This window comes from Euleptes europaea, chromosome 9 (assembly GCF_029931775.1).
Source record: "Euleptes europaea isolate rEulEur1 chromosome 9, rEulEur1.hap1, whole genome shotgun sequence".
NCBI lineage: Eukaryota > Metazoa > Chordata > Lepidosauria > Squamata > Sphaerodactylidae > Euleptes > Euleptes europaea.
The window spans coordinates 30,456,625-30,580,123 of record NC_079320.1 but is presented as its reverse complement, the minus strand read 5'-3'; the positions used below and the strand labels follow the sequence as shown (position 1 = coordinate 30,580,123).

Genomic DNA, 123,499 nt, shown 5'->3' with positions numbered 1-123,499 from the left:
CCTCAGAAATATCAAAATCCTGATGAAAACAATTAAATCTATCGTTCTTTGTTAAAGCTAGAGTATTCTCCTATGGAAGAGTCACCCCCAACATTTAAACATCTAAGACTGGTGCTAAACATAGAATGTTTCCATGCAATATTTATAGCTTCCTAGAATTATGCACTGTTTAATTAGGTAATATTACGTGGGTTTTACTTTGAGAAAAAAGCCATTATACGAACTGATTCAATGTTGTTTTCGAAGTCTGTAAAATGAAGGGAAGACTCCTAAGCAGTTATAAAGGTGACATTCAAGGCATCATTTAACTTTGCAATACCATCCTGGCTTGGAGTAGAGCTTTTTTCACTGGCCTCGGGTTTCCAGCACTTTCTGACATTCACAAATGCTAGGCTTTTTGTTGTTCGCTTCTCTGAAGTGCAGGTAAGTTCATTTCAATACGAGTGTGAATTTAACATAGCATGTAAAACCACATAATAAAAGCTGTCATCTAGTGAAATCTTTATACTCTGAATAAGCTTAAGGTACATTCTTCATGGTCTGTTTCATGACAAAAAAAAGTATATTTTGATGAGTTCTCTACTACATGCACCATTTATAAACTTATTTTATCCATGTTTATTTTAATTGGCTTTACAGCTAGGTAACTACAGTTACTACTGCATTTGGTTGCTTGGTTTGCTGACCTTAGCAAGTGTCAAATCAGACTGTAGGCATAGATTAGCTATTCCACAGTATTTTACAACTCATTTTTATAAACTGAGGGAAGACTTCAGCCCATCAGAAAATTTAGGATTATACCAGATTAACAATAAACTTTCCTGTCCAAGTACTTGTTACCACCCTCTGGTGGACAGATGGTAATTATACAATCCATCTCTAGAAGCTAAAACCAGCTCTCACATGTGTGCCGCCCACTGCAAGCCCACCCTTTGCATGATGCCAGGCACTTGCTTTCTCCCTGCTAGTTCCGTTGCCTCATTTGGAAAGCCAACAGGATCCTTGATTGAGTTTCCTGAAATGGAGTATAAGTTCAGGCACATAGCTACAGTTCGTGTTCAGTACAGCATTAGACAAGAAAGTTCAAGGGGTTTGAGCCAGCTTTTTCATTTTAGTATGCTAGTCTCATCTGTAAAAAAAATGTGGACTCCTAGTACAGCCAGGATCTGCATCTTCTGCTGGTTTCACTCATTCCTTGAAAATGTCTATACACCTTTGTACTTCATATTCGTAGCACAAGAAACAATTAAAATCAGCAAAAATGAGTTTTAATGCACTAATCTCATACCCCTTGCAGTTTTCTATCAAGTTCCATAAAAAGTACAGATGTGAGCAGACTTGCTATACTATTCAGTCCAACTGCCCTTTTAATAACCCCAGCAGCTCTTATATTAAGATACAAACAAAAAGCTGAATAAAAAAATATTTTATTTGCATTTCAATATACAAAGCTCATGGCACAAATTACATACAAATACAGCAACCCTAAAGGTCAACTTTATGCCCCATCTACCCCATAAGATAAGAGCTCACAGTAACTAAGTGACTAAGCAAGAGTTCACACACACAAATTAAATTTTAGCTACTTAGAAGCTGTAATTAGCTGCAACATTTACTGATATCAAAGCAGGAATACTTATGGCTTCAGATATGTTGGCAGTTAACACTAGGACAAGGATTCCCTGGTAACAGCAAACATTTCTAGTGGTCAGTGAAGACTGAACAGATTCACATCTACCCTATGACATACATACATGTTGACACATTAAATCTTCAGCATCCATCTTCAAATGCAGAGCTGCAGTCATATCAACCTTGCAAAAGAAAACAGAACATTAAGTTCAGGTTCCACAAGTTTCAGCGCTGAAACTCATGGATTTAGTTCCCCATAATCAGAGGAGTACCCAGCTTACTGGGGGTAAAGGGAAGATGACTGGGGAAGGCACTGGCAAACCACCCCACAAAAAAAGTCTGCCTTGGAAACGTCCGGATGTGACATCACCCCATGGATCAGGATTGACCCAGTGCAAAGGAAAAGTTTTTGGCTTAAGTGACATCCTGATTTAGAAACAGTGGAGCTATTCAAATGAACTGTGGTATTTTTCTGCAAGCAGAATTAATAACACTGACTTTCAAGGACAATATACTGTTTAACAACCATTTGAAACGCAGCCATCTACATTTGCTGGTTGCAAAGGTGAGTTTTTAGGTTGTTTGAACAAAATGTTATGAAATTATCCCCCCAAAACTGACTCAGTTTAGAGATGCCCAGTTCAGCTTTCACTCATGGAAAATAAGGCTCTGACATAGTGAAAGAGTAATGACTGTACAGTGCAACAACATTAATAAGCCATTTGTAGACCACATGGTTTACTCTCAAAGATGTGTCCTATACTGAGATTTTCCAAGATCCTCATATTGTTGCTCATTACAAAAGGCAGTATATGTGTGAAGCACTTAGCCAAAAGACACTATAATTTTTTTTGTATTATTTGAAGCCTTTTACTTCACTTTTCCTCCAAAGAGCTTAGGGAAGTATCCATAGATCTTTCTTCCATTTTATCTTCAATACCCCTGTGATGTAGGTTAGGCTGAACAAGAGTAACTGGTTTCAGCTCACCAAGTTACTAGTCAAGAGGGGATCTGAGCACAAGATTCCAAGGTCCTATTCATACACTCAGTAATATACCACTAATAGTCCAGCCACTTTCTTAGCTAAATCTCAGAAAATGCAAAGACGACATATGTGACAATGCAAGGAGTATACCAGATGTTTTTGCACCCAGTTTCAAATCCTCACACTATCAAGTCAACCTAATCTTCTGCAAGAGGCATGAGAAGAAACACCCAGCACCACTCTGAACTCCTTGAAGGAAAGCCAAGAACCCCCCCTCCAGTGCAACATACAGGTTACTTACTCATAACCCCCCCAACACACACTCATTTGCTTTGCCAATGCATCTGTCACTTGCCCCAGTCAGAGACTCGCCCCAATTGAATGGTGGGAGCTTTGCCAAAAGGCAAGACAACGGTTGCTCTACCATGAGTAGGAAGGGATGCTACCACGCTGGCAGGTCCCATGGAAGCATGGAGATGGGCGACACCCCCCCCCAAGCCACGTGCCCAAACCGATCATTTTGCGCCCCCCTGCTCAATTTTCTATCCGGTTCCTACCTGCGGTCGTGTTTAGCTCATCCCAGTGTTGCTGCTTCCTGTAAGGGGGGAAAAAACCCTGAATTATAGCACGTTGCCATAGCAGGCTACCATATGCGGCCTTTTCCTGGCACACTTTCACCGTTCATGCATGGGAGGTTTCGCCTTGGGTTGGCCGCTCTCTAGCTGCACATTTGCTGTCAAGTCGCAGCTGACTTATGGCAACCCCTTTTTTGGGGTTTTCAAGGCAAGAGACTAGCAGAGGTGGTTTGCCAGTGCCTTCCTCTGCACAGCAACCCTGGACTTCCTTGGTGGTCTCCCATCCAAATACTAACCAGGGCTGACCCTGCTTAGCTTCTGAGGTCTGATAAGATCAGGCCAGCCTGGGCCATGCAGGTCAGGGTAGCTGCACATGGACCCCATCCGAATTCCCAAAACCCAACAATCAGCCCCCAGGCAAAAGTTTTGAGAACTCAGGTGGGGAAGCGGCGCAGCCAGAGCGCGGCCAGCCCAAGGCGCAGCCTCCCGCGCACAAGTTGCCGTCTGCAAAACCGAAACGGCGGAAGCCCTTGCAGCGCCGCCCTCCCTGCCGGAGATGACGAGCACTGGGCTCGCTTTGCAACAACAGGCCTGCGCCTGTGCAAAGGGCCGCCGAGTCGCAGCCGACTCATGGCAGGTTTTGCCTTGGATTCGCCACTCTTTAGACGCCCTTTCCCCCCCCATCCCTATTCTCAAAACTCAACACTAAGCCGCCGTGCAGAGCTTTGAGAATTCAGGTGGGGGAAACGTGCATCTATGGAGCGGCAAAGCCAATGCAAAACCTTCCATGAATAAATGGCGAGGTTTTCAAGGCAAGAGTCGTTCGGGTCATTGATGCATGGGTTGTTGTTGTTTTTTTTTGCCCTGGCTTTGCCGCGCTCTAGATGCCCATTTCCCCCCCACTCCCAATTTTCACAACACTGCCCGGGGGCTGATTGTTGAGTTTGCAGAATTCGGGGGGGGGGGAGAGGCAAACCCTCCCGTGCGTAAACGGCCTCGGAGGTGGCTCGCCGTTGCCCGCCTCTGCCTAGCGACCCCGCTGTTGTTGTTTTTCTTGGCGGTGTCCCATCCCAAAACCGGCCAGGGCCCCCTGCTCCGCTTCCCAGATCGAGCAAGCCTGTCCCTTGCAGGCCAGCGCAGACCTAGGGCTGCGTCCTTCGCCAAAAAGGCGCTTTTCCCGGGAAACGACCCCCACCTCCCCCGACGGATACGGAGACGCGCGGCTATTCCTCCCGCAACTCGCAACGAACGCGGATTATTCACAAACGGAGCAACGCACCACACTCACCAGCCCCGTTGGGAAAGAAGGAACGGGGGACCTCGTGCGCGCTTTTATAGGGAAGGGCAGGCCCCGCCCCTTGGTGCGTCACGCCGTGGAGGAGGCGCGCGCGCTCCTTTCTCTGCGGGGCGGGGAGGCTCGCGCGGGTCATTGAAGCTTCTTCCCGGCTAGTGGTCGTTCGTCGCGTTTGTAGAGCGCTTCGAATAGCTTTACAAATCTCTGGTGCGACCACACTTGGACTACTGTGCGCCGTTCTGGTCACCGCACCTACCAAGGGATGTTGCAGAGCTGGAGAAGGCGCAGAAAAGGGCCACCAAAATGATTAGGGGACTGGAGCAGCGGTCTTATGGGGAGCGGTTAGGACGCTTAGGGCTGTTTAGCTTGGAAAGAAGGCGGCTGAGGGGAGACATGATAGAGGTCTATAAAATGATGCATGGTTTGGAGAGAGTGGACAGGGAGAGGTTTTTCTCCCTCTCCCATAATACTAGAACGCGGGGTCATCTGCTGAAGCTGGAGGGTGAGAGGTTCAAAACAGATAAAAGGAAGTATTTTTTCACACAATGCATAGTTAAATTGTGGAACTCCCTGCCCCAGGATGTGGTGATGGCTGCCAGCTTGGAGGGCTTTAAGAGGGGAGTGGACATATTCATGGAGGAAAGGGGTATCCATGGCTACTAGTCAAAACAAATACTAGTCATGCTGCACACCTATTCTCTCCAGTATCAGAGGCGCATGCCTGTTATCTTAGGTGCTGTGGAACACAGGCAGGATGGTGCTGCTGCAGTCGTCTTGTTTGTGGGCTTCCTAGAGGCCCGTGGTTGGCCACTGTGTGAACCGACTGCTGGACTTGATGGGCCTTGGTCTGATCCAGCAGGGCCTTTCTTATGTTCTTATGTTTACTTATACTCACAAGACCCCTGTTAAAGTAGTTCTAGCTGCCCATGGGGCTTACTTCCAAGTAGACCTGCTTAGGGTTGCTCTCAAAGCGTTGTGCGGATGCCTACGTAGGGAAGTTTTGTTAGGAGCGGGCGGGTTTTCTGGCAGCTATATACCAGCGTAGTGATATCAGTCGGTTATTAGGATGGCCACTTCTACACATGGAGCCAGCTGGGTGACCTCAGGCTAGCGGTCACACTCAGCCTCACCTATGTCTATTATGGGGAAGGGAAGGTGATTGTAAGCCAGTTTGAGTCTCCCTTAAGTGGTAGAGAAAGTCGGCATATAAAAACCAACTACTCTTCTTATGGGAAGGTGTGCCCAGAAGGTAAGAGAAAAGGACATTTACTCTGTTCAAATCTGGCTGCAGGGACCCCTCTAAATAACAGAGGTGCTGAAGGAAGGAACTTGTTAAGAACATCAACAAAGGCAAGCTTAGCGGGAGCAAAACTGTGTAGTTTCACTGTTGGTTTACAACACAAGCATTTTATTTGCATTACAGTCTGTAAGAAACGCAAGGTAAAGTGATCTAAGTAAATGGAAGGATTTGTTTAATCAACACGAGGTTTCACTGAAGATTACTGAGCCCCGAATCTCAGTGATGTGGAGTATAAGGAAGACAAAGGGGAGGGGCTGTGGCTCAGTGGTAGAGCATCTGCTTGGCATGCAGAAGGTCCCAGGTTCAATCCCCGGCATCTCCAGTTAAAGGGACTAGGCAAACAGGTGATGCGAGAGACCCCTGCCGGAGACCCTGGAGAGCCGCTGCCAGTCTGAGCAGACAGTACTGACTTTGATTGACCAAGCGTTTGATTCAGTAAAGGCAGTTTCATGTGACTCTTGGCTATGAAAGGCAATGAGATTGGTTTAGCCAGTTACTGCACATTCTCCATGAACAACCAGGTGTGATCCAGAGAAGAGATGGAAGTACTGTTGGTTGACATTTGCAGTTTGGGGTACACTGGAATGCCACACTGCCTTGTATCCTTACCAGCTGCCCTGGCCTAGGCATTGTAAAATATTCTTTGGTAAAATCCAGACTAGACTGCTGTATGATAGTCTGTATGGGCAGCCTGTGAAGATGGTTTAGTCACTAGAGCCCTGAAGGAGTCATTGGCTTGAACACATTAGATCAATGTTTTTCCAGCCTTAGTTGGTTTCTGGGCCCAGTTAATTTGTGCTGGTGTTGATCCTTAAAGTCTGAAACGACATGGATTATTCAGGTTTTTAACCTGAAAATTACCCCCATTATCCTCTTTGGTGTTGCCATCTGGATAACATTCATCAATGAATCTATAGATCGTCCATTGCTTCAGTTCTTATGAAAACTCCTAAATGCCCCTCGATGTGTTGCTGGTGTTACTCTTCGTTCCGAGTTTGGCCAAATGTCACTTGAAGTTAGGGCGTGGTTGGCCGCCTTTAAACTACACCTTAAACTGTGCTTTAGCACTGAGGGATTCCTAGCTTCTCTGAAGCATGACCCTTTTAAATCCTCATGGCAAAAAATCTTAGATGAGAAACTGTCGTTGTTAGGCTTCTCGCAGGATATGTTATTAGATCTTGGGAAAACTGAAGCTTTTACCAAAATTAAAAAGCGCATTAAAGAGCTCGATTATAACAGCACTACTTTTCGTGCTCGCCGCGTTTGTTCATCCCAGTTCTTCGGAATACCCCCTCCACGTGGTCTGCCTGCCTATACATATTATCTGACAACTCCTCGTCTTTGTAGAGCTTTTTGCTTGGCTAGATTGAATGCTAACCCTTCTATGGTAATGCAGGGCAGAATTCTGAATATACCATACTCAGACAGGATCTGCCCTTGCTCTTCTGGCTCTATTGACTCATTAGCCCATGCCCTTTTGGAATGCCGCTTTTACGAGGAACTTCGATCACACTATATTTTCCCCCTTTTAACATACAAATCCAATGCCTCTGTGACTGACATAATGCCTTTTTTACTAAGCGATAGGGACCCCAAGGCTACATTGTCAGTGGCAAGATTTGTTTCAGTCCTTATATCCCTCCAACACTAGATATATGCTGCTCAAGATCAATTGATCAAGGAGCTTCTAAGGGATAAAAGGAAAGGAAATGACATGGATCCTCCCATGTGATTAATTATGACAAATATGAATGTATTTTAGCACGATACAAATGTATTTCCAAAACAACGCAATTTTTAAAACTTCATACATTAGAGAATTTACTAAGAAAATAGCAAATGGAAAGCTTTATGCGTTCAATACATACCAGCAAGTGGGTTTCATATGGTCAGGGGACAGATTCTACATTCAATAGGCGCTGAGAGAATTTACTGAGAAAATTAATTTTCATGGAAGTTATTAGAATAAATAATGAAGAGATTTTCAAATAAATTATCTTTGTATTAGGTCTATTACAAATTGTCAGAAATAGACTTCTTAAGAACAAATTATGCAGAATAACTCAGATGCCTTCCTGTTCAAAGGATCCAGTAATATCCAGCGAATCAGGACAAAATCTGGTCAATTTTTGTTTATTTGGAAAATTTTAATTGCACAATGTGCATAAATTTATATGTGAGGAGATAATAAGGCCCATAGAACTGTGTCAGCAAACACACACTAAACTTAAAAAAAACCTATGCCTTCAGCATATTGTAGATAAATAATAGTGAATGTTCCCCACCAGTTCAGTGTAGTGTTCTCAAACAGTAGTAAGCATTGCTAATGACAAATTAGTCTGACCACTTGGTGGCACTTTTGATTCATAACTTTGATATTTAGGGAAAATGTTATATTTGGTTCAATAATGCAATCCTTAGTTGTGTACAGAACACTATGGTGACATACTTACTTGCTTTTAATTGCTACCCTAAAATAGCTTCGCATGTGGGCTCATAAGTGATTGAACTCTATAAACATAGTCTTCTGTAGTATACTTAATGCGTTGAAGTTATTTCTTTATAGTATTTATCCCCCAACCTAATCATTGGCATCAAGGCAGCTTACAGCAATTTTGTCAGTATCCAACTCTGATCCTAATTGACTCACAATCTCAGTATTAAGGCTGGATAGTTCAGAGAAGTGAAGGCGGGTAAACTACACACACACACACACACACATACTGCAGGGGTCCCCATACACACACACACACACTGTGCAGGGGTCCCCAACTCGATGCCCATGGTTGCCATGGCACCTGTCAACACCTTTCCTGGTGCCTGCTGAATATTTTTAGAGAGTGGGCAAGGCCAGGTGGGGCTTCTGCCAGGCAAGGCTTCTGATTGATCATTGGAGATTTGATCGACTGCAGATTTTCAGAAATGTTGCTTTGACAGGAGCTGCCCCCACAGCATAAAGATCTTCTCTGTGTGACTGAAGGTAAACTACAGCAGTCATTTTTTGGCTGGCTCCACCTCATGCAGCAGCCATTTTGTGACAGCTGTTTTGTGGGTGCGCCCACCATGCTGTGTCAGAATTTCAAAGGTGTCCGCAGGCTCAAAAGAGTTGTGCTAATGTTTTCTTGGCACCAGTATTCCCAAATTAAACTGCACCATATACTTCTGTCATCTCAAATGCAGAACTAAAAGGGGGGATCAACATCAACAAAATCAATGACTCTGTACCATCCCATTTCCTTCATATATGGACCTCAAAGCAATGTATAAAATCCAGCAAAAATTGAACAAATTAGCAGCACACGCAGAAGTGGTGGCCAGATGTTTCAGCTGCCTAGTTCTCAAGGCCTTCCTGTCACTTCTAGCTGTTATTCTTCCTTCAGGCTGTGGTGCATAGTGATGAGTAAAAATACTTTCTGTTAAGAAACAGGTCGCCAAGCTTACATTCAGCACCAAGATATCATCAATATCTGTGAATAATTTGCCCAGGAGGGAGCTAAATCTCGATTGAGTAGCCGCAGCAGGTGAAGATGGTGGTGATGTGTCCACCTGCTCGGCAGAGAAAATGCTCTAAAAAAGTGATGTGTAAATCAATTAACTATATATGAGATTCCCTCTCCCCCCCTCCCCAAACTCCACATATGTACATGGGTCATTTCCAGATTGCAGGACTGTGGCAGGGCTCTTTTATTAAAGAAATACTCAAGAGGCTCTTTGAAAAATTGTTGGGTAAGAAAGACAATTTGAACTTCCATTACATCTAAATACTTGATGCTCTGCATTTTAGCTATGGAAGCATTTTAAAGGGTATAGGTCCTCCCCTGCAACTATAATCTCAGGGATTATTTGTACATGAAAAATTAAAATGAAGGAGAGGAGAACCATATAAGGTGTTTTGGGTTTCTATTGTGGGTAAAGGCTGAGTGTTAATGAAATAAATAAGGAAAAATGCAGAATTGGATACTTCTGTTCTTCCATCATGGACCTCAAGGGGGCTCACAGGAGTCGCCTAAAGGTCCCCCTCCAAGCACTGACTAGACCTGGAAGTACTAAGTTTTGGTAAGGTTATTATTAATCTTCAAATTTGTATTTAATGTGGTACAATCCATGTATCATACAAAGTCTCTATTATATTTGGAACAAGTCCATTGTAACTCTCGATAAGCCACTATAGAGATCCATTGAGACATTCTGCTGTCTCTGGGACTAGCGGTACTGAAGGCTAGGGATGGAATGAGCTCCTAACTGTTGGGATGGCAGTTTTAACAGGGATTTGAAATGACAGGGAATATATTGGCACCTCTTCCTCTAGTGGTTCAACATACTCTTGAATTATCCAGTGGAATAGTTCTGCTCATTAACCTTAGCTGATGTAGCTTGATCCTTAGCAATATTTGGGTTTCTGTGCCATTCAGTCTCCAATACAGGTTATGGGTTACAGACTTATGTTAAAATGAGAAAGTAAGAAAGAAATTCTGTCCTTTTAAAGCTCAGAATATGTGACACATGCTTAAAACAGTAGTGGCTGGAGCTAATAAAACCTATATTGGCCAGAAGATTCAAAGGCAATTTAAATGTCACATATAAAAACACTTCAAGAGGTGCTTGAAAATATTTTTGTCTATCACCTATTTCTAGACTGTTGTCTTCCATCTGAGCAGTCCCTCTTCTACCACCCTTCAAAGCAGCATCCCTTCTTGAAACCCAAACCCTAAACTGCCTTTGATTGGGACTATTTAGAATTGTCTGGTACTTCTCTTAAGACAGTACCTGTACAAGCTCCATTTAATCTACACCCTATTCATCTATCTCTTCATTTTCCTTCTCTCTGCCCATCCCACAGCAAGCAGAGGAGCAGAACAGATGAAGGAGCCATCGGCACAATATGTACTCATTGCAAAGCACCAGGATGTGCATGTGGGAAGATTTTAAGAATGTAATAGGAAGACCATCAATTCCTGAGCTAAAACTCACTAGAATATTCTCGACACTGGCTCTGTGCTGGTGCAAATTCCATCCCTTCTAAGGAAGGTGACTTCTAAAGAGAACAATTAGGTAAGGGGCACAACAACAAAAAGGGATAGCTCAATTTTATTTGTTTGTCTAATTTCTGAAAAGTTTCAAATATATGGGGAAAATCCTGAGCAAAGTAATAGTCCAGAATTTTCATTTCAAAAGATGTTACCTTAGATAACTATTCTATATCCAATGAAGTGAAAAAAGGCATTGAACTGGTGGTGGGATGTGAGGTCGGATTTTCCAACATTTGCAGTAAGCATTTTGTGCCTCCGTATTTTAAATTTTGGAAAGCTTGAACCATAAAACTCGTGCAGACAGCCCCAAACTAGCTGAACTGCTGACTTTGACAAGACCAAACTAACAATAATAATGAAAAGGACAAGGTACAGACAGCAGTGGCCCAGAAGTAAGGACAATGCAAAAGGATAAGTTCCAAGAAGTCTGCTGACTGAAGAGGGCAGGGGCACAGCCAGTCTGAAAAAAGGATCTTTAGCATATGGCCAAGCAAAACCACTGAAAAGAGGCAATTAAATCTTGAATGTATAAAGATTCTACATAACTTTGGACTAACCAGAGAATCCATATAGGAAGGAAGATTACCCTTAGATAACAGGCCCAGGTTAACCCTTTTTACTGGAGATGCTGGGGATTGAGTCTAGGGCCTGCAGCTTATGACCCCTCTCACATCACATCATGTTTCTTAGTTACTGAAAGGGAAAGAAGAGGAAAAGCTGCAGGGATATTGTTTTTTGTGTGTGAAACAAAAACCCTTATTTGTAATAGCTAGTTATGACTTAAAATTGTAACTAGAAATGGAGCCTGCTATATGCAAAGAATGATCTCTACTACTACAACCACTGAACTATGGCTCAGACCCACATTATGCAGTTTAAACAGTTTCCATTCAGCCAGCACAAGGCTGTTAGATCTCTCACTTTTGACAGTGTAAAGTTCTAGGCTTTTTTTCTGTGTAGTGTATGACTGTTCAAAGTAATTTCTGTAAGTTTCGCTGCTGCTCTTCTTTATCGCAACAGTATGGAACTGTTATTGCAGCGCACGTGAAAAATGCTGGCACCTAAGATAAAAAGGTAAATGACAAGGCTATAAAAGAAGCAGCCACCCAGAATAATGTAATTCACATGGAAACAGCAGGCAGCTTTGTATTTTTTAACAAAGAAAAACCTCTCAGGCAGTTGTTTCTGTAGAGCATTATCTTGATGTCAAGATTCCATAAATGCTGAAAAAATAGTGAAAATCTGCGATAGAATAAAGTCACTACCAAGTGGCAAAGTCGTTTTCTTATTAGTTTATTGTCGCACAGCAGAAATCATGCCACTATCAGAAGAATGTCTAGTTTCATTTTATTAAAAAATTTCAGAAAAAATTTCCAGCAATTTTCATTCAATGTGAATGAGAATAATATTACATCTATAAACACTGAAATATCTGTTTTGTACTTCCTGAGGAAGCTTCACATTTTTAAAGCAATAATAAAGTATAATCTGTACAATATATTCTGGAAATTAGTTTAATTCCTCATCATTTGGGCAAATGCTGCAGCCCATGTGTTTTGTTGAATGACTTCCAATTGTTTGCCTCCATTTAGTGTTTATTCCCTTTCAGTGCTTAGTCCTGCAAACAATCATAACACTGATTTTTACTTTAACAGTTACTTGGGACAACCAGCATTCACAGTTATATCCATGAGTTTTCACAAGAAATATGTTAACAGTGAGCCTGTAAAGGAACGGTTTGGTAGAACATTTTGTGTTGTCTAAGCAGATAATGTACTACTAAATATCTATGTGAATGTCTGGATGCTTTAAAGGTTCGATCTTCAAACTTTCTATCTTTGGGGAATTAATCTTTCTCCTATTAACTTGGAACCCCTAGGTTTGTCATAGAACCCTTGTGCATTGCAAAGGGTCCAGGGGCACATTCTAGGGTACACTCATATGAGCACATGAATCTGCCTTTGTAGTGAATCAGACCATTGGCCTGCCTAGCTTAGTGCTATTTATTCTTAGCTGTCATAGTCTCTTTGAGGTCTTGGACACAGAAAAGTTCAGCAACTGCAAGTCTTCAACTAGAGGTGCCAACTGTATTGTACTCTTGACAGCCATGGTCCTCTTTAACCTCCATTTATGTGGGCAGAGGCCAGGCCTGTTGGGTCTCGCCACTGGCCCACATGGATTGAGAGCTTGGCCTAGAAGACAGCCAGTATTTCTCTGTGTCTACCTTTTCAGTGTGTTTCAACTTACGTTTCAAGGATGCACTGTTACCATTTCCTCAGGCTTCTCCAGAACACCGTTTCCAGACCTTCAAAGGAAGCTATATCAGCTCTGTTTGGTAGAATATTGGACAAAGTGACCACATTGCTGCACGGAATCCTTCTTCATAGATGAAAATGATATAGTGAAGCTAAGCAGGGTCAAGCCTGGCTAGTATTTGGATGGGAGACCTCCAAGGAATATCAGGGTCGTGATGCGGAGGCAGGCAATGGCAAACCACCTACCTCTGAACATCTCTTGCCTTGAACACCTCAGCAGGAGCCACCATAAGTCAGCTGTAACTTGACGGCAAAAAAATGTCATATCCAATTTTACATTTGTAATAAAGCAACATTATCAGGGATATGATAAGAATTCTTGGAAAAATACTGGGGGGGGGGTTCCTTCTTGAAGAAAGGGCTAGTTTTCACAAATTCCTGTCACCCATCCATGGGTGTTTTTTATTTTGTCATCAAGTCACTGCTAATTTATGATAACCCTGTAGGGTTTTCAAGGCAAAAGATTTTCAGAGGTTGTTTGCCAATTGCCTGCCTCCGCGTACTTCATAAATGGGGCACAATCTGGCCAATTCTGTATGCTGAGTTACTAGGAGATAGAAGCATGCACATACTTTTCCCAATGAAATAATGGGAACTAAAAATTGTGTCGCTGGATCATGTGTTATACCTACAGAGAACTGTACTGAAAAGGTACATAATAGTTGTCTTAATTCTAGTAGCTTGGTGTATCGTTAGTGATTTAGCCATATAATTCTGACTCAAATATCAGTATATTTGATTTGTAATATTAACTAGCATTTCCTACAAGTTTCATTGTTCTAGTCCTTCAAAATATCACTGTAATCAATTCCAAACATTTTCAAAAATTTTGTTGGCAACTTCTCAACTTAATTTTTTGTGCACAGTTGTTTTTTTGCCAACAGCCTGTGTTCTTTTCTTATATTAATTTTGTATCAGTTTGGTTTTTTAAATATAATATACAATGTCTTTCCTGGAATGGTGAACAAGTTTCAGTCTGCACATATTAAAGACCATAAAACAAATCTGATTTGATGGTGTCTTAGCAATCAGCAGCACTGATTCAGGCATGGAGAACATGCCTGAACAACCTGGCAGCTCATATTTCAGCCTAGTATCTTTATCACCATCTTATGGCTGTGGAATCTTTTCCAGGTTCAGATGACTGAAAAAAACCCAATAATTCTTCTAATGGCAAAATTAGCTACAGAAATTACAGCTATTGTACTGATATGATGCTTTCACAGTCCCACAAATATGATACTTTTATAGATTTGGATTGCATCTCCCATCCCTAATGTTTTGCCTCATAAACATACTGGTTTAAACAATTTCCATGTGCATTAGATATTTTCTGTTTAATCAAGTCTCCTTGAAAACCATTGACCTTGTGGAAATGAAGTGCTAGTGGAAGAGAAAGTATGCTCCCGCCAGGGGATATCTAGCATGTACAAGACTTGTTCACAGGATCCAAGTCATCAAGCCTACTTGGTTCCTTTGCACATGTTCTTGTTTGTTGTATGCAAATTAATGTAGTAAAATCGTGTTCCTGCCTGGATTTTGCAGCAGTCAAAGGCCCTGATCCAACAGAGGGTAAATGGAATGAACAAGAAAATGTGCTTAAAGGGAGTCCTCTGAAGCTAGCAATCCTTACTGCATGCATAGTTCTGGCCCTGATCCTTGAGCGCAAGAGAGCGACATGTACTGAAGTCATGAGGGCAGGGGGGAATCAGCTATGACAACCCTCTCCCTCTTCCAATGGTCATCTGTTAAAGCAGAAGACACAATGCCTACAACCACCCTCAGATAGCTAACAAACAATAAACCCTAATTCGGTCCATAATGTAACTTCTTTTCAACTGTGTTTCTTACTGATTTAGCTCATGGTACAATTTCTCATTAGTTGTGTACTCCTAAATAACATATGGTTTCAGTCCTGACTATATGACTTCTTTAAATGTCTAATTCCACATTTTGAATCAGTTTGCATCTATCTGGCATTTTGTGCTACATGTTTTCTCATTTCCCCCCTTAAAAAAAAAAAAAGACATATCATTGTACTCAAACAATCTGAAAACTGAACAGGCAAGCAGTGGGCTACAAAATCAACATATGTCACAATATTCTTAAACTGATATGTATATAATATATAAATCTGTAAATATTACTATGATGTTGGACAGTTGCGTAGCTTTCCTTCTGTAGTCTGGACCAATTACCTCTCCCTGTGTGTGAACAGCAGTCTCAGTCCACTCAAAGTTCTCCTTTGCTAGCCCCACAGAAATGAATGGAAGTAAAACAAGATCTCTTCTCCCTGGTAGATTATGCCCTCGCTCTGTTTTCAGAAATGCAAGAATTGTTAGGAAATACCGTGGGCCTCCAGATCGGTGACACTCAAGCACACACATTTTCACAGTTCGCTTGCCAGGATATGGCAGAAACTGAATTCTTTTGTTCTCTTTTGAAGAGATATATTTCCCAACAGCTTTCTAGCAGCTACTGGAGACGGTAGGTCTGGTGACGAATCAAGTGAGGAGAAGCTCTCTCGACAAGCTTTCTTTCAGTGCTATCTCACTTTCTGCAGCTCCTGTCTCAACCACGATGGCAGGGGTTGTCCCAATTTGTGTAGGAGCTTTGACAGTTCCACATTGTGATCTCTGTAGTAGCTTGACAAAAAAGCCCTGCACTGATGGGATACAAAAACTGATATTGTTATTTGGTAAAAGGCTACAGTGCTATTTCGATGGTGCTTTTGTCTTTCCATTTACTTTAGCTTGGTCTCAGATACGGCTTTTTTTCCATTTTGCAAAACACATGTAGAACTGAGCCTTGGCTGATGGGGAATCCTCCTCCTCAATCCAGCTCAGTAACTCTGTAGGTGCATGGAAGCAGGCTCCTGGTGTTTATCCCAAACTTGACAGTGTTTGCATGATCAACCAGGTCCTTTCCAGTCCAGCAGTCGGGATGATGTGCATGAATCCCTTTCAAAAAGATTAAGTTCTGCTGGACAAGAGGCAGCAGGAGGACAGCACTATTTCCCCCTTCCCTACAAACAGCTGATCAGTGGGATTTTGTCCTCTTTTGAAAGAGTCACAGCTGTTCTATACATGCTCCAGTGGATTTGTGGGTGAAAATGTGTCTTAAGGCCAAGGTTAAGATTGCAACTGTTTTAAGATGGAATAAATGGGCCATTATGTAGACTTAATTAGGTTAGACCGTGCTAGAGGGCCTAACAATTTTCATGTCAGAGTGGGGAGATGATATAAGCAATGTAAGATTTGTTGCTACAGAACAGCCACTGTGGTATTTCTTACATTCCCACAAAAACCAATGCACCTTTATAAACAAGAATATATAAAACTGGCAGACCAACCCCACTCAGACATGAAACATGTTGGGTAACTTTAAGCCACTCCTCTCCCTTAGTCTAACCTACTTCACGCATGATAAAATAAATGAGGAGAGAACATTAGGACAAGATAAAAATGCACCAAATGCACCAGATCAGTGGTTCTCAAACTTTATCAATCCAACAACCCCCATTCTCATTGGCAATTTTTCATGGACTCCCCAAACCCTCTCCCCTTCCTCACTGGCATTCATCACAAAGTCTCTTCAAAGCCCATGGGGCAAGCCGTGTATGTCTTGTGGAGGCTTCTGACCTCTCTTACCCGTAAAACAAAATAGTGAGACCCTTATCAGCAACACTTGAAAATAAAATTCACTGGGACAAAGGCGTCGTGACGTTTCTCCTGTTGAAAATTAAACCACTGGTAATTGCAAGGCAGACAACAGAAATAAAGAAAATTCAGTAGTCTTTACACAAGCACAGCTAGAGATTAATTGTAGATGGTACACTTAGTGAATAAGTTGGCTAGTGTTACCTAGCACTTGGAGCAACCACAAGGTAACAGTACTCAACTTTTACCATAGTCCTTTCTGAATACTATGGATATATAATCACATGGATTTTGATCCAGCCAGCTTTTTACTCCGTCTTATCCAATGTCTGTCCATAATACACAGTGGGTAGCCGTGTTAGTCTCATACCCTACCAGAAAATATTTTTGTTAGTCTTTAAGGTGCTACTGGACTCTTGCCCTTTTTGACTACTTGTCCATAATACAGATATGGCTTTTTACAGGGAAGGTCCCAGAGTAGCTTCTTTGGTCGTCAGAGCTGGCTGTATCCAATTCACTGGGTTTGAGCCAGCAAACCTAACCACTTCTAAGTCTCTTTGATTTGAATGGGAAAAACTAAACATGATTTTGAATTTTCTCCAACTGAAATTAACGGGGTTCTGAAATAGTTTATACTGGCTTGGATCTTATCCATTTTATATCTGAAGAGTAAGGATTTACCTCCGAATCCATTGCAGGGTATTTTCTGCCTTTGCTTTTCCCAAGACATTTTGTTTTTCCTTCTTCCAGGAGCTGACACCAGAATCCTTTGTGTGAATCAAACCTGAAACATGTAATGCCTTTAGACACAACTCTGGAAACGCTTTCATTTACCAAATTAAAGGGAGGGGGATAAACAAACACAAGTTTTATCTCACTGTTATCTCACCAACATTCACCAGTTCACACACTGGCCTCCTAACGATGCTTCATGTGTTGAGGCCACATGTGCAGCCAAGATACCGCAGGTGCACACTGCTGGAGCATCTCCTCCCAGTTCTCCCTTGCCCTGTGCCCGCTACAAGGAGAAGGCTGCTGACACTGCCTGCTCACTATTGTCACAGCAGTTTTGCTTTTACTTAGCAGAAGGAACAAGAAAGTCACTGTCTGATGGTTTGCCTTCTTTGTTCTCTTGGCATTAGCTGCTGTAGCCTAAAGAAGAAAAAGGAGCTGGTTTTTATACCCCGCTTTTCTATACTGTAAGGAGTCTCAAAGTGGCTTATGATCACCTTCCTTTCCCCCCTCACAACACGCACCTTGTGAGGTAGGTGGGGCTGAGAGAGTTCTGAGAGAACTGACTGGACCAAGGTCACCCAGCAGGCTTCATGTGGAGGAGCAGGGAATCAAACCTGGTTCCCCAGATTAGAATTCGCCGCTCTTAACCCCTACACCACAAAGATGGAAGGCAGAAAAAAGCAGGTAAAGGCAGACAACTCCAGAGAGAGCAAAGAAGGCAACAACTAGGTAGCGACTTTCTAATCCTTCTGTTAAATAAAAACAAGACTGTGGCAACAATAATGAGTGGACAGCATTAGTGCTATCCTGATGGGATAGGAAAGTGGGATGGAGAGTGCAAGGGAGGGCAAAAGAAAGTGTGACGGTAATATGTGCCTGTAGTGGCTGTCTGTGGTGTTAGAGGAGAGTTTTACGTTTACCATGGACTACCAAAAAGATAGGATATTTTGGAGGTCATTAATTCATGGGGTTGCCATAAGATGGAAGCAACCTGAGGGCACATAACACACACACTGTCTGTCTGAGTCAATGGCTTCTATAGCTGCACAGAGGCTTTTATGCATAATATTGCATTAACAGACTAACACATGAGCCAGCACAGAGAAACATGAATATGTTCCCATTGCTTCTGCAGGCCTTCCATTGGAAGACTGACATCTCTTTTCCATTAGCTTTGTGTCACTGGAACCACTCTGAGGAAGTTAGCTGCTGAACCATAAAGATAACATAAGAACTGCTTGCCCATGAGAAGGAGCCCATAAGGCAGCTCCTACCACCAAGAATGAAGTACTAATTTCTGTAAATAATGGCCTTTGTGTGGGAAAGGAGCTGGCAGTCCCATGGGTGCTTTCACGGGGCCTGAAACTCTTCCTATCAATGTTAGTTACTTCCACATTGCAGTGTTATCATAACGAGCCCCTGTGTTAACAGTTTATGCATGTAGAATGTGCTTTTGATTGATTTGTTTCTGTTAGTAAAAACACTAAATCTAGATGTGTTGCTATAGAAAGTGTTTGTTATATGAACATGCTTGATAAAGGGAAAACATTTATACAGGATTAATGAATTCTGTGTCTAAAGAGATAAGAACACAAGAAAAGCCATGCTGGATCAGACCAAGGCCCATCAAGTCCAGCAGTCTGTTCACACAGTGGCCAACCAGGTGCCTCCAGAAAGACCACAAACAAGGCGACTGCGGCAGCAGCTTGTGTTTCACAGCACCTATTATAATGGGCATGCTCCACTGATACTAGAGAGAACAGGTATGCATCATGACTAGTATCCATTATGACTAGTAGCCATGGATAGCTATCCTCCATGAACGTGTCCACTCGCCTCTTAAACTGGCTCTTAAAGATAAGAAATAGCCTGTTTTTCCAGCAACCAATCAACGTTTTGGAAGTTAACTGGAATAAACATGTTACATACATTGTTGCTTAAAGCCACGGGTGGCCAAGCTATATCACGCATGGTACAAACAGCAGCAGGCATTAGTGGCACTTAATGACAGGGGCACAACAGGCCCTGATTGGGGCACAGGTAGCCTACTTCCTGTCTTCCTCTCCCAGGCTGTGATTCTAATTAGTTCCCAGGCTTTGTAGACAAGAAAGAAAATCACACCAGGAGTGGCCAAAAAAGTTTGCAGACCATTAGGTTAAGCAAAAACTGGGGATGTGCTATTTCATATAACTGAATTAACCAACAACAACAAAAGACACAGGAGGCTAGTTTAATTCAGAGTATAATTTTGTTGGAGCCATATGAGAGAACTCAGAAGAATGGGTTACTTTGAACAGAAATCTTTTAAGAAATCATTGCCTACAGCCTAGGGTAGTCAGGAAAGAAAAGCATGCTCTGGAATTAGATGTAAATAGGAATAATTCACAGCTTCCAGGTCAAGGGCTATGGTGTAAAAGAGGTTTGCAAGCTCAATGGAATTACTCTAGGGGTGAATTTGGTCCATTATGTCTTTACAATGCACTTGACTTTATCTCACTGAAGATAAAGTCAGTTTTTGCCACACAGTCTACAAAAAAAGAACAGCACAATTGATGGAGAGGCGTTAAACAGGGGACTGTCTGGGAAACGAACGCCATTCTCTTCTGAGAGCGTCTTATGAAAACCGGCAATGGAGATTTCACACAAAGGAGTAGGCTAAGGTTATCAATCTCATTTTAAGGGCAAGTGAATAAATGTTTGAATGAAAATAGTTTGTGCACATGACTATTTATGACATACACAGTGGGTGCCGTTTCCCTGACACGGGCATTGTTGTGTGTTCCTGGCAAGTTTAAAGAGGAGCAGTGCCTGTCCTTCTCGCTTCTTGATGGTGAATCTTTTGCTGCTGAGCAAAGAAGTGGAAAGGCATTCCCCGCTTTCTGTTCATACAAAAGGCAGAACCAATTTCCAGAAGGAAGCCCTCGCTTTGTCTGTCTGGTGCCCATTCCAGAGCAGTTCAACATACGCATGTTGAAAGCCTGAGTCACAAGAGTAATATTTCTTCCCAGAGGCTGTGCACAGCTCACAGTGTTGTTATGAATTAGTTGGATGCCCTTTATCAGCACTGATGATGTGCCAGTTAATGTGGAAATAGAATTCCCCCCCCCATAAAAAGTAAATAGAGAGCCTTTTAAAATGGCATGTTTGATTTCTCCACATCAGAAACAGTCTTCAAATGGCTTCTTTTGACATTATTCCATTATGCGTACCGTGTTAAATAAATCAGTGAATTAACTCACGTTAGGGCTTCTGAGTAATTATAATGAGGAGTAACTCCCAGAAACTTCTGAACTTCATCCATAACGATAGCTGGGTCATTTCTCAGTTGCTGTCCATCAATAATTAGTAACTGCAAGGAAAAAAAACTCAGCCATAAATATTGTATTTAAAATTCATTATATTTCAAACTTCAAACTCATTTTTTTCACACAGCTGAAGCTCAGTCTTTAGGAAAGAAGAGAGGAGCCCCCGGGATCAGTAACAAGTCCATTCATATTTATCACCATATTTAATGATCTAGGACAGAGGTAAATGGCTCACTAATTAAATCTGAAATGATATTTAATTGGAAGCTGCTTCGGAACCCAGTGATGACAGAGAAATAAAGCTGAGGGACCTGGAGAAATTAGATACAACAGTAAAAAACGGAATGCGATTTGCCCTGAAAAATGCAATTAAATGCAGCTTGGGGGAAAAAAAGTAAACTATAAAACATATCTGTGTATTTTCTCTTATTGCTCAGTTTGGTGACAACGGATGTCAAAAGCAGAACAGAGAATCCAGTTATTCTGGGCATGAGCCATGCTTTAATTGCTTTTTATCCTCTGTGATCATCACAGGTGAACAACTCTCAGGTGAGTCAGCTGGGCAGCAGATCTCAGAGCTGAGAAAACGTAGCTTCATGTCACATCAACATTCGTTGACAGATGGTGAATCACTTACCCTTTCCATTGGGCACTATCTTAGATGAACACTGCAGAACCACAGCAAGGATACTGCTAATGACTCTTCACATAAAATCTTATCAAGCAGTCCTTGCTCAGTGTTGCTAGGACCCCAGTGGGATTTATAGGGGTGCAAGACATAAAAGATTTAAATACAAATGGAGAAGTAAAGTTACTGCAGCCTCTTAAGCTGAGGCACTGCTCAAACGTGGCTGACATTTATCAATCAATTCAGTGAGACAATGATACTGATCTTTTGGTGATGCTGAAGAAGAAGAGTGGGTTTTTATATGCTGACTTTCTCTACCACTTAAGGGAGAATCAAACTGGCTTACAATCACCTTCCCTTCCCCTCCCCACAAGAAGCATCCTGTGAGGGAGGTGGGGGTGAGAGAGCTCTCAGAGAGCTGTGACTAGCCCAACGTCACCCAGCTAGCTTAATGTGGAAGACTGGGGAATCAAACCCAGTGCTCCAGATTAGAGTCCTCCAACTCAAACCACCGCTCTTAACCACTACACCATGCTGGCTCTCCTGATGAAGCCACTGCTACCTGAGATACACCAAAAGTCCAGATGATTGTTTAGACAATGGTTTGGGATGAACAGGCTGTCTACATTCAAAAGCAATTTCATAAAGAGCAACATTCCATCGCAAAGGAGATACCAAAAACAAGTAGACTATTCAAATGGGTATGGAATATATTTCAGAGATCACTGTTATTTACCTGATAAGGTGGAAAGTAAGCGAGCCATCTTTCAATATGAGTGGCATACCATCCTGGTATGAGACATTTCTTCTGGAGAGCCTTAAGCTCTGCTGAAGCATGATGCCCAGCGGTGATGACTTGATAGAAGGTAAACCTGAGAGCAGCAGGGTCTTTGTGTGACCGCTGATGCTGGAAAAATAATATATTGAAGAAACAGAGACTGGGAAGTAGGGCGGCCAGCTTACAGACTGAAAAGATATTACTCTGCTTTTTAATGTGTCACCAAGAAAAATACTGAATTAAACCATAAGGAACAATGGCCTGGATCCTATAGACGAGTTCTTCCATGCATGCTAGAATCCTCTGCTACGGAGCACAGTTCCTCTTCATCTAGCATTTCTGTTTGCTCAAGATCAGCGCTTCTCATCAAGCCCTTGTGCAAACAGAAGTGCTAGCAAAACAAGCATGTTCCGTGGCTGTCTAGCATGCACAGAATGTGTAGCTAGGAACCAAGACAGTAGCTTTTCATTATTCAGAGATACATAATGTATGAAATGTCACATCTGTACTAAGAATTAAAAGAAAGGATCATCAAGTCTTCATAGACAGGTAGTCTTTTCTAACGTTTTGGTTTGGAAATGATTTACCAGCAAAGGCTAAATTTGAACAGTTTTATGCTTCAGACTGTAATTCAGATATATAGTGTACATGCCCTAACTGAGCGATCCTATGCAGTTACTCCAGTCTATGCCTATTGATTACAGTGGATTTGGACTGGAACAACTTTACATAGAACTGCTGTTAGAACAGCAGATCCTAATCACGTACTGCATCTAGAACCTGCATAATTTCTTAAAGCCTTTACCTGATACCAGGAGTATGCTCGATCTGATGGGTCAATGAGAGTGGTGATAATTTTTGCCTTGGGAATCAAAGAAGCTGCTCGCTTTGGGGCTTCCTCAGAATGGAAATAGTTGGCACTCTTCTCAAAGAGGAAGTCAGTAGTGACATTAGATGGCACAGGAAAGAATTCCATGTACCTACAAAAAGAATTTGTCCATTAGAATTGTTTTGAAGTCATAAGAACTGTGCAGAAGGGAAGTGATATTGAATACATTAAACATATTTTTCTGCGTAAACAACATACTTTTTACGTTTTTACATATCTGAAGTCATCGATGCCATTGTCAAAGGAAAACAGGCACACTTTTGAGTTTGTTTGCTAAACAGTGAAAGAAGTTTACAAAGGCACCTTGTCTCTCTGTTCATCTGGTCTCATCTTTGAGAGTGACTTAAGAGTAAGAAATTTTGTTTGAGCGTGCTGTCTTGTATTAGCTTGCCTTAAGGTGCCTTTGGCTCAGGCTGCAGTGGTAGAAAAGAACAACTGTCTGTTATGAACTCTGGCATCTAGCAAACCTAGTTAGGGTGAACAATGTATGCTATTGCCTGGGAATCAATACATACCCAGTTTCCAGGTCTGCTTTCACCACCGTAGACATATTGATTCACTGACAGATCTATAGGCTGTCCAGTATTAGACTTGCTAAATGTGAGAATCCATAGCAGACAGATTTGTCCTTAAAAAGAATGCCTGAGAAATCTCAGTGTATTAGATCCATGGGGCCCTTTTTTTTTGAGAGTGAAAAGAGTGACTGCTATTGATTTCCCCTATCCTACTCTAGGCTTTACACAAAACCAATAAGCAACTTTTTCCACAATTGTTCAGGGCAGTCCCCATTTGCCTCTGGTTCGGCTGAAGGGGAATACAGGTAAGACATGTAAAATATTTGTAAAGTAGTTACTCTCATGTTTGTTCTTCCTGGTTATTCACCATATGCTATAAAATGAAGGGAACAGCTGTTGTTCAGTGGTAGAGCCCATGCTTTAGTGGGCACAGAAGGTCCCAGGCTAGTTCCCGGGCACTGCCAATTGAAGGATCTCAAGCAGCAGGCACTGTGAAAGATCTTCCTCTGCCTAAGACTACTGAAAACTGTTGCAAGTCTAAGTAGACACTACTGAGTTAGCTGGACCAATGGTCTTGCAGTATCACACATTCTTTATAAAGAAACACCAACTTTTGAGGAAATTTAAGAACTACAGCAGTGTCTCTTTGCTGCATTATTAAACAAATGTCATATTGCTTAAATGGCCATCTGTAGGCTCAGAAATTTAGTTGTCTGGAAAGTGGCTGATTTCCATTCAAAGTACATTGACAGACATTTTAATGAGAGCTCTCTTTCTTTGCACAATCAGAAATGTTTCATTGTTGAAGATTTATAGGTATTTCCTGTCACCAAAAGGAGGGGGAAAGCACTCAAGCAGATATTTATTGTATTCGCATGCACTTGGTTTTTAAAGAGAAATTAAAGTCCATTTTAATCTGCATATAAACACTCACATTAGGAATGGTCATGCCATTTTTTTTGCATTGTGCACAGTATAGAAATTTTTAGATTTATACTAGTAACCCATCTTACCAATCAATCCCCCTGTGGTAGTTATTTCTATTAAAGAACTGTACCTCCTCAAAGGTTTTGGGGCTGGGGGAGTTACTAATGATGGAAGGATGCATAATCAGGAACAAATACAAAGCAGTTGTGCCTGTAAAGAGAATAAAAGTCCAGAAGTTGAAACAAGATGTACAGATTCTGTCCAATAGATCTTGATTTCACATAAGCGGAAGTAAACCCCTTGTTTTCAAACTGTGCAGCGTTATCAACCCATTTACACCAGCAGAGAACTAAAGAATAGTTCTTAGCATCATATACAAAAAAAAGCTCTCTTCAATGAAAAAAACAAGCATTGTCTGAATCAAGTTTTCTTGGGTCACCGCTGAACTGGATCTTATTTAAGCAGCAGCTGATCAGCAGTGTCTACACTGAAAAGTCACCCATTTGTGTTGCAATAAGTAGTTGCACCACTTTAGAGGAGAGCAAATGTTTCCTGTAAAATTTAGGGTACAAAAATATTGAGTTTCATCTTGTAGTCTATTATCATGGTTATGCCGAATCAGCTAAACTAATCTTTCCTTGTGCTCCCATCCCCATGCTGACTTTCAACCTTTCTGTTTTTCACACTTTGCCCTGTTACTGGGGAAGTCTTTCTTCAGTCTACGTTTCTGGTTGTTCTGAAAGTGGTCTTCCACACTAATTTATCCGACGATACTGCGTAATTGTGAATTTTTCCACTGAGATTTTAAAAAGCCATAAAGCATATAACAGAGTGCCAGGCAAGTGTCTTCACAAAAAGGCACACATGTTGGACAGGGGAAGAACACAGTACTTGCCAAGCTTGGGACAGACTTTTTGGTTTAGTATATTTGTTTAGAATTCAACAGCAAATCTAAAATAGACATATCAGGGGGTGCAAGTTCTGTGAAGTGACACAATGTTGGTTTGTGCCATATTGGTTCATTCAGTTGCAGTGCAGAAAAGTTCTTATTCACTACTGTTGCCAGACAATCTTTTCTCTACCAAGCTCCTTAAAATACAATATACTCTTACCAGTTTTCTGGGGTCCAATAACCAGGAATTTTGGTAAACGATCACAAGTTTTTTCTTTTGACCAGATATCTCTGTGTCGCTTGTCATCACAGGGATTCTAAATTGTGGAGGGGAAAATAAACCACCAACATTACAATTGTTTTTGTTCACCAGCTAAACTGTCTAGTGAGGGAAAGCACATTACTTTTATCGAAACATAAAAGCCTTTTATTGACATTTCAGCAATACAGGGAAAATAAATATTGTTATGTATTATAACATTTTATTTACTGTAATCTCAATATACATTTATCTGCTCACTACATACATGGAACAATTAAAATTTAGTATTTAAATTCAATAAGGGTGTGAATTTAAAGGTACCAGTTTGTTCCACTCTCTTTTAGAAAGAAGGGATTCAGTCATTCAGAGTGCAATCAACTTGTTTTGAATTCACATCACTCGTTTTATGAGTTTGCTTCAAAGAAAATATTACTGTTGTTATTGCACCAAACTATGTTGCGAACTGAAATCCAGGGTTGTTATGCAGAGGCAGGCAATGGCAAACCACATCTGAACGTCTCTTGCCTTGAAAACCCTATGGGATTATCCTAAATCAGCTGTGACTTTATGGCAAAAACAAACAAACAAAAAACCTCACAACAGATTTGACATGCTAACTGCAAGATTTTTTAAAATTGCCTTTCTGTAAATTATTATTTTTTGTTCTGAGTCTTAAATCTAGAATGTTGTACAATTTTGTATGTTTATTATACACATGGCTACACTGTATGAAATATCTTATTCAGTTATTAATAAACAGAGAGAAAGAAAAATATGGGGAAACAAAGGGACAGTTAAAGTTCTAGTATATTTGTACAGGTTGAGTATCCCTTATCCAAAATGCTTGGGACCAGAAGTGTTTTGGATTTCGAATCATTTCAGATTTTGTAATATTCACATATACATAATGAGATACCTTGAGGATGGGACCCAAGTCTAAACATGAAATTCATTTATGTTTTATATACACCTTATATATAAACCTTATACACATAGCCTAAAGATAATTTTATACAAAATAATAATAATTTTGTGCATTTGGGACATTGTGAGGAACCTGTTGATGGTGAAAGCGGCCTGCACACATGCTATTTTATCACCCGCTGGGGCCTTCAAAAAGTTTTAGATTTTGGATCAATTTGGATATCAGTTTTTCAGATAAGGGATACTCAAACCTGTCATATTTAATCAGCAATCTGAATATGTGTTTAACCAGACAGAGATAAATAACCCACCACTGATAATACTAGAATTTTTAAAAATCTTGATAAGGGATACTCAAACCTGTCATATTTAATCAGCAATCTGAATATGTGTTTAACCAGACAGAGATAAATAACCCACCACTGATAATACTAGAATTTTTAAAAATCTTGGTCTTATGATACCATATGCAAAATAATTTGATTGCACAGACGGTTAAGCAAATTGTCCACCAACAGGCTAAAAAAATGCAGTACTCTCTGCTATGCTCCTGTTTAGTAATCTTACCTGCCAAAGTGGGTCCCTTTGTTCAGGGAACAGCTCAAAGTACTTGTGAGCCAGCCGAACAGGAGGAAGAGTCTGCAACTTCAGGTTGGTCCAACTTTGAACAAAATTGGCCAGGTTGACAAAAGTGTACAAACCCAAGCGGTCATTCCCATAGTTGGACAAGTGAGTCATGAAGATACTGATCTTTAAAACAAAAGATAGGTGTTTTTTTTTTTTGCTTATTGTATCACTAGATGGCAGTGAAGGCACAGGAAAGATGTTATTCTACATTCTTTGTCCTTAAAAGTGATAAAGTTGTTTAGAGTACACATGAAACACACATTCTTAATTACTTTTAAAACTTGTCATTTCACATTGGAGATGACAAGGGCCTCTGCGTTTATCAGTCTGTGAGGCTTCCAGTTTTTGTGCCTCCTTTGCTAGAGGCATGCCTTGGAGAAATTTTCTTCTACCAATACCTTTTCTGTGCCGGTGTCACCTAAGTGACTTGTTGATCTTGCTGCTCAAATCGGCTGTTGAGAATACTGCATTACATGACACTTACAGCCAAAAGAATCCACTAGATGCCAGGGGGGAGAGCAAAGGACATGGGGATGTGGTAGATGCTATGCGCAGATCAAAAACTGTCAAAGAAACAGCGATGGATAGACATGGTGAACTTAGGTCCCTTTCATATGGGCTCTATAACCCGCTTTGGCTTCTGGAGGCAAATTGATTTTTTTAAGGTTTCACACAACTTAAGGATAAAATGCTGTCCTCCCCCAGCTATAGAAGCCTTAATCTGGGTTTCCCAAAACCTATTTTGACCTGCTTTTGTTGTGTTTTATCCTTAAGGTGTGTGAACTCTTTGGCCTTCTGAAGCCAAAGTGTGTTTAAAGAGCCTGTATGAGAGGGACCTTTAAGGGAAAAATAAAATCTCTCAGCAACCTTTTCAGATGTTACATCTTGGGCATTCCCACCGCATGTATCAGGAGAATATGCTATGTGTGATCCTCCCAATACATGTGGTTGTCATTTTGAGTGAACAGGACAATGCAGTACATGCAGTTGGAAATAAAGGTTTGTTGCAGGTTTTGTTCAAGCTTCATAATATGCATGTCGCCCTGTTCACACAAAACACTAAGAGGCAAGGGAGCAGCAGGGGGGTACTAGAGGTGGGCCCCTTCAACTGTGTTGTTGGATAGGGTAGGGGGTGCTGGGGTTGAGTTTGTGGAACCAAGGGGGCAGTGGCCCGAAAAGTTTGGGAACCAATGATTTAGATTATTGATAGGAGGAACTGTGCAAAAAAAGATACTCAAGAAAGCTTACAAAAATTAAAATATCAAACTATAGAATGTCCTGTCAATAAAATACATAGAACAATAAGACAATTCAATGCAGTTTATAAAAACAGCAGATAAAACCTTGTAAAACTGTAACGCGATTACATGGAATTCTAACATGGTGGCTTAGGAAAACAGCATAATTATATTAAACAAAATGCCTGGGCAAGCAGAAAATCCTTTACCTGACACCTAAAAGAACCGGTTAGTTGCCAGAGATATCTCTATGGGGAGAGCTTCATTTCGCTGTTCAAAACTAGGCACTCTTCACTTTGAAGGGAAAGGCTGCAACGCTAAGAACACTTTCCTTCTGAGTAGACCTATTACAACTGCTCCCTAAAATGCCATCTTTTCCATTCTAAATATGACTCTACAGTAAAATGACGTAACTAATACTGTATGTGGCTGTATTACACTAGAAGTGAAAACATTTTATTAAAGAATTCCTACAAATGATTCTGAGACTACCTTGGGAATTAAAAGGGTTTCTTGGTTGTAAAGGAAAGGAGGCCTTAAAAAAAATCCCCGTTGTATTAGGGTCTAGGGTTTGCAGCTTTCAGGTCTCGTGGATTTTAAAATATTGTTCTCTGAGCTAGGTTTCCACTCCCAATGCTGTGCAATTCTATTTTTGTGTTTCTTCCTGAGCAGCATTTGCAAGAAGCAGAGTTTCACAGAGCATTTGTTTAATGAGTGTCACCTTGTGACTCTTCATGGTTTGTGACACAAGCCTGGGGCTTCAGTTTTGTTACTCTCGAAGGATAAAGGGATATAGGGAATTATAAATTATAGAACACAATCACCCTCCTTTTTAAGCTGAAATTGTAAAAAAAAAAAGAACCTTCAAAAGATGTCTCTGTTCCCTTCAGACAAGGAATAATGCATTTTTTGCCTCATGTATAACCTTTTCAAAGTTCCTTTATTATTTTTAGTCTCAAAACCATAAGCAGTCCAGAAAATGGACTGTTGTTTTCAACAAAGATATAATTGGAAAGTTTCCCCGCAAAAATGTAAGCTTGATTTTTCAGCAGCTTCTCCCCCCCCCCACCACACCTGCGCTGACCTCTGACATTTATAATGTCAGTTCACCTCTTGGCAATTCTTTACCTGCCAACAACTTTAGCTCTGCACTAAGGGTGGGGGGGAGGGAAAGAACTTGAAAAGGTTAGCAGTTCAGAGAAAAATACGTATTATTCTTCCCCTGAAGGGAATCTCACTATAATACTAAGAATGTTGCACACGAGGTTTAAAAAAACTGGACTGAATAGATCATAATAAATAATCTTCATTGTAAGATACACTATCAGGGCAGGGGAAGAAAGTCCACACAGACCTCAGATTCTGTTTTTCTACAGCTCTGTCTCCTCTTTATTGTGAATAAATTTATCTGTGGTACAGAGACATCAAGGCCATTTATGCATGATAATTAGCAGCTCTTCCAGGCTGAATTGCCCCACATTTTTTTTTGAGTTTTTCACAGTGAACCGTCGTTCGGAACTGCATACCTGCTTCGCATTACTTAAGAGCCTCTTTAACGCGACCGTTTGTATTTGCTCCTCTGCTGCGAAGAATCCCCTCAAGGACACATGCAAAATCACAGCTGCACGTTAGCTATGCAACCGGCGATTGCTAATGGCTATGCAAACAAGGAACAGGCAAGTGGGGGGTGGAATTTCTCTTTTGCATTGGGACCATGAATAGTCATTTTAAGGGTCGCATTTTTAAAAAGAGCTTTGAGTGAGCTTCAAAATTGACCCAGCTTAAATGGTCCAAGAAATGCTTGTTTCAGACCATGTTGTATAAAAGGAAGTCTTCTTTAATTTTTTTTTTAATGTTCCATGTTTATACAACAGAGAATGCAGAATCAAGACCTGGACAGGATCCGAAAATCAACAAGTCTAGTTAGTCATGTCTTTTGCATTACAGCAGGAGGACCAACTCATTATAGATATCACAGATACTGCCTACTGCTCAAGTAGCTCAGTCATTGAGAACTCAATTAGGGGAGGGGCTGTGGTTGAGTTTGTAGAACATCTGCTTAGTATACAGAAGGTCCCAGGTTCAATCCCTGGCATCTCCAGTTAAAGGGACTAGGCAAGTAGGTGATGTGAAAGACTTCTACCTGAGACCCTGGAGAGCCACTGCTGGTCTGAGTAGACAATACTGAATTTGATGGACCAAGGGTCTGATTCAGTATAAGGCAGCTTCATGTGTAATTAGCTTCTGGTACACTGCTTGGTCTGATGCCAGAGAAGCCACCTAAACATTTGGCATGGAAGAGGAAATTCCACCAAGTACACCATCTCCAGCCACTGCAGCTGTAGGAAGCGAGGAGGCAAATTCTATTTTCTATATTTCCTGGACAAATTCTATTTTCCAGAAAAGTCTTGGATACCAGAATTGGGCACTCTAAGTGCATTCAAAATAGAACTTGAGCGTGCACAAAATATTCAGCACATCACAATAAGCTCCCACAGGGTAGATGTATAAACAGGACTGGTAGTATACACAAGAGAAGTCTCTTGTAGAAATGTAAATGATGACACTTGTCTTTTCGTTAACCGGAGTGCGCTTCTTCAGACACAGAACAAAATTACATAAGGAACATTTTACAAAACTGATATTTTAATGTAAGTTTTAAGAAAGAAATCTTTCAGGCAATAGTAGATTTCATTATACAGTCTTGTTACACATTTCCTATATACAGTCTTGTCCTCCTTAGCAATTTCCTAGTGAATATGTGCGGTCCAATTAGTCTCAAGTAAATGCATGTCCTTCAGCACAGCACTGGTGGCCTGTATCACCCCTCTCCCTTTTAGAACATGACTGACTGAATTCGACTAACCTTCCTGCCCTCCCTTCAAACTGCATCTTCCCGTGACAAGAGCCTACATTATTCTATTACATCCAGCCTCCTTTGAAAAGTGTCCCTGTATGAGCATTTCAGCATCTAGTTTATTTCAGTCTAATATGCCCACCCTCCTTCACCTTTTCTCCCAAATAATCTGCACCCTCTCTCTTTTTCTGGAATTCAACAGTCTTCCTAAGGAAGCAAACCAAATGCAGAACATATTCTGAATGATTATTTAGAATACACTTGGCCCAAAACTAGTGCCTAGTTTCTCACTACCATCATATTCAGAACAGTGGAGTCTTTTCTCATTGCACCTGTTTTCCTATAATGCAGAAGCCTGCAGGTAAACTGTTTCCTTTTGACTTCTAGCCAGCACATCTGTAATCTTGAGCCTCAAAACCAAAGTGGCAAAAATGTCTCCCTTTAGATCTTCGCTTGTTCTAAACACCCCAAGGCAACAAGAGTTTTGCTCAGCTTTCAGTTTGTGCCGAAAAACATAAAAATAGAAGCATTTTGAATAATACAACTTAATTCTGCATGGATGTGATATCAGTTCTTTGTTCCAGCGTATCTTCCCAGTTCTCAAACTGGGGTCCACAAAGGTACTCCAGTGAGTCTGCATAGCACATGATGAAGGATGCTTGAGGAAGCTGATGGCCTGCTGCAGTCCAGAACTTTTAGCATATAGGACATGCTGTTTTAGCCAAGAACAGAACTTACAGGGTGGAAGGAGGGAGAGGGGCCCAGGAAGAGATAGGTTTGAGGCTGCACAAGCCGTGACTTGAACTCTCATAAGAAACAGTCATGGTTACTTTGGTACCAGCAAAGGACAGAGGATGCAGAGTTTCTTTCAGAGCAAAGCGGGGATAGCCATAGAATACACAGCAACTTTGGAAAGGATGGTGGATACATGGTAATCAGGGAAGGGGCACTGTTCTAAGATATAGGTGAGGTTAAGTTACTGATCCTCCAGCAGTACCCATTCTCTCTAGCATGGTGTAGTGGTGGTTAAGAGCGGTGGTTTGGAGTGGTGGACTCGGATCTGGAGAACCGGGTTAGATTCCCCACTCCTCCATATGAGCGGTGGATGCTAATCTGGTTAACTAGGTTTGTTTCCCCACTCCTATGTATGAAGCCAGCTGGGTGACCTTGGGCTAGTCACAGCTCTTAGAGCTCTCTCAGCCCCACTTACCTCACTGGGTGTCTGTTGTGGGGAGCGGAAGGGAAAGTGATTGTAAGTTGGTTTGATTCTTCCTTAAGCAGTGGAGAAAGTCAGCATATAAAAACCAACTCCTCCTCCTCTTCCCCCTTATCTCCACCACAGGTTCTGTTTTTGATCGAGGGGCTTAAATCTAATTCTAATTTGGTTTAATTCTAAAATGCATAATTGCTTTTCTTCCTGAACCACATCCTGGGGACCTATACAGGCTGCTTTGAGTTCCATGACAGAAGAAAGGTAATGTAATAAGTACACAGTTTCAACACACCAGGGACTGGGCAATTGGGAACTGTGGGCAATTCAGCAGGAACTGCTGAAGGGTTCTCCATGGTAGATTATCCCAAAGATGCAACTGATAACCATACAAATCCGCAAGCTTATTTTGTATGTATTTTTTCTCTGATACTATTCCCTTTGCTACTTCAGTGGCCCTTCTTCCTCAGAAACTTGAACTGATCTCCAAAATGGAAGAGAGAATGTTATGTTTGGAAAGAAGGCGGCTGAGGGGAGACATGATAGAGGTCTATAAAATTATGCATGGTTTGGAGAGAGTGGACTAGATAATACTAGAACACGGGGTCATCTGCTAAAGCTGGAGGGTGAGAGATTCAAAACAGATAAAAGGAAGTATTGTTTCACACAATGCATAGTTAAATTGTGGAACTCCCTGCCCCAGGAAGTGGTGATTGCTGCCAGCTTGGAGGGCTTTAAGAGGGGAGTGGACATATTCATGGAGGAGAGGGGTATTCATGGCTGTTAGTTAGAATGGATACTAGTCATGCATATCTATTCTCTCTAGTATCAGAGGAGCATGCCTATTATTTTGGGTGCGGTGGAACACAGGCAGGATGGTGCTGCTGCAGTCGTCTTGTTTGTGGCTTCCTAGAGGCCCGTGGTTGGCCACGGTGTGAACAGACTGCTGGACTTGATGGGCCTTGGTCTGATCCAGCAGGGCCTTTCTTATGTTTTTATGTTTTGTTAGCGGCAGCTGTTTTTCCTGAATCATGTCCAAGATCCCTCTTCTTGATTCAGGACTAACAGGAATTCAGCAGCTAAAATTTCCCATGTGCAGATGAGAAAATGAATGGTAAATTTTATTTGCTGAATTCTTGCTTGCCGTGCAGCCCTTCTGGAAAAAGGGGGGGGGACTCTAATAACCAACCTTGGCAATATAGTTTGAACTAGAAGGTGGCAAGTTACAGTTTAGGAAATGATGTAGCATTCTCAAGAACAGTAACTATTATCAACAGCCTCACAAATGTGTTGTGGCTTGGCCAAATAACCCAAAATAATAGTTCCCTCTTCAAAGCAAACTTACATTGCTGGAGGTAAAGAGTAAGAGCCTTTCTGAGAACTATGGGCTGGATCCTGTGTATTGCTGTCACGGTCTCTGATATAATTATGGTAGTAGAAAAGGGCAAGAGTCCAGTAGCACCTTAAAGACTAACAAAAATATTTTCTGGTAGGGTATGAGCTTTTGTGAGCCACAGCTCACTTCTTCAGATACAGCTAGAGTCAGTCTGTTCTAAGGACATTTGCATTTTGCAAGCTGATGCCAGGCTTTTCATTACACAAACCTCTGCAGTTTGTGGTTCAGTTTGTATGTTGTGTTCAAGCTCTACATGGAATTAGCTGTATCTGAAGAAGTGAGCTGTGGCTCACGAAAGCTCATACCCTACCAGAGAATATTTTTTGTTAGTCTTTAAGGTGCTACTGGACTCTTGCCCTTTTCTACTACTGCAGACAGACTAACCCGGCTACCCACTGTGAATAATTATGGTATTTTGTGTACATGTGCAGAATTAATTCCATGTAGAGCTTGAACACAACATACAAACTGAACCACAAACTGCAGAGGTTTGTGTAATGAAAAGCCTGGCAACAGCTTGCAAAATGCAAATGTCCTTAGAACAGGCTGACTGAATTATCTCAAGGTCTGAATTCTTTCAAGAGCTAACTAACTTACCCTGGTCTTGTCCTTGAAGGGAGAAGAACAGAGTCATTCTTCACTATCTGCCAGAAAGGTGTATCTGAAATTACCCTTCCTGATTCAGCTGCCAGCTGTCAGCTGCTCATATCTCAAGAGCAGAAAAGTCCTGCTATTCTCAAATCTTGAGAAGGTCTACTCAAAGACCTCAAGGCTATAAGTGCAGTAAGCTTCTTGCTTTCTATAACCTTGCTGAAGGCTATGTTTCCTACTGACCAGATGGTTACATGTTACAATGTGAGCAATAATTGTGTTTTATGATTTATATAGTTATATATTGTATTGTAGATTTCTAAATAGTCTCATTTAATGCGTACTGTACTGAAGATGAGAATGATATGAAAATTGAGTATATGGAGTGATCATGGAGCTCAGAAATGATTGTTTATACTTTAAGCAAAATAGACTGAAAGGAAGCCCATATTTGGTCATGGGGAGAAGCTAATAACCTGAACAGCTGCAACTGTATATTATTGCACTGCTCATGTTATCTGAAAGTGGGGCGGAAGATATCCCTCCTGATGGTAAAATCAACACTCTTAATGAGTCTGAAACAGTATAAATACAGCCACAGTAAGCCCAGAGAATCAGAACCTTCCAAAAGCTCTCAAGAAAAGGCTGACTGGTATGTATGGCTTAAATACATTACTCTAGACTTTATGAATTAGATACTTTCAACTGAATCAGAATAATTTGACTGTTAATTTTTAGAAGTTGGATTTTGTAACTGAATAGTATGTAAGACTTGCTTGCTTTTACTTCATACATTGTAAATACATACATTGTACTTTGACAAGAGTTTTTATAGAAGTGTTAAAGACTTGATAATCTGCATTTACACATATTTTACTAGAAGTATATCAATAAAAAGACTTGCTTTTTAAAAGTAGGTAAAGTTGTTGAGTCCTGCTTACTCAATGACTGGCTGAATAAGATAACTTCACTTCTCAGTAAGTGATACATTCTAAGAGCCTGTCATCTGAACAGCACGACCTGCTTCATTGCTAGGGGCGCCAACCACACAAAGCTGGATTTTTTCATCTCCTCCCTCCTGCTTGCAGCCAACTAAATTCCCTGTAATTCTGCTTGTTGGGGCCAGGAGGCAAAGCAGAGGACTGCAGTAAGGGGGGAGATCAGTGAAAATGGCTTCCCTTCATCTGCCAACAGAAACGTTGTTCCACTGGCATAGCCGTTGTTACACCAATGAAATGGCACTTTAGGACCCAACCCTATAGCCGAAGGAGGGAAGACAGTTACACCTCTCTACCCCACACATTTCCCCCTCTATCAACCCCAGATTGTTCAGCTGCCTGTCTAATATTTTTGTGTCAATACTCTCATCCTCTCAGACTCACTGGCTTGTGTCCTGTGGCATGCATGTATACAGCACAGCTTATGGAGTACGACCTTTACTGCTTACCCCTGCTGCTGCAAGCCCAGATTTTCCAAGTTCTGTTCCTGGTGTCCAGGGAACCCATGAAGAACAGAGGGGCAAAGTGAGGGGGGTCTAGTAGAAGGGAAAATTGGCAGAAATCCCATCCCCACTGTTGGAGGTACCCTTGCATTATTGGGAATGGATTGGGCAACTGTAGATGCAAAGATGTCCCATCAGATCAGCTCCAAGCAATTCTAGCCAACTCATATTTTCAAGCTGTTAAATTTATTCCTTATTTTTTTTGTCATAGGCCTAATTCTGCCATTAGATTTCCCTCCTGTTGTTTTTATAATAAGAGCAGGAGTAACATCATGTAAACTAGTGCAGTAAACTGAGTGCTTTTAAAAACAACAGCAAAGATGATTGATGATTAATGAATATGTTTCTATTGGATGCTAGAAGCAAAGCGCTTTCAGTTTAATACAGTGTTGTTATTTTAGTTGCAGTACAAACGTTTTACAGGCCACAAGAGTCTGTTTAACTTTCAGACCATCTATTTTCCAATTAATTTTGCATTGTGTACACTATGTATGCAGGTCCCTGATACTGTCTCCATATTACTCAGAAGAGTTCAGTCTCAGGTATTCTGAGACATTGTAGCAGCTGTTCCTGCTCCATTAGACTCACAAAGTGACAGAATAATGAATTAGGTTTCTATCTGTGCTTGAATATATTTTCTTAAATTGGTGAAGAGAATTTTTTTTTTTAAGTTCAGTGGCATTTTAAAAGGCCTATATTTAGTCATTTGTAATACAAAGCATCCTGAAACTTCACACTTTTCCTTCAGCATAAGCTGTGGCCTCCCAGTATGCATCAATGACTCTAATTCTCAACATGGCCCTATCTGTGGTGGGTGGGTGGAAAAAAAAACAGCAGCAGGGCAAGGTGACGATTTTTTGCGGGGGTCTCTCCTCCTGGCAAAGAGGAAATAGTGTGGGAAAGGGGAGAGAGGGGAAAGTGAGGTGCCCAGGCCAGCGGCCAGAACTGAACAGAGTTTTCTCAGGGGAAAGGAAGGATAGAAAGACGAAAACAGGATAGAGAAAGGTAGGTTGGCTGGTGGGTGGGAAGGAAAGAAGGAAGCAGGGAAAGGGGGAGAGCTTTAGGGGCTTTCAGGGAAGGAAAAGAGGAAAGAAGGCAAAATGATATCCCTCCACAAGTCCTTGCAGGTCATCCACTTATAGATATCTGTTAGTAAATACATACAACTTAGTTTTTTCCTCCTGAAATGGTATATAGAAATAATCTAATGAAAAAATCCAGAAGGCTTGATCCAGAAAAGAGTGAAGTGCATCCTGCTTACATATTTTCAGCTTTCAGTTGCAACCCCCCCCCCCCCCACACACACACACACTGGGGTATTCTTCACGGTGGATTTTGCTTCACTTTCGAATCGGAGCAAATAATAAACTGATTTAAATATCTTTTTCATGGCAGTGCAGATTCTCCCCCCATCCCAATTTTTCACGGGAGAAACAGCGCACTTCTCTGCACTGCTTACGTCTGCTGCCGCTCATGACTCACTGCTCCAAATCCGCCTAATCCCGCCCACTCTTCCCATGATCCTGCGTGTGTGTGTTTGGGGGGGGGGGCATCCCGAGTGCAGCAAATCCAAGCCAAAACTCCCGTCACCCTTCTGAAGAGGGGCAGCCAGTCTGCTTTGGGTCTCCCTCCTGCCGGTGCGATCCTATGTGTCTGTGTGTTGGGGAGGGGCATCCTGAGAGCGGCAAATCCAAGCCAAAACCCCCATCACCCTTCTGAAGAGGGGCAGCCAGTCTGCTTTGGGTCTCCCTCCTGCCGGTGCGATCCTATGTGTGTGTGTGTGTTGGGGGGGGGGCATCCTGAGAGCGGCAAATCCAAGCCAAAACCCCCATCACCCTTCTCAAGAGGGGCAGCCAGTCTGCTCTGGGTCTCCCTCCAGCCGGTGCGATGCGTGTGTGTGTTGGGGGGGGGCATCCTGAGAGCGGCAAATCCAAGCCAAAACCCCCATCACCCTTCTCAAGAGGGGCAGCTAGTCTGCTCTGGGTCTCCCTCCAGCCGGTGCGATCCTATGTGTGTGTGTGTTGGGGAGGGGCATCCTGAGAGCTGCAAATCCAAGCCAAAACCCCCATCACCCTTCTGAAGAGGGGCAGCCAGTCTGCTTTGGGTCTCCCTCCTGCCGGTGCGATGCTGTTAGAATGGCAACTCCCCCAGCCAATCACCGTTCTTGGGGGAGGAGAAAGGAGACGTCCCGGGGAGCGAAGCAAACATTTCTTCATGGGCATCCGAGCAACAAAATGCTCTTTTACTGGAAAGTACGGCTCAGAAGTGGTTTGGATTGCCTCTCTTTTAAACCGGCTTATTTTGCTCAGTGGGGGAAAACACGGTTCTGCAGTGAATAACCAAAATTTGCCTCCGACGCAAAACAGCGTCGAAACAGCAGCAAATATCCATGAAGAATACCCCACTCTCTTCCCAGAAACATCTGGAGCAGCAGATCATGTTTCTGCCTCAGGCTCCACACTGTCCTGTGGTATAGTATCCTGGATTAGACAGGAATGAAATAAAAGGTTTTCCAAAATTAGGTTAGCATTGTTGGAAGCCTTAGCTGGACTGTTGTTTTCAGCCAGTCAATAAATACCAGTGTCATTTTGTATGCAGTACGGAACAGCATCCCAAATTCTTCAGTAGCATCCATTTCTCTTAGCTTTAAAAGGCCATAGATTTTTTAAAAATGCAGACACCTTGTTAATAGTTACTACTCAAAAAATGCATACCAGAGCTTGTAAGGCCAATACATCTGTGGTGTCCAGGACTGTGGGACCCTAATGAAATACTATTGCAGCTAGGACTTTGTGAAATCACTTGGATGTTCAGGGACAATTACAGCTGGAGAAAATGAACTGGCAATTATTTTTTGATTTGGGGTTTCTGCTATTTTTGAAAAAAGCCAACTGACCAGTCATATCCAGAATAGCGATATGCAACTCAAAAAAACAACCACCACCTGGTATTTTTCAGATCCAGATGTCAGGGAGCTGAAAAATATTGGTATTCCTGGTTTCCAAAGACTAGCTTGGCATTTGGATCTGGGTATTTTTTGGGATTCTGATATTTTTTGGTTCCATTATTCCCTATGGGGAATCTTTCCAGGGGACTGGAGGGGCTGTTTTTAAACTGACAGCAGAAGAGCTACTGGTGCCTGTCCTTTAAATAAACCCAACATTTCAAGTGAATTGGATCAAGAGGAAAAAATTGGACCAATAGGGGGAAAATGTAAAACACAAGAATCAATGCCAATGCAGAACCCAAGAATCACTCAAGCCAAACTGAGTAGGAATGCTGTTGCAAGCCTAACATAAAATCAGAGAATCCTGCCAATGTACAACCCAAGAATTATAGCAATGTTAAACCTGAGACTCTCCTGTGAAAAGCAAACCTGACACGAAGCAACTCAAGTAAAAAAACACAACTTTGCAAAGTCAACCCAAACAGTTTAAAGGGGCATAGTCTAAGACAAATCAACATGGCAATCCCAGGAAGACACAAACTCTCAGGAGTGGGGAGGAGGAAAAAACAGTCCTGGGAGCCTTCAAACGCTGGCTCCCGATACTTCCAGTTAATCCTGAACATTTCTGGGATTTTTCCCATTTACCGATAACCCAGAAAATCCCAGATACCATCTGGAGACCTGAATATATCGGGAAAATACCAGTAAGGTATTTTTCAGATACACATTCACAGTTCAGAAATATCTGAACACACATCCCTAATCCAGAAAGCTCCAGAAAACTCACCCAGCTGATTAAAAGCATTAGCGAAAGTGCATGTTATTAACAGTGACTGAATTTCTTACTACTAACTTTACTTAAAACATCTGCCCAATTTTTCAAAGGAATTAAAATTAAGTCCATGGACAGAATTAAGTAATCAGAACACCTTTAATACTAAATATTCTATCATAAACAGTCTGTAAAATCAGGAATCTAGTCAATTAAACACTTGCTGAAATAAAAGGGTCTGGAAGAGTGAAAAATACTATGATGTTCCGAGTGAGAGGCTACACCATGGTGCTGTGTCCACTACAGAGAAAGCCATTTTGTTGCCTCTCCCTGTGTTATTTGATGGGGAGGTAGACAGGAACTTGAACAGCAACCCCTCTGGATGATTTATTCATTTAAGACATTTATATGGCACCTCTCTGGAGTCCTGCTGGAGGCAGATTACAAGTAAAAAAGCCAGAAAAAAACACCACAAATTATCAACATAAAAAACAAAGCAAGACATTAAAAGCAAGCCATTATAAACCTCTTATCTAAGAGGTTGGGAGGCTTTTATACGGTGGTAGCCTATTTGGGGCTTCAAACATATTCTCCTTCATCCACCTGTCACATATTCTCCACATCAACTTAACATAAATAGCACAAAAACTATCTATAACATATAAGCAATGGCAGAATGGATGTGTATCTGTAGTAGCCAAGATATAATGTGTATGTCAAGGACAGGAAACAAACAGTGTGAAACAAAAAGAAGCAAAAATATTCCCCTAGATTTATAGTCAGGTGTGTTTGTATGTTGAACTCAACTTGCCCCTTGGATATAATTGCTCTTATACGGGCTCAGAGAGACTGATAATGTCTTCCTGTCATGTTTTATTGGAAAGTCTTAGAAAACAAATATACTACTCAATGGCAGTAGTCTGTTTCTGCTTCTATCCAGTTCAAACCCTAAATGTTTCTTTTCTTTATCATTTACAAGAAGCCCTTAGGAGACTGGGAGCATCTCATCTTTGGAAACTCTGAACAGAAGCATGATTCTATTAACCCAAGATATATATTTAACAGTGCTGACAAAGCTGGCTGGATGCAATGTCTTGGGAGATTGAATGGTTGTAATCAAACTGAGATACTTGCTTGGGAAAAGAATTGTTGCTGACACTGACATTCATACTGCAAAAACATGACTACATTTTTAAAGTATTCCTCCTTTTGGGGAGGGGTCCCATATATGTTTGCCCCCAAAGTACATCACTGGGAGAAAACTCTGAAAAGCATTAGGTAGACTAAGTGTGCAGACCCCTTTCTCACTTGGCAACCCCTTAAAAAGCTTGGGTGATATAAATAATTGGGGAGGGGAAAGCAAAGAGGAATCTTGACCTCAGTAAGACCAATCTGTGTTTAATTGCAGTGGCCGAAAGGTAAGACTACAGGAAAAACTCAGAACATGGTGGTTGTATACGTTTACGCTAAGGTTGCCAGCGTCCAGGTGGGACCTAGGGGTCTCCTGGAATTAAACTGACTCCTAGACTACAGAAATCAGTTGCCCTGGAGAAAATGGCTGCTTTGGAGGGGGGACTCTATGGCATTATACCCTGCTGAGGTCTCTCCCCTCTCCAAACCCTGCCCTCCCCGCTCCACCCCAAATATCCAGGAATTAGCAACCCTAATTTACATGTATAGCAAGTCTATAACCAGCATGGAGGACAGTCATTTTACTCTAGTAGCTTTCAGTATAAAGATAATTTCTTCTCTGAAGTATGCAGAAATCCAACTCTTCAGTAACTCCCATAGTAAGTGGCAAAACCAGAACGATTCTGTAAACCTGTTTTGATTCATGGAAAATACAGATTCACAAATCTGTGTGAATAACTACCTACATGGAGGAACAAGATGCAATCTTGAAACATACCCCTGTGATATACATGATGCATACTTCTGGGATTTCTTTCTATCTGTGCCCTTTGAACCTTCCTCTTGAAATGCCATTGAAAAATGAAACTTCAAAGACTTACTGGATATCAATAATTGTTTTTCTGAGAACGTAACTCTACTTGGATCCCAAAGTGTCGTTTTCCATTTTGGATACCAGAGCAGTCTTGTGCTTTCATGTGTCCTTGTGATACCCAACAATTACCAAAACAGCAAGAGAATGATCAGAGTCAGAAAAAACTTTGGGAACAAGAAAGTATTGTTTGGAGAAGGCATACCTGTAAGAGCATAGGGAGATTTTAACAGAGTGATGGTTTCCAAACACTATAGAGCAGTGGTTCCCAACTGGTGGTCCGCGGACCCCCAGGGGTCCGCGAGAACTAAACCAGGGATCCTCGAAACAAAGTTTACCACCAGGGGTCCGGCACGCAGCTCTCTCCCTCTCTCTCAGTTGAGCTGCGGCCGCGGCTGAGGGGCAGTGTGTGAGGTAAAGTGCCCGCCTCCTCCTCCTCCCCCCTTTCCCTCTCCTCACAGCGCGGCCGGGTTTTGCACACGGCGCTCGAGGGCCGGCGGCACCAAGGCGGGCGGCGGCAGCAGCCAATCAGCGGGCAGGATTTTCCCGCTGGTTTTGGCTGGTGGAGGAGGCCGAGGCGCTGAGGACGGGCGGATGGCAGGCTCCCCGGGGAGTGAAGGTAGGAAGGAGCCCAGGTGGCGGCAGCGAGGAGGAGGAGGTCTTGGATTTGCCTTCTCGTGGCGATCCTCCTCGGCCTCCACCCCATTCCCTCTTTATACGGCTGTGTCTTCTCCCCCTCGCTCGTCCTCCTATCTCCCAGCCGTTTGTGGGGAGGTTTTGCCTTGGATTTGCCACTCAAATGCACGTTTTCCCCATCCAGATTCTCAAAACTGTGCATGGGGGGGTTATTGGCCATTTGTGAATGGGAGGTTTTGCCTTAGATTTGCCTTTCAATAAAAAGTTGTTTGTATCATTGAAAGCTCTGCTATTGTGTTTTTCTTTTAAGGCAAAAGATGTTAACATATGAGTTGTTTTTTCTAAACTAAAACCTCAGTATTCAGGTTAAATTGCCGCATTGGCACTCGGAATTTTTATTTTGAACCTTGGGGTCCCTGCACCGAACAAAAAAGTTCTAGTGGTCCCTGGTCAAAAAAAGGTTGGGAACCACTGCTATAGAGGCTAAACTTGAGAGATTCCATGTAACCTACAATAGGCTGGCCAGTGGCCAGAATGCATTTAGTAGAGACCACCTCCTTAAAGAGTTATGTTATTTCATTTCATTAGGAAGTCCCATAATAGCCTTGTTGGGGTGATCCAGATAACTGATGAAGGGCCTATGTCTCTTTGAATCCACGGAACACTAAAGTATTTCCTAACTTGTTTCATTTCTAATTCACTGAAGGAGGAGATCATGGTAACCACATACTTCACTGAGGATTTACATCTTCCTCCCATTACGATAGTGTGTTGGCCCAAGGAAGGAAGGAATTTAAAAGGCAGTGTAGCTCTTACTGTGGATGAACAAGCATACACAGTCACAGAAAAATTACCACAGTGCCATCAAAATGGAAATCCTTCAGTGGTAATACTAGTATCACTGACTTGAAAATGAAGAAATATCAGCATGGCAATCAGTCTTGCTAAGAATAATGCAATATGGAGGTATATTGTCACCTGAAGTGCCAAAGAGAGTCATGCCAAAATAAAAATAAAATAGGTAGTATTAATTACCTAAGCAGGCAAAAACACATTAAACAACCTGGGCTCTGAGTAAGTCAAAAGAGATAATTGTCAGGAAGAGACATGAAGTAATATTAAGAAAGCTGTCGGAAGGAAGGAAGGAAGGAAGGAAGGAAGGAAGGAAGGAAGGAAGGAAGGAAGGAAGGAAGGAAGGAAGGAAGGAAGCCTTACTTAAACATTCAGTGCATACAGATATGAAGAGGAAATGAAACTATGAAATATTAAAAGAATGCAGATGACACTACATTCCCTCTCTGGAGAAATGTAGAACAGGAAAGGCTTTTCAACTGAGAAAGCCAACAGTTGAAAAAATAATTGAGGAAAAGATGTCGCCTTCTCCTGATATAAAGGACAAAATCTCTTCACAGCTTTATGAGGTAGAAGGATCACTCCCTCCACTGCCTACACTCTTTCTGAGAGTTTCCATCAAGTGACGGGTCTGGAGGACCCACATGGAACCACTTTTGGAAGAACAAATAGGTTCAGGTAAGAAATTTGGTCATTCCTAGCTGAATTAAGTGAAAAAATAAATTACGTACACTAGCATTGCCATCTCTGAATGGGTAGGCTAAATCATTGGCTACAATTAATAATAAGATGAGTTTACCAGTTGAATGAAAAGCATTTCTGCTGCTTTCAAATACTAAATACTCTGGCTCTACAGGTTTAAGTAAAAGTACAGAAGGGTTACCACCATTTTATTAACAGTAAGCAATATGGAGCTGCCCTGACCTGGATAGCCCAGGCTAACCTGATCTCATCAGATCTCAGAAGCTAAGCAGGGTCAACCCTGGCAAATATTTGAATGGGAGACCTCCAAGGAATACCAAGGTCATGATGTGAAGGCAGGCAATGGCAAATCACCTCTGAATGTCTCTTGCCTTGAAAACCCCACCAGAGGTTGCCATATGGCAGTTGTGACTTGAGGCAAAAATAAAAACTAAATCCTAGGATTATTAAATTTTACAATACAAGCAGAATGCTTGACCTCAAACATATAAAAAATGGACCCACTAAAGAAAAATATTATGAAAACTGTAAACGCTTAGAACTCCTTTGACTATTGCATTTAAAATAGCTCACTGGTTATCATTTTATCAAGTTGTTTAAAAATAGCTTAGGTACTTACTGGGTTGAGAACAACGGTGAAAAAAAGTTCTCCTCCCTGTATACTCTTGTTTAGTTCTTTAGGGCCTCCAGGGTATTCCTTGTAGAAAATAGTATGGGTAAAAAGACCACAGGTTTGTCGAGGAAGAACCTGTATAAAAACAGGACAGTCAGGCCTGAAGCACTACAATAAAGTGAAGCACTACAGAGTTCAACTGCATGTAATGGAAGGACGTAACGTGTTTAACTCTCCCACTGCAATCAGTAAGACTTAAATGTGCTTAGTTCTGTTATATCTTTCTGTACAGGAAAATGCGGAGAAGCTGCATGCTCATAATACCATACCAACAACTGGCACCACATCATGTGCCAGTGCATCACTGCGCAAAGAACACAGCTTTGCTGGAATGCTTCTCAATTTATCTTTGGTTATGCCTTTAATTGACATGTGTTAATTGTATCTGTAAGTTAATAAACAAGCATTCATTTATTTCTTAACACATTTGAATGTTTTGCCTCCATTTTCTTGCCAATGCTATTTAATATAAACCCCCTGAATTAGATCATCTGTAGCTTTGAAATAGGGCTTCATGAGCACATAACACTCAGCCATCTCTACCATTAAATAAATCCTCAAAAGCCTGCCCTTCAAGCTGACAGATCAAGGGCTCACTCGGTTCCAGTAGTGGAGAACCATATTAATTTTTTGGCTCCCGCAAATTATCTCTATGCCTTAGATTACCCCAAATATCGGAGAGCCTTTACTTCGGCCCACTTTAATGCCCTCCCATCTGCTCTTCTTAAAGGGAGATATGACCGTCTCCCTTATGAACTCCGTCTCTGTCCATGTCAATCTGGAATGGTGGAAACAGTTGAACAAGTTCTTTTACACTGCCCATTTTATCAAGACATACGTAAAATGTTCATCGATCCAATTTTGTCTAGCTTCCCAGATAGAGATAGAGTTAGCCACACTACTTTGTTATTAGATGATCGTGTTAAAGATATTACCTATCAGTTTGTGAGATTCTGTGCCAGGGCATGGGTAATAAGGCAGAAGACGCTGTCATAATGTCTTTTATGTTAAACAGACCATTTTACCAAGAGTTGTTGTAACTAAATTTTCATTTTACTTGATCAAATACTAGACATTTTTAAATTATTTATTACGGTATGTTTCTTTTTGTGTAAGCTGGTCTTTGACCGTAATAAATAAATGATGATGATGAAATCCTCAAAAGCAGGTCACCTGTTCCTAGGCCAAAGCATATGGATGCTGTGGTGAGTGGATGAGGGTGAACAAGAAGAAAATGAACCCAGATACGACAGAAGGGATGCTGGTCCGGAAAAGTGTTGTTCTGGATGGAGAAATCTGCCAACTTCACAGTGGGTTTGGCTGTCTTTAGCTAATCAGTGAAAAGTCTGTGGATGCTCATGGATCCAACCCTGAGATGGATAAATTGGCAGGAGCAGCTTGGCCACGCACTGTCTTCCCTTCTTAACTCAGCTGATCTATCAATGCTGATTCATATTTTCCTTAATCTCTAGACTGGATTGCTGGAAAACATTCTATACAAAGCTACCCCTGAAGACAACTTGGAGGCTTTAGTTGGTATCAAATACTATTGCCTGTTTGCTTATAGGCAATATTCGTATTACTTGTCAGTGGTGGCTCAAAAGCTTCTGGCTTATTTAAAAAAAATAAGGATGGGGTTTTAGACATACAAGATGATGACTATCACAAACAGCATGATACTGGTGAAGAAATACTAAATGTGTTGGTGGAATTGGTGGGGGAAGATTCTATGATCCCTATTTCCAGTTGTCCCCCCAGAACAGGTTTGTTGTTTGCACTTGGTTCCAACAAAGGACTGCATAATCAGACACTGTCATGCTGATCAGAAGAAAAGCTTAAAAATACTGACTTCCGATAGCCGCAGCTTGTCAAAAATAATGACTATGCCTGACATATGTGCTACAGACAATGTGAACTTTCAGTACTCTGAGCTAATATAACATTTGTTTTCTTTTGAAATTGCTCACAAAAAATGGGAAAGTAACAGGGACATACAAGATCAGAAAAAGACACACACACACACCAGCTTACCATGATGCTTTTGTGGATGAAGCCCCTTCTGTACCGGGCAGGTTTCAAATGTGGATACTCTTCGGTGCTGGTGATTTTAATATTCCAAACTTTCTTCCATGCGTCATAAAGCTGAACGTGAACAGGGTAGACACCAGAATGGTGAGGGGCCACAGCATATCCCATATCAGTTGGAATACCATGTTCCTGGAAAAAAGAAGAGCCTAGAAAGCTAAATCAATCAAAGCCAATTTGTGACTGCGTCCACCATGCATACATTTGAAAGCGTGAAGTATGATTGTAGTATTTTACACAGCCAGTGACAATGTCAGTGATAGCTAGAATGCCCTTCGCTTGCTGTCAGAAACTTTAAAAAAGTAGGCACCAATCAAATTGCAGCAATGAGGGAATTCCACAGGTGATGCTACAGAAAAGGCCCCACCTCACTGCAGCAGATGACTACACGGAGAGAAAGGCCTCTATTCACAGTGAAGTGTCTTTAGGGGCAAGTCTGAGTCACAAAAGAATGTGAAAATTTCGGAAAATGTAATGTGTGAACTTGCTAAAAGTTATAAGTTGTAAAATTTTATTTGCTTTATATCTGTATGAATACATGGAGATATCCTGCAATGCCTATCTGTTGGCCCTGATAGTGTTATTCTTCCAATGGATGGTCTTTCCTGTTCTGACTCTTACGTATATAGAAGAGGAGCAAAAAGAGTTTCAAAAAAACAAAAACAGTTTGGTCTGATTTTTGTCAGTTTGACTCATTCAGATTCTTTCTTCACAAAGGGCAATATTTTTATAAAGCCTTCCACATTGACTCTGATTAACACAGGGTAATTCTTCATCTAGGATACTTCTTTTGCAAACTTAAATATAATATTTTATGATCTTTGCAATTTCCTTTCTTTTGGTCAACCAATCTTAACCTAACTCCCATTCAACAATAATCTGATCCATGTTTCTCTTTCGTTGGGAGGCTCTTGTGTTGCTGGTAGTTTCTCATTAAGGACATCCATCTGCTGACATCCCAATGACCCTCCATGAGTAACTTGTTAATTTCTACAGACTTATGTGGCTTATTTTTTGTAAGTCCTGGATAAACACCCACATGCTTTAATAATGGCATAAGAGTTTCCTCCAAATTCTTAATCCTTTCCCCCCCAATTTAATTTAAGACTTAAAATGAAGACTTCTCTGTAATTTTAAATCTCTACTTTTCCCCACTTCACTAAATTGTTGGTCTTTTTTGCTAATTCCTATGTGCATATATAAGCAATTTCTAAATTCTGCTTTAAAGTAACATTCCTGAACTCTTCCCGGTCAGCCTACTAATTTATATCAAATACTTCAATAATGAAAAGAGCCTTGGCTACTTACCGTGAAGGCTTCTTCTGCTCAGAGGGACGAAGGGCATCTTCATTATGGGTGTTTCCTTTTCCTCTTATCTCGGGAGGCAGGAACCAAATATTTAAATTTTTCTGACCTCTGAGGGTAAACGCCCCCTTGTGATCAGTTAAAGACTTTTCGAGCCTTATATATTTAAGATAGACTGAAGAAACATGTTAGTTATAATTCTATACAAGAAATAAGTTCCTAATAAACATTAACGATGAACCTTTAGGATAACTATAAGTCATGAACCAACAAACAGCATTTAACTTGAATTGAATGTCAACTGGAAGTTAGATGTAACCATGATTACCTGTAATTTTATTTTATTTGTTTTATTTATATTTTACTGACGTCTGGGCGGGCAAGATGCCCTTCGTCCCTCTGAGCAGAAGAAGCCTTCATGGTAAGTAGCCAAGGCTCTTTCTCGCTCAGAGGGAGAAGGGCATCTTCATTATGGGACATACAAGAGCTGTCCCCCGCCCTTGGGAGGGTTAGACGTCCTGAAGTATATTTTGCAGTACTCGTCTGCCTAAGGCGGCATCTGCTGACAAGTATAGATCTAATTTGTAGTGTCTCACAAATGTGGACACCGAGGACCAAGTTGCGGCCTTACATATCTCTTCCATAAAGCACGGCAGTCGAAGGCTGCTGAAGTAGCCGCACTTCTTCCCAAGTGGGCAGTAACGCCCGCAGGAGCAGGTAGGTTACTTATTCTATAAGCCTGTGTTATGTATAAGGTGATGGTCTTACTAATGGATGCCTTGGACATATGCTTGCCCTTGTCAGGTGGTGAGATATGAACGAATAAGGAGTCAGAGTTCCTAATAATTTTAGTAAGATAAATGTAAACAGGTAGTGCCCTTCTTAGGTCTAGCTAGTGCCAGGCCTTCTCCTTAGGATTCTTGGGGTTAGTGCAGAAGATGTAAGCACTATGTCCTGCTCCCTGTGAAACTTGCAGCTACATTTTGTCCTATCTCAGTAATTGGTTCGAATGGTAGTTGTGTGAGTGCTGTCAAAGCTGTGTGCAGGCTCTAGTTGTGAACCTGTGTCTAACAGGAGGAGCTAAATAACTGACGCCCCTTAGAAAGGCTTTTATGTGATGGTGTTTGGTTAAGCGGTATCCAGATACCTTGGGTACTATGGTAGCTATAGATGCCAGTTGCCTTTGTAGAGTGCATGTAGCTAGCCCTAAGCTCTGTCCCTCCTGATGGCTTCCTTGTTGTCAATATGGTAGTGACGGCCACCGGGCTATAACCTAGGGCTATAAGTCATCTCCTTTCAGTGCCCATGCGGTCAGTTTGTACCACCCTGGATTGGGATGGCATATTGGGTCTTGTAGAGGGAGATCTTGTCTGTCTGGAAGTCTCCAATGGTTCTGTATGGACATCTGAATTATAGATGGGAACCACGGTCGTCGCAGCCAATATGGAGCTATGAATCTGACTGATGCTTTTTGAAGTCATACCTTTCTCAATACCCTTGGAGGGAGGGGGGAAACCCGTACAGTAGGTCGTGTGGCCCTGGTGACATTAAGAGGTCCATTTGTTCCGCCCCCTGTTGACGGTACATGGAATAGTACCTTGGCAGCTGGTGGATGATGCTGGATGCAAACAGATGAATCTGTGGCGTGCCGAATCTCTGAGTAATAAGTTGAAAGACCTCTGGATGTAGAGACCATTTTGCCTCGCTGATGTCCTGTCTGCTGAGCCAGTCTGCTTGTATGTTGACTGTGCCCTGAATATGTTCCGCTGATTTTGATGAGAGGTTGTACTCGGCCCAAGGAAAAATGTAGTCGCTTCTGAGGATCGTCCTGATTTCTAGGGCACTGATGTGAAGATTCTGTTCTTGATGGTCCATGTTGCTTGAGCCATTGTCCCTTGAGTGTGGCTTCCCAACCTGATAGACACGCGTCCGTGAAGATTTGAATTGGTGTTGGACGGAGATACCAACTTCCTTTCGTCAAATTCTGAGACTGAAACCATCATACTAGTCTTGATCTGACTTCCTCGGTCAGGATGAGATTTCTGTCACTTCTTCCTTGGTATGTCTCTTTGGTACGGACTTAAGAACCATTGAAGAGGTCTTGCTCGTAAGCGTGCCCCTTGAACTGCGGGAATGCATGCAGACATGTGACCCTTCAGTTTGGTCAGGGACATTAGAGAAGGCGACCGGGAATTAATTGCTTTCTTTGCTAGAGATGAAATGTTGTGGATTTTTGTCCACTGGAAGGTATAAGGAGTTTGTCAGTGTGTCTATGTCCATCCCCCATCTCTCTCAATCGTTGGGATGGAACTAAGTGGGTCTTTCTGAAGTTGATTATGACCCGTGTTCTGTTAACCTCTTCAGAACTCTCTCTGAATGATCTATGCTGTGCTAGTTTGAGCTTGCGCAAATCAGAATGTCGTCTGAGAAGGGTGCATTCTCACGCCCTCCTTGCGCAGAGATGTGACTGGTGTGTCCAGAACTTTGGTGAATACTCGAGGAGGGGCGATGATAACCCGAATCGTAAGGCCCTGAATCGGAAGAGGTGTCCCTTGTACGGGAACCGAAGGAAACAACAATGTGCCGGGTGTATTAGAATGTAAGAAAATGCTTTTCACTGAGGACCTGTGTGACTGACTTTAGTGTCTCCATCCTGAAGCGTTTAATGGGATAATCTGTTCAGAAACTTGAGGTCTAGGATGGCTTTCCATCCGCCGCCTTTGTTGGGAACAGTAAAGAATACTGAATAGATTCCCAATGTATGCTCTAATGGTGAGACTGGCTCCATCGCCTTGATGTCTAAGAGGCCTCTGAAGTTCTATGGATTTTTTTTTTATTATTATTTTATTTTTTGGGGGGGAATGTTGGAGATATTACTAGTCGATGTGAAGGAGTGTAAGAAAAACTCTATCTGATAGCCTTGTGAGATAATGTTTGTGACCCAGAGGCCTGGTTGGGAGGTGACCACTGACGGTGTAATAGGCTGAGCCTGCCTTCCACTGACTGGTGGCTGGCGTCACTGTTTGGTTGGGCGGTCGGGTTTATCCCCTTTATTGCCCTGGAAGGTGGAGGATTTTGGAGATTTATTGAATCGTCCTCCTTTACTAAAGGAGCTGCGATTCTGGTTCCGGTGGTTTCTAGGTTGATCAGGTCTGTATCTTTGAAGTATATGGTATGCACGAAAGGACATAGAGGGAGTGATCCCTTGGATTCCTTGCGTAGAAACTTGTCTTTGGTCTCCACTGATATGGGGACCAAATTGTCTCCAAGCAAGGTCTTTCCCTGATACAGGAAGCCCATAATAACCAATTTTGATCTATATACTCCGCTTGCCAGAGGCGTACCCAGAGAGCCTTTCTGGCAGCTGAGGCTGTGGCTAGTGTTCTAGCTGCATATGACATGTTATCTAAGGAGGAATCAGCTAGAAAGAATACCACTCTCGAAAACATGGATGACATGGTATCTAAGGTATAATCAGCTGGAAGGATACCACTCTCAAAAAAAAAAAAAAAAAAACATGGATGCCCTTCTGGCATCTGATGCTGCGGCTAGTGTCCTAGCTGCATATGGCATGGTATCGAAGTTCGAATCAGTTAGAAAGAATACCACTCTCAAAAAACATGGGTACTCCTGTAAAGGCGTTTCTTTCTTCCTGTGGAAAAAGTTGATATAACTTCCTAGTCCAAATTATTGCCGCTCTGTATACTAGGGCAGATATGATAGAAGCGCTTGATAGTGAGTGCCAAGGCCTCTGAGCATTTATGCCTGCTAACTCTGCCTTCCTATCTGTAGGGTCCCTAATCATGGCAAGGCCATGTAACAAGGTTGAAGGAGTGAAGGCAGTGACAGGTGATTCTACTGAAGGCACTTTTAGAATTTTAGAAGCATCGATAAACCAAATATAAAGGCTTCCTAGAGGCTGTGGAGCATTGTATGGGTGCCATTGGTTTCTCCCGCTCTGCTTTCAACAGAGTTAGAAATAATCAAGCGCTGGCACAAAACCTATCTGGAGTCTTTTCTCCCACTCTGAGTCCTCTGAGAGATCAAGAGTAGCTAGGTTTTTATGCCAATGCAGAAGGAAATCTTCTGCGTTAAATACTATAGACAGTCTGGGTACCAATTGGCAATTTTGGGACCGTGAATTAGCTTTCAGCGCTGCTTAGGCTGGCCAGCACGTACTCTCTTGGTACTACTTGGACTGGTGATCGGCTCACCAGGATCTCAGGCAGAGGTCTTCCACATCACCTACTACCAGAATTGGCCCTCTGCATGCCAAGCCGACGCTCTGCCACTGAGCCACAGCCGTTCCCCTGCTTTGGCTGATATTCTGCCCTTTTAGCAATCAGATTACTGTTTGTGGTGCTGGAGGGTGTGATCCCTACGATCCCTGTATGGATGGGGCAGGATAAGGAGGTTGTACTGCCCTTAAGCCATCTGAGAAGGCGTTTTTAATCAGGGCGGAGAGCTCTGCTCTTACAGGAGTAAAACAGGCTGCATCTATGAGGGGGGGGCGAAGTCACCTTACCGGCAGTCAATGTCTCCGTTGATGCTTCCCGTCCTTGAATAATAATAGGCGAGCCGCCTGAGGACGGAGCATTGTGAGGCAAAAAGGCGAGCCGCCAGCCTCCTTCATTTTCCCCGTTTGTGCAGTGTGGGAGAAGTGGCTATAGCCGCTGTGTTCTCCTGGCTGCTTCCCGTTGCTTCCCGTCCTTGAATAACAATAGGCGAGCCGCCTAAGGACGGAGCACGGCGGGCGAGGCAAAAAGGCGAGCCGCCAGCCTCCTTCATTTCCCCCGTTCATGCTGTGTGGGAGGAGCGGCTACCGCCGCTGTTTTCTCCCGGCCGCTTTCTGTTGCGATCTGGCAGTCGCATCTTTCAGGCGCGGCAGAGCAGCGTGCGTTTTGCAGCAGGCATTTGGCGCACTTGTTAGCGGTCGAGCCAAGCCGTTTGTACTTGCCTGCGCCGTTCTTGCCGCTTTTGCCTTTCCCTTTTGAGTTTTGGTCCTCAGGTCACCAGAGTGACTGTCCGAGGGTTCATCTAATTGTAGTGGTAAGGCCACTAGCAGGCTAGGGTCTAAATTGGCAGGCGCTATATAGCTGTCCTGATGCCGATCCGCCATTTTTTTTTTGGCAGTAAAAGACCCTTCTGAGGAGAATAGGCAGAAAATTAAGACAGTAAATAGAATTGAGTAGTAGATTAGTTAGATTAAGTTTAGGTTTGTTAAAATAAGAATATTTTTAGGTCTAATAAGTAAGGTTAAGGTTTCTCTATTATTTCTGTAGCAGAGAGCTGCTAGAAGGCTGCTCTCCCGTTCAAGGCAGGAAATAGAACTGATCACAAGGGGGCGTTTACCCTCAGAGGTCAGAAAAATTTAAATATTTGGTTCCTGCCTCCCGAGATAAGAGGAAAAGGAAACACCCATAATGAAGATGCCCTTCTCCCTCTGAGCGAGAAACAGGTTTTCTCAAGCAATACTGTGTCTGCTGCAATAGTCAATACAACTGGACTTCCTTGTACCAGCTTCTATGAATACCAGTCTTAAACAAGAGATTATGGGCATATCTAGTGATTAACCACATGTAAGCATAGTATCTAGCCATCAAATCTTAAAGCAGAGAAAAATCCTGTCTTGCAGTCAAATCTTACAGTAAAAAAAAAAAAAAAGTCTTAAAAAAGGTAAAGTTCCCCTGTGCAAGCACCGGGTCATTCCTGACCCACGGGGTGATGTCACAACCAGACGTTTACTAGGCAGACTTTGTTTTACGGGGTGGTTTGCCAGCGCCTTCCCCAGTCATCTTCCCTTTACCCCCAGCAAGCGGGGTACTCATTTTACCGATCTCAGAAGGATGGAAGGCTGAGTGAACCTTGAGCCAGCTACCTGAAACCAACTTCCGTCGAGATTGAACTCAGGTCATGAGCAGAGCTTGGACTGCAGTACTACAGCTTACCACTCTGCGCCACGGGGCTCCTAACCCTGTCTTACTGTCAGATAGGCTCTCTGCAGGCCCCGGATAAGAAACAAGATGGTTCCCCCCCATGGACAAAATGGAGTTTTTGTGCACTCCATTCCTCCCCCTTTTGCCCCCGGTCTCCTGACCAAGATCTGCACCTCAATGGAGACCCGCCCGAGTAATCGCTGATCTGATACCGGGTCCCACAAAACAATGCTGGGAGCCCGGGAAGATCAGCCAGTTAACGCACACATTTATTTCCTGTATGCGTTGCCTTAAGTCGTTACCGGTAGTTCATTTCTGTATTGTTTCTTTGCTTCTATAATCTAATCAACCCCATTGTATTTACCCTATATATGTACCGATACTCCCCCCATGTCTGTATTCTAGCCTTATGTTTCTATGATCTGCTGAACTTGCTGTCTTGCTGAAATAAAACTTAACTTGCTGCACCGTCTGGAGGAAAGTCTTTATTACCAGGAACGCAACGTGTTGTTGAGACCTGACACTTACAAATCTCTAAAAGGTTCCTGTTCCAAATCACAGTGGATAATCTTATGTGAAGACTGCACACGTGCAGAAGTAATTGAAATGGGCAGTCTGACTAGGGCAGGACCATAGTGTAGTGGTAGAGGACACCCCTTGTATGCACAAGATTGTTTGTATCTCCCAATAAAGGTGTCAGGTGTTGGGAAAGACCTGGGAAACTCAAGCAAATGCAGAGTAGACAATACTGATCTGGTACAGGCAACTTGAAATGTTTGCTTAGAATCTCTGAAAATTCAGAGGATGTAAACATTTTAGAAAACCCAACTAGGACGAGAACACTGAGATCTAGACAGATTCTAGGTACGATGATCAGCCTTTGACTTTCAAATATTTGGGGGACGAGGTTCCTGGTAGGGTTTTCCTAGGTATTAAAAAGGAACCCAAAACACAGCCATAACCTACGAACCTTCATTTTCCTTTTAATATACTTCTGTAATTATGTGAGTATACATTGGAACAGAAAATGTTTCACTTCTGTGATTCTTATCCCTAAAAATTGGACAACTTTTACATTTGCACTACAGTAACTATTACAGCTGTGATCCTTTCTTTGTGTATTTAACATAACAGTTTTCGGTGTCCCTCCACAACTAATAGTGAACTTGTGGATCTGAGAGAAAATAAGGAATTTATTTGCAAGATTTTTTTCCTTAGGGTTTTTATAGCTTAATTCCAAATTTGTGATGCTCATTTATCCTGTGTTCTTGTCACTTGTTCATAGGTGGCAGCAGAGTTTAACTTTTAAGATTATAAATATATTACATGTTATGCACATCTTAAACCTTCAACCTCTTATTGTAGTGACTGAAAAAAGATATGCTTTATAAGGATTTTATAAGAAAAAAGATATGATTTATAAACCATATGTTACAACAAAGGCCAGGCGGAAAGAAAAATGTGACATATTGTCATTTCATGTATTTTTTATACAAATATTTATTTTAACGACTGAAATGTCAATGACAACTAGCTTCCTCTTTACTCTCAAGATTTACCAATATGTTCTGGCTAGGATGTAAATAATTCCTAAAATATGCTCTTGAAAATTGCATCACTGAAGGATGATTCAGACATTTATTTGCTTTTCCAGCTGAACTGGGAGCTCATGGTGAGTGACAGATGGCAACTTATCCCAGAAGCTCAGAAAATGTGCCTTTGAGAAGAATTCAGGCCCCCAAAATCTTTCTGATATAACCTCAAGACTTGTGGATAAAAAAACAACAACTGGTCTGAATCTAAAGTAGGCGAGTGAACACATGAAGCTGCTTTACACTGAATCATGACTGAACTGACAATCCAGATGAATTGGTCAGAGTGATTTCAATCAATTTCCCTAAAAATGCGATACACTGAATTTCGAGCAGAGAAAAATCCTTAAAACATAAAAGGAAAATGTGTGCTATAGATCAGGAAATAAACACCTCCGTCAAATTCACAGTGCAGTAATTTTAACTCACTAAGGCAAATTTTTTGTTGAGAATCATCTGCTCCACCAGGGATGACTCATTATGGAAGAGATGTGGCTGCATGTGGCTCCACATATGAGGAAACCACCAGAATTCATCCACAGATCCCAGTAATAAATCGTCACCTTCGTCTTCCTCTACAGTTCCTGTAGAAAGAAATAAGTTAATTCAATTACTGTCAAGTTTTCAGATATTTGAATAGCCACATGGGTGCTCATCTGCGGATACTTATATCTGCAGATTGAGCCCTGATGGAGAGAAGAGAGATTTCCTTCCAAACTGTGTGTGGGGGGGAGGGACACCCAAGATTTGAATTTTTGTGGGGGTTTACAAAACCCCAAATGCAGTGCTGCTGCAGTGGGGAATGGGAAGAGGACAGGGAACAGCAGCGCTGATGATGCACAGCTACATGAGAGGGGTCCTCCTCTCCCACCCCCACTCTCCAGTGCTGCTTCTCCCTGCAGTCTATCAGGTTAGAAGCTGTCAGGAAAGTTTCAAAGGGGCAGCTGAGCATGCGCCTACAGAGGCAGGAGTGAGATGGAGCCTCCTCCCCCACTCGCATGCCTCCGCCACCACCGCCACAGATGTCCTTTTAAACCTTTCCTGGGGGCTTCTAACCAGACAGGCTACAGGGAGAAACTGTTCTGGAGGTATGTGTGTGTGCGTGTGACTGGGGGGAAAGTTTTAAAAAGACAGCTGAGCTGGTAGCTATGGAGGGATGGGAGGGAGCACTTCTTCTCACCTCTGCTTCTAGAGCTGCCAGCTGAGCTTTTTAAAAAACTCCCCTCCCCCCCACCGTTTCTAATCAGCCAGACTTCAGGACGAAGCAGTTCTGGAACTGTGGGGTGGGGAGCGAAGAATCGTCCTCCCACCCCCACCTCAAGCACTGTTCCTCCCCACAGGAACACTGACCTCTGATGTAGTATTCAAAGGTATGCTTTAATTAAAAATAACAATAACAAATGCTACAAAAACAGAAGAAAACAGAAATTAAAACAACTGGGATATTTACAATTGACACATACAGAAACACACAAAACCAACAAGGAAACAAAACAAAAGGATGAATGCTTCCGGATACATTCTGTGTACTATACTGAGTGGGTATCACCACAAGGTGTACATACATTTACTAGCTACAAATCATGTATTACAGGTGTTTGTTTGTTTGTTTTTTTAAAAAAAAACCAAACCCCAACTACAACACAATATTGTTGCAGGCCCCCACTTGTATATTCTAATAGCCAAGTTTTCCAAATCCGAGGTCACTTAAATCTGGTGATTGACACCATGACTGGACATGATAGATCTTTCCACCAACCTGAAAAAGGCCCAGGTGTGCACAAAAATCTGAAAACATACATTGGGGGGGTTAACCCCCCCCCAACAAAACTAATAAAAGGAGTGCCTGTATCTTTAATAAATAGAAGCCCTCAGTGGCAGTTGCTAGGCAAGCACAGCATTCAAGGCTTGATTTCTGTCAGTGAAAGGCAGGGGAAGGGGTAGGGCCCTTTCCGGGGCTGTTTTGGCCTTTGAGGGAGGACTCATTGGGGTCATGCCTGGCAGCAACCTCCACAGCAACTACTGAGTGACTTGATGCCACCCAATTGCATGACTCAACTATGCCTGGCTGCACACTACTGTTCAACAGCAGCCACCCTATGAAAGCCAGCATGGTGAAGTTAAGGTCTAGGAGACTTAGGCTTAAATCACCAATCTGTCATGGAAGCTCGCTAGGTGGTGATGTGTCAGTCACATACTTTCAGCCTAACCTACCTCACAGAGTTGTTGTGAGGATAAAAAGGACTAGAGGAGAATGATGTAAGCCGCTTTGGTCCCCATTGTAGAGAAAGGTAATACCATATATACTCGTGTATAAGCTGAGTTTTTGAGCCCAAAAAAAGGGCTGAAAAAGCCGGCCTCGGCTTATACGTGGGTCAATACGGTAGAGGAGGGAGGGAGGAGGGAGGGGGGAACTTACCACCGCCGCCGCCATCGCCGCCGGGCGCACCCGACTCCCCTTGGCCAGGAGCGCCCTGGAAGGGCCTCCTGTGGCCGAGGGAAGGCCGCGCCTCCGCCGCCGCCGGGCGCACCCGGCTCCCCTTGGCCAGGAGCGCCCTGGAAGGGCCTCCTGTGGCCAAGGGAAGGCTGCGCTTCCGCCGCCGCCTGGCGCACCCCGGCTCCCCTTGGCCAGGAGCGCCCTGGAAGGGCCTCCTGTGGCTGAGGGAAGGCCGCGCCTCTGCCGCCGCCGGGCGCACCCGGCTCCCCTTGGCCAGGAGCACCCTGGAAGGGCCTCCTGTGGCCGAGGGAAGGCCGCGCCTTCGCCGCCGCTGGGCGCACCCGGCTCCCCTTGGCCAGGAGCAGCCGCCGCCGTCACCTTCGCCGGGCCTGGAGCGGCCTAGGAGCGGCCTGCGGGGGGGAGGGTTTATAAGCCAACCCTAAGGCTTATACGCGGGTGCCTAATTTTTCCCCATTTTTGGGGAGAAATTAGGCACCTCGGCTTATACGCGGGTCGGCTTATACACGGGTATATACGGTAAATAAAGAATAAATATAGCTGAATACGGGAGGCAGATAAAAGGTAGGTTGGTAAATGGCTAAGAAGAACAGAAAGGCAAGGAAAGGATATGGTGGTTGCCAGGAGGAGAGAAAGAGGAAACGGTACAGTGAGGAGGATACTGTGGAAAGTGAGATGCTCCCCATAAGTCCGTGAGGATTACCTACCAAGCAACTGTGCCACATAACTGTGCCATAGTTTTCTAGGTAGAGGCTGCTGGGGGGGGGAGTTAAAGATAGAGGGGCAGATAAAGGTAGATGGACTGCTGGATGGGAAGGAGAGAAGGAAGCAAGAAAAGTGGAGAGGCTATGGGGACTTTCAGGAAAAGGAAAGCAGAAATAGTAGGGGAGGGGAAATGAGATACCGTCCGCAAGCCCCTGTGGGTTCCCACTTGTTACAGTGATCAGCAGAAGCAGAATCAACTATGTGAAAAAGCTACCCAAGAGTAAAGAAACTAACAAGAAATCATCCAAGACATCCAAGACATTCAGGTTTTTTTTTTTTTAAGTATGTAACTGTAGGGGGACAGCACTCACATATGGTGGGAGACTGGAAAACAGGAGGGGGTACCTGATTTAAACCAACTCCCCATGGTTGTTACTACCATTCCTGGAAGGCAAAACGAGGATGCCCCTTCTTCTTGCTCTTCCAGGAAATGGATGTTAGCTCCAATCAGCAAAACATGTTCCTTCTTTACCACAGCCCCAATCCAAACCAGTGCCTATTCAGCTGTAAAAACCTTTTAAAAATGCTGGACAGGTCCATTCATGTATTTTGCAGCATCTTATCTAATTTGATCATGGGCTAAAGCAGGAAACAAGACAGCAGAAACAATTATTCATCTATATGTTTAACAAAACAAACAAAACAATATCGCGTGAAATAAATAGATGACTCCCTGGATAAAACAGCTAATGACACTTTCTGAAAAGATATACTGCATCACCTGCTATCAAGTAGATCGGTGAATTGCATGAGAGATGTGGCAACTTTTCTCTTCATAGCGTCAAGAAAAAATAATCTTCATTCCCCCCCTTTTAAAAAAAAGGGTGAAATGGCAGATGAATAGCCAATGGCTGTTAAAACTTATGGAAAGGAAAAAACCAACCAACCAAACAAAAAACCTCGACCTGCCAATTTGACGATATATGATTGCATTGATTGCCCCAAAGAACTTAAGCTAAAGTCTGGTCAACTGGAAAGGAAGGACTGCATTTCACTAGGCTGAGTTAAGCTAAGAGAAACACAGCTGTGAGAAAGCCCCAGATTTCCAAGAACCGAAAAAGAACACCACAGTCAATGTCTTAGAGATATGGTAAGGCAAAGGAGCCTGAAAAGTCAGACTCTGCTCTTGGGAGGCAAGGGAACTAATTATGTAGAAAATAAATTCTCCTAAAGAAGCTCAGATCTGCAAAAAGCTGTGCCAAGACTCAGGCCAAAAGAATGATCAGACTAATGAACCATATTATAGGTCCACAACAGGCAAGACAACGAGTGCTAATGAAGACTGCAACTGATTAAAGAATGTTCAGGCCATTAATTGATTAAGAAGGAGATGATTAAAGTTAAGTTTAATAAAATCTTGAAATATGCATGCACTTTTTTGAAATATGGAAGATGTGGACGAGTACTCAGTGTTTAACAAACTAATGCCACCATGGCCCACAAACATTTGCTACAACAACAGTGTGAAATTGTACCATGTTGATTGTATTAGATCTTTCAGAAGAAGAATTGGATTTATATCCTGCTTTTTCTCTACCTTTAAGGAGTCTCAAAGCAGCTTATAATCGCCTTCCCTTCCCCACCCCACCCCACCACAGACAACTTGTGAGGTAGGTGGGGCTGAGAGAGTTCTGAGAGAATTGTGACTGGCCCAAGGTTGCCCGGCAGGCTTCATGTGGAGGAGTGGGGGAAACAAAACTGGTTCACCAGATTAGAGTCTGCAGCTCATGTGGGGGAGTGCAGAATCAAACCTAGTTCTCCAGATTAGAGTCCACCCCTCCTAGCCACTACACCACACTGGCAGAATGTGATGCCATGGATCACACAGCTGATGAGAGAGTGTATCCTCAGATTGCCTATGCAGTGGGGTTACACACAAACTTGGAAAAATCCAACGTATACCATCTGCATGTGCAGTTAATTCCCATTTTTAAAAGGTATGTGTCAAGAGATATACACCCTTGCAAGAACCAATCTAAGAGATCAAGGAATTACACCTAGTATTTGGTCAAATCATAAAACTTGATCAAACATCCTGCTGGATGGGAAGGTGAGAGACTTGTACATATCAAAATATCTAGCCTGGGTTGTTAACAGCCTGGCAAAATGAATTTTGTTTGTACCTGAACCTTTTATACTATACTGAAACAAAGCCTAAAGCTTTTACAGGAGTGGTTTACTGTTTGCAAGGGTCCAACCCAGACTTGGCTACGTCTACCTTAAAAGGAGGTTGGTTCCAGGCACAGGACAGGGGAATTAAATCACCTGGGCTGGTTAGGTAAAATTGGCAAGAACCTGACAGTATGAACCATGCATATAGAGTCTCTCCATGTTGTAGTTTGCCAAACTCACATATGACAACACTGTATGTGACTGGTTGGTGCCACTGAAGGTGGGGCTAGATGCCAAATGGAAGAGGAGCTAAGACGCAATTTCCCACCCTCTCCTATACCACAGTTAGCATCTGTATTGGTGGAACTGGTCCCAAATTAATACCTGGTCAGGCTCCAGACACAAGTTATCATGTTTGAGGGTTAATGTGCTCTGGCATGTTATGACCACGGCTGTGGGTGTGTTTTATCAACTCCAATAAAAGGCCTGGACCTTTTACTTCTGAACTGGATGAGGTGCTGCTTTGATGAGTGAAGCCCTAGACATCTTGGGCTCCTTCACATCACTTTTATTCCTATATCCATTCAATTCCTCAAGACCAAGTACCCAATTAATACCCTCTGTGTATTCCTAGAATTTTGGTACCTGCTGCCCATTTAAGGGACTCTCTTTCTCTAAAGACTCTCCAAAACTGTACTCTGAGAATTTCTTCGTAGGCATCGCAGGCATTAGACTTCTTTTTGCACCTACAGTTGTGTACTGATGTCAAGTGAGTGAAGAGACTGTATTACCATATTCTGGGTTTGATCCAATCTGCTATTCTACTGATGAGAAAGGTAGGGCCACTAAAAATCCTATGCTGGGGATGACAGGACCTGCATGGACAATAGGTATGTCATTCAGGGGCTGTAGTAAGGAGGGAAATTGGGTGAGACTGAATACAAAAAGCTGGATGGAACCAGCCCTTTATTTTTATTAATGTTCCTTGTTCCAAATTTCGGGGATAATGTGCAAAGAAATAAACAACCTGCATTTGTTGTGGCTTCTTATGTGACCTCATACATACAATTGCTTTCCACTCATATAGCTTCTCTCTTGACTAGTGTGCCATCCTTCAGTTTATTCTTTTGCTATCCATTGTTTCCCCCCTCTGCCCGGGAGAAACAAATGATTTTAAGAATGAAACACCATTTCAGGCAGCTGAAATGATGCAGTAGCCTGGCTGAGACCATTAGATTTTAGGAGTTCATTAAAACCAATGACTTTGTCATTGAACAATATGGTCATTTCAGGGGTGAGCCAACATAAAGAGATCAATTCTGTGGTAATTATGTAGATGTACGGCTTTTCTGCATGCCACCAGAGCAGAGAAGGTCTTGTTCACACTGCAGCTATGCTGTAAATTAGTTACTCCTTTCCCACTTCTCAGCTTAGCCATTTTATAGACTGTTGCTGGAGGAAATAATATGATTAACTGGAGAGTATCTGGATTGGCAATTTTTAAACAATCCAATGCCGCTAGTAGTTTGAAGAGTTGGCACAATTTATACAACATCCCACTGTTAACCTCAAGGCCTCAATTTCTTTGTTATCTTCACATGCACACAGTTTACCGTATATACTCGCGTATAAGCCGAGTTTTTCAGCCAAAAAAAAGGGCTGAAAAAGCCGGCCTCGGCTTATACGCAGGTCAATACGGTAGGGGAGGGGGGAGGAGGGAGGAGGGAGGGAGCAACTTACTGCCGCCGCCATCGCCGCCGGGCCCATGCGGCTTCCCCTGGCCAGGAGAGCCCTGTGAGGGCCTCCTGCGGCCGCTGCAAAGCCGTGTGGCCGCCGCCGAGTGCACCTGGCTCCTCCCGCCCTGGAAGGGCCGGGGGAAGCCGGCTGCCGGGCCCGCCCTGGAAGGGCCGGGGGAAGCCGGCTGCCGAGCGCGCCTGGCTTCCCCCCTCCGCCCTGGAAGGGCCGGGGGAAGCCGGCTGCCGAGCGCGCCTGGCTCCCCCTGCCCTGGAAGCCTTCTGCGGGGGGCCCGCCACCGCCACCACCACCTTCGCCGGGAGCCCTGTCAGGTAAGCCTGCGGGGGGGGGGAGGGGTTATAAGCCGACTCTCGGCTTATACGCGGGTGCCTAATTTTTCCCCATTTTTGGGGAGAAATTAGGCACCTCGGCTTATACGTGGGTCGGCTTATACATGGGTATATACGGTATGCGTTTATTTGTGTATAAGCTCATATCTTACTCAAGAGGGGAAAATCTCAATTGGCCTAGACAAATCTCATGCAGCCAACTTATATCTAGTTTGGTCTAAATCAGGGGTGTCAAACTCAATTGTTATGAGGGCCGGATATGACATAAATGTCACTTTGTCGGGCTGGGACATGCCAGCCCAGATTGAGTGTGTGTGTGTTGGGGCGGAGGTGGCTGCCTCAGCTGGCTTGTGGGTCGGATAAGAGCTCTCAAGGGGCTGGATCCGGCCCGCGGGCCCTATGTTTGACACCCCTGGTCTAAATAAATGAAGAATTTTTTTACTGAATTTAAGTCTGAAATGCAGTATTGTATCTACTCCTGCAACTTTCGTGATTCTATTAAACAGTGTTTTAAATAAGTCAAGGAGTAGAGTTTCTACCATATCCCATGAACTAAGTCACTCATTACAACATAGGAAGTTCAGTATTAGATGTAAAGTATTTTTCAACAACGTATGTGAGACCAATATTCAAAACAGACACATTTTTTTACTAGTAGTTGTAAAGAATGCTGCTTTGGTTCCGCAATTTCCAAAAAAACTCTTGGGATTCAACAATAAATGGAAGGAGTCTTATAAGAAGGATCACTGGACAATGGCAACCAACAGAATGGCATAACCATGATGTTCTGTCAAATAATGCATCAGTCCTTCAGGGAGATACAACATGGCAAATGTTTGGTATTGGAGTGTCAGGATATTTCATGTTGTAAAATTCACAACATACGGAAGAGCTGATTGATTTTCTTGTTTTATCTTCCTAAAGGAAGATTTCTTATTTCCTCAGGCTCTGAGAGCTCTTCACTCTCATTTCATTTTGTTTCATTGCACAAAGCTACAGGACCAAAATCAATTTCAGTTCTTATGCACCGAAAGGTTACTAGAAGATTGAGAGTGATTTTACTATTTTTCTGTCTTACCTGTATGATAAAATTTCCCTGAAAAGCCCAGGTTGAAAGTGAAATTTGTGATTTGAGCTCTCAGAAGGTTCTGAGTATCAAGCAGAGCCTGAAATAAACAAAGTAAAAAATCATCACATTTTTAATTGAATCAGTGTATGACATACTAAAAAAGGGGGGATATTAGTACAATCATTTTTTCCAAGGCAACCGAACACTGTTCCAATCCCAATAACTTCATAACTGTACTAAACCTACACAGGAATAAACGGGACACATGCAGGCTTGCCTTTATGACTGGGAACAATTCTCTGTAAAAATACAATCTATACACGCATAGGGCCTACATTACAGCAAACATGCGTAGGCAGAGAATGCAACCAGCTTGCTCAATCAACACAGGCATGGGGTCACTGTGTTCAGTCCCAATGTGCATTATCTGTGTCCACATTTGCCACACTTATGGGTGTTCCTATGAACCTTCAGAACTTTGTGCCACAACTGTGGCTGGTCCCACTGTGTGGATTTCTCCATTCAGACAGGACTTAGGCTGTTAGATACAGGATAAGTAGATGGTCTGCTCTTAATCAAGAATTATGCCCAAATATATGTTCAGAAGGTATTTAAAAAAAATCAGGCCCTGTGAATTTGCTTTGGCTAAGAAAAATGCATGACTGTTTCCTTCACCTTGTAGGCCCCCACACAAGATAACTGAAAAAATAATCTTAAATCAGCCCCATGTAAAACACTATAATAACCAATGCTTGAAATAATAAATGCATGACAGTGACTAGATACCTATTCTCCAGAAAAACAGTCTAATCAGGTGAAAGATTAAAGGCACTCTGATCTACAGGTGCTGCTTGAGTATCCTTTAGATGTCCAATAGGATTCCAGAGTTCCACAAAGAATTTACCAAAGTAACAGAAACACCGGCAACTTAAAATTCTGAAATCCAGGATTTCAAAACTGTCAGATCTGTTTTGCCAAGGACACTTTGAAGATCTCTCTTAAGTGTTTTGTAAATAGCAATGGAAAAATAAAAACTTACAAAATCCTACCAAGATGAGAGGTACAATCTCACATTGCTCCTTTCTAGACATAACTGGCCAGAAAGGACCAGTCACTCACTATTAATCCCCAATATGTTATTAGTTGCTTTCAGTAGGGTTGCCACTTACCTGGAAATGTTGTGGTGACCCCTCTGGTGATGTTCCCTGTTCCCCCATCCAATGGAATGTTGGAGGGGGGAATGGGGGAGAAAAATAGCACCTCAAAGTCACTTCCTGTTTCAGAACAAGAAGCAATGTCGTGATATTGTAGAAATTTCAAGATCTCTATGGTAAAACTATAAAGATTTTTGAAATTCCTAGAGCATCATGATGCTGCTTTCTGTTTCAAAACAAGAAGTGACTTCCAAAAGCTACTGAGATAACTTGTTGACTTTTCTCTGTTGATCTCCAGATGGACTATAGACAATTATTTCTTTTGGTGAAAGTAGGTAACCTCTAATAACTTCTGAAAGAAGGCATATTTGGGCTTTGTATCTCCCAAGGGGCTTCAGTTAGGACAGATGTATTCAAGGATCAAATGAACAGAAGCACCTCACTGACCAATCAGTATGCATTTTAAGCATTTATTATTTAATCATAATTATATCCTGCCCACCTCCACCAGGCAAGGCTCAGGGCAGCTTACATCATAAAATTCAACAGTAATTAATAAAATACAAGCACAATTTAAAAATCCCAGTGAGGTCCCAATAAAACTGATCTAAAAACAACCAAGAAACTGAAGAACAATGGCACCTCAAAAATACTCCCACCCCATACTGAAGATGTCATGCAATTAAAATCTAAGCAGTGATTCGGGGTCTAAAATAAACTATAGATTAATTGGATGACAATCTGGGAGGCCAGTGAGACTGGGCAAAGGAAACAGGAAACAGAAGTGTTACACAAGCAGAGGGGTCTCCTGTTATTGGGGAAAATTAGCTGGAGACTGATAAAGCCTTGCAAGAGGTTGGAGTGGGGATCTTTAAACCAATTTCTATGCCAGATGAGCACAGCAGTGGAAAAGGTTCCCAATAAAGAAGTGTTTTGTGAATTTTAAGGTTTTTATTAAAATAGTCAAATTAGGTTGCATATACACACATAATTCCCAATACATACAAAACTCAGAAAGTAAAGGTTTCAGGGGATTGAAGGTTCGGGGGGGGGGTTATAATTATTTGATCCGAGGAGTGAGGTAGAGCAATATTTCCACTTGAGAAGTGGGAAGGTGGTCCTACGTCCCAAGTGCATATATGACTGAACTCGGTCTCCCAGTTGGAAGTCCAACACTCTAGACCAGATATTAGGCCTGTCGATTCGGTTGATCCCGAACTAGAAATCAGCCGAATCCAGTTTGATTCGTGTCTTCCAAGTTCGGGTTGAACCGAAGGCAAAAACCGCTGGAGATTCCCAAAGCCGAACTAAGCAGCTTCGGGGCACTGATTAAATTCTGCTAGTTCGGGGGAATACCCCACGCCTTCCTGCTTTCTTTGACACCAGGGAGTTAAGTTCTTTCTGCTGGCCAGGTCAGAAGTTCAAATCGTAAATTGCCCTGGAAGGGAACTTTCTTTGTTTCAATTTGAAACAAAGAAAGCTCCCCTCCAGGGCAATTTACGATTTGAACTTCTGTGGGCTGGGCAGTGGGCAGTGGTCTCTGAAGAAGACTTCTGGCTTTCTAACCCCTGCTGTGGCCTGGAGTTGGCATAGGCCAGAGTTAGGCCTGGCCTGTGGTCTCTTCTCGTGATTTAAAAGTTGCAGTGTGTTCAAACTGCAGGGAGATCTGTTTGCCTCGTCTTTCTTCAGCTAGTTGGAAGGCAGTTTCTCAATAGCTAGTTGCAGAGGGTAAGCTGGAGACATATACAAATGCAAAATAGGCCATCTCCTTGGGATTCATATGCAGATTGAGCCAGCTTCAAGCATACAGGAAAATGTCCTTTTAAAATCCAAGCCTCTTGCATGGGATGAAACCGGCTTCTATTCATTCCAATGGGAGGATGGGGGGACCCCTTCCAGACCCCATAACTCTGGAACCCCTGACCAAATCTTCACCAAACTTGGGGGTTATTGCAAGGAGAGTCCCTCCAAGCTACTCTGAATTAACCCCGAATCCGAATTAAAACGAATTTTTTTTAATTCAACAGCCCTACCAGACATCCATTACTGAGTTTTCTCCAAGGACACCAATAAAAGACATGTTTTGCAGATCTTGAGTCTGCTTTTTCCAGCTACACAAACATCCAATAATCTCCCAAAAAGATTTGTACTCTGTGCGGTGCAGAAAAGTTTGGTAGCTTATGTGGCCCCTAAACCACATTATTCTCATTAAAACCAACAAGAATCATGCTGCCAACCTTCTGCCTAATTCTTTGAAAATTCACCAGCAAAATGCACACAGTAGCATGCCTCCTGTACCTCCTCAGTAGGAGGAGGATGCTCTTCAATGAGCTATTTTCTAGCTAGACAAGCCGAGTTAACATTTTGGTTGTCGTGCCTGTGATTATTTTCTAGGTGACTTGACATTTTACTCGTCATTTAGGTTCTAAACCAAAATGTTAAAACTCGTGAAAAGCATGCAGCACCAGATGGCAGGGACTATTACGCTAAGAGTGTGTGACTATCTCTTGAACGTATAGGGATGCTTTAATATGGGGGCTGAGTCTAGATTTTAATTTCTAAATGCTGTTTTGTATTCTCAAGGTAAGCTGTTGAGAGCACTTTCCACTTTTTAAAATAATTGCTTTTATGAACAACCCTACTGAGCATGTATTTTGTATGATTATAGCTATATAAATGCACCGGTGCAGACTACTATGCTTTATAACTTGCTCATTTAAATCTAAAATATATTAATAAGATACTGGAAATATCAAATAATATAAGAACAAGAAACTGCCTACTTTGTCACTGAAGAAAAGAGGGATGGGGGCTAGCAAAAGAAGGAAAATAACTAAACTCACTTCAGGTTTTTTCCAGCAACGAAACAGGAGCCATATAATTATACATTATATAGGCAAGCACGAGCTTTTTGGAAGTATTCAGAAAAATAATTGCACAGTACTTTAAAGAAGGTGAAACAAAACTGAAAACTTCTGCCTACCGACACATCAGTGCATTATTGTTTCTGATATGGCAGATGTCATACAAAGCTGACAGAATGAGATAACTTAACACTATGTGTAACAAACTAAAAACAGTAAAAAAATCATAGTTGCTTATTTCACAGAGGTCTTATGAAACGGAGCCTTGATTACTTACCGTGAAGGCTCCTTCTCTCCTGAGGCGAAAGGCGTCTTGAGCAGTGGGTTATTTTCCTTGTTCCATCCGGGGAAGGCAGGACTAAAATCAAACTTCCTGTCTTCCTGGCGGGAAAATAGCCTACGGAAGCCCAGTTACCGGCTTGCCTAGCTTAATAGACAGGAACTACAACTGAAAACTGATAACATTACCAACGAGTAACAGCCAGAACAACATACATAACATCAAACAGACGGTAGAGGGAACTACAGGTTCTAATTCACTCCAGCTATGTAAGGTCTCTATTTGTAATAGTTTATAAATGTCTAGTAAATTGAAGGTTCGATGTTATTACTCAGTGTATGATTAGGGAGGGCAAGACGCCTTTCGCCTCAGGAGAGAAGGAGCCTTCACGGTAAGTAATCAAGGCTCCGTTCTCCACTGAGGCTTCAAGGCGTCTTGAGCAGTGGGTTATTTTCCTTGTTCCATCCGGGGAATGCAGGACTAAAATCGAACTTCCTGTCTTCCTGGCGGGAAAATAGCCTACGGAAGCCCAGTTTCCTCCTGCCTTCTGGACGGGGAAGCAGGATCTTTGCACAGCTCCGTGCTTCAATTAGAGTAGGAAGAGTTTGTTACCTTTGTTGTTGTTCGTTTTTTCTTCTTATCCAACTCTTGCCAGCCCTTATTGTCTTCCAGTCTTCCCTCTCCAACCCCTCCTCGTGTGTAAAATTTCTTTGTGAGGGACTTAATTAGACCCGGGACGATCCAAGATGGCGGACGCCATTACAACCCGGGAGGACGACTTATTATCGGTAGAGGACTACCGACTAGGTTTAGTCCAGGCGGCACGCCACGACCCCGATTGCCCCAACGGCCGCAATAGCGAGCCCTTAGGGGAGAGCGCGGTGGAGATTGCGATGGGGGGCGCGGAGAGAGAGACGCGGCTCCCCTCACCAAAAAAGGCGCGAAAAGCCGCGACTGCGAAAATCGGAGCGGGGAGAAAGAAGCGAAGCTTCAGAACAGCGGGGCATAAAGTGAGAGCCGGGAAGAAATCTCCCGCCTTCTCCGCATCCTCCGCGAGCGCAGCTACCAATGCCCTCCCGGATACTACACCCGATGTCTCCCAGCCTGGAGTTGGTAACGTACTCCCCCCCCCTTCTGAATTGGCGGGACGTCGCGTTTTTTCCCAACAGGAGGCGGACGACAGTGGCAAGCTTTTCAAGCTTTCCAACTTAGAATTCCCCCCCCCTTTCCATGGGCGGGACCCACAGGGACCATGGGATCTCCCTCTACTTCTCTTTCTCATTCCCAAAGTTCCAGGGATGGGGAACCTGCCCTGAATCAGGCCATGGCTCCAACGCCAGTTCAACCCCAGGCGTCTACTTCTTCTCAGTGGCCAACAAAGGCTACACTGAAATCTAAGAAATTGGATACCCAGACTAATCAATTGGATACTACCATTTCCCTAGATTCAGATCAAGAGATAGAGGAAGGAGAATTTGACCCAGGGGACGAGTCTTCTCAGTCAGATGATCAGCCTACTAGATTGTTTAGTGGGGAGGATTATCAGAGTTTGTTAGCCAAAGCCATTCTGGCCTTAGCATTAAATGAAGAGTCTGATTCCTCAGAAAAACCCAAATCCAAGCTAAAACAGGGGGTCAAGGAGTGTTTTCCAAGAAAGAAAGCTCCTAACAATTTGGTCCCTTTTCCTGACCTCTTTGTAAGAACGGTCAGTGATGAATGGGACAATCCTTCAGCTAGCAAACAAGTGCCTCCTACTATTAAAAAATTGTATGCCTTGGCACCACATGCCATGACCATGCTTAAAGTGCCCCTTGTAGATGCCCCAGTGGCAGATCTTCAAAATCCTGGTTTGGTTCCAGAAGATGGTGTGGGCACTCTACGCAACCAGCTAGACAAAAAATCTGACTCCCTGGCTAGAAAGGCGCATGAAGCCTCGGCACTTGCAATTCAGGCCAATGCAACTATGTCCATTTTTGCTAGGGCATCATATTTGTGGACCAAAAAAACTGCTTCAATTAGTTCCTGATGATAACCACAGGATTACTGGAGGGTTGGAAAGAGTTTTAAGCGCGGTCAGTCTAATGGCCGACGCTTCACTAGATTCTATCTCATTCACAGCTAGAGCCATGGCTTCCACCACAGCCCTAAGAAGAGGTCTATGGCTCAGAGCCTGGCCAGCAGACTTCAGGGCCAAAACTACCCTTATGGCTTACCCCATACAAGGAGACAGATTGTTCGGGGGGAAATTAGACAAAATTCTTGTCGAAACCAAAGATAAAAAACATGTCATGCCCAAACAACTCCGCAAGGAACAAAAGTCTTTTAGCTACACTCAGTCCTTTCGTTCCTTTCGACCCTCTTCCAAGTATAGGACTGATTACAAGAGAGGATCCTGGAATACCTCCCGGCCCTTCCGAAGGGGTGATAGGTTTCAGAGACCTCAAAACAACACCAGAAACCAGGGATATAATGACAAGGGTGACAAGTTCACCAAATCCAATACCCAGTGACGTCCACCTCACAGGGATAGGAGGGAGGCTACAATTGTTTCTGACCAGATGGTTAGCCTCCAACCCGGACAACTGGGTTTCCAGAATCATTTCAGAGGGGTACCTTTTGGAATTCACATGCCAACCACGAGACAAATTCATCCTTTCCCCCACATCACTCAAAAGGGAAAAGCGCACCCAGAACATTCAGGGCCATTCAACATCTGCAAAACATCAAGGCCATAGAACAGATCCCCAGCCACGAAATGCACCAGGGGGTTTACTCCATATTTTTCACCGTTCCAAAGAAAAATGGGGACTGGAGGGCCATCCTGGATCTCAAGTATGTAAACAGGAGAATGACAAAAAAGCATTTCAGGATGGAAACCTTACACTCCATCGTGGAGTCACTACGCCCCAATACATTTATGACGGCGGTGGACCTATCCGAGGCCTATCTTCACGTGCCCATCCACCCACGGCACAAACGCTTCCTCCGATTCGCAATTGGCCCATATCATTTTCAGTTCAGGGCGCTTCCCTTTGGCCTGTCTTCCGCCCCGAGGGTTTTTACGAAGATCCTCGTGACGGTCATGGCAGCTCTCAGACAGGAAGGGATCCAGGTACATCCGTACCTGGACGACATCCTGATCTGCGCTCAATCCAGGGAGAAATCCATCCAGCATACTACAACAGTAGTACAGGTCCTCCAGGACCATGGATATATAATCAATTTCAAAAATAATTCCTTAACTCCTTCTCGCTCCTTAGTACACCTGGGGGTTCGGATAGATTCTCAGACAAATACTCTTTCCTTACCCCCGGAGCGAATTTGCAAAATTATCACGTTAGCTTCCTCCGTAATCAGGTCGAAGTCAACACGTCTAATGAGATTAGCGAAGCTCTTAGGACTCATGATCTCATGCATTGCAGTGGTACCCTGGGCTCGGTTCCACTCGAGACCCCTTCAGTGGTTCTTAAGACCATTTCACAAGGACATAACCAAGAAGAGAGACAGACCCATACGCATTACCCAAAAGGCAAAACAGGGGTTACAGTGGTGGACCCACAAAGTAAACCTTCAGAAAGCAAGTCAGTACTTACACGACGAACCTCTCCAGTTATTTACCGATGCCAGTTTGGAGGGTTGGGGAGCCACCCTCAACAGACACATGACTCAGGGCCTATGGTCCCCAGCCAAAACAAAACTGCATATCAATCTATTAGAGATGAGAGCAGTCAGGTTAGCCCTCCTCAAATTCTCGTCAGTCCTTCAGGGTCACCATGTACTCGTGAGGACGGACAACACAACTACGAAGGCACACATAAACAAGCAGGGAGGGACCAGATCATCCTCCCTTCACCTGGAGGCAGTAGCGATCTTCTCATGGGCACAGGTACACCTCAAATCGATACGGGCCGAACATATAAAAGGGACCCTCAACACCCAGGCGGACTGGCTCAGCCGTCAGACCGTAGACGAGGGAGAGTGGTCTCTAGATCACGATGCCTTTCAACTAATCATTTCCAAATTTGGCACCCCTCAGGTAGATTTGTTCGCCTCAAAAGCAAACGCCAGGCTACCCAGATTTTTCTCAAGATTCTATCATCAAAATGCAGAAGGAACGGACGCTTTGACCAGCCCATGGCCCAAGGGCCTGATGTACGCCTTTCCTCCGTTGCCAATTCTACCCAAGGTGCTAAGGAAGGTCTTTCAGGAGAAGGCCAATGTCATACTCATTGCCCCCTTTTGGCCCCGCAGACCGTGGTTTGCAACCCTCCAACATTAATTAATTTAATTCCCATTAATTCCCAAACCTGCTTTCTACTGAAAAAAATAAGGACGTACATTTAATGGTTTAAAAAGTGCTGGATACCAGGCACATGCTGATTTACAAAGGGTAACATAATACAGAAGCTGTATTTAAAGCTGCAAGCAGAATGCATGTTCTGAGGAAACATGCATTGCAGACCCCTAGGAAAGAAGGGAAGTGGGAGGAGGCAAGGGGAGAATAACACAATATTGACACCATGCTGGAGCAAACTACAGCCGCAACTTTAGTGATTTCAGCCACTGGAGAACTGGCCAGGCATGGGGGATGGATCTATCCATTGGGCGATTCTTCCCAGCCTGCCTGCTAGGTGAAACTGTATGTGATGGCAGATCTTTGGATCCCACATGGTGCAAGCCACTACGTGGCTCCCCTGCCATCTGAGAGTGTAGCTGGATGACAGCTGGGCACACCCCCTAATGTCCCCACCCCCAAGACCTGTTAAGGGGATCCCCAAAGTGGGGGAGACAGGCCCACAGGCACTGCCTTTCCCCCCAAATGGCTCTTGGCCCAAGCCAAACCACCACAAGAGACAGATGGGAAAGCCACCTGACTCCTGCCAACGCTCCCAAGGTTGCAATCAAGCCTGGAGACCATACTGAATCCCGTGAAGCCACATGTCCCGCCCCATACTGAAAGATGAACCCCATCAGCCCTCAACAGGGCTTCCTGCTGAAAGGAAATGTCCAGGTGCCGAATTACAGTGCTGCCTGCTGCCGTGATGCACCAGCCTGATCACTTTCCTCCTGGCAACATCTATTTTCTCAGGGGAGATGGCTCCCTACCAGCTGCACCTTTCCAGGAGCTCTGACCAAAAGAAGCAAGTATTAAGTAGGCAGGAGAACAGGGTCCCTAGGTTAGCCTTGATGGCAAGGGTGAGATCCGAACAACTCCTGAGGGTGAGGTCATTCTCCCCCAGCTGGATAACCAGTGCGTACGATGGTCCATGGTGATCCATGTGACGCAACTCAGCAGGCAGGAGCAAGTCCCAGGGCATCCCCCGACTCCCCATTCAGGTAAACTGTCCAGACCCCCAGATAGGACCCCCAGCTGGTTGCCACCATGTAGATCCCTGCCCAGTGAACGATGCTGTGACTGCATACACACACTGCATTGCAATGGAGAGCTCCAACTAGAATTAGGGGGAGTTAGTAAGAGGGACCAAGGTGAGGGCAAATGTATGACTTGTAGGCCAAGGACCTCTATCGCCCAATGGCTTGGCTATAGACCGGAGGCAGCCTGATCCCCACTGCTGCAGTGGCAGCCCAAATCCTGAATGAGTGGTCTCCAAAGTCTCTGGGGGCAGCCCAAAGGCAGCCAGCCTAGCCCACATAACACCGATAAACTGGAACAGTATGAGGAAGTACCTGTTGGCATAAGTGAAAAGAGGACCAGGGAAGTGAGACTACATGGCCAAGAATTCCACGGTTGACCGGACCAGGCAGGACTGCCCCCTAGATATGGCCCAGAGGTGGATGACAGACCTGACCCTCTCTGGTCTGTCTTAGATCTCCTCAGAACCACCCACAGTTCTGACCCCCAGAGGGAGATGTCCTCCCAGACCATTCCACGCCTGGAGCAATCCCCACGAGAGGCTGCAACCAGCTCACTCATCCTAAAAGTGCCATAAAAGGCCAGCATCAGGGCCAACTGGAACAGCGCAGCCTCGAACTCAGACCAGCAGACCGTAGGGAGCTGCTACAAAAGTCCTGTAAGGATTGCATAGTTGATAGGTTTCCAGGAGGCATGCATCAAGGGGGCAAGATGCACTTTTATAAACCTAGAGAGGTTGCATGTTTATATTAAAACAGACAGCATGGAAGTAACGCTACTGACTTTGAGCATTCTCACTTACCACCTATTCAGGGAGTGGCTTTGATTATGGAATTATTTAAGTATTTTCCTTGATATTATGCTCTTTCATCTCCCTCCCCATTCATTTGCACAATCAAAGATCAAAAATATGACCAACCGGCATTTTTTTCCCTTGCAGGAAACTAGGGAGAAGGAGCTAATTATGGAAAGGTAGGCTTAAGCTTTTATCTCTTACCAATTTTATTTAATAAAGCAAAGCAATTAACAGTGCCGTATTCAGGATTTTATCTGCTTTCCTGTTATTAGTTCTTGGGTACTACTCTACCACTTTAGATGATTTCATTATCCTGCTGCTAATAGAGTAACAAACCATCAATTTCTTTTAATTAAAGGTCAAAAATCCTCAGGCCAATCACAACAAGAGAACTAATAAGCACCCTGCTGTACCATATCATTTCCCACTCCACCCCATATAGCTGAAGATGTGGTATTTAAAGTAGAATGAGGTTATGTTCATTTTAGCTCATTTTCTGCCTAAGTCTTTGTCTGCACAACTTCAATGCCATGCTGAATGCTGGTTTTTATTCCCTGCTTTGAAATGTTAAAAATGGGTAGAAAATTATCAAGACTCTAACAGCCCATTTCTGAGGTTGGGGGCAGAATGGGCATAGGAGGCAGCATGACCCCTACGCTGGCATCCGTGCCACTTGTGCCATCTAAACTGGCAAGGATGCCAGCATTGGGGCATTTACACTGGTCCCCTGGGACTGCAGCGGTAGCACAGCTCTTGAACAATGGCTCAGCCTCCTGCCGGCGTCCTCCCAGCACAAGTCCTTGTGCCGGCATCCTGGGAGGCATTCCTGGGGCGTTCTGAGGGGCGGAGCTGCTCTTAGGCAACTTCCTAACCCCTTTCAGCCCAGGAATGCCCCTAAAGCTACGGCGGTGCTGCACCTCCTTTTTGTTGATGCAGCATCGCAGTTCTCTATGGGGTTCCCTTCTACATTTTCTGTTTTTTTTTTTTTTTAAATAGCCTTTTTTCCCTCCCGGAGCAGCTGCTAAACCTCATTGGAGGTGTTGCGGTGGCGCTGCGGCCATGCCGTCCCCAGCCACAGCACCTCTCAGGAATGGGCTATAAGAGGCCACAATATATATGGCAGGCTGCCACAGTGGGTCCAAAGTGTGCAAGCTTGGTCTAAGTATTCAATGCCGATTGCCAGGGCTGCCAGGTATCCCACTACAGCAGGAAACCTCCCAGCGGCAGCCCCTGACCCCCGCCCTCAATAGGGTTGTAGGGGAGAAAAAATGAGACACAAATCTCAGTTGCTTTGATGCCCCCACCATGTTCCTTCCCCCAGTTTCCCTCCGGATGCCAGCCATTGGCTGGCAACTGGACTCACTACTAACTTTTCATAATTTTTTTAAAATTCTAAAGCCAAGCAGCTCAATGTTCTTTAATATGCTGCTGTTTCACATAATTGGACCTGTTAAGTTCACCATGTCTGTGGCAAATTTCGTACACCAAACATCATGAGCACAGCGCTACTCGCTCAGAAGCGTGGGAGCCACACATGAATCTGCATATGATTATTTGAATTTATGGTTTCATTTTGTACACTGTGTTTTTTTAACTGGGTTTGACAGACTATTTTATTTACGTGTGTTTGCATACTAATTGTTGTGTACTTTATTTCATTTATTACAGACTTGTATGTTACAAAGGTTAATTTCTTCAGTTTGGATAATAGCTACATTAAGTCCTATGGAACCTGGTTGTAAATTAGTTATATGTATATATTATGTGAAGGCTGTACTTGTTATATTTTTGTTTGTTGTAGAATCCAAAGGTTACTGTCCGAAGAAGAGATATCGAAATGGGATATTAGCCAGCATACTGTCACTGTTGTGTTTTTGTGTAATATTATTGACACCTTTGTTTTTTCTCATTATATGTGTACTGCAACACATGTCTAACAAGTTCAAGAACCTTCATTACAACTGTTTTGTATGTTCTCATAGTAGCTACACTTTGGCATATAAACATCTTACAACCTCTGGTGCTGTACACGTGAATCCCTGACATACGGTCTGTGGCTCTTCTGAACACCGTTCCCTATGGGGCACATCCAATGTACCAGGTAAGAAGGCTATTTCTATAAAGATAATTTCATCATTATCCCAAGGTACAAGTAACAGCCTATTTTTAAAACACAACACAACTTGTCCATGATGATTATCTAAAGGTCAAGGAGAGGTAGGGTGTCTCTGTGTATGAGACTAGGTCAACATATGCAGCTAAATGCTGCTCAATTCCCTCTCTTGTAAAGGGTGAAGACAAGAAGGAGTGTGTGCTAGCGGTCCACAAAAGGGAGCCGGTGAGTATAGGCATAGGAACTTAAGAAAAGCCCTGCTGGATCAGACCAAGGTCCATCAAGTCCAGAAGTCCGTTCACACAGTGGCCAACCAGGTGCCTCTAGGAAGCCCCCAAACAAGACAACAGCACCATCCAGCACCTAGGCATGCCTGGCTGGACACGTGCACAGTGGGGGAAGGGGAGACCACATATAAGGCACCAGCACACACACTGTCCCTCACCTCTTTGACCTGACTGTGGACAGGGCAACATATGCATTAATGAGGTGGTAGAAGGGGACATACCACTGTTGAATGTTAGCCCTTAAAACAAAACTCACTGCAAGTAGAAAACTTAGCATGGAGTGACTTTCTAACCACCCCTCTTTGGCCGAACTACAGTAAAACCTGAAGGGAATTTTTAACATAATAAAGCATTTTTAAACATCCAGCCTAATAACTCTTAAGCTGAACCTTTTCCCTTCATTCCAGATAAAAAGTGTTGGTGAAAGTTTGACAGTGATGGGTACTGACAACAGGGTAGACGGGTAATTAAAATGAAGATTTTATATACTTAGATTTTGTGTTTGGTGAGGTGCAGGGCATACAGCTGTCATGTGGCTTTTTTGGTTAATACAGATTGGCAATCAACCCAATCATAACTCACACAGCGCCATCACTATCAGGCTACCTTTTCAAAAACTGGCTTGTATACCATCTTAATTTTTGAAGATACTGGATGATTCTACTTTAAGGCAAGATTGTACAAACACCAACTATATTCTTCCTTATTAATTTAACCAGTCTCTAATTTTGATCACACGTTGGATCTTATCAACTGTAAAACTCTTACAGACTTAAAAGTGAGGCCCATTTATTTCAAAAGGAATTGCATTCCAGAAAGTAAGTTTAGGACTGCAGCTTTTATTCTCACTTAAAATTGCTTCTTAAAGCTGTTAAAAAGACCTGCTTTTTATATGCAAGTTAACTGCTTTTTAAATGGGTTTTTTAAATTTCCAGCAATGAATGAACTACTTCCAAATAAACTGTTAAAAATGTTTTAACAGCTGTTTGTGAGTGTAAGTGGCCTGAGACATTGGGTTCATTTAACATTCTACTTTAAAATGATATCGCTACAGAGGCTAGATTCAAGCAGGCAGCAACCTGCATGAAGCAGCTGTTCCTTAACTGTATGAGAGCAGAGCTTCATGCAGTTTGGGTGAATTTTAACCACTCTTAATACCTTTACCCAAACAGTGGCTACAGTAGGGAGGTTGTATTCATTTGAAATGCATACAGAGCTACCAACACAGACAGCTTAAAATACGAAACATCGCTCACATGGATGCATTACAAGCAGCCATCCACGAATGTTTCCACATGCAAGAGTTAAGCCTCAATCTACTCCAATGTTAATTTCCTTCACAATTGCCTTAAGTAATAGGCTAATAAAATAAGTACTATATGAGCATTAAATAACTGCCAAAGCCAGGCTGCACAGCCCAGGCCCAGATTCCAGCTGCAGCATTCTTCCTGATTTGTTTCATTCACTGAAGGTATTCAAAGCACTACAGGTTTGTAGACCTTTTCCATCTCCGTGTGGAAATATCTGCACCGCACACAGGACAGTCAACACTGGTGATGAGGATGGGAAAATGCTGGCGTTCCATCCCATATGGCTCCTTCTTACCACAGATCCAGAGCAACACGGTACAGATGGCACCAATTTTTCCAGCCTGTTGTAGCCAACCAACCAGTCCCCCATCATATTAGGGCCATTTAAACTTGTGGTGTAAGACTGGCATAAGAAAGGGTGTTAAGTGTATATAGTAAAAAAGATATATAGACAAGGAGCCCAAAACCTTTTCTTCACTTACCACACCACAACCCCTCTCCCCAAATACTTATATTTGAGTCGTATTCATGTTTGGCCCTCAGATTCAGATGAACCAGGTCGTACATGTGACTGGAGTCATGGAGTACTTTTCAGGAGAGAAATTTGTCAAGGAGCACTAATTTTCACCTAGCACCCATATACTAAACTGAATGACAGTAGTATTTTTCTTTCCAATCTCTCCATGGAGCACTAGGAGATGTTTGTGGAACACCAAGTGCTCCATGGAGCACAGCTTGGGAACCACTGATCTAGATTATGGACCACTTGCTTGGTTCTTGCCTGGTTTTCTACCATTCTTAGTGTTAACTAACTTAGTGTTAACTAAAACACAGTAGGCTAGTTTTCACTTATATTAGAATACAATGTTCCACAGACAACAAGATCCTTCAGTTGTCCAGAGTTTATAGTACATTGTGACTTACAGATTTTTGTCTACATTGTTTCCGAAAGAGAGGCAGGAAAAACCACAACACAGAGTCTTAAAAGTGATATATTTGGTCCATCTGCTATCCAAGCTATAAAATATTTCAAGCACTTAAAATTTCAATTTCTTTTTATAGTTTAGAGATATCATTAAAAAAAAACAGCAGCAGCTACCACAGCAAAAAAGCCCATTACTTGGCTACTTGAGAAATTAAAGTTTATTTTCTAAGGTGTAACAAGGTATAATTTACCCTAGAAAAAAAGGGAGGCAATTTAAGTGGAAAAATTGGCCATAAACTACTAAAACAGTTTTTGTCTTATTTTTCTTTCCCCCAAACAAACAGGCCAGCAATCCCTTTATCACTTTTTGGGCAAAGTATTTGAAGGCCAGGCATTCCCACCTCTCCAAAGTGAATATTGCCTCTGCAAAAAAAGGAGCAGAAACGTATAAAATTCATTTCCCCAGTGTTGACAAGGGGCAATGGAATTGATAAAGTTGCACAAGTCACTCCCAACATCCCACTTTCCTCTGGCTATAGTACTATGTAAGTCTTGCAAGGGGAAATAAATGTGACTGGATTCTATAGATAAGAACTTAAAGCAGCAGCAGTTAACTACAAGCCACAAAATTACTACACTGACTAACCAGGCAGTCTCTGCAAAGCCATACACTGACTACCAGAAGAGTTCTTTTCCAGCACCTGCTCCTGCTATTCTTTTAAATGGAAACACCAGTAATTGAAACTGGGACCTTTACATGCAAAGTATTTAGTCCCTCTGCCCCTCTTCTGTATGATACTGGCTTATAGGTACAGCACTTTAGAAAGTTATTTAGGGCACTCTTTAGATACTTACTGGTATATTTTAGGATACATTTTGGTATTATATCTCCCTGAAGCCATGAGAGTAGTAACTTTTCTAAACTAAAAACTATGAACTTAAAATAGCTAAAATTTCTGTCATTTCTACCAAAAAAAAAAAAAAAGATTAAGGAGACCATACATTTTGCATTCCTGTAATATTTTATCAATGCTCCTCTCTGTACTCAAGACTGATGGCCTGGCTTATTTAAAAATGGTCATGAAGGCAGCAGAGCCTATGTTAGTGTTTCACATGACCTGTGCAATGTTTATAAGACTATTAGACTATATGCTGGCCTGCACATGTACACATCAGCTACATATGGTGGTGCATGTAGATCAGTGGTTCCCAACCTTTTTTTGACCAGGGACCACTAGGACTTTTTTGTTCGGTACAGGGACCCCAAGGTTCAAAATAAAAATTATGAGAATTTGAAAATAAACTTTAATCATAACTGTTAGTTAAACATTAAACTTAGAATAATATTTGAATATATACTTTTATAATAGAGAACTTTTAATTGAAAATATTAATTTATTATGGGTTTATAACTTTGTTTTGTGGACCTTAATTTAGTTCTTGCGGACCCCTGGGGGTCCATGGACCCCTGGTTGGGAACCAGTGATGTAGATAGATAATTTATTTACGGCCCTTAGCCAGATAAAACAAGATAAAACAGAAAACATGGGCTAATAAATTCTTACAAACAAAGAATTACAGTCCGAGTCTTATAACACTTAAAAAGAAAATTACAGCTGGGACACATCTGTCAATTGCGCTAAGAGGCTGTTCTATGGCGTCGAATTTTCATTGGTGCCATACAGAATTTCGCAACCTGAAAAGTGATTGAAGGATTATCCCCTTGTAGGAGCATCTCAATCCTTTCTCCTGCCCTGTCAGGTCCCATTCTCGATAAGAGGGGCTCAATAAACTTCGAACAGGGTAATGTATAAAAATTGCAGTTCAGGAGGGCATGCTTAACAGTTTCTAAGTCCCCTGATTTCCCCTCTAGCATAGCAGAAGGTAAGGCTGCACATCTGGCCAGGGTAAAGGCCCCTCTATAATTATTTATCTCTAAATAGTGGAAGATAGGCTGCTGGTGCTAGGATGTATTTAGAATGGAGGGGAGCCAGGTGCAGGTAGCTTGTGCGCCTTTTAAATGTCACCCCAGCCATGGTAAATGCTGACATGCATTTCAGAGGCTTCTGCATGGCTTTTGCCATGTTTAAATCAGCTCTTGTTAAAACTCTGGAGCTTCTGAGAATATCAGCTACCTTTCTAAAAAATATCATGAACTGCGGTTTTGTGCTGGGTAGCTGGTTTTAAATTGGAGAAAATACTTCCATCTCTAAAGAAAAAGAACAGAACAAAGGGGAGCACAACAAAGCAAAACCAAAACATACACCAACCCTTTTGAAGTGTTCTGAGAACAAGCAACTTAAACAAGGACTAGACACTTTTACTTGAAAACCTGAGAGGGACTGGACATGGATTGACAATATTTCTTTCGAGCTTTTTTAAAAAATTGATTTTCAAGGATAAGTCATGTATTTACAGTGTTTTTTCTTCAGGTTGATCTGTTAAAATGAAAGAACATTTTCTATGAATATCTATTAGAGGAAGGAAACAACCATACCAACCTTCACCTTGTCATTTTGGATCTTTTCAGGTTCCAAAAAGCTGGTCTTGGCTTTTACATTTCAAAACATGGAAACATTTATACTATGTTCATCAATAAATTTCCATCATTCTAGCCCTGCCACTGAAAAAGCAGAAAACCTAGAAAAGCAACAACCAGGTAGCTTCCGGCAAAGAACCTGCATCCCTGCTTGTAAAGGTAAAAAAAAGGTCCAGCTTCTTTCAGTTCATTCCTGACTGAAGCTATTAAAACCATGAGCTAGACAAAGCTGTACAAATAAAGACAAGAAAAAAATGAGGACACTAACAATTGACCCATCTAATGTGCAATATCAAGCACAGTTAAAAATTATTAATTTACATTATTTATAGTCCACCTGTGACAGGCCTTTTCTACCCCACTGAAGGGACCCACACAGCCTCCTATGATTTTGGGGAACCAAATTTGTTTTAAACTATAAACCTTTCCCTCAGTTATCAGGTGTTCTTAAGGTAGCAAGTGTACAGGAATGGATTCTCTGCTGTGAGGTAAGTTTTGTGGTGCACAAGTAGAATATGGAGATCACTGAGGCAGGATTAGTACATCAACAAGCAAAGATTCATTTATATACAGGTTGGTTTCAAGGAGCAGATCAGTAGCACAGGTCTCCAGGAAGACAAAAGAGAAACCTGGGTGAGGCACATAAATTAAAACAAGTTACAGCTTCAGATAATAGCCAGAATTTTCTTTAATGCTTTCAGGCACAAACAGGCTTTTACTGACTAGCCACTAGGTTGGATCCTCTCACACACACAGGATTCCACCAACACCAGCCTGCCCTTTCCCTAGAGTCAGACTAAATGGTACAAGGTCCGCTCATTACCAGAGACAGCCTAACAATTGGGTACTCTATTATCTCCCAGAGATAGAGCTAAACCACTCTGCCACACTACCAAGCACAGCTACCCTCCTGACCTCCTTGCCATTATGGTCTGAGTAATGATTTACTGCATGATGGACTTTTGGATACAGATATGAGGGACAAAACTCTTGGTCAGGGTTGAGGTCTCCTGAGCTAAGCCCATGAATAGTAAAATGAACTTGTTAAGTAATAGAAATACCTGGAGATTTTGGGGGTAGAGCCTGAGGAGGGTGAGATTTGGGGAGGGGAGGAACTTCAGTGGGGTATACTGCCGCACAGCCCACCTTCCAAAGTGACCGCTGTATCCAGGCGAACTAATCTCTGCCACCTGGAGATCGGTTGTAATACCAGGAGATCTCCAGCCACCACCTGGAAGTTAGTAACCCTATTAAATAGTAATGAACAGATTGTCCAGGTACAGAATGATTTCAAATATCTGAAGTAGTACTATACCTGGCAGCATTAAAAATAGTGGCTGAGAGAGGCAAAGAAGGGGTGGAATAGATTCTGAAAAGGAAAACTCTTCCTCATATAATAAAATTTCCCAAACATTTAATGTCTTTGTATTTCAATTAATGTTCTGATCCTAAGCATATTCTCTAAAGACTGGATTTTATCCATGTATGCAAGATTACGATTTCAGCTTGAATCACAACTTTGACACTATTTTGTACATATTTATGTAGAAAATATATATGCTACCTTCATGCACAGTAGCGCTTGAGGTGGCTCTCAAAGTAAAAATGATGCAATAAAAATAATTAAAACAGCATACATAAGAAGGATCAACTTTAAAAGCAGCCATAAAACAAATCAAAGAATCCACTAGGGGCATAAACTAATATTCAGCAGCCTAAAATGCCATAAATAAGAGACCTTAGGCTAGAAGTGGGCCTTAAAAACACTACTACAAATGATGGAACCTTTCAGTTAAAAGCCTAGGTTAACAAGTGTGTTTTGGCCTGATACCTTAAAAAAACTAAAGCAGATGCCAGGTAACTCTCAAATAATCCAGATGGGCATTCTGAAGTAAGTGCTACCACTGAAAAGCCCTGTCTCTGGTTACTACATACCCAATCTCTGCAAGTGGGGGGCATGGAGAGCAGGACCTTAACTTACAAAGCTGGACAGTATGGGATGAAGTGGTTCTTCAAATAGTCAAGCTCCCCCTCCTTCCAATTTAGGGCCTTAAAGGTAAGAAACAGCACTTTGTGACCAGAAACAAACAGGCAGCCACTGACAATCTTTTAGTACAGAGGCAATATGATGTACCCAGCCCCTCACAAAAACCTGGCTGCCACATTTTGGACCAACTAAAATTTCTGGACAGTTTTCAAAGGTAGTCCCAAGTTAAGTGCACTACAGTAATCTAAACTGAATGGTATCAGAAGCATGGCTGACTGTGGCCAGATCACACTATCCGAGGAATGGCCTCGGTGTAGCAGCTGAAGTTTATAAAAGATGGGTCATGACGTGGAAGAGACCTGAGCACCCAATAGTTGTCCCAGACCCAATAGCATGCCTAAATTGTAAGCCTGGTCCTTCAAGGGGAACCACAACCCCTCCGTGACAGGCTGACCTCAATTCTCAGTTTAGTCACTGATCATCTGCATATGTATAGTTTTTTTCCTGTTTGGTCAGTATTTAGTTATTTAAAATGCATATACTCCAGCTCTCCAAACAGATATCTGCAGGATAGCTCACAGCAGGATAAACAATAATAAAAAAAACACAATAAGTCATCATACACAAATATAAAAACAGAAACAAACAGAATAAACAAAACACCATCAGATTAAAAGTAGGTCAGTAATCTTAAAACACAGCAACAGCGCACACCTTCTAAAATCCATGAGCGTAAAACATATCTGGCTCAGTTCACAACTATTACAACCTCCTTGGCCACAATAAAGACTTTCTATTCTTCAAACGCATCCATGTGTCTCTCTTTCACAGGGCAGAATGTACCAAGATGTCTATGAGAAGGTGGTGTACCCTCTTTGATGACACATCACTTACAGTACAATCCTAGGTACATATCCCCCTGTCTAAGCCCAATGAAATAAATGGGCTTAGAGTGGAGTAACTCTGCACAGAATTGCACTGATAGTATTCAAGTGCAGCATAGTGACTAAGGACCAACTAGACAGACAAGAGAGATCTATAATTATGATCCACCCCACAGGTTTTAAAAGCTAATTATCCATGCCTCTTCCCACTCACACAGTATGAATAAGGACATACAGCCAATACTTGTCTTCTTCGCTCCCCCATCCTTAGTGGAGCTAATGGAAAGCTTTGTGGGGGGAGGTTAAATCATTAAAGAGGCAAGGAAGAACTAATTAAACACCCCCTTCTCTAGTGATCCTTCCCTGATCTCCATTTAACTACCCGAGTCTCCTAAATTGCTTTTTTTAAAAACTGGGAGCTCACCTCATATCCAGTCTGACCTTAAGATATAGAAACTGGAAGGCCCTGGTTAGATTCATCTCTATCATGAACTCACTTAGATAGCATTAGGCAAGCTTCAGTCTCAGCTTCAGTCCCTCATCTGCAATATGGGGATACTAATACTAATCTCCTTTACGGAGAGGCTGAAAGGTTTACAAGATAATGAATGTGAAGTGCTTTGAATACTCTAAGCACTTTATAATGGCAGGTATTATCATTACAATCTAATGATGATGACTGGAACTGATACAGAATATACCACCTAGTTCTGAGCAAAGGGAATCAGTGAACCACTTGCCATGACGTACATTCTGCTCAAGTTCCGAGTTCTAGGCAGAAGTCAGGACGAACAGCATGGCAGGGAACTGCAGTTGGCCAGGAGATTCTGCCAGTGTGGACAGTCAGCAAAGGATGGGGAAGACAGTTTCCTGGTTAGACATTTACCCACCCTTGCCCCATTATGTCACCACCTATAATTGGAGTGCTTAAATCATAAAATTCCATCCACTTAAAATGTTAAAAAATGCATAGCAGGATACAAGTTCATGTTATGGACACCAAATTATAAAATGACATGGGGAAAATTAGATACTTAAAAAAAAAACAAGGAAAGAAGAAGAAGAGTTGGTTTTTATATGCCAACTTTCTCTACCACTTAAGGAAGAATCAAGCTGGCTTACAATCACCTTCCCTTCCCCTCCCCACAACAGACACCCTGTGAGGTAGGTGGGGCTGAGAGTACTCTAAGAGAGCTAGCCCAAGGTCACCCAGCTGGCTTCATGGGTCGGAGTGGGGAAACCAACCCAGTTCACCAGATTAGTGTCCGCCGCTCACGTGGAGGATTGGGGAATCAAACTTGGTTCTCCAGATCAGAGTCCACTGCTCCAAACCACTGCTCTTAACCACTATACCATGCTGTTGTAATTTGATGGAAGCCTAATAAAAAATAAGCTTCCAATGACCACGTACACAGAACTGAATATGATTTAAATTGGCATGACAGCTGCAGGGACAGTCATTTTCTACTAGGAATTCTTATTGCTGGACATTGTATCACTGGTAACCCTGTTCTCAGAAAGCAAGTAACTTTGGCTTGCAACTTCACACAGTAATAAGGAAGATGTGCCAGGAGGTGGCTATTATGATACTATGGTTGATAGTATCGAAAGCTTCTGAGAGACACAGCAGAACAAGCAGGGTCACATTTTCCCTGTCTCAGTACAGGTCATCAAGCAAGATGACCAAAGCAGTCTCTGTTCCAAATCCCAGCTTGAAGCCAGGTTACGATGGGTCCAGAAAAAACCAGTCTCTTCCAAGAACCCCTGGAGCTGAGAAGCAACCTGCTCAAGCACCCTGCCCAAGAATGGAAGACTGCAGACTGGCTGGAGGTTCTCCAACATAGTAGGACTTACGGAGAATTTTTTTCAAAACAGGTCCAACTATTTTGCATCTTTAACATTGTTTACCTTAACAGAAAAGTATATTATCCGTTATAGTTATATAGATAATTAAAGGAGGGAAATTGCATGAGTCCATAAAAGTATCTTACCCAAAGATAAGCACGTCACAAGCAAGAAGCCCCTTGTAAGAAGCTACAGATCAATTCAACTTCCCATATTTAAAGGTCTTTATAATTATCTCCTAACAATGGCTAGCTATCCCACTTGATAAGGGTGCACATTCTTGGTTAACTAATTATCTTTCAGCTTTAAACACCATACAAAGTTATCTACACTTATATAACAACTGTTAGTTCATTCTTGCTAGTTCATTCTTGCTACTTTTTATCTTAACAAAGTCTATTTAAAAATGAAGATTATAAGCTTCTTACGTATCTGAATATCTTGTAGCCCTCAACCAATACACCCCATCTTTGAATTATATCTTCACTTTTTTGAAGCTGGACATTCTTGCTATTCTCACAGCCCATTCCTGAGCTTTCGGTGGCCGGGGACAGCGGGGAGGAGATGCTGCTGCAGCACCTACTAAGTCATTCCACAGCTGCTGAAATCTCAAAAAAGAGCCTTTTAAAGGCTTTTTTCTTTTAAAATGGGGCTTTTCGCCCCATTGAGAATAGCAAGGCTGTGTCAGGAGCCTCTTCTCCCCGCCAGCATACCTGGGGCAAAAGGGGACAGGAGGCTGCCTACAGGCAGCCCCACCCCCCGGAACACCCTGGGGATGCCCTCGGAACACTGGCGTGGGCCTTTACACCAGTGGTATGCAGAAGGCCCCGTCGGTATCCCGGGGTGGCACTGCTGCGGCAGCACCAGGAGACCAGAGTCTGGGCCTCCCCACCAGTGTTGGGGCCACTTATGGCAGCGTAAGTAGCCCGGACACTGGCCATATCTATGATATCATGTAATTTAAACAGAAACTTATCACTGTCAGAGCACCTAACAGACACACACCTCAAAGTGTCTTACAACAGACTCTGGTAACTCCTGTCCTCCTTTACTTACTCTGGAAGTGCTATTGAAAAGTCTGCTTGGCTCATTCACTTACATGGTCATATATATCACCTAATGCTAGAAAGTGACCTTAGTAGTTCATCATGCCATATGACAAGGTCACAATGTAAGATAACGAACAGACACCCCAGACATTAAAAACAGATCATAAAGAATCATTGGGATAGCATTTCAGTTTCATTGGATACTCCATCTCTGACCTTAAAGTTGCTGTATGCAGACAAATTTCAAAGTGCAATTAAATGAACACATTAACAAATACTATTATGCCTCTCAGGGCCCAAATAGAAACAGTAGTCTTGCATTAGGGTGCATATTGTATTCACATAAGTCAAGAACTATTACAGGCAGCAAGGATCTTAAATCTGGCCACAGTCAATTTTAAGCTAACTTCTCACTCAAGCAACATGAGCCTCGTAGAATGGAAAGTCAACCAATGGAAAATTGGTTGCTGTAATTCTCCCATTTTCATCTACAAATGAGAATAATAATAGAATGGCCAATTCCATATATTTCCACTTTGTAAATTAATAGTGGTATAAAACTAATCCTTTCCTTTATCCCTTAGAAGCTCCTTGATCCATTGATCTTGAGCAGCATAGTTTTGAATCTAATGTTTGGGGGTTATAAGGACTGAGATAAATTTTGCCACTGCCAATGTAGCCTTGGTGTCCCTATCACTTAATTAAAAGGCATTATTTCAGGCATAGAGGCATTGAATTTATGTATTAACAGAGGAGAGATTCCAAGAGCACACGAGCTAATGAGTCAATGGAGCCAGAAAAGCACGGACAAGTCCTTTCCAAGGTAAATCCAAAATTCTGCCTTGCATAACCATTGAAGGGCTAACGTTTAATCTAGCTAGAAAGAAGGCTCTAGAGAGGCAAGGAATTGTCAAAAAGTAGGTATAGGCAGGCAAATCACATAGTGGTGGTATTCCGAAAAACTGAGATGAGGAAATGCGATGAGCACAAAAAGATGTGCTCTCATAATCAATCTCTTTTATACACTTTTTTATTGTAGCGAAAGCTTCTGTTTTTTCCAAGATCTAATAACATATTCCATGAGATGCCTATCAGTGACAGTTTCTCATTAAAGATTTTTTGCCATGAGGATCTACATGAGAAACTAAGTACCCCTCAGTGCTAAAAAACAACTTAAGTTGTAGTTTAAAAGCAAATAACCATGTCCTAGCTTTGAGACATTTGGCCAAACTCAGAGCGAAGGGTAACACTAGCAACACATCTAGGGGCATTTAACAGCTTTCGTAAAAACTGAAGCAATCGTCAATCTATGGACTCATTAACAGCAGTTATCCATATAGCAACACCAAAGATAATTATTGGAATGATTTTAAGTTAAAAACTTGAATGGCCCCTAGGATATATTTTCTGCCTTTAGTATGGAAAAAGTCAGAACAAAAGCAGTCAGAACAAAAATATTTTTTGCTATATTCTCTAACATAAGAGATAGAGCTGTTGCTGTTTTCCTACCAAAACTGAGTAAGAGTTAACACCAAATGATACAGCAACATTCAGCTGTGGCTTAAAGATCAGACTGGATAGGAGGAAGAGATACTGTATTCATAATGGTATGAGGGCAGATGGCTTCTCATTAAGATAGTGAAAGACATAATCCTGTTGATGAAGCCCCATAATATAGTTTGAGAACCACTAGAATAAAGTGCATCAATTGGTAAACTGGCTAGAGTGGAAAGTCAATGAAGAACACTTTTCCTGCACCTGCCATGCATGCTATTCTAAAACCACACAGTGATGGTCTAGATTTCAGCCTTAAATACTGCTCCATCTGTAACAGCTGTATACGTAAGAGGTATTTCATAAGAAAGCAGGTGGAAAATGAAAGCCGAAAGTAACTTCTTGCTCTCGTCCAAAAGTAACTTCTTGCTCTCATCCAATCCAAAACTTCTAGAGCAACCAAAATGATTAGGGGACTAGTGCAACTGTCCTATGGGGAGCGGTTAAGATGCTTAGGGCTGTCTAGCTTGGAAAGAAGGCGGCTGAGGGGAGACATGATAGAGGTCTATAAAATTATGCATGGTTTGGAGAGTGGACAGGGAGAAGTTTTTCTCCCTCTCCCATAATACTAAAACACGGGGTCATCTGCTGAAGCTGGAGGGTGTGAGATTCAAAACAGATAAAAGGAAGTATTTTTTCACACAACGCATAGTTAAATTGTGGAACTCCCTGCCCCAAAATGTGGTGAGGCTGCCAACTTGGAAGGCTTTAAGAGGGGAGTTGACATGTTCATGGAGGAAAGGGGTATTCATGGCTACTAGTTAAAATGGATACTAGTCACGATGCATACCTATTCTCTCCAGGATCAGAGGAGCATGCCTATTATCTTAGGTGCTGTGGAACACAAGCAGGATGGTGCTGCTGCAGTCGTCTTGTTTTTGGGGCTTCCCAGAGGCACCTGGTTGGCCACTGTGTGAACAGACTGCTGGACTTGATGGGCCTTGGTCTGATCCAGCAGGGCTTTTCTTATGTTTCTTATGTAGAGTGATAAGTCAATCTCTTCTTTCAGCTTTTATTTGAATTTTTCAACATATCCAGAAAGATCTCATAATTTGAGATATACCATATACATATAAAAGAGCAGACAGCAGCTCCTTCAGTTCAGTTCTCACTGACACTCAGCAAGTTCTATAACTTTATCTATTGTTTTAATTGTCAAATCATCTGAGGAAGCAAAACTTGTCTCCATCCCAAAGATAATTTGAAAGGAACAGCTTAGTCTACATCCCAGAAGCAGTTCCAAGACCACCCATTTATTTTCTCTAATATAAGGTGAATAGCTATTAAGTCCATAAGGAGAAAGTATACATAGAAAAAGTAGAGCATTAACCGAGGACATACTATTTTGGTGGAGGAAAACTGCCTCATTCTCCCAACACTGGGTGACTGGGATTGCATGGACATTCAGGGGCATACAGATGCTTAATTCCTCCAACGGGGGTTCTAAAAAACTGAAGCTCTTCCTTCATACGTAATGCCCACTACCAACAACAGGCATTATACTATTTATTAAAATAAAATATTGCTAACGTAAGTATTCTTAGTATTGTCCACAATCGAAATCGATGTCATTCTAAATTGTGTATATCAAAATGTACAGTCATTTATTGTGTTAAATAGAAAAGGTAAAGCAACTGAGACTTAAAATTGTCACCGGGTAATAGTTTATTATCATATTTACCCAGCAAAGAAAATAACAATTGATTGAAAATGACTGCTAAAGCATATTTTCAAAGTGGGAGACAACTGGTAAGGATGATGAACACAGATGCAAAATGAATGCAAAAAAATAAATCAGGATAATGAATAACCATTGGTTCTGTACAATACAGCAACTAACAATATCATAGTGAAAAATTACATTTTCCTCATGGTCCCATATATTACGAAGCTACCCGATGGATTAGGACCATCCTGACTCAGGCTCAGCACTCTCCAGCCACCTTTGGACTGCAATTTACCACAGCCACCTGATTTACTGCCGCCCCTCCAAGAACTTTTAAAGGAAGACAGAACCCATTTGAGCTTTCTTTTCTCTCTTTAAAACCAGGCAGTGTTGTCACGCATCAAGGCTCACAGGTGGATTTCCAATCAAAGTTTCAGTTAAGTAATTTATTAAAGTATATAGAGATATGATGAAAGACAAAAATTACTTCAAAGTTTCAAGCTGTCTATACCTTTTACATGAGAGACAGCTTCACAGATTCCAGACAAGCGGACAATTTTCCTGAGCAATAGATCTAATTAGTCGTACCCTTTCCTCCTGCTAAGGGGTGTCATGAAGGCATGGGGGGGAAGCGCAAGACACTGCTCCCCACAAAAGGGATGCCCCTCAGAGGGTTCTGGGATCCATCTTGTGCGTCAAGCTTGGGCAGGAAGGAGTTTGGCCACTGAACTTTCCCCATGGCCCTAAGGTATGTTTGGCTGGACAATGGGGCTAGCTAATCTCTATTGGGTCACCCTAAGGTGATTTAATCAGCGCTCTGAGCAGAACATTACTTACCCTATCTGCCCCCATCCCAGCAATCATTCATTACTCAAGAGAATAGTCCAGGCATTCTTTTGGGTCCTGACGACTCATCAAACCTCTATCTTTTTCTTGGAACCCCGGAAAAGCAATTAATTCTTTGCCTCAGGCTTTCCTGCCAGCTTACCTCACACTGCCTCAGGACCCATTTTGGAGATAAATACTGGTCCTTTGGCCATTCATAGGATGTGTATGTCTTGGATTCACGCATGTACCATTTGCGTGTGGACTCTTCCTTTTGCTCCTGGAAATGCTGATCGTTTTCCTCTTCACCTGCTTTCCCTGGACGTCTCTTTAAAACTGATAACGATCACCCACCCCTGAAACCCTATCTAACTTCCTGTCTTTTATCTTAGTCAGCTCTGGTTTGCTTTGTGTGCATCTGTTCATTGCTTAAAATATATTTGTTTTACTGTTTTTATTCTTTAATAAAACCAGTTTTAATTATACAACTTTTCTTCTGAGTAGTAGTATTACATCATCACTTGTGGACTACAATAATGAGTGTTTTTCACTTTATGGCACATCTTTAGTTGTTTCTATTTATTTCTATATGCACATGTATTTCTTATTGTAACAGTGTTGCGTTTAGTGTAACATTTATTTGTTTTTTATGTATGTGAATATGTTATGTGTAGTGTTAGAGCATTGTGCATAGAATACACTTTCCAACGTTAGCATTCTCAGAGCCATCGTGCTGTCATTTGTGTAGCTTATACATTATATCAGCACAGGTTTGTCCTTTGCATTGATTCTACAATGACCAACAGTATAACCCTATTCCAATGGAGTAACTGCATAGGATTGTGCTGCTGATCACAGGTGCCAAATATGTGAACCTTCTCCATTTAACCTGCTCATTTCATATGAAATGAGCAACATATGAGCAAATATACTATACTATATTTTATAGCATATACTATGAATATTTCATATGAATATATGCTCACACTATGAGCATATATTCATATGAAATGAGCAACATATGAGCAAATATACTATTCAATATGGTGGAATTTATACAGAAATATGGAACTGAATACTAGATTTTCAAATGATTTACATTAACTTTACTTCATTCACTCATTGTGTCATTTCGCTTTGGCAGATAACTCCTGTATCAACAGTAATGAAGATGCATGGCAGCTTTCATTGCTAACAACATGTTTAATAGAATGCATTAACTTTGGAAAGGTTTTAAAAAACTTTTTTTTTCAGATTCTGCTGTGTAACAAAACAACTATTTAAGTGGCTGTCTGGATCACAGTGTTCCAGAATTAATCTTTGTCTTGAAAATGCTACTTAAAGCTTTCCCAAAAAAATAGTAATAGGCCTTTCCTATACATAATGTGTTTCTTAATAGTTTTTGCCTCTTTAACAGCAGGTTAGATATGTCATTTTCCCTTATATATCTGATTCTGGATCAAAATGCTTAAGTAGTGAAGGAACATGTTGCGTGAATTACATGTGGAAGAGACACACAAGTCACAAAAACGGGTGTTTGCTCTAATTTTGGGGTGTAACTACTGAATTGTCAATCCAACATTTTTAATAGTTATTGTTGTATGGCAAATTTAGTGGTAATTGTATAAAATCTTCTTTACAGTTATAGTATTTTAAGAACACTTTCTTGTATGCTAAAGTAAGACACTCATGTTAGATTCTTAAGTTTTTGGATCACAATTTTCAGGCAGAAAAACACTATGTGGTAGAAGTAAAAGAATTTAAGTTAGGACCTAGGAAACCAAGATTCAGTCCTTGTGCTTCCATGTAGCTCACTGAAGCTGCTTCCACACAATAATTCTTGTTACCTCTGTGAATGCACTGGCAATGAAAAAGCCACACTTTCCTTGTTTCAGCCCCTCGTGGCTACCAATCCCCCCACCACCACTAGTGGGCTTTGGCATTGAGTCGGTTTCCCATATCCTTCTTTATTGTCCTCAGTTTGATGTTATTCGTCACAATCTACTCGATCCTATTTTAACTAATATGTCAGGACACTCGGAGGCCCTGAAAGTTTATTGTTTATTGTCAATGACTTGTCAACCGACATAACTGAAAAAGAAGCTGTTTTTTTAAGTTCAGTAATCAAAAACAGATTGGATAAGGTTAATGACTGATGGTGTCCAATATTCCTTGTTTTCCTATAGCTATTCATCATTTGTATGGATCACTTATTGTATTGTATGCCAATAAAGGTCTGAATTGAATAGTGGGCTTTGGGGTCTTTTTGGACCTCTTGGTTGGTTATGCTCTCAGCCTGACCTACTTCCCCAGGTAGTTCTTGAGATAAAACAGGGGACAGCTCCTTTGCCACATACATCTCCTTGGGAAAAACGTGGAATAAAATGCATAGAAAGGTAGAATGTCACTGGGAGCAAGCATGCTCACTTGTACTACAACTTTTTAATTATAGAGCACCATCAATATGCTTAGCCCTTGGCAGAATACAAGACGACAAGTCTCTGCTATAATGGGCTTACAGTCTACAATCAGAAACACAATAGATAGTAAAAGCAGATGGTGGACTTAGAAGGTTTTAACAATAGATATGGATGGCATAGCTACCTATGGTATGATAAACTGAAAATACATAAGATCTTTCAGCATCATGTTGTTAAATCCTCATTAATAAAAACTTGGCTAAAATACAAACATCTTTTGGAACCTAGAACACCATTATGGATCTCTACACAAGAGATGTTGACATTGAAACCATTGAGACCAGCGCAATTTTTTTACTTATCAAGACTTAGTGGTATGGAAGGACAATAAATGTGCCTTAAAGGAATATAGTGAAATGAAGGAACATATTACCTGGCTTCAATACTATCAGTTACAATCTGTATTTATACAAGATATGAGGTTAGGTTTTACAAAAGATAAATCACTTTTTCAACGAATGTTGTTAGATAATAATGATCATTTAATATCCAAGATTTACAAGATGCTACTGACTTTGTATACTGAACAAGACCTTGTTAAACCAACAATGATAACTTGGGCACAAACTTTGGGCCATGACATACACATGTACAAATGGGAAAGATTGTGGTTAAAGGATATGAAACATATATATTCACAATCTTTGAGAGAGAATATATATAAAATGATGTACAGATGGTATTTAACACCAAAGAAACTAGCCAAAATGTATGGAAATATGTCACCGAACTGTTGGAAATGTCAGAAAGAAGTGGGTTCTTTTCATCATGTTTGGTGGCTATGTGAGAAGGCTAAGAATTATTGGGATATGATTTACAATGAATTAAGGCTGGTATTACAACAAAATATCCCCAAAACGGCAGAAATGATGCTGTTGAGTATAATACCTGATACCATAGTGAACCAGAGACCTTTGTTGATGTATGCTACTACCGCCGCCAGAATGGTATATGCCAGGAGATGGAAAATGACGAATATACCACATAAATCGGAGTGGATTGAAAAAATGATGGAATTTGTAGAAATGGCAAAACTTACGGCGTCGATAAATCAAAAGGACGATAATGAATTTGCAAAAGAATGGGAGGCATGGTCTAATTATTGTAGAAATGAATTTAAGTGTGATATTAACAAACATATTTTGATCTAATTCAGAGCGGATGTATTGGATACGGATGTTTCTGTTATAATTGAATTAGATAAATAATACAAAGAGAGAAACAATGTAATTTAAAAGATCAGAGGAGGAAAGAGGGGAAGTTAAAGAATTATACTTTATAATATGTGAAATGAAATGTATAATGATTTGGAAAAAATAAAAAAAATATTAAAAAAAAAGATAGTAAAAGCAGATGGAAGCGATAAATAAGGGAAGACAATGCATTTCATCCTTGATACGTGTTGTACATGTACACACATGCATATACCAGTGGGACGCCAGGGTTTCCCAATGTGGCTCTTACCAGTACTTCCCCTGGTACCAACCAAGCTTCTCAGAAAGTGGGCAGTGCCACTGAAAGGCAGGGCTTGTTATTGGGTGTCCCCGCACGAATAAAATAAAAGTTGGATGCCCATGCATCAGTAAAATTGGTTCTAAGGAAAAAAGAACTATATGTACTAGAAAATGGATACCGTATATACTCGGATATAAGCCGACCCGAGTATAAGCCGAGGTGCCTAATTTCACCCAAAAAACGGGGAAAATTTAGGCACCCACGTATAAGCCGAGGGTGCCTAAATTTACCTTACCGGGCCGCCGCCGCCAGCCCGCGCGCCTTCCCTGCGGGCCAGGAGCGGCCCGCGGGGCCTCCCAGGTGGGAGGTGCAGATCTGTTCAAAGAGCCCCCCGCGCGCCTTCAGGGAAGCCCCGTGAAGGTGCGTGGGGGTCTTTAAACAGATCAGCGCCTCCCACCTGGGAGGCGCAGATCTGTTCCCCCCCGCCCGGCTTCACGGGGCTTTCCTGAAGCCGAGCGGGGGGGGTGTGTGTCTTTAAACAGATCTGCGCCTCCTACCTGAGAGAATTGACCTGATTCAAATAGATGCACTTGGTATGAGAAAGCCACGTCTTTTCTTAGTTTAGTTATAATGTTGTTTGTATCTTGACTTTGAGAATGAATATCATGTACATAGCAAGCATTATTGTATATACTTTACCTGAACATCATTGGCTTTCATCCTTGTTCCCTCCTTTCCAACAAAGATGTCATCTATGTCAACAAGAATATATCTATCCAAGGGCAATGTAAGTCTCTTTCCAGACAGGAAACAAACAGCATCTATAAAGATGAGTTTGTGCAGCCAGAAGTTCAAATTATGGCCAAAAAGAATGCGTTGAATCCCATCATGAAGACCCAAGTCATGAACTACAGTTGCATGGAGAGCACCTTTAATGATAGGCGGAGAGAGATTTTCAGGAGCTTTTACTTTTGCTAATATAACAGGTTGGTAGGCTGAATGATTTATGTGAAAAACTGTCCAGTCATTTCCAGGCAAAGGACCTTTATCAAACTTAGATGATTTAGTCACATGGAGTAATGGAGAATGAGGGTTGATGCAACAGTCCTTGATACCCACATTGCCATGGATATGGAAAGGAAAACCTTTTAACTGAGAAGTCTGTAAAGTGTTCTCAATGCTCTTATGGAATCCAATCACACCTACACCAAATTCTCCACAGTATTTATCTAAAAGGCCTCGATTCCAGGAATCCATATTCACGTATTTAAAAATATTTTCATATATAACAAGAATGTATTTGCCTTTGTTTTTATCTATAAGCACAGGAAGGTCGCCTTTTCCAGAAGCAATCTCTATATGATACTGGAATCTGCTGGACTCTAAAATCATGATTATATCTTGACCTAGTGTTGAGTACTGGCTTTCCACAAACACCAGCACCACAGGATCAGTCCAGGAAGGATCACTAGACTTAACGGTCTTCCACGCTAATTTGGTGGAAGGCAGCACTGGAAGATCTCCACATTCCACCTCTGAAGACATCTCCGAAAGCTCATTTTCCTGTTTGTAGCCACTGTACAAATAGTATGCCGAAATGACAATGCTCACCATACAAAAAGTGGCCAGCAATATAACTGTTCGTTGAAAATGTCTATGAAGTTTCACAATAAAAGTCATGTTGTAGGTCATGCCTTAGATTGTTTCCAAGTGCACCAACATTTAAGTTAAGGAAGGCAGTTCAAAATTCATTCCAGTCCAGTTTAGTAGTTTATGTCACCATCGCAGCGCATATATCTATCCTCATCACAATTTACAGAAAATATATGCTGGAAGAGAAAAAAAAGAATGGAGAGATTTTAACATGTGTTAAAAGTAGTACAAATTATAGCAAGCAGATTTTAGAAACAGCCTTTGGCCAAGTCAATTCATAACCATAACAGCCTTTGTACAGCTGTAGAAGTATGGTTTAGTCCCCATTTCAACACACAGCATTTTAAAACAAACATAAAAGTTCCAAGTTGACATTAATCCAAAATGGATCCCAGTCTATAAGCAACTACTGACATGCAAGAAATGGTGGCCCGGAAAGTATGCTCATCAAAGGACACAACCAGTCACTTCTCTGGGGCCAAGATGAGCAGCTTAATTTATATGGGATGCACATTCAAAAACACACTGATTATGTACACAGAAGGCTATGCACACAGAAGGCTCCCCCCTTGGTAGAGCAGGACATGTCTTTTAAGGGAAGCTACAGCATACATTTTATGGTAATATAACCCATGCTGTGATCACAGTTTTATTAGTAGTATAAAGAGGCCAGGCATACCCACCCTTAACAGTGGGAGCTGTGGTAGTTCACAAAGTGAAATTACTTCTTTTATGAATCACTGGAGATTGTTTTGGAGTCACTGATGGGGAATTTATATTGTTGTAGGTATTGATCTCTTTAAAGATACTGCAATATGTATTATTTATTAGCATTATGCATCTAGGAGCATAATCCTGAAGGGGGGTGCCGAATTGGCATGGGAACCTTGGTGACCAAAGTGCTCATTTATCCTAGGATAAGGGGCATGTACACTGGCACGGGAGCATTCACACTGGTGCCGGTAAGCCACGCTACTGTGCTGGGCTCTGCTGCAGGCACAGCCATGTCAGGAGTGAAATCCCAGAAGTGAGAGCCCCCACCGGCATGTGTGGGGGTGTTCCAGGGGGCAGCATCCTAACCTCTTTCCCCCCAGGAACGCCCCCTTGAGTTGCAGTGTTGCTATGCCACCTTTTTTGGTAGAATAGCCTCACTGTTTTCAATGGGAGCATTTTCCCCATTTTAAATTTTAAATTGTTATTTTCTCTGCAGCGGCCATGAAGCCTCTGTGGAGGTGCTGTGGCTATGCTGCTCCCGGCCACCAAGCATACACTCCCCCTTCAGGAATGAGCTGCCCAGCTAGATCTAACCAGTTCAGCGTGATTCAGGAAAGGAGGAGGATACAGAAGTAGGGCACACCCAGGCAGCAACAGCTAACTAAACAGGCCTAAATCAGAGTTGGGAAGAGATTTGGAAGTTCTTCGTGGGCAGGAAAAAAACCATTAAGTGTATAATATAGTAAACAGCTTCACTTATGAGACTCAGGCTACCACCCTAAACATACTCACTGAATTCTATTTACCTAATTAAGATATTTTTATACTGCCTATCTGAAGTACTCTTAGGGGTGGCATACAAATAAAAATCTTTATGATTTACCAGTATAAAAACAAAAGCAGCCATTAAAGCAAAACCACAGAACCGAAGTGGACTATAAAACAGTTTAAAAGATTTTTACCTAATAAAAAAGCCTGGGTAAAAAGAAATATTTTGCCCTGGTACCTAAAAGACAGTAAAGTTGGCGCCAGGTAAGCCTCAAGGCTCAGAGAGCAGGACTTGGGAGGCGGATCCTAACAGGTGGTCTTGACAGTATGGGAGAAGACAGTCCTTCAGGTACCCTGGCCATTTAGGCTTTTAAAGATAAGAACAAGCACTCTGAATTGTGCCCAGAAAGAGATGAGCATCCAGTAGGGTCGCAAGACCTCTGCCCTCAATCCCCAGGAGCTTTTGGGAGTGAGGCACAGAGAGAGGGCACATTGATCTGTGTCATGACGTTACACCCAAAACTCGATGGTAAACTCAGAAATGACACTGCAATGTTTTGGGGGCGGAGCCTGAGGAGGGCGAGGTTTGTAGAGGGAAGGGACTTTAATGCCATAGAGTCCAATTGCCAAAGTGGCCATTTTCTCAAAGTGAACTGATCTCTATCAGCTGGAGATTAGTTGTAATAGAGGGAGATCTCCAGCTACTACCTGGCGGTTGGCAACCCTACTCATAACCCAAGTTCACCAATTTACACCTTGAAACCATGACATGGAATTGGATTTGTACTGAGGTTGAGCACTATTTCCCCCCTCTATTTCCTTGATCTGCCAGTAGTTTACAGAACTACACTGGATGCTTTGCAAGCATACTCTTTTACATCTTTACATTCACAACAAATAAAATCATGTCAAGGAGTTTCATAGACATTTTTTGCTCTCATAAAAAAAAGGTTTTATGAGAATAAGTTATTTGATTTCAAACTAAGTTTGGATACAATTTATGCTATAATTTTAGATAACTGTGTCGTGTGTCTAAATATAGGTACAGTAGCATTTCATGTACTCCTCCATTTATGTCAGAACACATTAAAAGTCCTCTAAATTAGAAGTACATTTTATGTAAGGACACTGTATAAAACTGTAGGCTGGAGAGGAAAGTTAGTTAACAAAATTACTCAGGAAGTGTGGAGTAGCATATGTGAGGATTATAAAACTTTTTTTTTAATATTCAAAGAATAAAGTTAGTTTAAAATGAATCACTGGAACTTCAAATGGCAAGTTTAAGATTCTAGGTACCATGCGAATGTCCCAGCACAAAGTGGAGAGGCAGCATAGAAAATCTCTAAATAAAACAATCTAAACATAAAATCATTAAAGTTCATAACAATTAAAAACCCACAATTAAAAACCCAGTCAGAGCATAAAAAATTGAGCAGATTAAAATGAATATCCTAATACATTTCAGGCTAGAACCAAACTATAAAAACAATGTTAAAAGATCAACCTCTTAATTAAAAGTCTTAGTAAAAAGAACAGTTTTGACTTGGTAGCTAAAAGAGGGTAAGGGCAAGCACCAGGCGAACCTCAGTCTAATCTAAATGATGGAGCTCAGATGCTCATGGGTATAGCCTCTCAGTTAAAAAATGCCTAGTAGGTATAAGGGCTATTAAAAAAATTAACTTGCTGTTGAACTTTTGCCCTATCATGTGATTTTAGGGTAGCCAACGCATCACTGGCACCCATATAGAAATTGCAGAGGCAGGTACCTACCTTAGTGGCACAGTGCTGATGCTATGACATCACTTCCTGCACAAAGCAGAAGTTATATTATTGTGTTAGCATGACATTCTAGGATTCACCAAAAACTCTATGGTTTAACACTGAATCACTCATCTATCCCCCCATTGTCCTGTTTAGTGGAAGCAGGGTCGAGGTTACAAGGGGAGGTCTCCTGCTATAACAGGAGACCTTGTTGCCCTACTTGATTTACACAATATAGACCAATATAGGGCAGCCTGGTTATCTTGGAAGAGTCACAGTTATATTAGATGCCTTATCATCGCCACAGATAGAGCCACATGTGTAACCAATAGTGATGCCTAGGGTTGCCAACCTCCAGGTACCAGCTGGAGATCTCCTCCTATTATAACTGCTCTCCAGCCGATAGAGATCAGTTCACCTGGAGAAATTGGCCGCTTTGGCAATTGGACTCTATGGCATCACAGTCCCTCCCCTCCCCAAACCCCACCCTCCTCAGACTCTGCCCCAAAATCTCCAGGTATTTCCCAACCCAGAGGTGGCAACCCTAGTGATGCCTTATAAAGATGCAGCAATATTCCTCATTCTTCCTTGTATTTACAAGGAAGCTTTACTCCACAGCTTTGTCCTTTACTGCCAGTCGAGGATCTCAACAGGATCCTGGAACAGCCTCATAAAAACAAGGGCAAGGGGATTGTGAATTGCAAAGAACACCATGAGGTTTGTACAAGCAAAGCAATATGGTCCAATAAAAGAAACAATGAGCAATTTCTGAAGAGAAAAAATGGGTCTGATGTAATTTTGTAAGTCAGCAATTCAGTGTATCTTCCATTGCTGTAGTCTTCTCCCGTGTAGTCCTCTATACCTCAACAGCCTCTGTAAGCCACTTCCTACAAACAAACTTTCCTGGCACCTAGGTCATTAAAATTAGTAAGAGATTTGTAATAATTAAAATCTAGGTTCCCCCCCCCCCATATACACATAATTATTTGGGGGGCACATCAACATGACCTACACATACTATTTTTGTTTTGCTTGCTTTTAGTTTACCTATAGTGAATTTGTTGTTATACGCTTGTTTGGATACTCACAGTGAGAAAAGTGGGATATAAACATTAAATTATTATTTAAGCTTTTGAAATCCCACACTCTGCACTGCTCACACTATACCAGCCTGGTCAGTTTGCTGTTATTACTCAATTTTATATTCCTAGTCCTAATGTACTTTCATCGGATGTCCTACACGGCATGACTACTTATTTCCCCTCTTTCTACTCTGTAACCTGCCTTGAGTCTCAGTGAGAAAGGTAGACTATAAACAAGATAAATAAATAAAATCTATATCCATCCAGTGGATCTCCACTCTTTAAAGTTTTGCTTAGCAATAAGCCCCAATGATTTCAGTGAAATGTATATTCTGGTTAGTATGCTCGAGGTCAGAATCATTCTCTATACTTACATGCTTCCAATGGATATAATGTTCTAAGATCTTAAGCTATTTTAATGTGATCACAAACAGTTTGCAAATCCCACACTTTTTCCTCCAAGGACAAATCCCCCCCTCTAATGATAGTCTTTTGGAATTGGTTCTCACACTGTTACTAGTCTTAACCATGACTGACACTTACCTAAAGTTATTAACCCTGCTTCAAATTCTGGTTAGTCAATATATATATAATCCTCAACATGGCTCAATCTGTGGATAGTTAAATCCAAAGACTGAAGCAATAAACAGATCTTTCTACAAGCCTGAAAAAAGCTCCAGAGTTGCAGAAAAATCTGAAATCTTAAAAAAAAAAAAATACACCAAGGGGGTTAACCCCCCAATTCATAGAAGCAGTGCCAGTAGTTTTAAGAAACAAATACCCTCTGTAGCCCTTGCTAGGCAACAACAACAGTACTGCCAGCATTCAAGCCTTGGTTTGTGTCAATAAAATGAAGAAGGTGGGGGCTAAGCCCTTTCCAGGGATGCTCTCTGGCCTTTGAACAAAGATACATTTGGAACAAGCCCAGCAGCAACCACCATGCAACTTGTTACCACACAACTTGCATGACTCACCCAGGACTGACTGCTTGGCAATGTTCACCAGCAGCCATCTCACAACAGCTAATGTGGTATATTGGTCAGAGTGTCAGACTAAGATCTGGGAGAACCAGGTTCAAATCTGCCACGGAAGATCACTGGGTGACTTTGGGCCAGTCACATGGAAAGGTGAGGGCACAGGGGCTGCCAAGATGAAAAAAAGAGGAAACAGTGTCGGGAGGGTATACAGGGGAAAGTAGGTGACCCCCACACACACACAAGTCCATGCAGGTTCCTCACCATGCAACTGGGCCTGGCCCACTCCAGCAACTGGCACTATGCAACTCAGCCAGAGTTTTCTTGGGGAGAGGCTGCCAAGGGGAGGGAAGGAAAGAAAGCTGAATACAGGGTGGCAGATAAAAGTAGGTTGGCTGGTAGGTGGGAAGAAAGGAAAAGGGGAGAGACTATGGGGACTTACAGGAAAGGGAAAGAGGACATAGTGGGGGATGGGAAATGAGATGTCTCCCACAAGTCCTTGTGGGTCCCTTGCTTGTAGTAAATCATGTTTAAGAATAGTGCCAGTATAAACATTAGCCATGGTTACAGAGTGTGAAAGAAGAGAGAATTCACATGGGAAAAGAGAAGCATTGGAAGTATCCAGCACACAATCCAGCAGCTAGCTTTCAATCCCTTAACCACAGTTAAGGGATCAGGAGTGTCTGAGTATTCAACAAGCCCAAAAGAGCAATATTCTGCTTTGTTTTCTACAAAACAATTACACTTCTACAGAAATCAGAAGCAGTGTATGATTTCAACTGTATTGAAGACTGAGGATTTCTTTATAAAGTTACCAGACAAGTTGACCAAAATGTAAGAAAAATGTCTTATCTTTAAAAGTATGAAGCTTTTGCTGTTAGAGGAAAGGCTGAAAATATGATGGCAAAGTTATCCACTCTGTTTACTGTTCTGAACATTTAAAAAATCTCTACAATGAGATTCATTGCACATACACATAGTAAATCCCTTAAACTGAAAATGCGGGCATAATTTTTTCCTTTCTTTTTCTATATGCAGAGTCTAATCAACTTGGATTTTCTTTGGATGGAGCCTGTTAGTTATTTGATTTCTCCACTGCCTTTTGATGAAGAAGGATCCCTAAGGCAGGATATAAGGAATGATAAAAAAAAGTTAATTTGGAGGTGGTTTTATCTCTTTTGATACAGCAATACCCTGGGGTGGCATCTCACCCATACATTACGGACCTTGCTCCCGCCCCCCTTCCTCCTGTCTCACTCTCCTTACTGCTGACAAATGGATAGCCAAGTTGCCAGACTGTGTATTCCCTTTTCTATAGGACCACTGATATTTTTTAATGTCCCAGTAGAAGGAGGGAGGGGCCCAGATGGAGTGGCCTTGTTACAGTGGAGATGTCAAGCACAGCCTGTTGATGGTCAGCTGCTAGGCTGTGCATTCTTCACTTTCTATTTCATTAAAATACTACAGACACAAGGTTTTTCAGTTGATCTATCAAATAATTGTATTTCTTCTAATCTAATCAATAGTTAGCATTCTGGCATATTGCGCACCATATGGCACAATAGAAATCTACCAGTTAATTACAAAATGGAGAATAAAATACAGAATGCTATAAATGTTTTCCAATTCACTCCTACTGAACAGACATTGAAATCCAAATTATCTAATTACGTTGAGCAAGAAGGCCGCTTTCAGTTAGACCACCATGAACCAAGCAAGAAAAACATTTTTGATTTACTTGGGCTGGAGGAAGATAGTATCTAAATTTTCACAATTAAACAAAAAATGACAAGCAGTAATCTTATTAGTTGCCATAGCAGGATAACATATACCCAAAAAAATTATGGTATGATTCAGGCAGCACTCAGCACTTTTTTCATATTTGATTATTTCATTGGCAGAAATTTAAACAGATATTTAACCCTCCCATTTAAATTAATAGCTCACAGAAGTCAGATCATACCCCTAACTTTTTATATTTTAAAAAATATACCTACTGCTTTCAAGAACCTGAAAAACTTATCTGATACAAGATTAACTCACCAGATGTTCTGACAAATCCTTATTTTCCCATTAGCTTATTACTAATAATATTCTAAGCAAAAAAATGAAATAACTAAAATGAAAGAACATCTGAATATATAATGTTTACATTACAAAGATGTGTAACATTATTTTTATACCATATTCCCCAGCATACAAATATACAATTATTTTTCCAGCACACGTTCTGCTGTTCAAATGGGTGCTGTGCTGGGACCCCCTCTTTCCATCAACTAGGGGTGCACAGTGACATTCCTCTCAAGCTGATGAACACCTATTGAGTCAGGGCAGTTCTTACAGCAGTGAGAGAAGATCTGTGATAGAGATCAATATTTTGTTTGTTTAAACAACAACCCTGCAAGGTAGGTTTGTCTAAGCAGTGACAACCTGCTCATGGCCCATCATCAAGCTTAATGGCCAGGTATCCAAATCCAATCTTCTATCTATATGACATTATACAGCTGCTAAAACAAGAACTGTTCAGACTGGGAACAATTTAGTCCACTGGGCTGTGTGCAGCCAAGCAGACTTCAGCTTTTATTCAATCACAGGCATGCTATCTTAGCTTGTCTTCACAGTCTGACCTATAACTTTTTTAAGAACTTAATTAAACAGACTAATAAACCATCCTAAATATTTGATTAGTGTATCTACACCCAATACCAAGATAACATTGGTAAAATAGGGGTAAGAAGAGAAATTGCACAGTTTGTAATGCACAGTATATAGCAGCTCTCTGTACATACCAATCCCCCGCAGTTATACACTGGCTCAGCAGAAATGGGCCTTGGTTTTGCTTAAAGTAAAATGACTACCATTGCAATCCTACGTACAGTTACTGCAGTCTAAGTCTATTGAAGTCAACAGAATTTAAAGGGAGGAACTCTGTTTAGGATTGTACTGTAACATACCCAGACCAATGTGTTTATTCAGAAGTACCGCTGAGATCAGTAGGATTTACTCCTAAGTATACATGCAAAGAACCTAAGCCAGCTTTTATTCAAATGTTTAACTAAGCTGTTAAAAAGGCATCAATGCATTACACTGCCATCTTTATTCTGTAAGTAGTTTCTCATCTGTCAGTGAGAGAATGACATAAAGCTAATTCTTTGCGAATGTAGAAGTGATTTCCCCCCCTCCATGTTATTAGTTAGGAAAAAAATGCTGGGTTTGTTCTGTATTTAACAAAGAATTTTATTCCCAATGATTCTAGAATGCAGATGTCAACAATATCATGAGATTGACAGTACTTTTTCTCAGATGCTAAAATGCGAGAATCCATTCTTCTATCTTTTCACCCATATGTTCCAACTAGTGTTTACTAAAAGATGAGTTGAAGATGTCTGCTAACATTTGAGATTTAAAACGTTGGGTGAAAAAGTATCACACTTGTTTGCCATCACCATGGCACATTTCTACAAGCTTGAATATAGTTTCTCATTTCCCTAGTCATTATCAGCTTCCTACCTCAAAGCTTCCCAACAAATGCTACTTAAGTATCAACCCGTATTAGATTTTTTTAAAATGGCACAAGCCTGTGTAATTTCGTGGGCTCAGGCTTATTTTTAAAAGTTCACCGCTAATAATAACCACAGACAATATTAGCTGCTTTACAACCACATTTTATATTTGATTTCCATAACCATGAAGCCACTTCTCTGCGTCCTAAAACACTAGAGGGCAACAACGTCTCGCAGAAAACTTGATAAAAATTCAACTGGCTTGGGTACCACACTAGAAAGACAGATGTTAACTGAGCTAATAATTTTTTTAGCAAACCACAAGCTTCAAAACATAATACAAAACAGGGGTATTGATGTTGGGGGGAGGCTGTTTTTAAAGGCCACATTAAGTCAGCCAGGCAAGGGCTCAACCTAGGAAACCGATCCTTAGATCTTATAACCATCAGTGTGGGGGGGTATAAACTCTTCAAAAAGTAGTGACTGGGATCCAAGAGCCAAGCTTGGTACCCAGCTTTGAGCAGACTTTGAAGAACAGGCTGCGGAAAGGTTGCTAGATGGCATTTAATGTTGTTCAGGGCGACCAAATCAACATGCATGGTAGAACTTTATGGGGGGGTGCGAAGTTGACACTCTTCCGTAGAATCACAGAGTTGGAAGGGACCACCAGGGTCATCTAGTCCGACCCCTCCACAATGCAGGAAATTTACAACTACCTCCCCACCCCACACCCTCAGTGACCCCTACTCCATGCCCAGAAGATGGCCTCTCGTGATCTGCCTAAGGTCATAGAAACAGCATTGCTGACAGATGGCCATCTAGCCTCTGCTTAAAAACCTCCAGGGAAGGAGAGCTCACCACCTCCCGAGGAAGCCTGTTCCACTGAGGAACCGCTCTGTTAGAAAATTCTTCCTAATGTCTTGACGGAAACTCTTTGGATTTAATTTCTTTTCCTTTTTAAAAAAAATAAAGTTTATTATTTTTATAATAAGAAAAAACAAAACAAATTATAAAAAACAAAGAAAACAATAACATAATACAAAAATAGCACATACATCATTCAAAATTACTCCATACCATATGAATTATAAAATACACAGTGCTCTAGGAAACTCTTTGGATTTAATTTCAACCCGTTGGTTCTGGTCCGACTTTCTGGGACAACAGAAAACAACCCGACACCCTTCTTCTCTATGATAGCCCTTCCAGCACTTGAAGAGGGTTATCAGATCCCCTCTCGGTCTTCTCCTCTGCAGGGTAAACCGCCCTAACCGCCCTAACGGCCGCCCGCCCCCACCCCCGCCCCCCCCTCGCGCCCAACCGCCCCGAGGGCTTCAGTTACCTGAAGACGCGCTCCAGGATCATGGCGCCTCCTCCACCTGGCAGTGACCTTCCGCGGCTCCTCCCGAGGCACGCGCGCCCCTCGCCCTCATTCGCTCCCCCCCCCCAACGCGCGCGCAACTTGGGGGCGTCCCCCCCCCGCTCGCTTCCCTCACGGCGACGGGCCGTCCTCTTCTCCCCTCACAGAGGGGCCCAAGCCGGCCGCTCGGGATGGAGGGGGGGGCCCGTCCGAGAGGAGGCAGCCGCTCCCCGCTTTCCCTCCCCCGGCCCCTTTCCCCGTCCGTCGGACGGGGCGAGCTCCCCGCAGCGGCCGCTCTCCCCGCCCAAGGGGGAGAAAAACCACCGCCGCCACCGCCCCGCGAGGCCCGCCCGCCCCTTTCGCCTATTCCCGCTGGAAGCGTGGACGGGGCGCCGTCGCCGCTTCCACTTGAGAACGGGCGGGAGGGAGGCGAGCGCCGCCAGCCGAGCCCCGTCCTCCATTGGACGGAGGGCTCTCGTCGTTGAGCCAATCAGCGCTTGCCTAGGGAGGAGGCCCAGCCCCGGGAAAAGTCCGTCCTGGGGAGTCGCAGCTCGGAAGTGGACGTAGTAGAAAAGAGCAAGAGTCCAGCAGCACCTTAAAGACTCTCAAAAATGTTTTCTGGCAGGGTAGGAGCTTTCGTGAGCACCCTGCCAGAAAACATTTTTGTGAGTCTTGAAGGTGCTCCTGGACTCTTGCTCTTTTCTACTACTGCAGACAGACTAACACGGCTACCCACTGTGAATTATCTTCACGGGCGATCTCTCTCTCTCTCCCCCCCCCCCCATGTTAGTGGCGCGGGGCTAGGCTCTCCAAAGATCCGATCTCGAGAGGAAGCAGCGTCTGGCTTGAAATGTTTTGCGGAAGAGATCAAACGCGGGTGATGCACGCTTGCCGAGGGGAGGGGTGTGGATTGCATTTGCAATGGACTTTTTTTTTTTTTTTTGAACCGAAGACGTTAATTCTAGGAACGGAGACGTGAGGTTCCTTTACTGAGAAGACCCTGTAGTTTCTTAACCTAAGCGGCTGGTAATTGTTTTTAAAAGTCAGGGGAGGAGGGGACGCTTCCCCTTGCACCCTTAGAGGGGGCGGAAATCTGTGCCCGTCACCTCCCAGGTTGTCCGTGAACTCGTCCGGGGGTCTCCCCCGTTGCCTGCCCAGTCAGGAAAGAGGGATGCCCGGTGGTCTGCTCTTGCTAAAGCCGGTATTCAGCTGCTTGTCGGCTTGGGGAGAGTGCACCTTCTCCCTCATACTGAACTAGACCTGCCTAATGGCAATGGTTGTGCAGCTGCATACCTACCCTGTCCGTTTTTTTAAACTTATTTTATTTTATTTGAGGGATACAATAAGGAAACGGGTAAACATTGGATGTATCTGTCCATGGATCAGGATAATAAATTATAGTGTAAACCCCGATAACTAATTTGCTAATTAATTCAACAGACTACGTTCTAACAATCTAACAGAGCTTTGGATCTATGGCAAAACATTTAATTTTCCATTCTGCAATGTATATCAGCCTGATAATGTTTTTGGCAATGCATTTTTAATGTTTCTCCAACCTCGACATACCCTGTCCATTTTAGTAGTCCTTCCTCCAAGGCTTGTCAACCTCCAGCTGAGGTCTGGAGTTTTCCCGGGATTACAATTTATCTCCAGACTACATAGATCAGTTCTCCTGGGGGAGTTGTTTAATCTCTTTCCTGATTGGTGGGCACCCATTTAAGCTAAGCTATTCACCCAGGTAAATTTGACAGGTATTATCCCCGTAGGGTAGAAATTGAGTATTGTAGTTCCTGTGTTTAACAGGGGGAGTAAAGTGGTCTCTCAGAATTATCGTCCAATAAGCCTGCTGGACATAGCCACCAAACTGTATAGTAAATTCTTTCTACACAGGTTGGAGGACTGGGAGTCTTCCAACCATGATATTCATCCTGAGCAAGCAGATTTTAGAAAATGGCAATGTACCGTTATATTCTTTACCAACTATTCAAGGGCCCAACTAAATCCTTGTATGTGGCCATGAACTCATGAAGCTGCCTTATATTGAATCAGACTCTTGGTCCATCCAAGTCAGACCGGCAGCGGCTCTCCAGGGTCTAAGGCAGAGGTCTTTCACATCACCTACTTGCCTAGTCCCTTTAACTGGAGATGCCAGGGATTGAACCTGGGACCTTCTGCATGCCAAGCAGATGCTCTACCACTGAGCCACAGCCCCTCCCCTTGGTAGGTCTGACAGCTGCTTTTGACTCTATTGATAGAGAACACCCTTGGACAAAGTTGGTTGGCACAAACATAGATAAATGTCTACTATTTCTGCTACAGGAACTACACACTAACATGTCTGCAAAAATTAGGGTGGTTACCTCAGGTTCTTTAATGGAAGAAATCCCAATTACCAGAGGAGTAAAGCAGGGGTGTTTTGGTTCCCCTGCTGTTTCAATTTATATCTAAACGACATCATCCCGAAGCTATCTGGCTCTGAGTTTGTTTCTCCCTCTCTAGGCTCTCAGAAAATATGCAGTCCTTTTATATGCTGATGATATGGTTCTGATCTCCCTTACACGCACAGGTTTTAGAAGGTTGTTGCATAAACTGCATGATAATTGGAAAGAAGAGGCCTTGAGGCTTTAGAAGGTTGTTGTCTAAACTGCTTGATTATTGTAAGGAAGAGGTATCGGCTATGTCAAGACCAATGTGATAGTTTGTAGGGAAAACCCTTGCAAGTTTAAGTGGACTATACATGGAATCCCAGTAGATCAATGCAGCACCTTCAAATATCTAGGGGTAACCTTCAGTGCAACTTTAACCTGGAGGGCTCATTTGACAATTACTAGGTCTATAGTCTTAAGATCTATAGGGGCTATTCTGAAATTTTACTACACGAAAGGAGGTTTCCTGATTGATTTGGTCTGAAACTATATAAAAGTAAGGCAGTTCCCCAACTTTTGTATGGTGTAGAGGTTTGGGGTTGGAATGATGTTCTGGTCACAAAACTGGAACCTATCCAAAATCTTATTTTAATCCAAAATCTAACTTTATCCAGAGGCACTCCTTCAGCCTTGACGAGAGCAGAATTCAGTTTGCCCTCAATTAGGGTCCGTGTACACTTAGCCTTGTTAAGCTTTTGAAAAAAGCAAAGCAATGACACCACCAATCTACACCGCAATGTTTTAACATGATGATGCAAAATGATGCTTCCCAGTTAGCCTGCTATAACAGCATCCTGCATTGCTCCTCCATATTGGATGACACCCAGTGGCAAGTACCAACATTCATGATTGGGTGTTCAAGTGTGATGCTGCATCAGATAGGCAATCAGTCCCCAGTCCAAATTTTCCCCATGGTTTAAACTGGATCACATCAGAGGCTTATATCTGGTCAGTATCCCCTTCCACAATCTCAGAAAAACGTCCACCTCAGTCCAGTTTCAAACCATGCCAACGGCTTTGCTGGCTGGACATTACTCCCAAACACCATGGGTCTCTTGCTATGTGTCTGTGAAGCTGCAGTTCCAGAGGACCTAAAGCACTATATTTTATTCAGTCCTCTATATAAAGAGCCCAGAAGTAAATTTCTTACAGTGCTTTTAAATTACTTAAATATCTTTTCAGATTCAGAGAAGCTGCTTTCTCCTCTCAGATGTTGGTCCATTTGTTTCCTATAGAGTGTCACTCCTTGCCTTAGCAGCCAAGAACATTCGGGAAAAAGCTGCATTTAATGAGGGCATTTAATGTATTTAATTACTAGCATTTTTTGATCCGACTGTTTTAATGTTATCATTTATGACTCTGTTTTATATGACAGATTGTAATGGCCTTCGGCCACAAGCAATAAACTTTATCGTATTGTACTGTATGTGAGATGGGCGTCTGGGACTGCATCGTGGAAGGATCAGCCATTTGTACAGATATGCGGATTCTTCCATGACCCAGGCCCTTGTACAAGGATAAAGAAGAATATTTGCGCTTCTCAAGTCGTGGATAGTCCTAGCTCTGAAGTCACTGTCGCCCCATCCCTCTTTTCAGGGGAACAAACCAAATATACAGAACAGAACTGAAAATTCTGGAGGTGGCCTGGGAAAGCCCATATCCCCAACCACAGGGGTGCCAACAGTTGTCCCCTGCCTGCCTCTCTATGTTGGTTGGCTCAGGGTCAGTTGTGGCTGTGCAGGAGCTTTTGGCCACATCGGACAACTCAGCAGCTCACGGCTTCTTCCCCACATGCCTGCAGCCAGGCTGTGCGGGTGCCAAGCTGAGGGGACATCGACGGGGATGGGTGTCCAAAAGAAACTCTCCCTGCAAATGGAGACTTTCACCAATGGTCCTGGGTGCAGAGTGGGGGAAGTGGCGTGTGGTGAGATGGTGCTGATCTCCTACAAATGGGGGTAAGACAATGGGCCACTGCTCATCCTTTGGCTGTTGGATCATCCCTCCCCAAGGGCGCTGGCGAGTGCAGAACCCCAAAAGGTGCCCTGGGAGGCAGGGCACCTCCTGCGCCAGATGTGCTCCCATACCCACTTACACTCAATGTGCAGGGGGCTGGCTTTGGGTGCCTGTGGGGGGGGGCAAGGCTGGGGCCTATGCCACCACTGGCCAGGGACATGTGATGGGACGTGGTCCCTTTAAGTAGGGGGGGCTGTGCTGCTAACAGCAAGTGAGCATCCCTGGCCCCACCCCTTTCTTCCCTTGGGTTGTGTGACCGGCACTTGGCTTGGTCCCCATGCCTCATGACCCTTGATTGGTTCTGGCAGCCCTGTCTATCACTGCCCCGCTGCCTTCCCACAACACCACCATGCAGTCGCTGGGCATGCTGACATGATTGCAGCCATTATCAGCCCCAAAAAGGACTATCTTCCTGCCAGCTGCTGCAAAACCAAACCTTACAGGGCATGGACTAGCAGCGCCATAGTTACACCACGGCCAGCCGCTGTGGCGCAGACACACCTCAGGATTGCTCTGCCCATTTTTTAAAAGACTAAGCACTCTTCTGTCTTTTGTTTACCCTGATAACACTTACATTTGATTTAGTAGCTTTTGTGCAACCAAGGGGCAATTGCATTCTGAAGTGTTCATTCTCTGGGGGTGGTTCAGAAGCGACCGAGAGAAGAGAGTCGGTCAAGATGTATAATCCTGTTAAATTAAACATTGTGTTTTCCCCACTTTATTTCGCTACACTTCATTTCATATCTGTATTATCTGAAGATTTGTTTTGTTGTGTTTTCTACAAGCGTAGCCTGAGACCATCCATCCTCCTACAGTTTTCCTTATCTATGAGCCTTTAGATGGAAAATACAGTGGCTGTTTCTCCTCACTTGTTTTTGTTTCATTTTCAACACTTTATTTTCAGAAACATTTGTTGCTTTTCCCACAGCCTGCTTGAAGGCTCCTCAAGTTTTTAGTGATGAATGCTTGCCTGCGAAGGCGTGTTGCCTGCCTTTGGGGCCCAATCCATACTGAGCATCTCATGTTTTAAGTCCTACCGAAAGGCAAGAGACAAATGTGCTTAGAGTAAGCACTTGCCATATAACTTTGTTTTGTCTTGTTAGGATCAGAGGCTCAAACTATTTATATCTTCTGTGTAAAAAAAACAAGGCGTTAAACTAGCTTTGGAAGTCAAAGCCGTTAAAAAATGTAGTAAGTTATTCCTTGGTCCTGCAGGCTGCCATGGCTACTGGGTTTGGGTTCATTTGTTTTAAAGAAACATGCCTCAGCCTGCAGGTACACACACATTTGATGGGGTGTGCAAGTAGTTTGTACTTGGACGCATGTCTCCAAGAACTAAAAGTAAAACAAGAATCAGCTCAGAGTTTCAACCTGACAGCATTGTGCTCTGTTCATAGTTACGGTTGCCAACCTCCAGGTGCTAGCTGGAGATCTGCTATAACAGCTGAACTCCAGCTGATAGAGATCCGTTCCCCTGGAGAAAATGGCTGCTTTGGCAATTGGACTCTATGGCATTGAAGTCCCTTCGCCTCCCCAAACCTTGTCCTCCTCAGGCTCTGCCCCAAAAACCTCCTGCCGGTTATGAAGAGGGACCTGGCAACCCTATTCATAGTACATGATGTATGAACTGATACATGGCCACACCGAACACACTGATTTTAGGGGGCTTAAGACCAGGCCCTGACCTGGATGGCCCAGGCTAGCCTGATCTCGTCAGATCTCAGAAGCTAAGCAGGGTCAGCCCTGGTTAGTATTTGGATGGGAGACCACCAAGGAATACCAGGGATGCTGTGCAGAGGAAGGCACTGGCAAACTACCTCTGTTAAGTCTCTTGCCATGAAACCCCCCCAAAAAAGGGGTCGCCATAACTGGGCTGCGACTTGACGGCACTTTACACACACAAGAGCAGTTAACTCTTTACTGCATAGCAGCCATAATCATTACTAGGCAAGTCTCTGAAATTCCTGTCATTCTTCAGGACACTATATAAGAAAAGAATGACTTTGAGAAGCGAGAACCCCTCCCCTTCCCAATTTATCAAGTCACTAGGTTTCTAGGGGTTTTGTGAGTTAATAAATATTCAATATATGATGTGGAAATTCAGAATGTATTAATTTTAGTTAGCTGTTTTGAATATATGTCAATGTGATTGAAAGGTCCTTGGTAATATTGAAATTGGTTGGAGGAATGCATCGTATGACAGCAGGAAGAGAGGATTAAAGAGAAATGGAGATGCTGTTCTCAGTCAATAGACTAAGGCAGCTTTGTTATGCTTAAGGAAACAGAATTTAATTAAAAGTTCTGTCATTTTTAAAATCTATATATTATATATATATAATGGAACGTAAAATATATTTGCAAGAAAGTGAATTTTTAATGCACATTTTCCCATTAAAACATATGAAAAGCTTCTCAGTTGCCTAAAAACTGGTCATTTGAAAGAGTGTCCAAACACTTGGGTCTTCTTGCACCACACCCCACACAATCAAACAAAGCCCCACTTGTCCTACAAGGCCATTTTCTTAAGTGACATTTGTTTACGTCTCTTTCAAAGGCTTTTGATAAAATTGTAACACAGAAGACCGCCCTTTTAAATTTCATTTGATCGCCCCCAGAACTACAGCTATTAAATTTAAAGTAACTAGAGGTCATGTGGTTGTCTTTTCTTCTGGGAACAGTCTGAGGGCTGCTTTTGGTAAGCATTGCCAGCCTCTCTGCAAAGACCTGAAGCAAGCTTCAGCTATTTTCTGGATAGACTTGCATTTTGTCTATGGAGACACCGTGGAATTTTATCTAGAAAATGACTGAAGACAGAGTAGTGGTTCAGCACAATAGAAGCTGCGTCTAGCTTTCAACCTTTACATTCCAATTTATACAAACATAAATCCTGTTCTTGCTGCACTCTATTAAAGGATCTGGGCCATCTACCTACAAAACTCTCCATTTCGGGATGTTTACATGTGAGACTGCATTTTGATGAGTCTGAATGCATTAGGCATCTATTTTGTCTTTAAAACACCTCAACAATTTATAGCTGTCATAAATCAGTCTCAATAAACAGTGCAGATATGTAAATATCTTTCTACAAAGTAGTTCTACAAAAAGTACATATGTAATCATTATTTTGCTGTCTGAGTCCAGTAAGATAATGAGGAAATGACTCCAGTAACTGATGGAAGCCAAGGTCACCATAATTTGGAAGGAACCGCCCCTGATTCCTCACCATATTCTCATAATAACACAATAACCAGATCCTACCCAAACTAGGAGATAAATTATGAAATCTTTCTATTTATTTCTCGACCATTGTATTTCTTTAATCATTTAATATGACATTTTGTTATCAAAGTGGCTTTGAATAATGTTCTTTTCTGTACCTATTGTTGTGTGTGTTTCTTTGCCCTCCATGGTTTCATCAAGAATGTGGAAAGGTTTCTCACAGAGCTTCAAAACAGGTGTGTTTTCTTTGCATAAATATCTGAAGAGAACAGTTCTTCCTGCTCTCTCAGATTCCTAAGTGTTCACAAAAAGGCCTCCCGTAAGGTAGACAGAGCCAGTGTGGTGTAGTGGTTAAAAGCAGAAAACTGCAATCTGGAGAAACGTGTTTATTTATTTATTTCATCAATTTTATAACTTGCCCGCCCTGGCAAAAGCCAGGTTCTATTCCCCACTCCTCCACATGAAGCCTGCTGTGTGACCTGGGCCAGTCACAGTTCTCTCAGCCCACACGAGGCAGGCAATGGCAAACCACCTTTGCTTCTTGCCTCGAAAACGCTAGGGGGTTTTCAACTGTGACTTGACAGCACTTCACACACACATCGACACTTTACCCGCGCACACACAAACCAGCTTGTTTCATATAGAAGTTTAATTCTTTAAGTTCTTCGATATATACTAGCATTCCTGATATTCTGCTCTTTGTATTCATGACTTATAAGCAAGCAATAGTTCTTTGTTATAACCACTTTCAACCTTTACATTCCAATTTATACAAACATAAATCCTGTTCTTGCTGCACTCTATTAAAGGATCTGGGCCATCTACCTACAAAACTCTCCATTTCGGGATGTTACATGTGAGACTGCATTTTGATGACTCTGAATGCATTAGGCATCTATTTTGTCTTTAAAACACCTCAACAATTTATAGCTGTCATAAATCAGTTTCAATAAACAGTGCAGATATGTAAATATCTTTCTACAAAGTAGTTGTTCTACAAAAAGTACATATATAATCATTATTTTAAAAGAATTCGAATCCTAAAGGGAAATAAAATATACTGCATGAAACCTATGTCTGACGCTAACATTTCATATTTAATGGTACTACTAGTATATTTTACATTGGTCAAAATACACTTGATGATGTTCGGTACCACTTCCCCTCTTCCCCTCCCTTCAGACTGTTTTAATCCATTCAAACTGCTGAGAATTGAATTGGCAAGTGGGTGGCAATCATGAGCACAAAAGAAATAAAGTTTTGCATTTCCAGCTAAGAAAGAAAGAAAGAAAGAAAGAAAGAAAGAAAGAAAGAAAGAAAGAAAGAAAGAAAGAAAGAAAGAAAGAAAGAAAGAAAGAAAGAAAGAAAGAAATTGTTTTAGCCATTAATTAACAGGGAAGTACAACACATAGTTAAAGTGAATTTTTCATAATGATATCACTCTTCCAGCTTAAAGAGTCCTTGGATTTAGAGATCCGTGAACACCTGCTGGTTTAACTCACGTTCTGCTTGCCAGACACAAGCAGGGAGCCTATGTTTCATTGGGCAGTTTGGCTGTTCATGATCAGCTCAAGCCTGTTCAGAGGACTAGTTTCTGGATATTCAAACAATACAGTACACTGTAATCAGTAGCATTTCATGCATGTACATTTTTACACAGCCCCATGGGAGTCCCCAGTTGCTTCTGACAGAACTGTCATTATTGTATGTTGTTCTGCTCTTGATTGTTTAAACAAAGAGCGAGCCAATCAGTCTGTCATTTATAAATGTAGTATTTTTTAAAAAAGTCTTGCTGATAGGTGTTTGTCTAAGGCTGTTTATGCACGGGTTACCTGCCCTGATGTTTTTGGGAAGAGGGGTTTTCTCTTGCTTCTCCACAACTTCGTGGTGCATTTGTGCACCTCTGGAAACTTCCCCAGCTTTTCTCTGATCTTTCTCAAACCTACTTTGCTCCAGTGTTTTGGGAAAGATCACAGAAAAGCCTGGACAGCTGCTGGTGATTGGAAAAATTTGGATTTTCCAGCCCATGTGGCAGCCATTTTCACTGACCCTGTCCACACAGCAGCCATTTCCTCCCCACACCAACAGGGGGCTTTTTATTTTTTTAAAAATCACAATTTCGTTATATCAATATATCATTATAACAAGTGTACCAGATTCTGTTTCTCAGGTTTCATTAAAAAAAAAGAAGAAGTATCGAGCCCTTCCCTTGTGACGACAGAAAGAAAAAAGCATATCATTGCAAGGGAAAGGGCGAGATAATTTCTTTTTAAAAAAAATGAAAGCTGGGAATTCAGAGAACCTTCTACTCATATACTTATAATGCTATATCACTATAAAGTTATTCTAGTGCTGATTTTTTAAAATGCAAAAGTCCTGATGGCCAAGCAAAAGGGGGGATGGCCACTGCTGGGGGATTAGGGCAGGGAAACTGCGGCGAAACCTGCCATGTGGAAGACCCGTTGCCTTCCAAAATCCACTTCCCATGTGGAAACCTCCTAGGTCTGTTTCATGAACGCTGTTTCCATACATTCACAAAGTGAACTGATCTCTATTGGCTGGAGATCAGTTGTAATAGCAGGAGATCTCCAGCTATTACCTGGAGGTTGGCAACCTTACCAAAGTCCCTGTCCTCCCCAGGCTCTACCCCCAAATCTCCAGGAATTTCCCATCCTGGAGCTGGCAACCCTTTGCTGCACTGTGAATGTCTTTTTTTTTGGCTCGAATAGCAGAAAACACATTTATAGAACAGAAATAAAGAACTCTTATATGTGCTAACAATCTGTTAAACCAAAGCTATTTGTTCAGTTATAGCATGATTAAGAAAGGAGCTGAAATTAATGAAAAGGGTATTTAAAAGACTTCTTATGCTCACTTTGTTTTCGGCAGAGAAACAAATAAATTAGCTTTCAGTAAAGGGTTTTTTATGCCAGATTTCAGCCCACAGCAAATGTTTTAGAGCCGCAATGTGAAACTGTAAAGGAAAGAAGTTTATAGTGGTGGTGATGGAAGTGCTGACAAAATAAAGGCAGCCTTGCCAACAAAAAATGTATCCTAATCCAGAATCCCTTCAGCCAGTTCTTATTATGAAAAGAATATTATTCTAAAGGCAATGGTGTGGATCTAAAGAACTGTGATCAGTAGGCAAGGCCTGTGCCTGGAACCATTGGGAGATTTTAGGACAGTTCTGTATCAAACTCCCAGAAGTGACATCACTTCTGGTCAACACTCTAGGACCTCTCCCCCAACTCTCTATGGTAAAAATTATAGAGATTGGGGAGGATTCCTAGAACGTTGCCGGAATGCAATAATATTTCCAGGGAGTAGACACCATTCCCTGTTCCATTTTTCTTCTGCTGCAACCACCAGCAGTTCTCTTGCTTCTATGTATGTAAATATTTACATTTTGAGTTAGGTTTGCTTTTCTCATTCAGTGTACTGTTATTAGCTGTAAAACAACTATTTCATGGCATCTTCTACATGCTGAATCGTAACTCAGGTAAGACTGAGGGGTTTGTAGTTAGTAAGATGTATGCACTGAATAGCTTAGCTCTCCCCAGTACTGATGGAGTACAACTTGCATTGAAGGACTCAAATCCCAACAAAACGTGACAGTGCCCCCAAGTCCACCACAGGGCGCTTGGGCCAATTTAGAGATGAAATTTCATCTGTTTACAAAAGCTGCCAGAGAGGGGTGATCCTGATCAGGACTGCAACAAGGGAGGAAGAGGGACTTTTGCCCCCCCCCCCCACTGCACCCAACCCCCAGGCATTTGGGCTCTTGAAAACAGTGTGTATGGAGAGGGACAGGAGCCCCTCCTTCCCACTGCACCATCGTCCCAATCAGGATTGTCCTCCTGCAGCTTTTATAAACAGCGAATTTCATCCCCGAAATGGCAGAGGCATCCCTGTGGTGGATTTGTGGGTGCTGTCGCGCCTAATTTGGCTTTCAAGTAAAAGCTTGGAAGATCTATTAGGTCCAGGAGTTCTGTTAAGAAAACATAAATATAGTAGTAAAAAACCTGCCCCCCCCAAGCTGCATCTACTTTGGAAGTTGTCCCTGTTGTCTCTCATCTGCCTATGCTGATGCATGCTATAATAACCTCAACGATAGATTACTGTAATATGTTCTATATGAGACCACACTTGTGGACAATTCAGAAACTTCAGCTGGTGAAAAATGTGGCAGACCATTTGTTTTTGGTGTCTGCCCGCCTGGACCACATTACCCTGGTCTTGAAGTCTCACTGGCCACCTGTTTGTTTCTGGGTCCAACTTAATGTGCTTACCTTTAAAGCCTTTCATGACCTGGACCCCACCTACTTGAAGGGCCCTCTGTCCGATATGAATATGGTTGCCAGGTCCCTCTTCCCCACCGGTGGGAGGTTTTTGGGGTAGAGCCTGAGGAGGGCGGGGTTTGGGGAGGGGAGGGATTTCAATGCCATAGAGTCCAATGGCCAAAGCAGCCATTTTCTCCAGGTGGTCTGATCTCTATCAGCTGGAGATCAGTTGTAATAGCAGGAGATCTCTAGCTATTACCTGGAGGTTAGTACAGGAGTATAGCTGTTACCAAAGCCAAATATATTGTAGCTGTATTTTTCACAGTATGTGGTAACACAACCACCCTTAACAATTCTATATACTATAACAAAAGATGTACAATTTTACATAATGAAATGTCAAAGCAAGTATAAGCAAGCATAAAGCCAAACGATCGTTTTCTCCTTCTATGCATAACTTGCTGTTGTGTGAACAAAGAGCATCTTAAGAGAAGACTTCGTGTCTCTCCTTCTATGCACATCTTGCTGCTATAAGGATAGAGCATCCTATAAGAACATTTCTTGCAAACTGTACTTCATTACTTACCTGCTGGAGGAATTAATGTGTTACTTGCTTTGACATTTCATTATGTAAAATTGTACATCTTTTGTTATAGTATATAGAATTGTTAAGGGTGGTTGTGTTACCACATACTGTGAAAAATACAGCTACAATATATTTGGCTTTGGTAACAGCTATACTCCTGTACTAATTTCCTCATCTTTCTGATACGTGTGCAGAGGTGTCTTTATTTTCCTTCAATTACCTGGAGGTTGGCAACCCTAGATATAAACCAGTGTGGCAGTTGCACTTTGCAAAAAAAAGGGGTCTTCTAGCAACCACCTCCCACTCAGAAGTACCCATTATAACCCAGATGTAGAGCTTTTCTATTGCTGCTCTGTTGCTGTAGAACAGCTTCCCAGAAAAGGTGAGGCAGGCATCTACCCCTGGGCCTTCTGACAAGTCAAGCTTATCTGTTTTAATTTCTGTCTGAACGGTTTGTTTTTTTAGTTATTTTAATTGATTTTGGGGTCTTTATATTGTATTTATTCTTACCAACTGTGGGTTATAGGAGCCCCATGGCGCAGAGTCGTAAGCTGCAGTACTGCAATGAAAGCTTTGCTCACAACCTGAGTTTGATCCTGATGGAAGTCGGTTTCAGGTATCTGGCTCAATGTTGACTCAGCCTTCCATCCTTCCATGGCTGGTAAAATGAGTGCCCAGCTTGCTGAGGGTAAAGTGTAGACAACTGGGGAGAAGGCAATGGCAAACCACCCTGTAAACACATCCTGCCTAGTAAACGTTGTGATGTGATGTCACCCCAAGGGTCCTTACTAACCCAGTGCTTGCACCGCGGACTACCTTTACCTACTGTGGGTTCTGATTTTGTCAGAAGGGTGAAAGAATGTTGTTTGGTCACGATTCCATAAAAAGGCAAAGTGATAAAAAGTCCCATAATAGATTAATGGATAAACAGGGATAGCATGATAAAAACTAATGAGGGATGGTTCTGCATTCTGATAGTTCTAAGCATGCAGTATGACTTTTACTCCTGGAACTTGGCGGATAATATGGCAGTGGTGACACCTTCAGGATGCCACAAAGCTACAATAATTGCTCTAATCCTAATTATATTTGCTACAGCCAATTGTTTAGTAATCATCAGTTCTTGACAACTTATGAGTGATGGGTGATTTTGCAAATAATAATAATAACAACAATAATGGTTTGAACCTGAATACAAGCTGATATAGCTATCTAATAAATATTTTTCTCATTGTGTTGTTTTTTTTTAAGTCCAACCTCTTATTGGATCAATTTATTTTCTTTCTCTGAGCCCTCAAGCTTCACAGAGTGCTATTTATTACTTTGTTAGAAAAAGAAAAAAAACAGCAAGAGGCCAAGAAATCAACACAGCACTAGGACTGAACTCTCATGCACTCAGTTTAACTCTCACCTTCTCTGAAAATAGCCCTGCTTCTCAGCTGATATTCAGTTCAATTGTTTGAACTGTGTGGTCCATCAGTAGTGCTATTTATTTATTTATTTATTTATATCCTTATTGACTTTCTCTGCTTTGGGCCTAAAGGCAACGTATAGGCCAAATACAAAATGGCATTATCTAAAACCAGTCCACTATAACAAAAGCAACAACAACAACAACAAAATCACAAATGGAAAACAAGATCACTAAAAAGAACAGCAAGCAGTATATGTCAACCCAGGGGCAAGGTTTTAAAATATTGAACGAAACAGTGTTCAACCCAATCCTTAAAACTATATCACATCCGGCGAGTCTCTGGTGAGATATTCCATAATTGTGGCACCATAAATTTAAAAAGGCTTTCTCTGAGTGCTACCACTTTTTAACAAATGGCACCCAGATCAAGATCCTGATGTTCAATAACTTCTTGATGTCATGTGTTATGACATAATACCATTCCATCCGCATCTTAGAGTCTCATTGGTTGTATTCTGTCATGTGGCAGAATTAAAAAAAATACCCTTTGTTATGATAGTCCTTTTCAGATGTTCCAGCTGATGTACCAAGAGCCCATGATGCTCTCAATATACAGGGTCACCATGTTAGAACAGGAGAAACCTGCATATTTTGTATGCATGTACGGCTTCGGTATACAGAAACCAGAACTCTGAAAAATTAAGTGGTCAGTTTGTCCATATGATGGCTGAATGGGCATACAAAATACATGTGATTTACATGGTGACCCTATGGATCAGGGTGATCTAAGCACAGTTAGGATGCTCTGAGTATGTGTGGATGTAACAAAGGACTAATAACACTGCACAAGGGTTGTACATGTAGTTTTGCCAGTACAGATGTGGTATCTATTGTACACTTATGCATTGAGAGCTAACATGATGTAGTGGTTAAGAGCGGCAGACTCTAATCTGGAGAACTGGGTTTGATTCGCCACTCCTCCACATGCAGCCTGCTGGGTGACCTTGGGCTGGTCACAGTTCTCACATAACTCTCTCAGCCCCACCTACCTGACAAGGTGCCTGTTGTGAGGGGGGAAGGGAAGGCGATTGGAAGCTGCTTTGAGACTGCGTATGGTAGAGAAGAATGGTGTATAAAAACCAACTCTTCTTCTTCTTATCACAGTGGCCTTAAGTGGACTTAAGTCATTGTGGAGGACACTTGCACTGAAACAAAAGATATAAAACGCAGGCTTAATACTCTTAATTTGGACTTATTTGATGCTACTGAATATGAAAGAAGAATAAACCATATTATTGCTATAAACTGAAATAATGATGGTTCTTTGTATCTTTAGTGACATGATTAATACTACATGTACTACTGATATATTAAAAACTTTGCTAGCCCTTTGTACAATATTTTCCTGTTGATATATTTTTTAATTCAGAGCACATTCACGGTAAAATTTTGTTGCCTACAAAAGTGAATAAGATAACAATTTGAGACATATCCTGTGTCAATATTTGCCTATTACAAATGCCAGTGAGAGGTTTGTGACTGTAAATCTGAAAAATTAGACACAATTTGGCATCTCTTTATTGACTGCAATGAATTTGCTACTGCTTGAGATAAGTGGCTCACAATGTTCATTCAAAAATGGACCCCAGCTCCAGAGGTGGAGATTGTGGCTAAATTGGAAGAAGAAGAAGAATTTTTTTTAATATGCTGTGCTTTCTCTTCCATTTAAGGGAGAATCAAACTGGCTTACAAAAACCTTCCCCTCCCCACAACAGACATCCTGTGAGGTAGGAAAGGCTGGGAGAGCTGTGACTAGCCCAAGGTCACCCAGCTGGCCTTATGTGTAGGAGTGAAGAAACCAACCTGGTTCACCAGATTAGTGTCCACCGCTCATGTGGAGGAGTGGGGAATCAAACCTGGTTGTCTAGATTAGAGTCCACCGCTCCAAACCACTGTTCTTAACCACTACACCACACTGGCTGATGTTGATCCTCGTGTGACTCTTGCAGTGGCAAAATTCCTGTCTATGGCATTTAATAATAACAATGATGTCTCATCATGTAACTATATCATTTATAACTATGTATCTTGTTTTCTTTTGTATTTGTTTATGACCACTCAGTCTGTGAGCATAAAAAAAGAAGTGAAGAAGTAAGAAACAATAAAGGGCATCAACAATTTCTGCTTGCTTGATGCAATGCGTAGTTTTTAAAAAAATCAAATTGTTAAAAAACTGCATGTTTTGTTTTGTTTTACACAGTAAATATTGAGGGAGGGAAGGAGGCATGGTATAGCTCAATCTCA

The 123,499-nt window shown here is 42.2% G+C and overlaps 1 protein-coding gene and 1 non-coding gene across 2 annotated transcripts; both read right to left on the bottom strand.

The window, feature by feature from the left end:
• Positions 1–2,959: 2,959 nt before the first annotated feature.
• Positions 2,960–3,093, bottom strand: LOC130483150 (small nucleolar RNA SNORA24). The gene has a single exon (XR_008933572.1). It is a non-coding gene; the product is annotated as a small nucleolar RNA SNORA24 (small nucleolar RNA).
• Positions 3,094–15,543: 12,450 nt separating this feature from the next.
• Positions 15,544–97,247, bottom strand: LOC130483052 (bifunctional heparan sulfate N-deacetylase/N-sulfotransferase 3). Its single transcript, XM_056855946.1, has 13 exons — positions 96,139–97,247; positions 64,062–64,149; positions 55,997–56,151; positions 46,681–46,866; positions 44,596–44,724; positions 27,213–27,395; positions 25,680–25,776; positions 24,654–24,777; positions 23,042–23,216; positions 22,195–22,365; positions 20,765–20,874; positions 17,472–17,574; positions 15,544–15,796 (listed from the first exon to the last, which is right to left on the bottom strand). Exons 1-13 carry the CDS (start codon positions 97,129–97,131, stop codon positions 15,677–15,679), a joined length of 2,634 nt encoding a protein of 877 aa, XP_056711924.1. The 5' UTR covers positions 97,132–97,247; the 3' UTR covers positions 15,544–15,676.
• Positions 97,248–123,499: the final 26,252 nt, after the last annotated feature.

What these genes read in the sequence shown, in the direction of transcription:
- LOC130483052 (XM_056855946.1), bottom strand. Translation starts at nt 97,131, where the DNA reads ATGACCTACAACATGACTTTTATTGTGAAACTTCATAGACATTTTCAA. An exon ending in TCAACAAAAAATTTGCCTTA is followed by an intron (nt 46,867 to 55,996) that starts GTGAGTTAAAAT and finishes TCTTTTTTCCAG; the next exon opens with GAACATGGTATTCCAACTGA. An exon ending in TACCACAGGGGGATTGATTG is followed by an intron (nt 23,217 to 24,653) that starts GTAAGATGGGTT and finishes TTCTTTTTGTAG; the next exon opens with GTACATGGAATTCTTTCCTG.